Here is a 118,326-nt window from a genome sequence, read left to right on the forward strand (position 1 = left end):
TGCCCAGACAAATAACAATAAATGGGCCGAAGCCTATGAGGCCGGTTCAGACAGACAACTGTAATTGCTCTGCTACACTCACAGGTACTCAACTGACAATAAGGCAGTCTGTTAAACCTGACATTCACTGCTCACTCTTTTAATCCCTTTAATGCCTGTGCTGCCACTTCAACGCTCAGTTTGCATACACTGCTCCTACTTCTGTGCTACTGTTGGTTTGAATGCATAATACTTACATTCACAAAACCCTCCTCCATCCGAGCTTCCACTTGTAACCTGCCGAGCTTGGCGAGCACCAATTATCAACTCCATACATTTTTTATTCACACATTACAGTAGGGTGTGATGTGGTATTGGGAATAGGAACAGGGTGATTATGTGTGTGTGCTGCGAGTGTGAATAGAAGATCAATATGTTCATGGTTTTACCCTCTGTTTGAAATGATTCAAGATCCTTAAATGCAAAAAAAGAGAGTATACAATTACATGGGTAGATTAAGAACAACTGAGCCTTTGCTTGATGCTGAGAATTTATAAAATAAATTTCCTTTCTGCACATTTGGAATGGTAAATATGATTAATGTGTTTTCCTGCCAATCAGAGCAAGAAGACAAAGTTGCATAAATGTTAGTGTACATTATATCACTTTAGTCCAGATTGAAACAGCTCAACGCTTAGTGAATTCACAATAAATAAATAAAGTAAATAGATTGCAAGGACATTTTTTTTACAACCATACATTGTTCCCAGAGCATGATCTATTTTCGGTGGTGATCTCCTGACATTTCATCTCGGGTCAACATGAGGTTGACATTTGTGGTTTTGAGTGAAATGAAAAATGGTACACACATGTATGCTCTATAATAGCGTTGGTGATACCCTTGCATCATACATGCCTGTCATGTTTAATGATTAGTTTTAGTGTATTCTTTTAAATTGTGTTGTTTCTTGTCCCTGCTGTTTTTCCTCCTTGTTGTCCCTTTATTGTCAGCGTACTTGCTCTCGCGCCATCAGGAGGTCAAAGTCAAACCGAATACCTGCAAAACTAAAAATATTTCTACCAGCCGCAGCTGTACTGTGTGTTTATAGCAAATTAGCATATATTAATAAGATGCACATAGTTAACATTATACCTGCTAAATATCAACATGTTAACATTGGCACTGTGAGCTTGTTAGCATGCACCGCTGCGCCTCACATGGCTCTTAGGCTTGTTACTTGAAATAGACTGTGAGTCCTGTTGTCATGTGAATATTCAATGAATATTGCTGATTTAATACCCTGGAAAGTGCAAATAAATGTCAAAGAATCACACACTGTTTATTGCCAAGTATGTATGCCAATATGAGGAATTTCACCTGGTGATAGGTGTACAATAAACAAAGTACAATAGTATAAAGACATAATTGAAATATGAAAACGTACAATAGAATCTGATATACCTTCAAAACAAAACCAGTAACTCATGGTGTGTTGATAAATTGTTCTGGGATTAATATCCATATTTATCTGTTATATTTGTCGGGTTTTGTCTGGCTTAGCTCTTGTGTAGCAGCACATTTTTCGCTCCAGCTACACACTGAACTGTGAACATCAAGTGTTACTCGAGGAGTTCCTCTCACTCTGATTTCCAAGTGACTTGTTGATGTTAACCAGCAAACAGCCATAGTAAAACCCGCCCACACGCCAACGAGAGCAGTTGAGTGCGTGTTTTATTTCTGCAGGTGAGACAGAGTGAGGGAACGAGAGAGAAACCGGGAGAGACACTGACGCAGAGTTTGGAGAACTGTGTGGCTGTGTGTATCGTGATGAGTGCTGCTGTGGATGCCGTCACTCCAAGTTCAGGCTTGTGCTGCTGTTTTTCTGCTGCACTGCAGAGGCCTGCGCCGCCTCTTGCTCACAACTTTATACTGGTTTCCCCGGCAACCAGGGTGTCTGCACATGGAGAGCAACCAACTTCCCCAGATGAGAGCTTTTGTCAGTACAGTCACGATCACGAGGAACGAGGGAGCGGGAGAGAGAGAGGGAGACAGAGAGAGATGGGAGCGCACAAAGTAACTCTTACCCATATATCACTTATATATCTTGGAGGGGCATAAATTGCTATTTGTCCAACCAAGTGGCCAAACCTTCCTAAGTTATAGTAGTATACTATTTCTCTCTCTCTCTCTCTCTCTCTCTTTCTCTCTCTCTCACACATACACACCCCGAGTAATAGGACATTGTTCTGTGTGGTGCCCTTAACTAATAAGTAAACTTATTGTTGTCCTTGTTTAGTTCTTAAACAGGCAATATTACAGCAAGTTTGCTCTTAAATGCAAGCAAAAAACACTTACACCGTTCCACACAGGTCCAACCAGAAAGTTAGCATCCTAAAAGGTAGCCAAGCAGAGAGATAGTTTTTGTTTCAGCTGACTGGTGTAGCCCAGGTCTCATAATGCAGCGTTTACAAGGGACAACCACTACTGTAAACATTTAATGGAAATTACTTTCAGTCTAGAAGTTCTGTTTGTTGCAGGGATTTTTGAAAACATCACTGATGAAACCTTCACACTCACTCAATATCAAAGATGTATTAAAAATAAATAGGAATTGTCCTGAGATCAGATTATAATATTAAATGGCTTTAACACAGAGCTGTCATTTTTTTCCCCGACCTATCTGACTATAAGCAAAAAAAGAGGAAGCATTTATCAACCAATGTAACCTGACTTGCATAGCAATGTTAAGTATATCAAAAAGCCTGTTACTGGGACCATATCTAGTGTTGGTGTATTTCTGTGATACTAACTGCGTTTTTTCTAACTGTCGCGTGGAAGAAACTCTCGAGAACCAACTGAGGCAATTATTTTGCAAAATGATGAATTGGAAATGTTTAAACCATGACAACTGTCTGCTGGCAATGTCACTATAATCCTACAATTACTTTGTTCTCTCTCCCTTCAAAGTAATTCAATCTAAATCTCTAAATTGCACTTTTGCAGGAAACCTGAAATCAATCATTCTGAATGAATTCTTAAGTTTTCCATTCCTGTATTTGTGAGTCCCTTTATTGTTTCGATACATTTGACACAGATTTATTTTTGGTATCACGACACCAAACCTGCAAGATGCTTAGAGTTAATTTGAGGCATTAAAACTTAAAATAATGTGACCTTGCTACTTTGAAACAATGTTTTTGAAAAGCTTTTCCGCCACTGTTTCATTATCATTATCATTATCTATCATTATCTGATAGGGGTGCAACAGATCACAGAACTCACTGTCTGGATCGAATCACAGTTTTGATGGATTGGATCAGCAGGAAACAGTTCAATGTGTTCTATCACTGTGAAACCTGGTTGTTGTATCCCTGTATAATGGACACATGTTTAAATGAATACAAATTAAATTAGATTAATATAATTTTGCTATCTTATTTATCTTAATAAACACGTGATAGTGTTTGCTCACCCTACCATTACTTTGTGTGCCTCCTGCACTATAAATCCAGCTGCTTGATCAGAACAACTGAAGGGAAATCGTTCTCACAATCTTGACCAAGATTTTTTGGTAAAACAAACAAACACTATGATTTCATGTATGAAACTGCCAATTATTATTTTAATTTATCAAATTGGATGGGATGTTGTTCCATATTTTATAGTTTCACAGTCTGAACAATTCAGATATGCAGAAGCTGGCATGAAAGTCATTTTGACAAGTAAACAAATGAAAAAAACATATATATTTTTCAATGATCTAAAAATACTCCGGTTGGTCAGAAAAATCCCTTGTGTACGTCCGCTACATTTCGCTTATTTTCCTTTGACTGTTTTCTCCATTTGGATCTGTGAAGTGAAGATTATTTCTACAGTATGCTGCCCAAGGGAAAAACCTGTGCGTGGATTTCTAAAGAGTCCATAGGGTACTTTCCACTCCCAATTCACCTCTGCCCTCCCACCTCCCTCTCTATTTTACTCTCTTTGTCTTACTCCTGTTTGTTTCTCTACTGCTGTATTTGTCTAGAATAGATGTATGACTCACCGGACTCAGCTGCAATTTAGCTTTTCCGTTTCATTCAAAACATTCTCTCTTTCTCTCTCTCTCTCTCTCTCTCTTTCTCTCTCTCTCTCTCTCTCTCTCTCTCTCTCTCTCTCTCTCTTTATCCCACCACCCACTCTCGTTATCTATTTCTCAAGAGTGTTTTGTTGCCCAGCTGACCTCTCTTCTTATGAATAATAATGTACTTTCCAGCGCACACATTGGTCATTCAGATCCATCGCTTTATGAAGACAGGGCAGTTTGCTGTCTCTTTAATATAGTACTAATATGATTATTATCATAACACCCTGGCAACAAGGGGGTGATGTCTGTATTTGTATTCATATTGTACTTGGTCATTTGGTGGCCTGATAGCACATCCATGTTTGTAGGCTAGTCATTACTGCCATTCATACACTCATAACTCTGCATTACTGCTAACAAGGACACGAGAACCCCTGAGACAGACACACACACACACACACATGCACACACATGCACGCACACACAGGCACACCTCTAACAAGAGAGGCTGTTTTTGTGATTGGGTTGTGGATTATGTGTGAGTGTGTGTTCAACTTCGCTGTCGTGATGTACTGTCTGAACAGGTAACTCTAGAATGTTTCCCCTGCCCTAGGTCCCAGCTTTGTCAAGTCAAACATAACAAGGTTAAACGTTAGCTTGTGTAATTGTATAACTCTTGATCAATCGAAAGTGTCCTCTGTACTATAAATACAGCCGAAGCCACATTGTCTTCCTTAGCTCAGATAGGCACTATCTTAAATTGTGACACAGAAACAGAAGCAAGTGGACATGATCAGCCAGACACTAGTAGATAAAGATCACCTCTCTGACACGACCTCTGCCAATGACACACACACACACACACACACACACACACACACACACACACACACACACACACACACACACACACACACACACACACACACACACTCATTGTCTCAAACTCAAATATTTTCACAGCCACAAACACAAAAAGCTGGAGACGGTGTTTACAGCGTATCAGGTAAATAGCCTTTTGAGTTTGTGCACATACACGCCAGCTCAGGAGAGCAGCCAGAGTGAAGGAAGTATAGATTCAACCAAAAACCAGGTTTCCAGGTACAGACAGGCTTAAAGTGTAGTCACTCTGATCATGGTGGCTTCTCAGCATCTTTGGCTACATAGAGCAATTTAAATTGACATTAAACATTGTTGTCGACATCTTTAACATTCACAGTATTTGAAGAAATGTTGTAGCTATTTGTAAAAAAATATTTGTTTGATCACAGAGAAAACAAACACTCTTTTATGTGGTATGTGTGTCCACTATTCACAAACAAAGAAAGGTAAGAATAACTTGAATATGTTAATGCAATCCATTTCGAGGATGCTTTAATCTGAACCATTTTACAGTGCAAATTTGATCTATTTTTGTGTGCTCCACAGGAAAATCACTTTGTTTGCAAGTGTTGGTGCCTTGGTCTGAATAGGCTCACAATGTTCTTTCAAATTAAGTGTGTCTCTTAGTACTGCACTTCAGTACACATTTAAGGTAGTAGTACTCTTTTCTTTTCATGTTACTTCACACATCCACTCCACTACATTTCAGAGGGAAATATTCAACTTCTTACTTTACTATATTTTTGAAAAATTAAGTTGCTATCCAAATAAATATTTTTGCATGCAAAAAATACACAGATCTTTTAACATTATTTGGAACTTGTCTACCATTTGTCGGACACAATAAGCAATGTAAAGCTGACACGTTGGATGGGATACAAGATACTTTTCTGCATTTATGTACTTTTACTGATACTTTTCTTTAAATGGTAACATTTCCTGATACTTGCATACTTTTACAACATTTTTTTTTTTCAACTATGGCAATCACATCAAAATAAATAAAATTCTCACAGCAGCTGCTTCCCTCTGACATTCTATGATTGCTCAAAAGTCACATTGTGATTGCCCAGCTCTCCCAGTCAAAGGACCATGTAGGGGGTAGATAAGACAACAGGACACTAGTTTTTTTTTCTTTCTAAGAGGATGCATTACTTTTTTTTAACTAGTAAGGGGCACTTAGATCATTATTAACATGTTGAAGGGGCTTCAAGAAAATAGCTACAGGGTCAGTGCATCTTACAACCTATCATTTCATGTGTTTGGCTGGTCCTCACAGTTATCATGGACATCACCCTTGCCACCTTCATTACCAAGGGCTGACTTCATTCAGCCAGATGTGGATTGGAAGCTATAGCGGGATGCACAGCCAACTACAGGATCCTGTGCCTCTTCCTGCTCCTTATTGATGCCATGTGATTTCATTGTACTAGTATCCGGGTGGCCTTACTGTTAGGGGACGATGATGCCACAGCTGTCCTAAAGATAAAGGCACCAAAGAATCCATCCAGGAAGAGCAGGGCATCCACCAAATCCCTCCAATCCTGACATTGTCGGGCCAGTTGTCCATTATGTTGGTGTAACTGAAGAAGAGGGAATCAGGAATGAGGTAATGACTGCTTTTCGATAGAGACATGTCTCGTTGGTTTGAAAGGCTCATCCTGATCAGCTGGTCATGTAGTACATCTGCATCTACGTTTAAGGTCAATTCTGTGTAGGATGTGTTAGAGGTTGAAGCGTGCATGATATTTGTTCTGGCACAAACAGAAGAGTGTATTTATTTCATCTTGGAAAAAGGCATAATAGCATAAAGCCACGAAGCTAAAATAACATACAAAAACAAAACATTGAGCCTATCCAGAGACACTTATCAAAACAAAAAGCATCCCAAAGGGGTTTTTCAAAAAGCAGAATTAACAAGATTATTATTATCAGCCATCAATATGCATGACTGAGTCCCTACTCCTCAAGCTAATATTCATTTTTTGTGTTACAGTTAAAAATCAGGAGCACTAGAATCTACAGAATAGTATCAGTAGTATCGTTGTGTTTGTAGTTATCTGGCTTTTGCAGTAATCCTGCTTTGAAAAACACCTCTGAGCTTTACCATTACTTCGAAGCAAAATCGGACGTTTGACAAAAAACAAATACATACTCAACTGAAGGACAGACTATGGAGTTGAGACTAACATGACATATCCTTGCATGCAGGTCACGCTTTTTCTCTCTCTGTTTTTCAGCCAATTTGAATGATGCTGACCTTATCCTTGAGAGCAAGCCAAGAAAATACAGTCGCTGATTGAAGGGATCGCTTGATTGATTACCTGTTGTTGATTTGGTATGCTCATTAGATCTGTTATTGTTCTCTAGAAAACCAGCATTTTGGATGAATTAATCGTTGCTGCCACGGGTAATCATTTAATTAGATTTCAAGCTATTAGTTAATTATTACATTTGTATTTTGTGTCTACATATTTAATTTTACAAATCAGATTAGAATAGATTTTTTCTGACAGGGTGATTTATTGACCAAAGATAATTGTGGATCCTACGGCTAGACCATTTGAAAACAATGTTTATAAATATAAGGGTGATATATTGACTTGTGTGCAAGCTGATTGAAAATGAGGAGCATCAATACTGCTGACATTTTCTCATATTTTTGACTCAATGTCACCACAGTGCCTTGGAGGGAATTCAATACACAATATAATTGACAAATAGATAGAATTAACACCAAGCATGCTCTAAATGTGCGGAAGATGTTTTTGATGTCCTGTCAGAAAGATTTCAGTTTATTTGTTGATGTGAGCAAAAATAAGAAGATTACATTTTATTTCCCAGAACTTTCAATCATATCTCTGTGATTCAATAGAAATGTTCCATTACACAGTGCTGAAGGACAGATAAGAAGTAATTGACACTAATTGACTGATACTGCAAAGACTATTGAGCACACTCATTATTTCGATGACCTGGCCCCCAGCCTGCCCCGACCACACCCCCAGCACACACATACGCCCAGGATCATCCACACTGTTACTATGGCAACTGTTGTAGCCATCACATTGCCCCAAGGGCTGAAACGGATCACTGTATTTGTGTGTGTGTGTGTGTGTGTGTGTGTGTGTGTGTGTGTGTGTGTGTGTGTGTGTGTGTGTGTGCGCTGATGTATTCTATTCTCAATCCTAATTTTTTCAAATTCTTTAATTTGAAGAATTAAAATCTACAAGGGACATAAAACATTGTTGTCTTGTATTTCAATTTACAAATTCACACCCTACGTTAGCCTTCTATTTGAACAGCTCTGTTAGCTCTTGTGTTTCTGGACTAAGAAGTAAGATGTCATGTTTTTCTGAACTATTTGTGTTTTGACTGACAGTGCACATTCGGACCAAACACAGCCTGTGTTAAAACACATAGGGCTCAGCTGTGTTGCAGAAGTGTTGCCAGTGAGACATGAAATGAGATCCAGAAAGTTCAGTTTAAGTTTGCAATTTCTTTTTACAATACTAGTCACGTCACTCCTAGATAATTACATGGCTCTTTATACCTTTATCTTCACTGAGCATTATTATAGCAGGTATACACTTTTTGCAATGTAAAGATATAGTAGAGTACTGTCTACCTGAACAGAGAAGGAAGTCTCTCTCCCTCTCTGTGTGTTGTAATCCAAGCTTCCCTGTGCTTTGTTTACATACATTTTAGTGGACATGTTTTCGTGCACAGTTACCGCTAATTATGCTGCCCCGACCCATGGCGTCATCGCCCAAGCGTAGCTCCCACTTTCTGTTTCCCTCAGGTAAAAACGGTTAGCTCTCTCAGCACGGTCGCCGTTGTTTGCAATATTGGTGCTGTTAGCACCGTTAACTGCTACCCACAGATTCAACCGTCTCCATTTTGAGAACTGTGGGGAGGCAATATATATACTCTGGATTTTGTATTGAGCTTCTTTAAAGAGCCAAATATATCATTATGTTCCTCTTTCTCTAACTATTTCTCTCCCACATAACCATCTCCCTTTGTGATTTGCTTTTTTTGAAGGTGAAATGCATTTGAGTGTGTATTTTTTCTTTAACAGATATTGTGGAACACATTACTCTGTTAGTTGTCCTCAGAGTGCACTTGCTTATTTTGAGAGGCAGAGGCATACACAACATGAAAGATCTGAGGCAAATGGTCAACAGGGTGCAGGCTGAAGAGAAGTAGGCCAATGTGAGTCCTCCAACAACAGAACTGTCCAGTCCCAATCAATAGACTGCAAATGCAGAGACATGCACACACACACACACACACACACACACACACACACACACACACACACACACACACACACACACACACACAGATAAAGAGTTTCTTCTGAAAAAGGGACTTTTTTTAAGGACGAGTAAACAGGTAGACAAAAAAGTGTCTCAGATACATAACAAGTATGCATCACAACATCACATGATAACATTATGTATATTAAGCTGATCAGACCTTTCATATTCACATTACAATGTACAATGCTCCTGTGTACAGTTTAAAGGAGAAAACGCAGCATGGCAAGGATATACTGTGTATTTTGTGGTCTTAGAGGTGATCTTAGAGCTTGAGATAAGGTTGTTTCTGATGTTTGAGCTCTGTTTCTAAAATCTATTTTCTAAAAACGGATTTGTACAAGATCACATCTCTGCATAGCCACACTTGACCTTAAAATGACAGATAAGTAATGTAGAACATGCTATATGGAGCAGTCAGCCTCTTAAGATGCTCAAAGGATGCTGTTCATTTGTTTCAGTGACAGAAAGTGTGGTTGGTGTCTGCCCAAACAGACTCACTCAGTGGATATGCAAGGGCATTCCTTTTAGCTATTTTGTGTATTTGGGGTGTTTTTGGATCCTTCTTTAGGACTTCACTGATTTTTTTAAAACAAGCCAGGGGCCCACACAGGTCCAGGAGATGAGACTTAGCAATACTTCAGTCCATATTTTTACACTTTCATAGATTGTTGTGGTTGAACAAAGGGGGTTCAGTGTCTTACTCAAGGACACTTCGACATGCAAACTATGCGGAGACCAGGGATCCAACCGTGAACCTTGCGGTCGCAGGAAGACCACTCTACCCATGAACCAGCCGCTCAGGCCGCAGTTTGCTCATCTGCCTGATAGTAGTGTTTCTAGCTTTCTGATGGGTGCTATATGTTTGCACCAGTAACTAGAGCCAGACCATCAAGGGCGACCGTTAGTTAATGTAATGACACAGTGTTGGTCTCAAGTAAAGCTGTTGCCTTAAGTTAAAATCTCAGTTAAGATGAAAGTGGAAACACAAATGTAAGCAGATAGTGTGTTTCATATTATGAGATTGAAATGTCATGATGCTCTGGGTTTTCCGCCAGAAACATTGTAAAACCTGGTGGCCACTTGCCACCTAATCCATATTTAACAGCACTGACACTGAAAAAGTACCCCCCTGAATGATGGTGAATAAATAAAGATACAGCCATTTATTTCCTTTTCAGAGGATACATCTCTTCATATTTGATCTACATGAAAATTATCAGGTGTAAGCAATGTGTGCGTATCTCTGCTCTATACACATCCCCTAAGAGTGATAAATAACTGGGCATGTCTCCAATCCATCTGTGGTATGAACTAAACAGACAGTCTCACTGGTGGGAATATACCCTCATTCTAACAAACACGCTGTAAAAACACGGAACCATAACTAACATTATGAGATGAAGTGGAGTAGAGAGGGAGGTAATTTGAAATGCAGTCAAGTACTCAAGAGCCCGCAGCTTTCTGCAGCTTGGCGGGCTGAACACAACACAAATGCCAACATACAAGATTTCACAGCAAACTTCAGCAGCAAACTTCCCTTGAACTCAGTGGCTCTCACCAGGGAAGCACAGGAACACAGGTAGCTGTGGAGCTGTGTAGTAATGTTCACTTCAACTTGAGTCACATCCAGTCACCTCTAAATGGGACACACATGTCTACCTCCTGCATCAGAAGAGCATCATCCACTGAATAAAGTACACAATAATGTATGTATTAGTTTGCTGATAGTTATTTGTTGTAAATGATGCTTTAACATTTCATTGAGCACTAACAAATACTTTGAAGAAGATGGAACATTTTTTGCGTCATGGTGTGGGACAATCACTGGCATGCGGCATATGAGTGTCTTCCCATGCAGATCCCTTGGATGGAAGACATGAAACAGACCTGGAATGTTAGCAGCCAGAAGTGTGAATGTAGCTATGAGTCGAGCCAGCAGAATGTTTGGCATTAGGCCCCAGAGACACTCCATAAGGTCAACGGCTCTCAACCCGCATCAGATCAGTAAGGACGAGATTACAGAGAAGCTGGCCTGATGGGGAAGGCATACACACACGTACACACTGTAGGCACATCCTGTAATAACCAAACCTAAAAGCAACAAGCAACCACGTGATCAGGGGAATGTGTAAATGTGTGTGTGTAGGAGGGGAAGGAGAGAGAGAAATGAGGGAGCGAGAGCAAGATGGCGGGCATAGTCACTCGAGTGATTACGCCACTCAAGACTCCCAATGGCGGCATGGCGTGGCCCAGGAAAATAAAGCAAAGCAGTCAAAGCAAAGAAGATCCTCCCTGCAGCAGTAAAGTACAGTAACTGTAACTTTATCAAACTGAAGCCCGACAGGTGAACTCAGGTTCGGCGGTCACGGCATTGGACCTTTACCTGATAGAATACAGTCCACCGACATTACTCGTGGTGGTGGATTTAAGCACAACAAAGCTCAGCAGTGTGGAACAGCACTATTGCAGCAGCAACAAGCTCAACAGTTATGTGACACAGCACTGAACTGTACTCGGCAGCTAGTAACATACACAATAACACAGTAACAGTACAGTTAAACTTAAAACAAACAAGGTAACTATGACCTACTGTATCTCTGCCCAGAAAAAACGGCTTTTACTTGAGATCGCTTTGTAGTGATCGGCGTGTGTTTTTTCTGACTTGTTCCAGTTTCTCCTGCCGATGACCAGCGACCACAACACGCTTTGTCGGCGGGACAGGCGACGTGCTGATCCACATATGTTGTCTGATTTATTACTGGAGTATGTATGCCATATGACAGATATCCTCATCAACATTGGAGAAGGAAGCGTGGGAATTGGATTAATTAGCGGGGAGCCTACCTTTAGACAATCACGGCCAACCACCCAGCCAGACCTGCCAGACCAAATGCCACTGAAAGCGAAGTAGAGAGGGAGGAGAGCAGAGAGGGATGCTAAGCTAACCCAGCGAGGACTAAGCTAAGGCTATTTCACCACCTCCTGGTGGCTAATGTCAGGTCGAAGGATACTTCAGCCTAACCCAGCGACGGTAGGTTGGGGATTGTTCACATCTTTAAAGAGACCAGGCTCCATTGATGGCCAATGTTTACCTGATGTCAAAGTTTGAATGTGAAAATGTTGGCTGATGCAAATTCTAAAAATGCACAGGAATGTGCTACAACTGCATTTCGTTGTGCATCCCTGTGTTGCATTATGAATATACATTATCCCTGAATCCCTGTATAAGTATACAACTAGAAGGAATGCTTGCATAATGTGTAACGTCAAGGGTCACAGTGAGTGAAACTGTGATCTGACATTGCAAAATATGTTAGCTATCTGTAATTGTGCATTAGCTACGTTTGACATCTGTCAAGAAGAGGCACACAAATATACACTGGAACCGGAAATATCCTGGAATGAGATTCTATGGTGCTTTTGAGGAACCATTGCAAATAATGCAATCTGTTTCTGAAAAGAAACAACATGCCTAATCTGTTGGGACCACGCTCATCCCCTCTAACACCTGAACTATTTTTCATTGCTGTTGCTGGCCCGCACCCTAGCTATTAGTCTACCCGCTCTAATTTCAGATAATTTTGTTCTGGAACCAGGCCTGAATACATCTCAGCCATGCCTATGGATATCTGCCATTATAGTGCAGGATAATGAGCAGTATTGGTGATTGATCTTATTTTACCCACGGCCAGAGCACTCAGTACCACAACACATGAACATACATAAAAGACATTAAATCTTGTTTAGAGCAAAGCCAATGTCATAATGAAAGACTGAATGGCTGGATGAAAGAGGAGGCTGATAAAAGAGAGAGCAGAGAGGAAAAGAAAGAGGTCAATCCACATGATTCTGGATGTACATGCCCTGCAGTAGAGTACTGTCCCTTAGTACACGTAGTGTGTACATGCACATGCCTGTTAATACCTACATTTAAAGCATCAAGTTGCACAGAAGTAACATTATCAACACTGCAAAAAATGATGAAAGACTTGATTTGATAACGTGTGCTCTGACAGACACAAATCACATTTGGAGCAGATTGTGCATTCTGATTACACAACAAACAAAATATTATTGAAAATGCTGCTCAACACAGTGGAATATATGCAGTGTTTGCAGGGACAAAATAGACTTACTTATCGGGTGCTTATTTGCTGTGCTCCAGCACAAATGTCAAAGTTGTTTTCTGCAGCACTGTGCACATTTAAGGAGGTCTTCTCACCCTGATTTCTTCTTAGACGCATATCCCGACTACCAACTGCCTCCGTCAGCACACACATCTCTACACACACAAACACAAGTCTCCAAGGGCATTCACACACATGCATGCAAAGGCACATGCACAAGCATTGCATTTGCACGCGCACACACACAGGCAAATACCCCATGGCACCTTAATTCAGGTTGCTATAACTGTATGAGCCATTTTTAGCTCTTTAATAATACTTGAATAGTTGTTACCTGAGATAACCCCAGGGAGAGGAAAAACAATTCCAGTCTCCCACAAGCCCTGGAGTTTAATCCTTTCTAGTATCCTAGGGAAATAATGCTTCCTCTAATAATTCCTTTGGTCTTTTAGTTCAACATTGATGTCCTTTTGTGTTGGCTGGGGCCATTAGTTCTGACACATGTATAATTAATTATGATATTAACAGCTAAAATCATTCAGCGCATTTTTGCTGAGGCCGTAGGGATAGACAAGGTGCATAATGACTTTGAGCATTTGGATCCATAGCTTGTCCCCTTTGCTTTAGTTGGAGATGTAGCCATGTGACCCAGCACTGTTGTTCTTGTCCCTCTTTCCGTCAGTATTTATGCCCAGTGTCAGGCCTGGTCTAAAAGGAGGACCCAGATGCAGGGGATATCCGTACAGGCGCACTTTATTGTTTCATTTGATCCAAACAACTTTCTCATTAAACCTTCAAACATAAAGCGCTCCCGAAGTAGGGGAAAAAATCATAACAAAACTACTTACGCACAAAAACTCTTGGGGAAAATCTAACTAGGACTGTGGACGCGGGCTTTGGTGCATGGACCAGGACAAACACTTTGGCACAGGACAGAGGGAAGATGCAGACTATAAGCACATGAGGCTAATGGGGAACAGGTGGAACCAATCAGGGATCAGGGGAGACAATCAGACCGGTGACACATGAGGAAGGGCAAGTGACCTGAAACGAGAGGAGAGTCAGGCTTCAAAATAAAACAGGAAGTTATGAGACAAAAACCCAAGACAAGACAACCCTCACCACGGTGTGACACCCAGCAGTTCACTTCAAAGTCTCATGTTAGCGCTGTCTGTCTCTGTTAGTATAGAGGAGTGTGTCTTCTACAGTGGTATAATGAAGGAGACACGGCCGTCACAGAGTATAGTTCTGTTTACTCGAGTTCAAAAGCCATCAACCAACATTTTTCAAAGGGGCTAAGCGTTCGGAGTTGCAGAGAGAGAGAAGGGAACCAGAGGAAGTGGTTTCTGTGCCACCGTTCAATAAATGAGCAGAACACAAATTACTTTAAGTGTGTTGCTGTGAGCCAATTCAAAGGGCAGTGCTGGGCCAGCACTCTTTGACCTTATCTTAAAAGAACGATTAGTGAGTAGAGTTTAAAATGCGTGCAGTGAGAACACGTGCAAATGTGCAAGCGCACACACATTTACACAAATGTATATTTGAGCAGTTTAATTAAGTTTCAAATTAGATTGAAGTGAAAACATGATATTTATTTCTATACAACAGATGAAAGCTAATTAATGTTGTTATCAAGCAAGGGTTAATTTGTTTCAAAATAATAATGTTCACACTAGGACCAGTGCCCACTCATGCTTCCAGTTCTACAATTCCCCTTCTCCTCTCCTCTCCTCTCCTCTCGTGCTGTCAATCAAACTTCATCAAACTGCCATCCAGCAGCTCAGCAAGAACGTTACCATAGCAATCCCCCCGTCTCAAACTACTTTTGTCAAAAAAAGAATGTGTGATGTCTTCAGACGCAATCTATTTTATAGATAAAATAACATTCTGAATATCGCTAAAAGGCCATGGTGAAATATCAATGTCACATTGTTAATCTTCAAGTTAGCTAGCCATAGAAAACGGCATTGTTGAATTGCAGTTATTTTCTAAATGTCTTTCCACCACTGAGCAATGGCCTCGTCAGTAACCGATCCGTTCCAGCTGCTCAATCCCTTCTGCGCATGTCCTGCGCATTTTTCGCAGCGCAGGGCAATCGCCCCCTCAATTCCAAATCTCCCCGTCAAGCACCAAACTATTTTTGTCTAAACTCATTAACTCATCATCTGTCATAATAAACATCTAACTTCCTCTACTACTGAAGACTTTTGTTAACGTTTTCAGCTTTTCTTGTTGAACCACTACTCTAGTCAGAAATGACATGCTCATTGTTGATCTTGTGAATGACAGCAAACATATTGAACACTTTGAGGAGAGGGAGGGCAGGATTGGGCCCCTTTGTTAGACATGTCTTGCTCTTGGATTGAGCCACAGATAGGGCTTTCCATATGTCTCGGGGCTCTAACAGCATCAAGTTAATTTAAAGGAGCTGTTTGTAACATTCATATATATATATATATATATATATATATATATATATATATATATATATATATATATATATATATATATATATATAAATATTTGCTGAGTAAAGATATAGTGGAGTAATGTCTAACTAATTGGTTAAGCCAGTGGTTCTCAAACTGTGGGGCGCGGATGTATTACAGGTGGGGCGCGGGGATAAAGATTTTTTTATTTATACTTTTTTTAATAATCTTTATTAATCCCACAGTGGGGAAATTATTCTCTGCATTTTACCCATCCTTAGTAATTAAGGAGCAGTGGGCTGCTGTCAACTGGGGCTTCAGTGTCTTGCTCAAGGACACGACATGCAAACTATGAGGAGATCAGAGATCAAACCGGCTACTTTGTGGTTTCAGGATGACCACTCTCCCCATGCACCTCACATAGTACACCATTACAAAGTACATAACACGTCATTAATAAATACTTGGCGAAATGCCTGTACTTTCTTGGAAATGTTTACATTATGCTGTTAACAGGTTATGCTTGCGCATGTGCGACGGCCAAGATTCTTGGCAACTCACCGATTCTTGCCGTTTTGACAAAACTTTTTTTGTTGGGGCGGTGGGGCATGAACATTTTTCTTCCTCCAAAGTGGGGCGTGACAAAAAAAGTTTGAGAACCACTGGTTTAAGCCATGATCGATGCTGTGCATGCTCTAATATGGCGGTTACCGCAGATTACACAACCTACAGCATTGTTGCCGAGCAGTAGCAAGCACCCTCCGGTTCCCACTCAGGTAAATACTGTTCGTGATGTCAGCACCTTCGCCGTTGTTTGCACTGTTAGCACCATAAAGAGTGAGTCACCTTGTTTCCATGGTTATAGCAAAGTTAAGTCTCTGCCAATTGTGGCTAAACAAGTGTTTACAGTTTAAGAATCAGGCATAATATTGATGTGATATAGGTAATACAATTGCTTCTGTTAATATATGTTTGGTATGTCTAATATCCTTGTTTATAATTGGAAACTAGGCTATAATTACAATGATTTACAGAAAGAAATTATATATTTTGCGTTACGTCTGCATTATTTCTGCGCTCTGTGCCCTAGATTATAACCAACCAGAGCTTTTTACCGGTTAATATATTTAGAGTGTAAATGAGCCGACAACCCATGAAATGCAGATTTACATTTGCCAAACAGTGATTAAAGCTCCTACCATGTCACTTAAAATGAAAGTTGTTTGACAGATTCTAACTAACAGTCCCTTTTATTTGTTGACAGTATGTTTAAATGTAATACCTTTTGAAATATATCTTAAATTGACTCTTATCAAAGAATAATAAAATATTGTCAAATGTTCATGCAAACCAAGTATGTTGGTTAATGCTAAATAGAGAACATGCTTCACATTATACCTGCTTAGGATCACCGCATTAGCATTGTTACTGTGAGCATGTTAAAATGCTGACATCCGCCTCTCTCTCAAAGCACCAACTTTACCAAAGCGTCACAGAGCTGCAAGCAACTCTTGTTGTCTTCACTATTTTGACTTCACGACTTGTTAGATTATTTTGACTCTTCTTACCAAAGTCTTTGGGAATCCATAGAAAAATCCTACTATTTTCAAGGGATTATTTTCCCTTTGTGTATTTAACGCTGTGGCTCAATTTGAGACATTACATAATGGATGTCATTTTTTTTTTTACACGAAAAAGCAGTGGTTTGTGTGCTAGGTACGAAGGAGAGGAGAGAAGATGGGACAGGAGGAGGTGTATGACGTCAAAGGGTATTTGGTGGCATAGATAGCCTTATCTATAGCCTGTATCCCATGGTTACCATATGCTGAACACGGCTGGGAACCTGGGCCAGAGAAAGCAGGGTGACGCACTAGAAGCACACACACACTGCAGGACAGCTGGCACCCCTCACAAATGCACGCAGACGCACCTACACCCTCTCCGGTGCAATTCCACTGTACCTGAATAGAGCCGAGACTCACGTCTCGCTCACACAGGGGGCGGTGTTTCTAAATCCATCCCGTGTTAGAGAGAACACAGAAGGCTAATATCTGCAGAATCTCCAACAGGGAAAGGTAACACACCTCTTTCCCCATGAGATCATCCTGACAGAGAGAGATAGATACAAAGAGGGAGACAGAGAGAGAGAGAGATATCCAGAGAGAGGCGGAGAGAGATGCAGACAGACGGGGGAAAAAGAGAAAGTCGGTCTGATACGGAGTCAAAGACAGAGACAGACAGAAGAGAACTAGGAGGGAAAGAAAGCAGCAATCTTCATGTAGAGTCCTGGGAGGAACAGCTTGTTTGTAGAGTGATACCTATCAGCTCCCTGGCTGTCTCGGGAGATATTACTGCACTGTGGTGTACTTTACCCAGATAAAGCATCCCTGTGTCTCTGAGAGAAAGACTCAGACAGATAGTGGCAAGGTGAAAGGGAAAGAGGCAGAAAGACTGTCAGACAGATTGACAGTCAGAAGATGGGAGAAATAACTGATAACTTTGCTTTAAATATGCATGTTACAGCATAATGCATATATATATGTATATATATATATATATATATATATATATATATATATATATATATATATATATATATATATGTAGAATATATCTTCTGACAAATCCTTGTATCAACAGTTATTGCAGACTTAGGTTGCATGTTATCCCAACATAAATGAAACATACATTTGGTGGCTTTGTGGTGCAGAGGTTTAAAGGGTATAATGTGAAGTTTCAACATGTTTTTAAGGCGAACAAGAAAACATCTGAATGCATATGTTTTACAGTTGTGTACTTACATTCAGAATACGTTGTATGTTTCTTTGTATTTTCTTTTCCCAACCACAATTAATTTTGGATCAGTGTTTCACCAGTGTGCAGCAGTCAGGGAAACTCAAATGATCAAACCAAAAATGCAGTAAGTTTTCCATATGGAAAGTCATTTTTGAAAAAGACTACTGGGCATGAACTTGGAAGTTGGGTGTCACTTTGAGATTCAGTGATCTCCCTGACTCTCCCCCACCCCCCACCACTCGATGATTCACCCCGCTGTGTGTCTGCCTTCCTGTCTGTCTCTCAGTCTGTCGTGCTGACTCCTGGGGCCCTGATTGAATAACTTGATGATTAATATCAACACAGCAACTGCCACAGTGACTGAGTTACCGCGGCCATTGATCTAGACCTTGAGATGTCATGAAAAAAAAGACGCAGATTGAACCGCAGGCTAGGTTTTGTGCGACTAAATTATCTGAGCCTGACAACCAGAATTGTGTGTGCATTGCTAGAAATACTGCACAGGATATAACTTTTCATTCTCAGTTCTAAGCCTCAAATCATATCATTTATAAAACCCGGTGTGTTATGAAAACTAAAATATCAAATCCAGGATTTTATATGTAATCACACCTGGTTGCTGCCCAGTATGAATAAAATGTAAATGTGTTGGCCGATGAGCAGCTTCATTTGAACAGTTGGGGATTAACTGCTTTTCTCCAGGGTGTTTGCAAAGCAGTTCCTCAGCAAAGATAGAGCCCTTGACTCATACCTCTTTCTGACATATTTTGTAAACCCAGAAATTTTACCAGACACTCTGAACCCAAGTTCCACACTGAGGTAAGTCATCACTGTTCCTAAAGTATATATAACAACACTGGGACTGCATGTTGAGTTGTACACATTTAAATAAAAAATCAATATACAACAGACGTATGCTTGGTTCAACCTAGCTGTTTACAATATACAATATACATATATATATATATATATATATATATATATATATATATATATATATATATATATATATATATATATATATATACATATATATATATACAATATACATCTCCATGAAATTAAAAAACACTATAGAAACAGTACTAAATATCTATAGCCAGATGCAATGCTGATTACACATCACAAAACAACATTTTATGATCATTATTAGAGTTTTGGCCACACAGGTCAGCACAAGCTGTAAACACATCATTGACACTACATAACATAAAACATTTGCCTACTTTCACATTTAGCAGCAGCAACTCGAATCAAAGTTGACGCAAGGTAATGGAGGCTGGAAAAGAGCACGTCAACCAGGTCAATCCAGAGTGAACAACGCTTCAGTAGCCTACAGTATGAGACTGGGCTCCTTTAACAGAACCAAAACAGGAACAACTAAACACTGAGATGAGACACACGAAAAAACACTCAAAGGGAAGCTGCAAAGTCAGGTCATCATTCTGGGTTCTTCAACACAAGTAACCCCTTTTAAATTATACATTGCAACATTGTAAAATGTTTTTACCGGGAACTTCCTCCCACCTGAGGAACCAAACCACCTCAGAAAATAATAAACCTAATACTTGTACTAAAAAGTATAACAAGATCATGCACTACTCCAAAATGGAAAGCTGAAGAAAACAGCCAAAATGAGTTAATTTTTTCACCTAGTGAAACCATGCTGCATGCTTCAGTATTTCCACAATAAGACGTCAGTCAGTCTTCAGCAGTGCGGAGGTTCATTGGACACTTTGTTTGATTTGGACAGTTAATTTCATGAGCATTGTGCTCTTTTATGTGTTCTGCATATATATTGCTCTATACATCCCTGAGTTTCTGAGTTACAATTTCTGGCAGACTCAACACAATCTTATTTTGTAACTTGACAACAGGTGCAATGGTCCGCAAATACATTTTAAACTGAGAAATTGTCAAAGTCAAACAGAGTATCTTTCCTTTTTGGAGTGTGTGAACAGCCGATACATTTCTGCTCTCTGTTGCATTTGACCGTCTGGTGGCTTTTAACATATTCTGAACAATTTGTTTTATCTTGACGGTAAACTAAGCGTGAGGGTAGAACGGTAGGTCAAGTTACAGAATGAAATACTGATACAGGAAGGATCATTTTAAACTTTACTATTGTCCCACACACACACACACACACACGCACACACACACACACACACACACACACACACACACACACACACACACACACACACACACACACACACACACATTCCCTTCTGCCTGAACTGTAATCCCACACATAACACTTGGAAATATGCACTCACAAACATTGTCTAATAACTAAGAGGTCCACAGTGAGGGTAGAAAGGCCTGAAAAGAGGTTGAATGACATTACAAAAACAACCCAATTAGATTATGAAAGATATTCTTAACTAAGTCTGCAACTCAATGATCTGTAATGGACACCCTGTGGCTTCTAAAAGCCTTGCCATGGAATAATCAGCCTCTCCCATTTTCCCTCATTCTTTCTCACTCACACACAAATAATACACATACTTGATGCAGAGATATTGAGAGGCCACCAGTCACACTGCATGAAATCATCAGCCAACTGTGGCAGCATGTGAGACTTCAGTGTACTTCGCTTGAATATAAAACACTGGCCAGATAGATTGACTCAGGGTTACATTACACCAACTCAGTCCTAATCTGTTAACGCTCCTTTAGATGAACAGCAGATCTTCCAATTTCTTGGGCACAAGCTGTACTTCCTCCCTTGGTGTCACAAACTGCAGAGGGGAAAAACAACCTTTCAATGGCCGGAACATTCCTAGCTGTGATGCGACAAATCTGCACTCCTTATTCTGTCATTCTAGCACTGCGAATTATTATTTTCTCATTGTTGTCTTTTCAAAAATAATACTTAATTACTTAATTTTGAGACCCTCACCAATAAATAGTGATATATCGAAAATGGTTATTGATCCCCTCCACACACAAAATATTGCTTTCACGCCAACCTGATGAGCCCTGAACAAGCCATGTTCTCTGGATCATTAGCCTCTTGTATGCTGTAGATCTCACGGTGCACTGAGCCAGGTCAAGTAAGCCGCTCAGTCTGTGTGTGTGTGTGTGTGTGTGTGTGTGTGTGTGTGTGTGTGTGTGTGTGGGCGCAGTGGTCCTTCAGTCTGTCTTCTTGTTTATGTCTACATTTTCTGTCTCTCTATTTGTCCAGCTGACCTGCAGATGAAAGCAAACTTCTTACACTTCATCTCCTTTTGATGTCTCTACAGTGTCTGTTATCACAGAATTATCTGCTTGTGTGCCTGTGTGTACTTGGATACGTGTGTGTCGTGTCAGCATCAGCGCACACAGTGTGCATAGCAAGAGAAAATGTCAATCCCTGGGTATTTTCTGCTTGCTCCAGAAGTTCCTTCATACAACATCAATGTATTCACAATTAATCTCCAGCTCTGAGTCCCTGCTTTCCTGCTCTGTTTTACCTTCACTCACATCACTTCCCATCCCCTCTCTCTCACACGCACAAGCGCGCACACACACACACGCTTGTATACCCCTCATATCTATCTTCCACTTCCTGTCTACTAAACTTAGAGTACTGCCATTCTATTGTAGTACTTGATTAAGGAGCTACAAGGCTGAAATAGGTGGTGTGTGTGCGCGTCTGTGTGTGTAACTAAAGATGTGGGAATATGTGTGTGTGTGTGTGTGTAGGTATGTGAGTGAGTGAGTGAGAGATTGAGGAAAAGAGAGAGAGGTAAGATTTCCAGGACATCCCAATAGTCTCTGTGCTACTGTGGTGCCATCTACTGGTCGGGAAGCACAACAGCTTTGACTTAACTATACAACAGGCAGGCAAACTGGCTGAGAAGATTCACATTCAGATTCACAACATTCAAACAGGGCATTCAAAGAATTCAATATTTAATACATGAAAACAAAACTCATAGATTTAACAAAAACATTTAATATAGTGACAGACATCATAAAAACATGTCAAATAACTTCTGAAATTGAGTTTAACATTTAGCATATTGGATAAGATGACATGAAATGTATAGTGAATGTACATTATACAGAGAACAGAAGACAGTACTGTACAACCTGTGGGATATAGCAGCTTGCAGCATCTTTCAGTGCACACACATACAAACAGAAATGTTTTCTTAATCGTGTACAAACATAATGCAGTTGAGTGTGGGGGAGATGATAATTCATTCAGCTGAGGCTTAACCACACACACACCTGCACACACACACACACACCTGCACTCACACACACACACACACACACACACACGTACACACGTATACACACGCACACACACACACACACACAACCCTTCTGCAGTTTTCTTTTTGCATATTGACACTGCTGCAGAAAAACTACACACACACACACACACACACACACACACACACACACACACACACACACACACACACACACACACACACACTCGAACACACACATACACAATTAATTAACACATAATTTTAAGGAAATGTTTGATGTTTAGAAATAACTTGTGTGTACACATTAGTGTTACATGTTCAGCGTTATAATTAAATCCTTTAAAGTTGGCCAGCCATACAATTCCTTTCATCTGAACATTGTGTGAAAAGCATATTCCTATATACAGTCTGTGGCTTTGTGATAACATAAAAAAACTGAAAATGGAGTTCATTTTGGTGTTTCCGTACATCAGATTATTTATCTGCCTAACACAAAATTAATTTATCTTGTTATAGATCTATAAGACCCAAATTACATTCAGAGTGTCACAAATACACTCATTAAAATTCTATGTACAGTAAGGACCACTTTATCTTAGCCCCCTGGATATGCATGGCGCTTGACAAGAGTGCCCTTCACATTGCCCTACCACTGGATAGTTTTCTAAGTGGCCCATTGACGTACTCTACAAAAGGAGCGGCTGAACCACTGCACTTTGGTGTTAAAACATTCAAGTAAAACCAGGAATCAAGAGTATTCACATACACACATGCCACTCTGGTGAATTTGCTACCAAAAGGAGAACCATGACAAATTAATTAAACCAAATGTTTGCCTAGTCTGCTCCCAACTCAAGGTATCTGTTTTCGATGTGTTTAAATCACAGTGTTTCCTCATGCATCAACATTAAGAGCGCTTTGATCAGGTTGTTATTGGTCTGTGGGCTATGCAGGTATGGACAGCATGAAAACCAGGTGTCCTGAGTGCACAGCTGGATTTACAGAAGTAGAGGCTTAATCTTGTCCCCTGGTTCTGCTTCAATCTCTATTGAGCCGCTAGATGATCTCAGGGTTGGGGTAATATTTAAAGACCTTGTAGATCCACTGTGTGTAGAAGGGCACATTGATGAAGATGCCAGGCTGGTTGGCCCGAGCACAGCCTCTGCCATGAACGCTCACTCCCACAATAACCCTTATCTCACCATCCTGACACACAAGAGGACCGCCGTAATCCCTCTGCAAAAGAAAGAGATTCATTATTTTTCTCAGTCGCTGGTGGACCTCTGGCTATCATCACTGCTTTAATTTATGAAAGGCATTACGTTAAATGGAAACAAAATGCCATGTTAAGCTCTTAGTGACGGACAGCAACACTAGTATTTGTGAACATGGACAGTTCTCCTCCAAAGCAAGAAACCACAAAAGCCAAGGCTTTGATCGCTGATGAAATTTAGTGAAACAGTCTCCAGCTGCCCTATTTACAACAGACTGAATACTAAGCCAATGGATTCAATGAACATTTGTTTGAGATGTGGATCAAACTGGGCTTTTCAAACATACTCATTAATTCACAGTGAGGACAATTGCTCTATCTAAATGTTTAAAGGCCTGCTTTTGTTTACCAACCAGGACTGGACGCACCATTTGAACTCTCGTGTGACATTTTCTGATCACAGAAACTCTATTTGGCCTCACGTTTAAATGGCCAAATACCTCACTGGGAAAATAAATATGAATAAGTGATAGTTTACCTCACACACTCCCTCATTTCTCCTGCCTCCTGCACAGATCTTGGTGTTGGTGATGTGGAGGTTCCCTCTGTGCATTTCTCTGCACCTCACATTACTGACAATGGGCAGGTCGACCGCCTTCAGTAAGTCATCATGGCCAGTGCCTGAAAGAGTTACAGGTTGCTCTTTATTGACTCTGATGTAGCATATGCAATACGAATGCCACCATTGTATTGTAGAACTCCCACGTTTTTGGCATGATCTTGTAATAGAAAATAAATAAAAGTAGGTGCCTGAACATATTTAGCATATTTTATGTTTTCAAAAGCACAAAGGGAAGTATGAATGGTTTATACAGATATCATGGCACATTTGAACTTTTATTAAAATGATCAATCTTCCATGGTCCCGTCTGTATATCAAGCGACCCGACAAGCAGTACTGACCCAGAGTTGGGAAACACACGGCCTCAGCTATACGGTCACCAATGATTTCAGAGGGGGCTGTGTTATAATATACTTTTGCATCAGAATAATCCAGGACTGTTGCAGGAGAATATAAATGCAATATATTGCAGACCTAAGATGTAGATACAACAGTGAAAGTAGAAATAAAATATCAGTACCTTTTGTCTCCCCCCATCCATACATTTTACATATTGTTCCTTCTGGAATGGAGCATCCTGCCACGGGTAGCTGAAGTGTATGGACATTGTCTGCAGGGAGGGCAGGCCTGGACGTATTTATGAACACAGGAAGTGCAACGCTCAACATCACACAGAAATGTAAAGTATATCAATATATATTTGAGATTCTTTCTCAAGGTACTCACTTAGACAGCCTTATGAGGGCTAAACTTGAGCCCTCAGGACCACATATCACATGAGCTATGTTCACTTCCTGTCTCTTGGACCAGTCAGGAGTGCCTTCTTGAATATCTGAGACTCCCAGCCACACCCGATACTCACTGAGGTCTGGAACACTGAAGACAGAGTTGATATTTCACAAACTATTCTACATATATTACTCTTTCTGAAGAGACCCAGTAAGATACTTATGCTTGAATACGAAAATGCATAAGAACCACACAAATACATCTTACATTTAATACACAAAGGGTAAAGAAGCAAAATGCTTTGACAATTCAAGGTTCAAGCTATAGGAAAGAAATTGCATTAACAGACAGCAAACATTACAGTTACCATGAGGAGAAGCATTGTCTGTCAGTGAGTACCCACTCCTCTCGTATTAGTGAACCCCCACACCAGTGCTGTGACCTGGAAAGAGCACAAAACACAAACAACACATCAAGGAAAGCTGTGAAATAAAGTTAAAAACAATTCCAGTTAATTTTGTTATGAATTCAAAAGTGGTCTTGGCAGAACGGTCTACTGTTCTTTATCAGTGGTTGAGGAAAATGTGTACTATAATATTTAATGTTGTACCCTTTCTGTATGCTGACCATCCAGCTGCCGTCTGATATGCCCACAGGACCTCCTCCCACAATCCTGGTTCTTTTATGGACAAAACACCCCACAGATGACAGCTCCCCTGGGAAAGCAGAGACACACAGAACTATTTTGATATTTCTCATGCATTTCATTTCATTTATGACGCATATATATATATATATATATATATATATATATATATATATATACATATATATATATATATATATATATATATATATATATATATATATATATATATATATATATATATACATACATACATTCACAGCCACAGACATACTGTAGTTAATGTTGACATTCTGTTTACACAGTTGCAAAACAAGAGGCACTTGAGCTGCCTAATGAGTCGCTGTAATTATCATTATATTTAAAACACAACCAGTCAATGTGATGAGGCCATTAATTAAGGTAATTATTAAATGTGTTCATATAGCACATGAGTGTCATTTAAACTCTATATGTTAAGAGATTGAGCAAATGGAATCCAACACATACACAGACTCCTATAAACACACACGCATACACACAGAAACAGATGCCACCATGACAACATAATTAAGTACTATAGAAGCTGGACATAAAAAGGACTCCACGGGGTTCTGAAAACACCACTACTTAGAAGCTATCAAATACTGATCAGAAGCTAAGCCAGAAGGAGACACTCACCCAGTGGAATGGTGTTCTGTGAAGCATCACCTGCAGAAGGTAGTGACAAACAAGGGATCAGGGAGTATTAACTAATGCAAGAAAAGAGGCGACCTCACACAGGGGTGTAAATTCCATGCTGTCCACAAAGGCCCTTGTGTATCTCTGTCATGTCACAATAATTATTTTCGGATCTGGAAGGATTTAATTATATGTAACAAGCCTTAGAAGACCATAGCACTGTATACAGTTGCAAACTGTAGCTATTTAACATTTATGTTAACCATTTTCAAATGCAAGATAAACAGTTTTAAATTGTTCAACATAAGTTTTAAGCAAGCAATTGGTTTTCATTCATTTCTGTCCCGTCTGAAACTCAATAAGCATGCTCTCATAACCAGCGTATGTTTTGTAATCGATCAAAGTAAACATCAAGGTTCCACTAATTAGCTGTCAATATTACATTTATCTTGAATGTTCATGCAGTTTACATGTCACTGCACTGCATTACCGTTGCAACATTACTGGAAAAGATGTCTAATAGTAGAACAAAATACAATCCCTTATTGCACTCACATGGTTTAGTAGTACAGTAGTCCCAGGGAATGGCAGAGTTGTTGGTGTAACACCAAAGACCATGTTTGTCTTTATCAGGGTTTCTGCAGTAGCTGCCCTCCAGGCCATCCATCAGCATGCCCCTTTCGCCACTGGACAAACACACAAAAGATCCAATAACTTATCTTTCCTCAACATTCAGTAAGCCCAAAAGACCATTTTCAAAACAAAAGGATGCGTTTTTCCCATTTAAGCAGATAATCCGGCTGTTGCTGGTGATTTATAACCATTAGTAAAAGCTCAACAAATGTTGCCAGATAAGATCTGAAAAGTCATACTACACAGCTGTATAAACTCTGTCCCTCTATTCAAGATAAGGAGGTCATTTGCAAAGGAATTACTCACTGGGACAGTATGCACCCACCTACACACACATGTGTACATGCTCGTGCAGACAAATCCCACACATGAAGAACACAACACAAGACATTAAAAACAAAAAATATAACTCTTTCCCAGACTGAATTCCTCCACCAATAAGGTGGAGAATTGTTAAATAAATGAGACAAACAGGAGAAGGAGGCTGGGCACCAGATCATAGCAATCCAATGAGTGCTGTGTTTCTAGTAGCTAGCATAACAGCCAGCTCTCTGTGTGACTCCCGAACCCTGACTTTTGACCCCCGAGCAAGACCCGAGTGTTGGAGCTGATTGGCTTTGAAGTGTTCCAAAGGAGGAGTTTGGGGTCAAAGGTGAGGAGTAAAGTGAATATCCCCCATCCAAGTTATCACTCGGAGTAATTCCTGCTGAGTTAGGTCATCTTCAGGGAAACACTTCGCTAGCCATTAGACGATGCTGGAGAGGCGAGTCACGGCACCCGCAGGAGCTGTTTACTCTTTGGAGGAAGGAGAGGCCTGACTTGATACGCTAATAACAACAAGACGTAATAGAGGTCAATAATAGGGCGCCTCCCGCACTAACCACAACATCTCATTCCCCAGGGCTCTCAAGTTTTTAAGACAGGTAAGAGTGACATATCCTTTTTTTCAGCGTGAGAAATACTATGTGTGGCGGCAGGGCGTGACTTAAGACCGAGATGCGTGACAGTCACGCTCAATGCGTGACACTTGAGAGCCCTGCATTCCCACACATGATTCTCAAAAAGCTTTTAAATCACCTCTATACTGTGTTAGATTCTCTCTCATGGGTTAGATGTAGTTGAGCTGTGTAACATATTGATGTCTATTTTAGGCAAAAGCACTTGTCTGATTGATGGCGCAGGTCTGTTTTGTACATCATAGAAGGGGTTTGGAAAAGTTATTAAGTTTGAAAGAAGCAGGGATCCAGCGGGCTGACCTGTTGCTGTGGTCTCTCCAAGGAGCACAGAGCAGGTTTGATCTCGTCCTTGACTGCTCTCCTTGGTAATTCTCCCCAAAGCCTTCATAGCAGTCTGGATTTGGACACAAAATAAATAAATAAAATGAGACATGCTTCTGCCGAGCAGTCAAATTGCAGTTTACATACACTTCGCAATTTTGTCCAATTAGATGTTTGTGTGAAATTGTCAAAATTAGCATGAATTATTCAGTCATGGTGTTTCGTGAGGTCACAGTGACCTCTGACCAACATAATCTGATCAGTTCAACCTTGAGTCCAAGTGGACATTTGTGCCACATTTGAAGAAATGTGCTCAAGCGTTCCTGAGATATCATGCGAAGGGAAAGGACATGAGGTCACAATGACTTTGACCTTTTACCACGAAAGTCTAATCACTTCATCCTTGAGTCAATGGGGTTTTCTCATATCTCTCAATTTTCTGCCTCCTCGTCTCCTTGTGGCCTGTAAATCAGTAAATCAATCTCAGTGCTCCATCTTGAAGGCATTCCGAAATCCTAAAATGCATCTCGAGGAGCGAAGGGCAAGGAGCCTTGCCAGAGGGGCTTTACGCTGTCTTTTCAGCACAGAATATACATCACTAATATATATATATATATATATATATATATATATATATATATATATATATATATCACTATCATATATGATATATATGTAATTCTTTATTTGTACAGGACTTGTTGCTTTACACAATACTATATATAAAAGCTATGACATACATGTGTGTGTGTGTTAAATGTACATCTGTACATTATTGTCGCATTATACCATGTTGTGAAATTAAATGAAAGTAAATATATAAGTTGTCATGAACACTGTTATGCTCATTTGACAGAGTATAATAACACAATGGACAGCTAATGCAGCTGTGCCACACCTGTTACTTAAAGGACGTCACTTTAAAATGACGGCTTTAAGGCAAGGATGTCTCATCTGTTAAATGCATGTTGCCTCGACTCCTCTCTCCTCACGTCTCTTCCTCGCCTCCTCAACTACCATCTCATACAGGAGGGACTAAGACAAGACGCAAGGAGAGCAGACAAGTAAAGGAATCGAGGATGTACAAACTAGGAAAGCAGAAAAGCCTCAAAAGATATTGCATTCACGAGAATGGACTGGACGGACAAGCCTGAAACATAATGCCTACGGTCACGGCTGTCACAGATCTTAAAAATGCACAACAGGAAGTACTCAACAACAATAGTCTGTGTACATTTTTGCCACACAGTATTGTTGTACAGTACTACAAATGTTTTAAAGAAATTACTATTTTTAAACTAACATAGCTGTCATTGGATCTAGAATACACTGGGCTGGGAACACAACAAAGTCATCCATAATGATGCCTTAGAAAAACACGGGTCATAAATAAGGTTTTGAAGTCACCCCGCATTTCATTTCTTTATGGGAACGTATTCAACCCTCTAGAGTAGACCACAACACAACCTCAGAGGGGGGTTATAATCCCAATGCAAGGCTACATACTCTCAAAGACATGTCCCTAAGATCCCTTGGGAAATTTGCACTTGTGTACTCAGTCTTAGATCTACAACTTTTACTTCCAAATATCTTGCTACCCCAAAAAAACTCCCATTCAGCACTAATCCTTCCACTCCATCTTTCACTGTCCAGTGAGACCTGACGATCCTGAGCTGCTGTCAGAGTTCGTTTATGTGAGGCTAGGTGGTCAGTCCTTCCCACAGTCCTATAGGGCTACAGTACTCCGCTGGGACAGTGAATACGTGGTTACAAGCCAATATGTCTGGTTACAGGGTCTCATGTGAACTCTTCCTCAAAATATAAAAATATACACTAATTCTCTGCTTGGAATGCTGTGAAAATCAGCTTTCTTTTTGCCGTTTTGAGTGTAAAAAACGCTGTTGTGTCCCTCACCACTGATAGGCTTGTTTTGGGTGCCACACTGCGGGATGTTGGTGCAGAACATTGTGCGGACTCTTGGGTCCGTAGTGAAGCACCACGGGAATTCTTGGCCATCTGGATTCCGACAGTAGTTTTCTCTCAAGTCTCTGGAAAACACAGAGAAAGTCATCCTGTAATCTGCTTAGATATAAGTGCATGCAGGTGGGTGAGTGAGTGGATGGCTGTTTTATGTGAGAGTCTGACTCACTTGCAGGGGTAGGCTTGAGGTATGAATGTGTGGTTATGGGGGTACTGGGAGTCCCAGCGTTGGCAGACGAGCCCGTTAGGCATCACGTCTACTGTCCCCCGATATCCCTCTCCTCTGCCCTGGTAACACTTGGTTGTTTCCACCACGTTACTTTGAGGAGACGTTTCTGTGAAAAAGCAAAAATATACTAAGGGTAGGTGACTGTTGGTATAGCTACTAAAAAGCATGTTTATATTTACTTAAAGTACTTGAATGGAGATGAATACCTCAATATAGGAAATAGTTTTTAAAGTTTTAAAGGGTAATACAAAAGAAAAAGCATAATAGTAATGACATTAGATCTTGTGGTTTTATAGTCGAAACATGAAAGGGGTTTTAACGTAACCCCAAAAAAAATGTTCTACATTTGCTGTCACTTTTCTCAGAAACACATTCATTCAGTGACACATGAATAAAACACTGATTAATGCAGAAAACAACACTGCACAATGGTTAACTAATGAACATGTTTACATGTGATTGTACCAAAAAGGAAAAAGATATTTTACAAAAATATTTTGGCTCGCTAATTTAGGCTGCGATTTGCAAAGACGTGATGATACCCAAATCATCCTTGTGTGTCTGCACTATTGTTCCCTCTAAGCTGCGCGTGTGCGTGGCCGCGCAAGCCAGTCGAAGTGGCCGCGCAATAGATTTTTCAGACCGCGCACATTTTTCAGACCGCACAAACGATTTTTTTTCAGGGGTTAAAAATCTTTTTTGCGCCAGTGTTTCTGAGATAGGAGTGAGCCATCTTCACAATAATAAAATCTTTGATGTGACGTGTCGAGTCTTCTTGGCCAATCAGCGTCCCGTTTCTCGACATGCGCTCTCTGTACCTCCGCTAGCGCTCTGCCTCCGTTAGCACCCCCCACCCCCGCTGTCCTCCTCCGGGCGCCAGGAGTGAAGCTCGCCCAGAGCGCCACATGAGCTCGGGCCGGCGCTGTTTAGGCTCCTCTTGGTGGGCCCTGCTCCATCAGTTATAGGCTACCATGGCGAAAAGAAAGGCAGAGCAGGTGCCCCAGAAAAAGGTCTGCCTAACGTTCAAACATGAGTGGCTAGATGAAATAGTCCAAACTGACACAGGTAGGATGAAACTTTCAGATATATTTAAATATGAAGAATATGAAGTTATTAAATTGTTTATATAGGCTACCTTTAGGAAAAATGACACCATGTCAATTTAATAGGCCTATAATTATTGTTAAGCACTGCATTAGCATTTTTCTTTCAATGAAGTTCCACTTAAACGTTGTACCTGCTGAGAAATGACTAAACACCTTTGATACTTTTATGTTTTTTATATATATCATTATCAGTCATAACCAGTGAACCAGTCATAACCTCCCCTTATTGAAGTTCAACAAAGATCCTTTAAGTTCAACTAAACTGACTGGTAAAACACCATCATTAAAATGTTCCCATAGTCCAGCCATTATAAAGGATATTGAATAAATATCCACCTTGTATACATATTGATGCCTTTGCTGTCATCTCTTTGAATCCCCTATGGCTAACGCAGGCTTGTGGTCATTTTCGGCAGGTCGCGTGGTTGCGAATTGCTCACAGTGCTGAAATGTGCGCTCAGAAAAAAAAAAATTTGCTCAGTGCTGAAAAAAATTAGAGGGAACATTGGTCTGCACCCTTGGATCTTTGAGTATTTACATGAGCGTTACATGAGATACATCCCTTTATCTGGTTAACAATGTCTTATTGTTGCACATTTAAGAACAGTAAAAAAAAATGATGACTATAAAATGATCTTGCACTAAGGAAAAAATCTGTGTGCCAATACGTTTTACATGAATAATGGCTTAATAGCCTCAAAGTCTTGGCCACCTGTTTTCCCCAGAACAGCTCACTCTACAGATTTAGAGGGCCCAGAGTGCAATGAGGCTGATATGGACAGAACTGGAAAAACAAGGCAGGATATCTTATCTGCTCTACTTTTCTTTATAGAAGAACTGCTTATTTTGCACTAGTTACTCCAGTTCATTAGCCTGAACATTGTGCGCGATTGTATCCAACAATGTGCAAAGCTGCAGATCTTCAAGACTCTAAAACAGACATTTTCTGTCCATACAATATGTCTAAAAATAGATATGCTCTAGTTGTGACAGTAAACAAAAGAGCAGGCCTTGACAAAAGAACACTTTGTCTCTCTCCTCTCTGCCCCTTGTTTTGATTAAGAATAACTGGGTCGTAAACTTGGTCTGTTCCCAACAAACTTCCATATCAGAAAGAGAGAGAGAGAGAGAGAGAGAGAGAGAGAGAGAGAGAGAGAGAGAAAGAGAGAGAGAGAGAGAGAGAGAGAGAGAATTTTTTCGAGGGGGGAAAAAGAAGAGGGGAACAGTGAATCACTGGGTCAACATGGAGGATTGCCATCTAGTAAACATGGTGCCAGGACTGCTGATGATTTTAGCAGTCGAACAGGCCAGTCACAGACCCTGGAAAAAGAAGCTGAACCCAACACGCGAGTGCTCTCTCTGTTTTATGTTCTTGAGGACACTGAATATAGGTCAACTAAGACCATGATGCACTACTAAGTATAGACACCCAAAACACAAAGATGTGACACATACAACTAGCTCTTACACATCAATCACACTGCTTACGCTAAGTGTATGAGCTGTAATGAAAGCGATCTGCTTGTAGTATGTGTGAGCCTGGTGTTGTGTCTGCATGTGTAACAGGAGGTTAATGTGGAGCAGTAACTGAGCCCAGTGCAGTTTGACCATCACACATAAGAGCTGGCATAGAACAACAAACAGCAGTCCAGTGGCGCAGAGGGAAAATAAACAGTCTGGCTATTAGAGAAGACATAACAAAGCCAAACCAAAGACGGGAACCGTGTGTTTGAGTGTGTGTGTGTGTGTGTGTCTATTCCCTAGTTTAAGCCAATAAGAGGGAGCAGAATGGTAAAATTAAAAGGTACAGGAAGTTGTAAATGCTGGGGCTGTCAGTCACACTTCATGGGCCTGTACAGAACCTAAACACACCCACGCACAGACATGCATAAACTTCCACTTAACATGCATGATATTCAACCACACTCAAACAAACATCCATGCATGCTTACCACAAACTTTGATGTTGCAGTACTCCCAGGGTGTGTTTGGGTCCGTGGTAAAGCACCAGGGTTTGTGGCGTCCGTCTGGATTTCTACAATAGTTATCATCCAACCCCTTGTCAGGGTACCTGATTAAAAACATGCAGTACAACAACTTTAATATACAGACAAAAGTGAGATACTATCACACTGTTGGACGACCCTTAGCCCAACTCTCTTACTTGCAATTCAGTTATAAAAGGTACAAAAAAACCTGCTTAATTGCCATGTTTCTTACAGCCCCATTTCAATTCACTCTTGCACATAATTGAAGCATTAATACCGGAAACTGGGATGGTACAAGAAATCCATCTGTGAATCTGTTCGGAGCTCAGGGGAGTGAGGGAGATAATAGGCTGCACCACCGCAGGTGTTCTACAGTAAGTCATACCAAAGTCCCTCATCCCTCCAAGCCTGTAGCCTCCAGGCATGCAGTATCAGGCTGTGGGACCCTCTCATTGCATTAGTGCTATGAGCAGTCTGGGATCTCGTTTACACAAACACGGGGATGATTAAGGATGTGTTAACGAGTCCCTACTAATCCAGACCACCTGCTATATGACCAGTTGGAGTACTCTCTTAACACAAAGGCACTCGCACGCAGCAAAATGCACATACACAAACAGGGATCATGTAAGGAGTTGTAATACAGACGAAAATATATGGCCGCCCTAAAATAGCTATAAGCGTATTTCATGGCTGGACACAAATCTGCTTTATAATCTATTGAGAGCTTAAAGGAATTTGGGCCAATTAAGTGAGAATTAAGAGTTTTCCCAACATAGTGCTGCTAAAAACATAAAATTACACACTGTATTCTGATGGAATTCCTTCAGGGAAAAGCACACTGGCTGACTCCAAATCACTGCAGAGCTAGTGCAACACAACCACAGGAAATTATTGTGTGAACGTACTATTACATACAGTACTCTCATCAAGCTTTTTGCTTTTCAATTATATAAGCAACCACACACATGGACATATATATATATATATATATATATATATATATATATATATATATATATATATATATGAACATATATATATATATATATATATATATATATATATATATATATATATATATATATATATATATATATATATATATATATGTTCATGTGTGTGGACCTAAGTGTGATAGAGCATGCAATTTAATGTCATGCTGAGTGATGCAGATGAATGTGTGTGTGTGTGTGTGTGTGTGTGTGTGTGTGTGTGTGTGTGTGTGTGTGTGTGTGTGTGTGTGTGTGTGTGTGAGAGAGTTACCTTTTGGGGTGGTGCAGGTGTTTGTGTGGATCATCCAGGTCCCAGCGCTGGCATTCCTTTCCACTTTCTGTGTGGTCCATCGGTCCTCTATAATCTTCCCCATTACAGTTCATACACTCAACTACACACACATGCACACACAGACACATACACCCACAAACACAGAGCAATAGGTTAGAGAAACACAGAATCAAACTTCAATCCACTAATGACAGCAATGATCTCTTTGATGTAGAGAAGGCACTGTGTTTTGCATGGTGACTTATACACACTTTCTAGTGTAAACAACAGAGAGCTTGCAGATTAGAAGCAGATGTTTATGAGTCCAATGCCATGTCAGAGCACATTTAATACCACTGGTTGCATGTGTGTGTGTGTGTGTGTGTGTGTGTGTGTGTGTGTGTGTGTGTGTGTGTGTGTGTGTGTGTGTGTGTGAGTGTATTTGCACACACCATGTTTTTGTGTCTGTGTGTATGTTTCCTATTAGGACCAGCTAATTTCTGGTGAACCCCTTCCAGTCATTTTCTTCTGAATGAGCGCAGGCGCTCTATCAAAATGAAAAGCCATTATCTCTGTTGTACAACTTGTGATAACCCATTGGGACGCCATATGTGAGTTGGGAGGCAAGCAGCCTGGTTCTTCATTAAGGTGATCCAGTGTCATACATGAAGAGGAAACAACTCCTCTGACAGCATTAATCCCCAGGGATTAGATAACAGAGGTCATTATCATGCCTTTCTTCAGGGAGACATCATGGCTGTAATATTGTGGCTGAAACGCCAATGGGAAAGTGTGTTTCTATCATCAAGTCTTTCTTACACAGACCCATAACTCAAACTCAGCAATTACCTTCTACATGTGCCACAGGGATGGACAAAGTAGCAAACAATGTATCCATAGGAAACGACAGGGGATTAATATCCTCTAACATCCCATCCCCAGCCTCTTTAGGTTCTAACCTTTTACACAACCTGAACCTGATGGAATGAGAGAGGACAGCATAAACTGAACCACACTCTTGAAATAGCTGCACCTAGCCTCGCAAATAAAGAAAACCTGTGCCCTACACACATTTACGCACAAAGATGTAGAATTGAGGACAGTTAGAGCCAGCGTTGCTTAGTCTAAAGCACTATGTGATTGCCTAATCTGCTGCGCTTATTTCAGACTATCAAGCCCAAATTGGGGCGACAATTTGCAATGTGGAATGGACATTATTTTAAGATAAATGTCTGCCCATCTGTCTGTATGTATCTACATACAGACATATTTTGTGCATGTGTGTGTGTGTGTGTGTGTGTGTGTGTGTGTGTGTGTGTTACCCTGTGAACATTGTGGTATGCCACACTCCTGGTGTCTGAAGTGTGGCCGTGGGTCAGTGGTAAAGCACCATGGGCCAACGGTGGCTTTGTCTGGGTTTCGACAGTAGTTTTCTCTGAGGTCCTTTTTCCTGGATCTAGACATGAATCTGTGAGGAGCAGAGCCGCAGTTACACAAACAGTTAGGTGTACCAAGACTGGTTGCCACAAAATACAGCTGGCATGCAGAGCAACTTGTTTTTGAAAAACACCCAAGGTCATATTGTCTGTTCTCTTTGTTTTAATCTGGAACAGAATGACGAATCATCTGCTCATTTATGAGGGAGCTGCTGCCTAACGGTGATGGCTGAAACCTGCCTGTAAACATGTGCAAATTAACAAGTGTAAAACTAATTGATGGCAATGCGAAAGGGTCAAACTGTCGATGACATGATGGTATTATTGAGAGAATACCCATTAATATGTAGAAGCAATGTTAGTTTTCCATGAGGCTGGTTCTGAATGTAGTGTAAACACACTGACAAATGACTCATACCTTCTACATCAGGCTAGCACATGGCTGCAGTCACCAGTTGCAATGATGGACATTGTGTAGTTGTTGAGTCAAGCTGTGTTTTTCCACATAATGATTAAAAGATAAAGTTCTGAACTAGTCTTTCAGTGTGGTTAATGACAGGTATGGAAATGAGAGGGCCTTTTCTAGGGACTCCAAAAAGAGGAGAAACCGTTCATGGATAAAAATGCAATTTGTTTGTCCTACAGTAGATTCAATAGATTAAACATGTTTTAAAGGATAAATGCAGTTATCTTGTTGCTTACCAAGCAATTAATGAAGATCAGTACTAATGTAACCTTCTTAATCCTATGGAAAACATTGTCTCATCCTCATCTTTTGTCTTTAAACACCACTTAATTGGCTGGGAGCTATCCATGCATCAGAAAGTATGCCTGCATATTAAAAAAAATTAGCTTTATCTGTGAATTTGGCTGAGGGATATACCTTAAGTTTAACCAAAGGCTGCATATTAGATATTATCCTAATCCCAGTAAAATAGACACATACACACTCACACAACATAAACAGTAGGGACACAGCAGGAAATGATCTGTGACTGTATAAGGTGTTACAATGAGGTCAGTTCTGATGAATGACTGCTCCCATGAGCCTAATCAACCCCTAATATGTCATACTCATATACACACACCGACTAGCCCCTAGGTACTAGCTAATTGTATCACTAACAGGCCGACACTAACCTTAAGAAGCAGCTTCACCACTACTTTGTTTGACATTGTGGTGAAAAGTAGATCAGATTCTTACTTGTGTTCATGAGGAATAGGAGAGGCCCAGGCCTGGCACAGGATCCCGCTCACTGTCACCGACCTCCGCCCCCTGTAGCTCTCCCCTGTACCCACAATGCACTCCCTCACATAGTCTGAAAGAGAGTGGATGAGGAGAGACAGTGAGTAAGGGGATGAGCCAACAACCTGAACGCAGTGTTGTATACACAGAGCCAGTATGGATGATGAAGAAAGCAGACAGAAGGAGATGTTCAGCTATAACGCTGAGCTTAACAAAGACGGGACAATGCCAAAAGCAGAATCTGTTTTCATAATCTTCTGCAAAACATTTGGATCCAGTAAAATAGGCTACACAGCTTGCATGTTCACTTCTGTGGTAAGTCAGAGTCAAGTGAGAATGTGGTTTCCATCGTTTACGCAAACTTAATGACAGAAATTGAACCACAATGTGCTGTCACACAATAAACAGGACAATGGTTTTTCCTTTACTTGCTCTTAAGGGACGGCATCAAAACAAATGATCACTCTCAAAATAGAGATTTATAGAGTTATAAAATCCTCCTTCATATATTAAATCATCAAGGAATACACAGAAGTGCTTCTGCTGATTGGAAGTGAGACTATGTTGCAAAACGTTTTTAATGGAAATATATGGTGACAGAGGGGTTGACACACAAACACCACTATTGTGTCAGCTGGTAGAGAAAAATGTGCAACAGTAGAGGGCACCTTTCTTTTGATACAGTTGGTAGTTGAAGTCCTGTTGGCTCTGAGCTCCTGGTGAGTTACTGTCGAACGACAGCCACTGGCATTTCCTGTTGTTATGATCATAGAGGAATGCTCTGGAGAATAAGGAGGAAAAGAAAGGAAGAAGAAAGAAGGGGGGTGTTTGTGAAGTGTACATGAAAATGATGAGCAGCTAGGAGGCCTGCTAAACAAGACAGACAAGGTCCATCACTGTGTGTTGACAGCCATTCATTCACAGTGTGGGACTCTTACTTTACCATGTTCCAAAAAAAACCACTGCAGTTTAAAGCGTGATGCAAAAAGAGCAAACATACCTGCAGCTGAAGGGAAGTCTTCTGTTGCGGCTGCAGGCTTTGGCACACTTTACCATGCTCAGCTTCTTGCTTTTGGTCAGGAGAGAGGAGTCGGGAGACACAACAACCAGCCGTATGCCATCAGTCTTCTGGTAGTCCTGGAGTGCATTTCTTTTGCCCTCTGACACACAATTACATAACATGTTCGTGACCATTTAGCAGTATTTACAGCAAGGCTGCAAACACAGAGCCTATCTGATGACAATAATTATGGTTTGCTAATTCACTTTTGATCTGTAGTATTTTATTATGTATGGCATATAAGAAACATTGAATTTAATTTTTCTTGTATGGTAAACAAGGTCTATCATTATTAAGGTTATTTATCAGAATAAAATAAAACATTTACATGCACACAAACACACTGGCAAACCCCTCTTTGTGGTCTGCGAGGCAGTGTGGATAATCTTCTAATGAGCCCAACTAGACTGAGAACACTGTGCAACAGCATACAATTTGTGAATTAGTCTGCTTTAACTCTTATTAATTAGGAATTTATTATTATACGTTGTCATTTATTCATTTATTACTGCTCCCATTGCAACTAAGGCTGATACACACGCACGAATGATCGCACCCACACAAACAGAGAGAGAGAGAGAGAGAGAGAGAGAGAGAGAGAGAGAGAGAGAGAGAGAGAAGGGAATGTGAGCAGCATGTTCTCTGCATCTCTGTAATACCAGAGACACAGTCAATGTTCCAGTGATTTACATTTAAAAAACTTTTTCCATCTCCACCCTCTGTCTGTATGCACTTCACTCGATTCCCAACACAGAAAACAAACTTGATCACGTGGTGTTTCTGGTGGAAAGGTGCCTGCACATGTGTCGATTCTTGGACGCGTGCGCGCAGGGCCTATCATGTAAACAGCACACACATCAGAGCGGGTGCTTCATATTTCAGTAGGCGTATTTGGGTGTTCGTGGATGTGGTGAGCAACATAAGGATCGCAGAGGACCGGAGGCATCGTGTTTGTCCGGTCCTCAACTTGTGTTCAGCGAGCAATGAGCCGCAACACCGCGCACAGCTACAGGATGGCCGAAGCACCAACAGTGGGACAGTGGGCTGCAGCTGTTCCTTTATCAGAGAGTTTATGTCTCTCGTTTTGTGATCCATTTAGTATTTGCGTCCATACGATGTAATGCGCTCTGGCATGGAGCGACTGCAAGACAGCATGAGTTGAGATTAAAAAGCCACTGCAAGATCGTACAGAGAGCATCGTGCTTCTATTTCTTCTAGGAACGGCCAATTTAATTAAGAAATGTTTACATGATGACTACGAACCACTTAAACTGCACTTTCTTGCTAGAATGAGATCGGACAAATAACTAATAGAAACATCAGTTAACAAAGCACTGCCCCATGCATTTCAAAGAGTACGGGATTGTAGGAACATTATACATTATTTATACTAATAAAGCCTCTCTTAACTCATGTGTCTCAACAGTCTGTTCCGCACGGCGCGCAGAGCATCGTGTTGTGACACCGGCTCCAGCCCAGTGGAAGACGATATGGAGCAAAATGTTTTTATCCAAACTTACCAGAACAAGAAATGACGAAGAGTCCAAAAATGAGCTTGTAAATCCACATCGCCGCGTCACAGAACGACAGTTTCAGAGACGAATGGGAGAATGCTGCTTGCTGTGCTGTCGGACTGCAACGAGGAGATGTTGCTTCCACCACTGCACAGATGATGCGTCTCCTCTCTAAGTAGTTCCTCGCCCCCCTAACTCCCTCCCTCCCTCCCCGTGCGTGTGTATGACTTTATCTCTTTCACCCCTTCTTTCTCTCTTTCCCTAAGTGTTCGTCATTGGCCTGAATGTCACATACTGGCAAAGCTTCAGGAAAATTGGCACATATGTGCCAATTTTCCTTCCTGTCTCTCCATCCTTATCAGTGCAGATCTTTGAAATACTGTCTGTATTTATATGCCATTAGGCTATTGATTTACCAGTATGTGCTGACAATAACCAATACCTCCTTTATCAGAAAATATAGGCAGATTGTGAGGCACACTATAAATCCCTGTGGAAAAATAGGAATAATATAACAATCTTTGTATTTATTCAACAGGTCCATCCTTTTCTGTCAGATAGCAGCATCCCACTCAATCATTGTCTTGTACCTCTCCAGATTGCCAAGCAGCATAGTGTGCTCAATAACACAGGTATTGGCAGGCACTCGTCAGCACCGGGAAATTCGATGGAGATGTAAAAAAAAAAAGGGGGGGGGGGGGGGGGGGTTGTTTATGCTACTTTACTCCTTCCCCTCTCTGGCAGATAAGAAGTGAAGTTACTGGTGGGGGGTGGATGAGAACAAGACATCCCAATCCATCTCCTAAGTGCCATCTCTATTTCCAGCGATGACAGCACGAGATAAGAGATGTGACACTTAGCGGGCCTCAGCGTTTTCTCCAAACATCTCTGATGCCGCAATCACAGAGCAGCGCTCCTGTCCTCCAGTGACAGTCTGATGGCTACACAGTAAATAGAAATCACGTTAGTTATCCTGCTGTCGATTGAGAGTTACAGCATTGTGGGGATTCCCGGTATTTTCTTTGAACAGAGAAACAGATGGATTAATATGTAGGGGAAAAGGGACTCCATCTCTATCCATTCTCTGGTTCAATGAGTAATGCTCCTGCGGCTTCCTGAGAGGACCACAGAGTCATTCGCAATAATAAACATCAGCATGAGTCAGATACTTTCACTGGAGCAGAGCACAAGTCTCTTTTCTCTCACTGTCTCCCTACCTTCAGTTACGCATAAACACATGCAATGCAACCACACACGCTGTCTCTTGCATGCAATCATGCATTCAGACTCTTTCTTCGGTCACATTCACAAACACGCATGCTCACACATAACGAGCAGCAGATTGAGCTAGTTTGAGCCCCCATCACCACAATCTCATTACTGACTCTCCTAGCAAAAATCCAGTGGGTGTTTTCAGTGCGTCTGAGAGCCACAGCTTCTAGAAGATGGAAATTAGAGAGACCCGGTAGCCCACTGCTCGCTCATAAGAGCACCGTCACCATTCGAGACTTCTCACATCTGTGGCTGATTATTGCCAGAAATTTCATTTCTTCATGCAGCTCGTAATGGAGGGAGGAAGTTCAGTGGGAGATGGAGATGATATGGAGAAGGAAGAGGTTGATTCTGAGATAGCGTAGATGAAGAGCAATGCGAGTAAAATGGATGGACTGTAGTAGGAAGGCACAATACTGACAGTGTGCTGAAGGCCGGGCTGTCTGTGTGCATATTTGTGGAGTGTGGGGAGTATTAATAGACTTCCTGCAGATTTGTTTGGAAGTTTTTGTGTGCATGGTGTGAGTCATGCGTTGTATACTGTGATATATCTGTACACGTGTGTGTATGTGCATCCATGTGTTTTCATCTGCAGCAAATTAGTTGGACCTCGGTGTGACCTCTAATCGTTCCAGCCTCCCTTCCAGATTACAGCCATACGACCGTATGTAAAAAAGATGGAGTGGGATGGAAAATTAAAAGAAGGGATGGAAGGGATAGGGGACAGACAGTGTGATAGTTTGAGTGAGACATGAGAGAGATAAGGGAAAAGGAACGGGACCCAGATTGAGGAAGTGAGGAAGTGCAGAGCAGAGGTGGCTAAGGTATTTCACTCTAATGAGAAACTAAAGACATGTGGTGTGTGTGTGTGTGTGTGTGTGTGTGTGTGTGTGTGTGTGTGTGTGTGTGTGTGTGTGTGTGTGTGTGTGTGTGTGTGTGTGTGTGCTGGTTTTAGGATGACAGTGGTGGGCCTAGATGCTATAAACACAGATACTCTGTCAAAAGATCCTCCTTTAAACAAACACACACTTCCTGTTGTCAGTGCATGCGATTGTAGTCACTGCTCGTAATTGAGATCTGCTGACAGTTACGGGTAACACAAATAAACTATGCGCAAGCACTTTCTGTCCACAACCGCGAAAAGATATAGCAGCTTCTCGGATAAAACTTGTGTAAAACCAGACCTCTTTTTCCCCATTCAGCTCTGTGGTCTGCCTTTAAGTCACATTTTGATTTGATATTTCAGATCACGACAGTGGAAAAAAAAGTCTGGAGAGTGCGCCGCAGATAGAAATACAAAACTGGAGTTTAACACAGTTTAATCAGCATAATGCACATTAGAAGACTGAGTCACCAACACATCCCCAAAAATAGATGATGATGATCAGATGACTTCAACAGAAGTCACATTCTATATGCCATTGATTTTTCTTCACTAACAGAGAACACCTGCTTTTGTCATTGTCACTAACATACTGAAAATTACTGTAACTTTCCAAAGTAGATTGCAAAGTCTCACTAATGCGTCATCACATGCTGAATCATTCAACATTAAACTACGTTCATGTCTGCAGATGTGTCTGGAACATAGCATGTCTTTTTGGGGGGTTGGGGAGGCAAAAGGGAGTTTACTTCTCATAAAATAACCTTTTGTAAGGAAAAATGACAAAAATAATTGTGAGTCTGCAGCTTTTCAAATTCACAAGAAAATTATTATGTTGAGCCATATGACTCATAAGATACACTAACCATTTAAACTCAACAGTCCAGTTCACAGAGTCCTTATTCAGCCCTTTGTCTTTACCTCCTCCTGTGTTTATGGGTGTTGATGTGAACGTCTGAGGCAGAACCTTGGAACAATATATCAACAAATTCCCTGGTGAGTTTGTATATCCACACAAGCTATAACATAACTGTTTAAATTACACACATCCTATAGCATGGTACACATGAAGTGTGTCGCGCGAACACATCCATATCCGACACATACTCTATTGTGCTGGCTCTTTCACAGTATTTGTCAGTCACTCAAACGTGCACAACACTGAAACAAACTGGAAAATACACACGAATGGGTCATGTTTACATACACAAGCTATATTGTAAAGGAAGGACTATTTTGTGCTATTGTCTTGGTTTCAGATAAAAATGTTTATTTTAAAACCATCGTGCTGGATACCTTGTTTTTTTGTAGTACCGATGCTTTCCTGATTTCATTAAAGCTTGAAATTTGATCAGACTTGTACTCCATAAAAGCCAGTTTAATCACCGAAGGTGTTTAATACAGTAATGTGTTTAAACATTTCCCTTGCTCGCAAAGAGACTATCCAAAATCTGGAATTTGACTTAAGTGAAACACTTGAAAAATAAATTCCACGCATGTATGACTACAAAAGAATAACTACCGCAAGAGCACAAATTACAACCAACCACTGCCTGAAGGGGAGAGCAGATCTTAAAATAGTGACTAAACCTGTTTTTCCTCATTTCTTACACATCTGCTAACAGTCAGCTTGTCTTGTCTGCTGCTTACTGCTAATTTACCCCTGCATGACTCACGTAGAACTGAAGAGACACAGGGGAGCGAGGGTGGTCGGTAAAATTAAAGAACAGAGGAGGAAAAAAGCTGCTCCGGGGCAGCAGGTACATTTCATACAACATGTGTCTGTGTGTCAGACCTCATACGTGTGATTAACCTGTTGATGGCGAACATAGCGTTGGGCAAGCGGCACAGCGTGCAGCCTAGGTCTTCAGAGCCCACCTGAGTGAATCTCAAGACACACATGCAGGTAACTTGAAGCAGGAAAACACACAGACATGTTCTGTGGGGTCGTAAGGAGCCAGTACTCCACTCACTCGTAGTAGAAGCAAGCAAAGATGCCAGTGACACAACACTCAATGCGTCCACAACCACAACGAGATGACCTTTTTTACCTCTGCACTCTCTCTGTTGTTTGCTTTACAGATGATTGACAAGCTCATATTCTTTGAATAGGCCTCGCTGCGTCTGTAATAACGGCCTTTCAGCGCAACATTTGAGTGCAGGTTTTCAAAAGTCCTTTTGACTGGTAAATGCCTTACTCCAGAACACATTTATCTTTTGAGCCAGCAATTTAACTTGATGAATATTTGATGCGAAATATCTGGGACAAAATTGCAACATTCAATATCCCCAGAGGATGATTCTCAATAACTTCAGGGATCTTCCTTTTTCATACCATCATCATCAGGTCAAAGTTTAAAATGCTCATGTACTTTGGTTTATGACCAAATACCTGCAAAATACATTCCAATCAGCATATGTTGTGTTTAGTAGTTGACAAATGTTGGTGTCAGGTTTAATGATTATTTTGACTAGAATGTGGTGTAAACAATTGCTGCATGTGCGTCCTCGTGTGTGTGCACGATACAAACAAAACAGTGACTCAGTTGTAAGAACCGCACTCCATAGCACTGCTAGTGCTTACATATTCACAAAAAAAGCATGAAGAAAGAGACAAAATACCTGATCCCATAAAGAATGACATACTCTTTAACCTTGGTGAATGTGCGTGCCCCCCACAAATCTAACACCTCATGTTACCAGTTAATGTATGTTAGTCCCCACTCTAAACACAGAGAAAATCCACAAATCATCCCCAATCTGGGCTGGAATGGAATGTGTCCCGTTGAGACTGTTCACCTGGACAGAGTTTTCCAGTGTTACGCTTGCCAATCACACTGAGCACACACACTACGACGCACACACAACATGCTTACAACCTGAGCGAAGAGGAGAGAGAAAAACCAACAGACAAGTGTGTGGTCATTTTTATGGCCTTAGGAAAGCCTGTGGCATTTCCTGATAATCTATGCCAAGTGGGTGTATGGGGTTCTTTCCAAACCTCAGTTTGTCTAACACAAATCTTTCTCCCTTCCCCCATTTTGCCAATATATTTTAAGGTTTTTGTTGGCTTATGTTGTTGCCAGATTGAGTGGGGGATTGTAAGAATAGGTGCCAAACATTTTTACCATCACAGGAAAACATCTGAGGCCTATTTAGGATCCTTGATTGTGATTAAGAATTAATTTGCCGGGTTCTGTATTTTCCTTTTGCGACAAATAAAATACATTTAGAGTTTCATAATCGTTAGCAAAACTATAAAGATACTACTACACATACTGTTTGATACCAGTCGGGGTAGAAGAAGTGTGCTTCAGGAAAACACACAGTAGTCCGTCAGTCAGAAAGCAATCACTGACAATACTGGAAGCCTTCACTGCACAGTCAGGAAATGGTTTAGTTTTTTTTACTGGATGTACAGAACCTCCGTGACCCTGATGCCCTTGCCCTGCTGGGTTTTATGGTGATGGAAAACTGTGACCTCTATGTTGCTGCGTACAGGAAGTGCACACTTTTTCGGGGAAAAAATGGTGTCAATTAAAAATCTTACAGCTAAAGTAAACCACATTAAAGTTACCAGATTGAGGGAAGTGTGTTCTGAGTTGATTGCCCTCTGGGTGTCATGACCCAGAGGCTGCTGAGAGTGTTGGGGCTAAATATAAGACTAATGGTACAATCAAGCATTTACTAGGAAAACCCTACGCAAATGGATGTTAAATTACTGTCAAATGAACTTTAGAGGGGTTCACTAAAACTTGATGATCCTTGGAGATCCAGTCTAGGGTTATGTTGTTGATGCAGGATTAATCTCATGCGTCACTTCCTGCAATTAGTGGAACAAACTCAAAAAGACATTCTGACTTTTACGTATACAGTTCCTGCTTTGAAGGTTTGAGATTAGATGAAATGTACTATCTTGAGGAACCCAACTTTAATGGTGTTCTGCAGAAATATACTAGTTGGCCAGAAGTTAAATAGAAAAGCTGATTGGCAGAATATAACATCTAAACTGTGATTGAAATAGGGTACAGTATTTGATAATGAGGTTAAAACAAAAGAAAAAAATGCCCGTCACTCAAATTAACTCACTCTATTGTATGCATCATTGTTCTGTTTGATATCACAACAACACCAGAAGAACTGCATCCACATCTTAATTGTAAAGAACAACTCATAATTGAGTTTTACTATCACACAAGTTTGAAACAAATCCTTAATTTAAGAGTTATCTAAAACACTCCTTTGGATGCAAAAACCAGGGTGAACCTAAAATATCCATTGTAATCATCTTGTGCACATATTTCCTTTCTTGCAAGTATGGAAGGCCAAAGTTAAACAAGAAAATAACATGTTTAACAGACTGATAATGTCAAACTTCATTTTCTTTCCAAAGTTTGAAAACCACCTTAAAAATATGGACTTGTTTCGTGTTTGGATCGTGAATCCATCGTGTGATCCTGGCCTGCAAGCTTTATTGCATTTCATCCCCTCTTGCTCTCTTATCACGACTCCATTCACATTGGACTGTCAACCACCTAGCAAAGGAAAACAAGTTGAAGTTGTTGCATGTGCTGAATTGACTCAGTTAAGCCACTTTAGTTCCATGTGTCAGCAATGAAGTTGGTACGTTGTCACAATTAAAATGATTAATAGGCAGAACCACAAAAGTCAGACACAAGTTGTAGAAAAACATCCATTGATGCCTTTTCTTGCTTTTTCAGCTTTTGAAGATCTTGTCCCTGCTTTTCCTGCGTCTGTAACTTCTTAAGTCAGGCATGTTAAAGGGTACGACCTCGTCCCCCTTTTACAAGAGTATCCTGTTACAACCTCCCTTCTACATATCGCTATATAGCACACATACAAAGACCTCCCAGTCCGACACATCAACAAGAAAAACAAATGTCTTTTTTATTCTCCACCTAAAACCGTGGCTGTATTGATTCTTAGATTACCATCAGAAAAACACAAATACCATCAAGTAAAGCGCTACTAATGCACATCTGGCTTTCTGCTGCTGCTCAGGTGATGGCTAAACTGTCTGTGTCAATGTTGCCAGAGGCATCACCGAATTGGAAACACATACAGTGAAGCTCTTCATTTGGAGGGGGCTTCTGTTGTCCTTCTCAATCTGGTATTGGTGGGAAAGCACATGTGTGTGTTGGGAGCAGTTTGTATTTCAGTATTGAGGATGAAGAACTCAGCAAACATAAAATAAGTAGTTCATAGATAAAAAAAAAGAAAGAAAAAAAAGAGGAAATAGGAATTCTCCAGGATGGACATTTATACTGTACAATACTGTGTGTATGTACTATGCATTTAGGAACGTGGATTATCATTATATTAAAAGTCAAAAGCAGCTTTGTGGAAGATTGAACGTCGTTTATTTACATACCTGCATTGTAGTGATACACAGCTGGTTGAAAATCAACAGTTTCACATTAAAGGTAACTTAACTCCTGAAAAAAGTGTTTTTGCATTCAGTAATTGTTTTAACTTCTCAACTCCCTGCAGCAATGTAGAAGTGTGTTTGTTGGGCATAGTTACACGTGCAACAGAACACATCAAGCCACAAATCCTCACCATCAGTGATGCCATGTGTGGTCAGATGTAGAAGACTACACACTTTCAACCGGAGAGGGTAGTGGTGTTAAATAACCCTTTAATCCTAATTTCCCAAATGATCTTATATTATTAGTGAAGAAATAATTAAAATGGTCAAGGATGTGACAAAGTAACAATCACCAACATGTACTTCATACCCAAACACAGTGAAACTGATGTTTTAGCAGATGTCTATATCTCCAGGAAGTATGACATGTATGGTCTGGTCCATGGGGGAGCCAAATCAAGTGACCAGATGTGACAATAAAAATGAGCACCTCAGGTCAAAACAATACAACACTTTTATTGTGAATATATATTTGCACAATAATCAACACCATATTATAAACACTTTTTCTTTTCTTTCATTTTCTCTTTTATACAGTAAATAGTATTAGTGTACAAATTTATACAAAATGTATTCAGGCTAATCAAGTTTCACAAAAGAGTAAGTTGTGTGCAGTAATAAAGCACAATCAGATATCGGAGGTACACGCACATGCCTGCACATAGACACGGGACCCCCTGGTTAAAACACAAGTCAACACGCGACTTTGAAAGACAGGCATAACCTGAACACTCAACAAGGTCACCATGAAGGCGTGGTGGAGAGAACTCAACTTTGTTTAACTAGCTAAAAAAGGAAAACAAACACTAAAGTGTGACCTTTATGACTTAGGCATTGGAAAATTACCACTGGTAGTAGTGTATTCTCAAAGTTCTCTCCAACAGGCCCTGATGCTGATCATAGGCATAGACAGCGTTCAAACACAGAACAAGCTCATCCAATGACATTGCAGCATTAAGACACTGAGCCTTCAGCGTCTGCTTCACAGCACTTATAGAGCAAAACAAAGAGGAAACAAGCATACGGAGTACAGCAAGGAGAAGAAAACAATGAAACAGTCATTTTGATATGCTGATCTCATTCACAAGTCATCTTGGCTCCTGAGTCTGGTGATCCAGAAAGGGAACAGAAACAGGACTAATAAAGAGAGGTGATGAAAAACAAAGCTCAAGTCTGGTTTGGATTTGTTCTGACCGAGGAAGGAAATTATATTTTCCCAAAATCAAGTTGTTTCTACCGCTGCCTGAGCCACATGAATTAGAATAACTGCAGCAGATTTGGCCCACTTCACAACATATTACTGCAAGGGCTACCTTCTCTGCAAAGAAGCATACATGGTAAGAATACAACTCTGGTCCAACGTTTCTTTTAGATAACAGACTGTTTGAGCTACTATGTAGGCACTGGGAATCTGATGCATCAAATTGAAGACAACCAAAGCTGGTCAGATCAAGTACAAACATATTTGAAATTGTAATATGCTAACATTTAAATTCACATGATTGCACTTACTTTTCAGCAAGCTTTCAGCTATATCTATCTATTTAGCTAACATTGTAACTTAATGTTCTCCTCGTCTAAGGAATCTCTTAAAATAAACTAGCCTGAAGATTCTCTGTAGTAGGTCTGTGTGGAGCTTTGGTGTCAGAGTACTGGTGTTGTCTTTAGCTCTGTACTGAGCACATGCTGCTACAATACAACACCTAACTAGTCACAAAAATGCTAGTTGATTTTGAGTAAACAAAAAAATAAAATAAATAGGTACCATACATTGAAAAAACACTCAAACAAATGGGATATTTTTCCTCGTTGCACTGGTTGCCAAAATTAATAAATAATTGCAGCATTATGATTCATATGCAATTACAATAGGCAACAAACAATGTCGACAACTACACAAACGTTGAATGATATTTAGTTGGCATAGTGGGACTCTTCAACCTCTGCTAAATAAATCAGAGAAACAAATGAGGCAGAATTAAAGGGTTTGGTTAGCTCTTACTCTTGCACCATAGGAGGGTATGAAGGAGTATTTCATGGAAATGAGTGCAGCCGAGCACAGTAAACGTGTCTCTATTTTTGAAAATGACGAGGAAATGAATGCGCACCCTTTGGCATTGGACAATGGAAATGCTGATACTGTTGTCAGAAAATAAAATGTCTTTTTGCAAATATTCTGCATACATCCTGGATGGCAAAACTGAAGTGTCTTCTGGCCTCTTATGGGATGAGATGATCAGCATGTGAGTGTATAAGTGTGTGTGTCTGTGTAGGGGTCATGAGTTCTGTAAAGATGTGATGAGCCACAGCAGCAGTAGTTGGAGCCCAAGCATCGGCCAAAGACGCAGGCTTAGGCAGGTCCCTCCTCCACAGTCTGAATCATCTTCCTGTTGGACAAATCAATTGTCAATCAATTAGATATACCATCTTCTCCTGGTAGATCCACTAAAACTATCAACATCACTACGTTTGCTACTAACAATAATGAGAAGTTCATGATTGTACTCCATCTAATCCTATGGATCTCTATCATATTACAATCATACTGTGTTGCACTCTATCATATTCCCAAGTCTACCTGTCATATTAAAGGCACAGTTCAATATTTTGGGAGTCATGCTTATTCACTTGGATAATGGCGCGTTTGGACCTCATTCTGCTTTATGTGCATGTGTGTGTATGTGCATGCCCCTGCCTATGACAGCGTGTGGCATTTTTTTTATTCAATGCGAGTATTCAGGATATCCGCGCATGCCAAAGGCCTCGGAGAAAGAGGTGGGAGTCTTCTGTATTCAAAGGGCAGGAAAGCCACGTGGAGCTTCCTCTGTTTACTCCAGTGACGAAATGGACTGGCCTAGAAACAAACTGTCTTTTTATGAGGAGCTGAGCCAAAAGTAATGGGACAGATAGAAAAATGAAACGGGATGGGGCCTACTTTTACTCTGTTCATTGACTTCCTCAGCCATTCCGCCCCTTTCTTTTGCTTCCCATCACAGATTCTCCACAATACAAACACGAAGGAACATTCATTAATGGCCCATTACGCGTGTGATCTACGCCTTCAGAAGACAATGAAAGGCTCAGTTCACAAAGTAGCATTTGTTACTGTATCATGTTTGACTATTAAACCCTAAAATACTTCTTAGTTCAAGAGAAAATACATCAAAATGTGCTTACATAGTTGGTGGACAAATCATTTAGCAATGCTAAATAAAATGAATCGTGGTGGTACGATGCTATTATAACAAATTGATTCAACACTTTTTACTGCCAAGATTCAATCTGTTCTCCATCTGTTGGGGTGGGAAATGCCAAAGATGCCAAAGAAAGAGTTAGGGAGGTAGGCATGGAACTAAGAAATAAATACCATCTGTTTTTTTTTTTTTTTTACCACAGTGTGTTATTTACTTAATTATTGTGGGCCATTTCCTTCTCAAGCCAACCATTGTTGTACCTGATTTGTCTTTGCCCAGCACTTTGTGATGGCCCAGAAAAGTTCAAAGTCATGAGGGCTGTTTTAAACCCATACAAATGTTGGTCAACTGAAATCCTACCAACACTTCAACCAATCAAATTGTCGATGTGGGAAAACGCTGGCCGTTTCTCAATCAGCGTTCTTCTCTGTACTTGTGTTCTCGTGGACTCGTGAAACGTCATCAGTCGCGGCCCAAGTACTGTTCCAATTCAAAAGTCCGCTTCTCGCCAAGAACGGTGAAAATGCCCGGATGTGATTTGATCCGTGCATTTTACCGGGGATGCATTAGAGCAGACTTGAGCGTACTTGAGAGAGCCAATATCCCAGAATGCATTTCAGACCAGCAAACGGGGAACAATGACGGATGAGAAAACTCATAACTGAAAGTTGACATTCTCTGAATACTACCGTTGTTGAGTCACAAAATGTAATTCTAGGATGTATTCAGGCGAGAAGTTAGTTGTTTAAGCATCAAATCTGTGGTCGCTTTCTCAAGAATCGGCCTACTTAAAAAGATACGGCGACGAGTTGAGGTCCTGCAAGCAATCATTATTATTTATGCACAGTCACATTAAATCAGTTTGACTGAGGGAAAGGTTAAGGTTTATAACTTAAGATTTTAATTTAACTTTTACTTTGAACTACAGCGGTGTCTTATTACTTTTGACCGAATTGTTTGCAATTATATGTGTATATATAAGTATATATAATACATATTTATACACATATAATATATACAATTATATGTGTATCTATATAAGTATTTATATAAAATACATATTTATAAACACAATATATATACAATGAGATGTGTATCTGTGTGTGTGTGTATATATATATATATATATATATATATATATATATATATATATATATATATATATATATATATATATATATACACAATGGTATGTGTATGTCTGTGAAACCAGTACAAAAAAAGCAGGGTTGTCATATTTTGTTTGACTGTACAAATACTTTACAGTGAAGAATCAGAGTTACTCATGACAACAACAGCTGAGGTGGTGACGTCATCAAGTCAGCTGCTGTTCCAATTGCAGAAAGACCATCTTGCGTTCTCCTGTCTTTGGAAGTCTGGACTCCAAGTCCAAAATTAGCTACAGTAGACGATACACTCTGCCTTGTAGCCTGGCATAATTAACCCACAGCAATATGCAATATGAAAAGAGCATATCGACAAACCAATCAACCAACCATAGCCCTAAAACTCATAGTGGTTAATACGTCTGCATGAAGCTGTGTAAGGACACTGACCCTGAACTCAGCACCAGAAACAACAAGAGAGGTGTGGGGCTCAATGTAGAACCTCTGCTGATTGGGCACAAGGGCTCATCCTACCAGACAAGAGCAGCGGCCATTGGAATGCAGAATCACAAAAAAAAGAATGATTTATGATGACTGAAACGATCATAAAAAATATATGAAACAATTGAGTGGCAATTGCATACAAAATTCATGAAATACAAATTAAATAAATGTAAAAATTAATAAAAATTAACTGAATGAATAAATTAAGCATGGCTTAGAGTAAACAATTAAGCAGTGCTTTAAATCTCTGCAGAATGCTGATGAAAACCAACCAGAAGTGACATAGGCCAACTGTGAAGCCTCACTCATATAATTTTTTCCAGCAATATTTGTGGTTGGGTCTTACGTCTTCATTGTTGTCGAAACAAACGTCCGGCCCTTTGCGGTATCGAGGATTCTGAGCTAGCTCGCATGGATCTGGCCCTTCAGCTGAACAGACATTCAGGAAAATAACATTTACCATCAGCAGTGCACATTTAACAATTTAAAGAGCAACTGTGCTGACTCTCAATTTGCCTGCTGAAATGCCTAATGTTGTTCCTACTCTTCCATGAGAGATTCAAATAAAATAACTCTACATGATGAATTATACATGATACACTATGTGGTATATATATATATATATATAGAGAGAGAGATAGTGTACTATAGCAGCATGTGTGTTTCGTATGAGTGCCAGTGTTTGTATGTGTTGAGTGGCGTCCTTATTAGCAACTGGAGGCCCTTGTTGACCCCATGCTGGTGACCTCTGAAGATAACATCTGGAATGTTACATCAGTAGGAAGCTGCAGAATATATATATGTATATATATATATATATTATTGTATATATACACATACACACTCATATTGTACATACACACAAACACTCTTGATCCTAACCTTATTTTGTCATGATAGCAGCATGCAGTACAGATGAAAAAAAAAAAACTAAACTAAACTAAAATTCTGGGAGTAACATGAGACAGGCTTTCATATGCCATGCATCTGGTTTACTGTTCACCCGTGAACATTCAGGGGAGACCTACTGCAAACTCCTTAGGAGTGTGTCCTTGTATTGAGAGTTTAAAGCCCCTGCCTGTCATCAGGGGGATGGATGGAAAGTAAAAAGGATGTTCGATTTTTACGAGCTGAGTGAAAGGATACAGGGCTGTTCAGCCTGCCGTAGTGGCCTGGGGTCACATGATAAACATGTTGCCTTGGCATCGGTGATCAGGAACACTAGGTTGGTGTTCGGCAGTTTCTCTGCACGATACATCCTAGAAAGCACACATGGCAACACGTACATACTGGTAAACAGTGTAAACAGTATTCATACAAATATATTGAATTAACATATATAGTTTACAGTATTACATTGCATACACACAGGTATTTGTGCAGATGTGCGTCTTCTCTCCTCATGGGACATGCTTTTTATGGTAGTCCTGAAAGTTTCTGTGTCTACAGTCGTTAACATTGGGGGATAAAGCACCAGACACGTGGGACTTATAACATCCAGTAATTACAGCCATATTTAACCCCCTCCGACAGCTCATACTGACACAAAAGGAGGTTAGAGCAAAGTGGATGTGCAGTGGTCCGTGAATGTGTGTATTAGTGAGTTTGAAGTATAGCCAGAGAGTGAAGGAAGAAAAACAGATAAAAGAGCTTTTGTGCTTCCCTCTACAATTCCGGTCACTGACAGATCAAGGTAATGTACCGAACTCATCCGAAAACAGCTGCCTGAAATCAGGCTGGAAAACAGAAAGAGGCCAGGAAACTAACACTATTCTGGACCCATCCCTGCAGACCAATAAACAGAAGGATGTCCAGGAAGAAGATAGAGTTAGAGGTGGAAAATCTGAAATGACGCAACCCATTTACAGTAGAAGGGAGAGAGTCACTGAAAAGGGAGCTCATGCAGATTTGTACACATATGACAAAATCCCCACATACCTGGAACAGTTTCCACAGTCCAGGACACCTGAGTAGGAACTTCCATTATTGTCAAAGAAGTACTGAGTCTGCTCTGTGATGCAGCTTTCCTTAAACATGGCATCTGGTATTTCGTCATCTGCTGACTCCACTGGAAATAAGAGACAGGTGTAATAAAGAATAACCAGTAGGAGCAAGCTCAAATCGTGGCACCGGCACCTCGTATAGGCACTTCCTGTGGCACCTCTAGTTGCCACTAGTTTTTGTGGCAAGCTGCCACGTTTTTGTGGCAGCTGCCACAACAATTAGTGGCAACTAGAGGTGCCACTAGATTTTGTGGCAGCTTGCCACAACCATGTACAATATTTTTACACTTGAATAAACAATAATCAAATACAAAGAAAAACAACTATTTGTGGCATCTAGTGAGATGCCCAGATGCATAGTTTAAGGATATTTGTAGTCAATCGTGTACTCCCTGGAAGTAGCATTTCCATCAAGTGGTTTTTGCATTCATTTGTAAGGTTTCCTTCTGAACCCAGTATTTCTGCACATATTGAAGATGAGTGTTATTGACCCATTTGGCCACAAGAGGGAGTTTACCTTTGTGTGTTTTTTTTTCTTTTTAAATCCACTTTGCAATGTAATTCGTTAGCATAGCGTTCATATAGAAGATAAGACAACTCACAAATTATGCCTATGGAGTGATATTAAACCAATAATACATTCAACTGGATTATAAAACAAAGTAATTCTTCATCGTTGAATGAATGCTGCTAAATCTTCAAATACTTTGTTGTCAATGTACTTGAAAAAGTACTGAATTGGACTTCAGTCTGCACGGGTTGTAGAGTCATCTTGACAGTATGGAAGCCCAGGTAGAACAGTTGTGAATCTATTATGATGGGAAATAACACCATTAAATGAAAGCTAATAACATGAATAATATTTAAGCCTCACACAAATCTATTTAGATTAAATGCAGTCAGGTCGTAGTGCATCATTGGGATAAAACATCAGCCTTCGTGCTACTTCTGGCCCACAAAGGACTACGTCGTAGCTGCTCATCCTTGTCTGTCTCTGAGTCTGTCTGCTCATCTGAGCCTCCTGTATTTTCTTCCTCTTCTTCCTCACCAGACTCAAACTCATCCTCAGCTCTCTCATCATCTGAAAGCTCCAAATCTGATTCTCCCTCAACTATCTGCTACAGCATCCTTTATGCTTGAGTTCTGTTTCCGACAACAATGTTGAGTCATTAAATAAAGGACTATTATTTAAATAAACAAATAACAGAAATGCTTCAGAACTAAATATATCATTCCTGACATGTTAATAAACAAGAAAATATATGAATATTATAGTAAAAAAGACAATAAGTCAACAATATTTGACTTACCCTTTGACTTTCCATAAAATGTGCTGGCTGATCTTGTGTCGAAAGAAAGATGAAGTTCTCATCATCCCACCCCTACCCATGTGGTATCAATGGAAAGCCCAGGATGTGCTCTTTGGAGTACAGCAGAGTTGATAGGGTAACTCAAATGAGTAAAAGGAGAGATGCAAAACCCTTCTAATTGCTTATAAACCAAATTCTTCCTATCATAAAGTAGACTTGGATCAATATAAAAATGAGTTATTGTTGCGTCGCAACAATATGTGTGACATGTAGGGTACAAATGACTTACTCTTTCCAATGTCCAATTTTAATCAAGCCATTCATTTTTTTTAACTCCTTACTAAATCAGACCAACACAACTAATTGACTGTGCTGTAATTGAGAAATAAGACTGGTATACATTTACAAGTTATGTACAAAGTCTTTATCTGTCTTTAAATAATGCATTTATTAATTTAATCTATCTTTTTAATTTAATCTCTCTGGATCAGAAGAAATACACATTTTAGGTAGGTTTTTATTCATTGGTTTAAACTCAACAGACAGACTTTCAAGCTTGTTTTTATTATTATTATTAATACAATCCATAATATCCTACTGTAACAGAACTAATAATAATTAGTAGTAGTAATATTAACGATATGTGCACTGCCACCCTGTAAATTATATGAAATCAAACATTATTAGTTCATGTTCCACATTTGAATATGCTTATTTGTCATCGTCTTTTATGACTGTATGTACTGATAATGACATTTGTTTACAACAACATTTTTTTTTAAATATTTACTGTAACAACAGTACATATTTACTTTTATTTATTATATTTCTATAAGTTATTTTTTTAATTGGTCTTTCTTTTTAATCTTCTTAAGCATTACTACCAATTGGCTTCTAATGGGGCTCAGTGTCTCCCTCCAACACTCTCAACAGTACAGCGGACAGTAGGTGTGGATGGAATCACAACCTTGAGTTGCCCTGGTGAAAGAAATTGCCCGTACATAATATAACATCGCCTTGTTATGAATCATCTGATACAGTCTATGAAAGTGTATAGAGAGCTTGAATTATATGATATGTCCATGAGCTACGTTTTATGACAAACACTATTTACATAATCAATATTTAAATTACCAGATTTGTCGTTGAATATTGATGTGTATATCTTCTGTAGTGTAGGCTTCCCTTCAAACCGGTAAAGGTAGGCGTTGGACGACCAGTCTCCAATATAAATGGTCAAATTATATTTGACCATTCCTACATTGCCTCTTTGGCACCACCCTCTTTTCTCTGTCAGGGAGGGAAAGGGCTGTTCTGTGCTCTTAATTTTCCCTTTGTTACAAACTGTATTTATTTTCTTTTTATTTGTTCAAGAGGGACAATGTACAATGTACGTGTATTGGATGCCTTGTTAAAAATAATGATAAAGAACCTTGCAAATGAATGCAAAACGACTGACATCCTTAAACTGTGCATCTGTGCATCTCACCAGAAGCCACAAATAGTGGCAGGCAGTTGCCAAAACATCTTCTGAATCTATTCTGCAGCGATGACAGCTGTGGCCACAAATACCTGCCACAGCGGCCTTCTAGACTTGAGCTAAACATTCAACCAGAAAACTATTGTTGTGCCTCAATGACTGTCTATGTACCACAATATAGCCTAATTAATAGACCTGTGTTTAAGATTTGACCAAGGTAGGTTGATTGACATTTTGATTACAATGGGAAAAATATTTTTCATTATCAAACAAAAAAAGTGCAACAAATAAAGTGCTTAAACAGTAGCCTTTTAAAGCAAAACAATAGATCAACACATAAATAAAATAACAAAAAATTAGGTATTAGAAGGAGATCAAAAGCTGGGTAGAACGCACGCCTGGAACGCGCGTCTGGAACGAGCTCGTGCTGGAAGGAACGCGCGCTGGAAGGAACGCGCCTCGGTCCAAAATCAGAATTTTTTTTTGCCGTGAGAAATTGGTTGTGAGTGCAACTCCTGCTGAGTGCGTGTGAAAACATGCAAAAGCATGTGTCACACGGCGAAACCGTGAGAGTTGGTAGCTCTGATAATATATACCTTCCAGGACCTTAAGCAAGTTGCGGCACCGCTCTCTCTAACACAGGCAGATGCCTCAAAAACTAGTGGCAACTCGTAAGTGCCCCGCCACCTGAGACGTGCCATCGGAAATGCTGCCTCTAAAGTAGTGGCAGCTCGCAGCGCATGAGACGTGCCACCGGAAAAGCTGCCTCTAAAGTAGTGGCAGCTTCCGGAACAGTGGCATCTGCCTCCGGCACCGCGGCACCTCCCTCCAGCACCGCGGCAGGTGCCTCCAGCACTGTGGCAACTGAGCGGTGCCACAGGAAGTGCCTGTACAAGATGCCGGTGCCGCAATTTGAGCTTGCCCTCTCTCAGAATAACGCTGGAAAAGATTATTGTGAGGCAGTGAGATTGAAATATATCAAACACTGGAGGTTACATTTTACAGAATCACAACTTTTTGCTGCTCACCTGCTTCTAGAAGGTTGGGGAACATGAGAGCAAAGAAGAGCTGCTGGAGTATCGACCTAGACACAGAGAAAGAAGAAGAAAAAAGTCACATGGATTTGTCTATGTTCCATCTTATATATATTGAACAACAAAACACTTTTAATAACAGGCACACATCTGTTTAAGGCTAGAGCCACTAGTGATGTAAATGTCAAGAGAAGTATCAGTCAATTGTTTTTATAAAAGCTGTTTGTATTGCAGTTGGACAGTCATACAGATAGCGATGCAGTATAATGTTGTGTAACTTGTCCTACACTCATCCAGCCAGCTGCATCCCTCAAAAACATACAAGCCAACTCCCGTACAACTCCTACCCTAAAGTACAAATCAACTCCCACTTTCAAGCAAACAAACACAAACATTGGAGGGAAACAAAACAAAGAAACCCAGACACACAACCTGTACACTCACCAGGCAGCACTGGAGGCCCACCAGCCAATACTGAGCATGTCTGCAATGGTAGGCTGGAAAGAGAATGGGAAATAAAGTCATGGATAATAAATTCCAAAATAAATTGGAGAGGCATGAGAAAGACAAAAAAAAAGAAAGTCAATCGAGAATGATGATTTCTTTCAATTGCACGTTATTACATTACTATTGCGAACCTAGAAATAAAAAAAGAAAACAAATGTAATATACAATCAATATTTCAAACTACGGGAATATTATAAATAATGTAGGTTTTCCGTTACCAGCCTGTAGAACAAACACTTATTGCAAATGCATAAATGTGTAAATTATAATTAAATGAGTCAGCCAAGTGAGTTTCTAACCACATAGACGGAGCGGGGTCCTGCTGCAGCCTTGCTGTCTTTCTCTGGGTCACAGACAGATTGGTAGTCATACGTCTTATTGAAGGAGTACAGGGAGGTGTTGACAAGGTTGATCATCAGCACAGGATCCACTTCGCCAAAGAACTGACCTATCTAGACGCGTTCACATGAGTACACACAACACAATAAACAAAACAAACAGCAGTCAATAAAAAGTGTGTAAGACTATGCTTGTCCAAACAAAACAGACAGCTGTGTACCATCCCCTCTGACCGGGCGTTATAGTCGGTGCACTGAACATTTGCATTTACTTGCTTAGCCACTCACGATGAGCACATTCAACTGTTCTGTGGCAGCTGTCAACCGTTCACTTTTCCCTTTTGCTGCTACTGACATGCTCTTTCATCCTATACTATAAGTAGTCTGGATAGGTGGAGAGTGGATGTGTCCTCCAGTGTCTCCTGTTTTAATGTTATGTTGCTGTCGGTGTCACAGCAGGTTTTGTGACGAGACTTTGATCGCTAAACCAAGAGGCCAGTTAAAAGGTGAGGTCTGTGTAACATTGAATAAAAGTTGCACATTTATACTCTTATGATTACAGTGAGAACAGGCCACTGGTCCACCTGGTGGATGATGGTTGTGTTCATATATTTCTGATAAAAGGACTCTGGCCATAACTGAGCATAGAACTATAGTCACAATGTATAACTGTTGTTTGACAACGGCTAACCAAAAACTTCTGCATGTTCCCAACGGACACCAAATGTATCACAAGATGTACAAAAAGAGACAGGAGGGTGCTTATTTGAATGCTCGATGGCCATAAACTGTATGCCAGACATTCAGATTGTAAAAAGGATCAAAGACAGCAGATGTCCTGTCTTGACTGACGTGTAAAGTTTCCAGACCGACTGTATGTCCTACCACTGACACAGGGGCACAGCAGCCTGAAAGAGTGGAGTTAACACAGCAGAGCTGACGTCTTGCATACACAGGGGACACACTTCACTACAGCTTCCATGCCTGACAAAAATCCATCAGAACCTTCCCTTTGATCCTCCTCCAGTGGAAGGTGCTTTACTTTACTGGAGACATGGATGTACTGCTGTCCTACAGGAACATTCAAACAGCTCACAGATAACAGACCATTCTCATTACTTAGATGAGTCATGGGCCCTTTATTTGACCTCGATATGAGATTGATGGATCCCTGACAAAGGGGAGCTAGGTATGAAGAAAGGTAGAGAAAAGTAAGAAATATGAATGCTGGCAAAGCCTTTGAATTAAACCTATCTGACTATGTCACAACATATGTTTTATTGCTGATGATTTATTAATTACTTTTGAGAAAGCAGATAAGTAAAGCATACATGATAGGGTTGTGATGAGGTGAACAAAATGGTTGCCGTAACTCACCAGTGTGATATACTCATCATGGTTGGACATGAGAAGAAATCCTCCATCATCTAGGATGACACAGTCTACATGCTGTAGTGTAAAAAGAAAAACTGTTTAAAAATGCAATAGAAAAAATGTGGAAATTGAAAATCTTCTTACAGTATTTTAAAAAGAAATACTTATATTGCATGCAATTTCTAATCATAATAATTTTTTCTCCTGTAAGGTAACATCATATTTCGAATCAAGACCGTCTGCTCAGCATTGGTAATGGAGAAACATCTCAGACAATAAACAAAACATTCTCAGATTCGCTGTACCTTGTCATTCTTCAGACAGCCACAAATCTCATCCTTGCACTAAAAAGATAAAATTGTGAGTCAGACAACACAATTACGTTTGTACACCAATATAAAACTGTGTCAAAGACAGTGTAAAAAATAGAAATACAACTTACGTTCAGCTTCAGTGTAGCATTCATGAAAATGCTCATCCAGAAGGAGACATTTAGTTTCACTCCCACCACTACGAAGCAAACCACAACACATGCAGATGTACAGCTATTACATCTTTAATTTATGTTGCTTCACAAGAAACAATCTATCTGGGATTAGCAAGACTGACCAGCTGGTTTGAGTGTGACTTCAGCAATCGTGAGTTCCACTGCTTTGCTCACTATAATACTTGACTCAGTAACAGGCTCCCTGTCCTCTGCTGCAATTGAGAAGGGATATACACAAGAGACAATCAACAATAATCATAGCAATTTTACCTAAATCATGTTTAAAATGATGTTGGCGGAGAACATTTAAGAATGAGAATCACAGTAAAATGGAATAATCGCAATCCATTTTGGGAAATTCCATACATTTTTAGCTGCTAGTAAATTATGTGAGTGGAGTGGAGTCTGTGAGGCCAGTACATGTGTTAATCCAGTCAAGTGTAGCGGAAAGCGCGGCTACATTACACTAATGTTTGCCTGTCCTGATGTCTGTTAGAGACATCAGTGGAGATAACAGGAAGTATACAGGGCGGGAGGGAGGGAGGAAGGGGATGAGCGCTGAAAGACGCTGCGGGAAAAGGAGAAGGATAAAGACAGTGGTGTCAGCGGCCTCAGAGTGTGATCTTTTCCTGTAGGATTGGGACGACGTCCAAAGGCAGAGAGCAGGATAGGCTCAGTGCCAAACCACATTTAAGATCCTTATACATACGAGTGCACACACATTCACGTATTCAAACCTTTAGGACAACTTACGGTTGAAAGATGGAGCTGTAAAAATATATATTTCATTGTCCAGGGTCCTTTTGTAGAAGCTGGACTCATATGTCTCTGGATTCTCTGTCCACTCTTCCCCAGCACTAAAAACATTAATATAGTCACATAATGATATATGGAACATTATATCCATAAAACACCAAAGCAAATGTGTTTGATCTATCTGAACAATTTGTATTTTAATCTATAGCCAAATGTTAGTCATCGGAATACAAGGCACACCCAACTTCAAGTTGATATACAGTATGTCAAGGGCATGATCCAGTAAAAACAATTACTGATAATGTTTTATATGTTTCATGTTTTATAGGCTAGAGGAATATGCATTTATCTGCAGCTGGAATATCATATTCTGATCAAATGGAGCCCCGGAATTTAGTTCAGACCAAAGTAGCAGCAAGGAAATTGAGGAAAATGAGCTATGCTTGGCTGCTGGATGTGTGGATTTGACCCATGTCCTGTACTGGCTTGGCAAGCTCTGGGAGTTCAGCTTAAAGTGTCTAATCCTCCATGTTCTGGAAACCCAGTGGAGCAGGTGAGTAAAGCAGCCAAAAGCCCTGAACCTAAGCGCAGTACAGTCTGTATCCATTTTCATCTCACACATTTACACCACCAGATATTTGGGCAAAGCATGCTGTGCTGTTTCACGACGCCAGCATGAACGCTATATACATGAAACTGAGTAGAAAGAGGGGAGAGTACCTTCTTGGATAGACTCTTGTGATTCCTCCATCTGTGGCTACAAATCTGGCCACTATTCCGTCCCTAAGAACATGGAAAACAACAGGCAATCAAACATCAAAGCCAATCACACTGACAAATATTAGAAAAGTGTTTGCGAACTGTGAGACGGAGCTGCAGGCTTGACACAAATCGTTTTACGACCACAGTCACTTGTTTCTATTTGTCCTAATGTTAAACAGACACCCTGCAGTATGTGCAAGTGTGTGTTCAGATTAGTTCAGACAAGTGGGCATACCATGAAAGGGAACACACTGATGTAATTATTTTATTTTGTTCAGAAAACAGCGTGTCTTGGCAGAGCTTAGCATGGTTGGGTGCGATATGCATTTTGTGCTTCGCTTTCATCATGTTTCACTCGTTGGACGTGATCAAATCACCCGAAATAGAGACAAAAGAAATAAAGCTGTGGCTCAGTCAGTAGGTTGTGCATGACAATAAGCATCATCCACTATGAGAGGGTGGAGCTATAGAGTTCACATGCAAGACAGATTTTCATATAAAAGGAAAAACGTTTTTTTTTAATATATTTTGTGTATGTTAAGTACAGATAAATAGTGCAAGGTAAAACAGCAGAAATGTTTGGCACTCACACTGGCTGCTCGTTCCAAAGTTTAACCAGTTCAGCTGTCAGACCTGCATCCAGGATTAGTCGATTCACCAGGGACACATTACCTGTGGATTAAAGACGAGATATATTGTACCTATTGCGAACAGTAATAACAGTGATTAGTAGGAAAATATGGCAATGCCAGCCTATTATTTACGAATCTTTGCAGGGGAGATTAATATGTTATGCTTTTGGCTTCCACAATTGCCCAGTATTTTTTTCTCCCAGCAGATATGTTCACTTGTTAACAGAAAGAATGTTGAAGAGACAAGTGATTAAGTGTCTGACAGTGAAAGTCAGGCTGAAAAAGCAGGTGTGTTTTGCCAACGTTCTCCCTGGATAAACGAGGGATAACAATTAGATCTCTTGGTACTTGTTAGGAAATTATCCAGCAGGGATACATGTTCTTGTAGGTCTTCTCTGAGTGATTATTAGACAGTTAGACAGAAGGAAGTACTTTGTGAAGGAGTGGCTGTTGCAGCTTTAGGAGAGAGACGATGCCAAGGTATTGAACCCCGATGTCAAGAAAAGTACTTGAAAGCGCTGTCAAAAACCTCAGCACACGGTTTCAACACAGTATCCCCTGAGTGTGGTTTTAAATCATCTCCATACCTTTTCATGCAGACTTAAGACTCAGGAATAAATTGTGAGACCATAATGCACAACAGCAACAAGAAAGGCATTAATGCATATTTATATGGCTTGACCTTGGGTTAAAATGGATCAAGGATACCTAGATCCATTAGCTGGATGATGGTGGTAAGCCATATGAGACAGACCCATTAGATGATGACAAATCCAACACCATGAGTCATTGTGTAGCATGACAACATCAAGCTTCTAGGAAACTCAGTCGATCGGGCTGATGTCACTCTGCTTATACCACAGTAATCGAATGACTAAAGAAATGCTCTGACCTTCAGATGCTGACCATCGTGATATCACACGTGGGAAATTCTGAGTAACAGTAAAACATACCATATATGCACACACACACACACACACACACACACACACACACACACACACACACACACACACACACACACACACACACACACACACACACACGCAGACTCCACTCTCATCAAACAGTGCCGCAAACTAACATCACAAGCTGTGCAAATGTGTAGAGTGAAATAACAGTGAAAAAGATGACTCACATGCATCTGGAGTGTTGCTATCAATGTACTGGCTGAAGTCGAGGAGAAACTGGGTGTTGTTGAGTGACAACTTCAGCTCTTTGCAGTAGTCCCTAAAGGAACAGCATTGATCAATTTCAATCTCAGCCCCTTATTTGTTCCTGCCGAGTGAGAGTGGGTTTGACAATAGTGTCGGTATCACTTACCTTGGAGCAATGTAGGTGTAACCAAACTCATCAAACCTCTCCTGCTGTATGGTTTCCATGGCTTTTGAAAACACAAAAACAATTGGTTTAGGACGATAAGATTGTGACTATTCCACACAGCAGTTTAGGAGCTTAAAAGTGTGTTCCCTATTTATCAAATGATGCACTGCTACTTGTGCTGTGAGATGACTACATGCATTCAGACATATCCATGTGGATGATCATATGAAATAAGAAAAATGGACCCAGTAGTGAACATATTGTATCTCCCCCTCCCCCCTCCCACACACACACACACACACACACACACACACACACACACACACACACACACACACACACACACACACAACATTTTGGACAGCTATGAGGTGATGGATCAAGGGGGAGTATGTGGATGGAGGTGCAGTGAGCCATGAGAGAATGACTGAGTGAGAAGTACTTGCCTTCTTGCCCTGTTGTGACCCAAGAGACAGAGATGAGGAGAAGAGAAAGTAGGAAAGACAAGGGTTGGTAAAAAATACATTCATCATCTGACAAATAAGTTCAGTCCTTGAAAAACAAGCTGAAAATGTAAACTATTTCCCATGGTAGATAATTAAACAATATGCTGCAGTGAAATAATATTAGATCTAATAAACAAACTTAAAAAACATTGAGTGCAGATATTTAAATGCAGAATAGAAAATTATCAGCTGGGGACTGCAAAGAAACCCAGCATGTTAACAAATATTGTAATGAAGAAAATTCCTTCCACTTAATGCTTTGTCTGCCTTGGCTCTGGATTTCCTTTCCAATAGTGTCTGGTAATTCTTTTCTCATATAAATGACATGACAGGCATGGATAGCCATCATTCAAAGGTCTCTTAAAATAAAGACTATTTGGATATTGCCGTTAAAATATATTGAGTCGTGTGGTGCAGTCTGCGGAAAAAATTACTGAGCACTGAGTTTCCTCGGGGCCATGGAAATCTGGTGCAGGATGAAACAATGTCCTTCACATAAAACATAACGGGCAGATTCATTGTCCCTCTGTCTCTTTAGACCGGGCAGGGTCTCTATATGTCCAAATGCTTTCCACACCATACATTTGATCCTTTCTCTTCTTTCTTGCTCTTTACTTTTCTGTCACCGTCTCTTTAATCCCAGTATTAGGTCATTTATTCAATGTGTGCAGCATTTCTGCTTTATGGATGGAACAATGTTCATCCATCACACACTTGACTAAGGGATTCACCATAATGTATTAGGAGCACAAGTGGCTGCAAAAAAACCCTATTGCAGGGAAGGTAAGATGGATCGAGGTATTGGTGGTCATGCTCAAGTGTGAAACTCAATATGGCTGTACAGAGAACTTTAGAGTGCCAAACTCCATATCGGAGTCGTCTGTGGCAGTAAGGCATGGCGTGTTACTTTCTTTAACAGGCCTGTAAACGTTCCGACAGTCTTTATGGCACGGTGACAGACTTGTTATGGCAGAGAGGGAGTGATACCGAGGTCAAAACAGTCAGTCAAAATCTCATCTGTTGGAACAACTGAGCCATTAGCCGTTTATGCTTTGTGGTGTCACATCAAAGTTATAAAAATACACTAAAGCCAGATGGTTATGTGCTGATTCTGGTGTTTTTTTTCTTCTTCTAATTATATCCCTTGATCAAAGCCCACACCCATTCATCTATAAAGTCATGATTAATCATTCATATTCCAGAGTCCGTCCATCCATCCATCCCTCCATCTGTAATCATGCAACTATATAGAAGACAAACATGGAAGATGCTTATGGAAGAGCATTACATGGCAAGATGAAGACAGAAGATATAGAATAGTGAGTACTTGCCCCAAGAAGAAGCTGTAAGATTCCAGTTTGAAAGCAGGACAAGAGAGGATAACTTACATCAGAATAAAAATGTGAAGAATTGTACAAAGAGTGAAAGTTGCACATACTGTATGTGTGTATTTGAAAGAGTGTTATCCTTGTGATATTAGTTAAATTCTGAGCTGTTAGAAGAAGCCAGTGTGGATCATACAGCGAAACAGCCTTGAGAGCACAAACAGAGCAAAAAGTAAATAAATGAGCTGAAGAAAAAGAAAAAGGGGGAGAGGAGAGGGATAATAGGAGGAATAAAGAGAATGAGGTGAGGACAGGTTTACAGATTAGATAGAGTGACACAGACAGAGAAAACAATCCAGATTAAAGTATGTCTGCTTCAAGTAGCCTGTTACCCCTTGAAACATTTAGGAAAGGAAAGATAGGCTTAAGCAGAGGGAGGTAAATAGATGGACTTGGCAACAGAAACATAGCAAAAAGTGCAGAAGAGGTAAAAGAAAATGTTTGGTAGGAGAGGTGATAATGAGCATGGAGAGGAGTGAGGATTCGTCTTCTCCTCAGCCAGAAGGAGGGCCAGAAGAGGGGAGCTAAGAAGGAGAGAAGCGCAAAATGTAGACAAGATCAAAAGAGCCCGTGCTTAGGCTGGGTGTGGGAGAAGGAAAGCATGTGGATGAGTGTGTGTGGGAGTGCGGGACAACTGACCAGTGGGTTACACTACAAAAGAAAAGCACCATGGGGATCCGCTGATCTGAGCAGCAAATACAAAGGAGTGGTTGTGGTTCCAGCTAGGAGCGAGTAATACAAAGCAAGAGGAGATACTCAAGAGTACGACCCACAGAAAGTATGCATGGGAGTTTGTTTTTGAGGCACCACCTAAAAGAAATCTGATTGACTTGCTTGCACACATTTCATCATGAGGAAGTATGTTATACTTACACATAGCTATTTTCATGGCATCTCCCAGTTTGGCTTGAATGAAGTGTTCACTGTATCTAGGCAGAGCAAGAGCCAGGCTGCAGAAAAGACAATTACAGTGACACTTAGACTTTTGTGGTTGGAGGTCTGAGGTCAAGGTTTTGTCTGGTCAAACTAAAATAGGTAATTTAATGCCTGTAACATGTAGCCTTTTAAATACTTTAGTTATATGTGATTATAAGCTGTTTATATCAATCAAGATAAACAATACACAACTAATCAAGCTTCCATGTGTTTCTGCTTTCCTGTATGTTCAGTGAAAAGCAAAAACAATCTAACAAATGTATTTCCCAATAAACAAGCAGAGCCTGCTGTTAGAAACAAGAGAGTGACCCCTGTTGGCAGTGTCCTCCATCAGCTGGCGTCCTCTCTGTTGTTAGTGGCTATGCATTGTCTAAAGTGAAGACAGATTAATGAACCATAAATAAATATTAGAAAATTGCTGACATTGCTCACCTGTAATCTGTTCCATTGACCGGTGCAAACGTGTAGGTCCTGATTCCTCTATCTATGTACCTCTGCCAAAGAAGACACAGGAACTGGCATTCAGAACTGCTATGTAAGTAGTGCTCATGTTTGTGTTGTTTATTGTTCAAAAAACATTCCAAGACATAATCTGTATTTATTGTAAATAATACAATATGTGAAATTTGTACAAAATCAAGGTGAAAATTAGACAATATAAAAAGTGAAAAACGTTTTATGGCAGGAAACATAGCAACTTTGACTATAGCGACATACAATGCAACTTACTCCAGTGTAGCATGTTAAGCCCCTTCCAGTATTTCGTCTTACCTCATCCTGCGTTTTCACCAGTGTGTCAATGGTACGTTCGCCTGTATCACCATCAATCATCATTTTTCTGATCTATAGGGAGAGATGTAGAAGCAGACAGTATGCATGTAATTCAAGTATCATTGAATCTGATTTACAGAGTATCAGCTGATTTGAAAACATTTTGTCTTATAACCTCATGGTATTGACCCTGAGTAAATCACTTGCAGTGAATGGTCATATAGCAATATGTGAATCCACCTTTGTTCCTTTGCTTGAGTTGTGTGTGTGTGTGTGTGTGTGTGTGTGTGTGTGTGTGTGTGTGTGTGTGTGTGTGTGTGTGTGTGTGTGTGTGTGTGTGTGTGTGTTTGGGTGTGAATAGCAAGGGGATTTGCATGCATCTGCACACTCTACCTCTACTTTGATGTCATTCTCCAGCTCAGCATCTAGGAAGTCTAGGGTAACAGGTTCCTGGAATTTAGGATTCTGTGGAAATGATGATATTGCAGACAAAACTTAGGACAATTAGAAAAAGAAAAACTTATGAACAGAAAAACAGGATTTATGCAAACACAAACAAGAGGAACCCTGCTTATCCTATTTTGGGTGGAAACAATGTTGTAATAACCCACTTTTATATCCCTATATAACAGCTGAGTTGATGAGGGTATTATGTTATAACATCCAGTGGACCACTTACAATTATTATTCAGAGATTTGTTCTTCTTACTATGGCAATCAGCCATATATACGGATATCTTTGCATCTTCGTATTGACATTGCATTGAATAAACATATAGTTGACTTTAATATTTTGTTTTTATTCAATTCAGGAGCAATGCCAATCATTTCCCTCAACACATGAATCCAATCAAATCCATGGTATAAAAAATAGAGGGTACCATATGGCAGCGTTTTGACAACATATGTGTGACACCAGACGCAGCTGAATCAGATTTGATACACAGTGACACTGGACTCTATTAATGTCCTCTCTTAAAAACCCTATACGTCTGAGTGGCTTTATGGTGGTATAAAATAGTAGCAGTAATCTAGTGCTTCTCCATAAAACAGCAGTACATGGAATCTGATACCAGGCTGTCCTCCACAGCGATTGTTCACTCTGTGACTCAAAAAGTGGGGTAATGCGGTAAAAGCATACTAATGTTTTCTGCATAGTTTCTTATTTTTATGTTAACATATGCTCATTTAACAGTGAGTCAATAGATTAATACAAATGCATTCTAACTTTAACGAAAGAAAGGGAATGAGGATTGATATTGAATGTAAAAATGAGATAATAGTGTGAATCAGTTACCGGACAAGAGAAGCAATAAACAAAATACTAAATTCATCAAAAAGCATGAGTTGAGTTCCTTACATTTGATGATAAGTTACATGAAATGAAGCAGCAAAGGAAGATGATGAAGATGAAGCATCTCAACATGAAAATGAGAAAAGAAAGAATAAAAGATCAAGAGGTACAACACTGAATGAAACATCAAACACACATAAGAAAAACCGGAGAGGATATAAAAAAAGAGAAAAAAAATGGTATAAAAAAAAAGAAGCTACTGTGACTAGGGAGAGACATGTAATGCACATGCAATATGTACACACATAATCAAATATAAAAATTGTCACTCCAGAGACAGAGGCGGTCAAGGGATATGTTCAAAGTTTCAAAGGTGACAATCGCTATTCACTGTATCTCCCATTTGGCTGAGTCAATGAAACAATGAGTGATTTACAGGCTCTAGACCTCACACACGGACACAGACACATGAAAACATGGTCCATCAAGAAAAGCCTTCGGTGCCGTTATTTGCTCTTCTTTAAATAAAGAAGTATCCTCCAGCTCTGGTATAACTGATGCTATTGCAGCATCTACACTAACATCTTAAGGAGCCACCATTGTTGGTCAGAATGAACAGTCGCCTCTCCGTGTCGCCTCCACCACCTAAGCCGAGAATCGAGCCGTCGTTCAAGTTAACACTTGGCTAACATTGCTTGACCTGAAGTCACATTATCATTTTATATTATCATATATTGGCTAAAAAGCATGATCTCAAAACAAGCCCTTCACAACCTCTTCCCACTGGATTTTCTCAAGCTGCACTTCTAAAATCAAAGTGCAACAAGGACACTAGTAGTAAAACATAGTTATGAATATTATGTTTCAGTTATTTCAATTAAATCCCATAACTCCTACACACTGTTCCTTTAACCATTTATATTGTCATAGGTATTGTTGAGTCATGTCGTAGACCATTAAGAGCAATGTTCCCTCTCATGTAAGTATGTGCTCTATCGATGTAACTGTAGGTGATTCACTTTCTCTTAGTTTCAAAGCTGTCGCAAAATATGCTCACACAAACACATCTGGGCATTAACAAAACATACTCACACAATTGTAAAGAAAAAAATTCTATGACCATAGTGATAATAACAAGCTACAGAATAATGTGCCGTCACTTCAGCTTGGGAGAAATCAGAGGGTTGTACATCACAAAAAAGCTACATTATGGCCAGCAAAAAATGGAATATTACCTCCAATGACTGCTACTCTATGTATTAAGAATTGAGAGCATCTATGGGACTACAATACAGAACACTCTACATTGCTATCTTCAGGAACTACTTCTGTAATCTACAGTACTAGTTATTTGTCTCACCTCATGAAAAGTGACAGCATACATATTACTGAGCCTGAGCTTCCTGTTACGAATCCTTTTCTATGAAAGTTTTGAAAAGATGCACAGTGATGCATTTTGGTGTTTTATGTTATAGAGTGGGGGCTTCAAAGCCCACCAAAGAAAAACATGATTAAAATACATACATTGCGTCACTCCCACCTGCAACTCAGTAACTATTTTAATTATTTACACACACACACGCACACACACACACACGCACACATGCACACACACATGCACGCACACACGCACATACGCACACACACATACATGCAGGTACTTAAAAACCTTTTGTGTTCATGTGGACCTCCACAACATGTTTTACCTGTTTGGGGTTATGATCTGGTGACCTCCCAACACATATTCTGTGTCCTATTGAGCATCTCAGTTCTTTTAACGACAACAAAGCTAAAATGCTACAATCAGAGAATTCTTAAATAGAATATTAATCTATTCATGACAAGGTGACTGCACATAGACAAGTTCGAGGAGAACCTGCAGCACAATCTGCTAGTCTCCATATACTTCACTGTGCACAAGCAGATCATGTTTAACCATATGGAATAGTCAGAACACAATGTAATGCTATGGGCCTGATGAGTGATGCAATGGGCCGGATGCATACCTTTGGCTGGAGATTGGGGTGCAGCAGGACATATCCATTGGGATCAATGGCAAAGTAGTAACCATTTGGACCAATCTGAAAAAAAGAGAGGAGGGGGGAATTCAATATGTGTGATCAGAAAACCACATGAAGTACAGTGTAATGGCAAAACAACTGGTAGTTATTGTTAAAAAGTGTATAAAAGAACGACCTCGGTGGTCCCAAAAAAATAGGGGTATTACATGCAAAAAAGGGGTTATAATTAATAACGAGGATATTTCTTATACGCGGATGATTAGAAACAACACATGTTCATATCACTCACTAATTGGTGGAGGGAGTTTTAGTTTTATAAATCTGCATGCATGTGATCACATTTGGGTGTTAAACTCACTGTGAAGCGTGGCGTGAGCTTCTTGATGGTTTCCAGAGACACGTCGATCCCCATTACGCCAAGGATCAACTGATTCTGGTGCTGAGAGACAGTATGAGAGAAAAGGATGAGTCACGGGAAACTATATCCATCCACTCCAGCTACTGCTGACTCAACTTATCACATGTTCATGCATGTATTTACTGCACCTCGCCATTCCTGTCATCTTTGGTCTTTGTTTTATTGAAAACAGGTAGTGTTCCAGTAATGACTAGACCCAGTTCCTGATGGAGAGTCAAGAACATGCACTATTCAAGTCAGGAGTCTTATGAAGTTAAACAAACAAAGGCAAGTACAATATTTCTGTAAAATGAATTATATGACACAACAAGTACCAGAGCATCAAGGTACACATTAGTCCACTGGACTTGTTTGGCCTGTTTGTCTGCCAGAACCATTGGTCTTCCCAGGACATCTAGGTACTCCTACATTGGACAATACATTTACCCAGATTAATGCTTCCATAAGTCCTGTAAAAAATAATGTGAAAAATAATAAACCATGATCTCACCTGTGTGTTTATTCTGATGGCTCCTATGGAAGGAATCTCATAGAAGTAACCTGGATAAATGATCAAACACAATCATTTAAATTAAACTGAATACCATGATCACACAACAATGATAACATAACAGCAGACAGAAATAGATATCAATGGTACATAAGAGCAAACCATGAACATGGAGCGAAGGAAACAGCTTGCAATACTGCAGTGTAGTGTACTGCATCATGACGCTAGCTTAGTGTTAGATGAGTTCATCAGATCTAGTAAAAACTAAGTTTTCATTTTGTGATTTGATTCTTTACTGATTCACTTGTAAAGTGTATATGCAGCTGCTTGGCCAAAGGCAGCTCCTCTGTTTCTAAAATGATGTTAAAATCACGACAAAGATCTGTTAAGTACAACTTAATCTAATACCAGGTGTCAAGTAGAGTTGAGATCCCAGAGCGGCTGCCCTGAGTGAAGAGCGTATATAACTAATGAGTATAACCTAAAAGATTTTGCATTTGTGTAGTATGATGTAAGGCCCATAGGGTAATGTCTGATGTTATTTCTATGTGTGTGTGTGTGTGTGTGGATTGACCTTTGGCACAGATGAACACTGTTACATACTGAACACTATTCAGTATTGATGTGTGCTATGATTTGTGCTGTACCTTTGTTGGAGCAGGCCATCCACTGAATGGGTCCTTTATCATAGTTGTGCTGTCCGACTGAGAAGGTGAAGATCCTCACCTGAAGCACAAGATTCAATTCAGCAATATTTATCATAACCTAACCTCTTACAATGTAAAGAATTGAATTCTGGTAGTCCCATTTATCTTAATTTAATATAAATGTCAATTAATTGATGATTGTCTTGTGCCTAATAAGGCTATTTTATAAAAAAATGCTACAAATGAAAATGTAAACATATTAGATCATTTACATATCATATAAATAAAACACATAAGTTATTTCAACACATGTTTTAACATATTGTGGTGCTGCTGTAATACTTCAGATCAACTATAATTAATATACAAATAGTCACAAGCAAAATATGAGACAGCTGGATCTAAAAAAAAAGTGTTTGTGCATCCTGCTAATTTCCTCAACCTTGTGCATGTGCATATTTGTGGGTGTTAACGTGGACCAGTGTGTATGTGAGAAGGTCTATGTTTTGCATAATATGCAGAAAACCATAATTTGTCTTCTGCATAAACTTTTGGGGAGGGAGGATATGCACACGGAAGTCTGGACCCAAAGGGAGCTCCAAAAAGCTGAGTCTGATACAACAGGAGCACATCCACAATTCCACACTGCAGTATCAAATGCCCCAGTCTCTCTCTCTGTGTGTGTGTGTGTGTGTGTGTGTGTGTGTGTGTGTGTGTGTGTGTGTGTGTGTGTGAGTGTGTGTGTGTACCTTTTTCTCAGCATTGTACTTCTCTAGTATGGCCTGAGCTCTTTCCTCTCCTCCGTCAGTAAACAGCATGATGATCTTGTTGCAGTTTGCTCTACTCACATTAGTCTAGTAAAAGGAAAACAAAGGATTTTATTATTAAACATTTGTTTTTCCCCCAGGTAGTTGAAGGTTTGGTTGGTCTGCTGGTCTAATACATGTTCACACTGTCATATAGTTTGACATACTTGATGTTTTCATGACCTGTCTGGTGTCATCATCAAGTCAAAGCAGAGATATTCTGCTGTGAATATGATATATACAGAGATATATGCTGAGTCCCCAGATAATGAAGCCAATTGTCTTTGCTGACCTCCAGATATATATTTTTATCTCCTTCTAAGAAACATTCACAATACACAGGAGTACAACCTTTTGTTTTGAATGAGCCAATTGTCTGTCCTCTAGTGCTGTCCTTGTTTGTTTAATCCAAAACAATCACAATGAACATAAGCTTCTAGGAACTGAAACCAAAGGCTTCAGACCTGTCAACAGTTCTCATCAAGTCATACACCACCTTAACCTATCATATCATAATCATTTTGTGGAAGTGCAAGTTCAGAGTTGATCAGAAATATTACTTGATGCAAAACTGTTAAATAACCCCATTTGAGTATAATGCTTTGCCATTTCAGGGTTGTCAGCCAAATGAAAATAATAATAGCAATCTAATGTTTCTTTTATTGTACAGACAGATGAGGTAACACTTTCAACCAGCAGATGGCAGTAAAAGACAATGATCTGATGCTTCTGAAATAATGCATCAGTAACATTCATTCAAAACTTATTTAAAGCTTCTCGTGCTCTTAGCGACACTAAAGTGTGACAAAATGACATTTTTTCTCATAACAAAAAGAATAAAACTGGAAAGTCTTACCGTAGAGAGCTGCTCAAAAGCAAACTCAAAGCCTTTTGTATAGTTTGTAATTCCTTTCGCTGTGATGTTCTGAACAGCATCCTTCAGCAGCTTCTTGTTCCTCACGTTGGCTTGAACCAGATGTTCAAAACACGCCGTCTTCTTCACCCTAGTGTTAAACTGGGAAACAGGCAATGCATTATGACCTAAAAATGATTCATACAATTACAACATATGTGCATATGTAACAAATGATACACATGAAGGACACATACACACTCTGACCTGGACTTAGCTGTTATCAGGCAGCGGTAAATAGACCCATTCATCAAGCCCCACTAATTGCTTCACATCCTCGGAGCTCAAAGATTCGGTACCCATGGAAACAAGATTCTGCCATATAAGAACGAGGTTAGGCAGCAACACCATCTTTTTTCAAAGGTGAGACCTCCTCATTTACACCTCAGAGCACACATATGCACACACAATCCACCCAGCATTAACCAAAAGCCTGCCTCCTTCTGTTCAGAGCCGTGCTCGACGGTCCATGTTTTCATTGTTAAATATCTGAACAGTGAAGAGCAAAGACATTCAAAGAGCTCACAATGACAATAAGCACAAATGACAGAATACATTATATTATATTATATATTATAGTGGTATGTGAAGGGCATGGGACAGCACTGTAGTTAACCAGCATGTTCATTGTGTTGCAGAACTCTTCTAAAACAATACTGCACCTCATCGATCTCAACTAATCAATGTGTCTCTGTGAGATGGCCAAAAGGGAGGCTGGAAACACTGATCTACACAGACAAGCAAGGAGACGAAAAGAGCCCTGACCATATGGGTGTGTGGGTGTGTTTGAGTGTGTGTCTCCAATGAGCCTGACAGCCTGGAAATTCCTTTTAGATTGACAATAACAGACAGACACATCTCCATTGGATGGAAAGGCAATATCACAATGGCTATGGTTTGACAAAAGACTGAATCAAGCTGACAGCACATAAACGCGTACACACACAAACAGAATGGAAGTTCACATAGTTGCCCCCATGGAGCAGACAGGGATCTTTTATCACATAATCTATTTAAAGGAGAAGTGAAGATGGGATGTGAATGTGGGAGGGGCGAGAAACAGGAAATAACAGGAATAATACATAAAAAGACTAGGGAGAGCGTGTGAATACAGGATTTAAAAGCCGGAACAATTAGATGATGTATCTCATTGAGAAAACCAGAAGAGCAGAACTCTGCCAAGCCCGTTTCTGTAAGTGAAATATAATGCATGTATTTGCCTCGTGATTTGGATCCACTCCAAACTTGAATGGGTTCTTACTTGGCCCATACTACACCCTTCCACAAAGTTTCATGATAATTGGGCAACTAGTTTTACGGTAAGCCTACTGACAAACAAACAAACAGAGTCAAAAACAAAAACTCCATGGCAGAGGTAGTAATGAGCTCAAGTAGTGCATGTGACACATCAATCCTAATCAGAAATATAACATTTTTGTAGATGAAAAAAACACATTCAGGCTTTGTAAAATTGTGTTATTGGCCTTGCAAACAAATGTCAATACAATCTATAACAAATTCCACTGTTCCCTTGTGATCCTATTACAACAGCTCTGTGTGTGTGTGTGTGTGTGTGTGTGTGTGTGTGTGTGTGTGTGTGTGTGTGTGTGTGTGTGTGTGTGTGTGTGTGTGTGTGTGTGTGTGTGATGATCTTGCTAATGGATTAGTGATGACAAGAGAGAAGGCTAATCTTCAAGCGCTAATCCAGCTAGACTTTTGCTACGCTGGTTTGGTACTTGCCCTGACTGATTCTGTCTAACACCGCTGACACCAGCTAAATTGGCTGAACATGTTGGATGAAAGTGACACAGTGTGATAGGAGTGTGATGTAAAGTGAGAACAAAAGTGCCATTTTTTTTTAAATGACGAGGACAGAGATGGAAAGACTGAGCGGAAAGAAACAGCCAACAGCATTCTTCTGACCTGCTGCATGAAAGGTGTGAGCATCTTCCATGACCAAATGCCAATTTAGTCCCTGGGCTAGTGTTAATGGGCAGGGATTTATGGGTAATATTAGAGATTAATTATATAGTGTCAGGCTACAACACCCTCAGGGCCAGACATAGGGCGATGCGTGTGCGTGTGTATGAGTAAGTGAGTCAATGACAGAAAGAAACATATGAATAGAAAGAAAGAGGGTGACAGAGAAAGAATAATTAGTTTTGGCAAAGCAACTCAGGGATGACTATGGTATATATTATGATGTATTATTGTCTTATTTTTGTAGCTTTGGAAATCCTTTCTATTGGCAATATCATTGTACACGCTTACATTACTGGGCTCTGAAAATGTGGTAGCGTTGAGCTGAAACAAGATGAAGTTAAGATGAAACAAGAAACACGTTCACTTGATCATATGGGTTGTAGACATATCCCCAGGTTAGCCAAACCTTTGGAAACTAAAGCAAAGTGAATGTTACAATTATGACCCACACTGTCTGTTGTAAGCATTCTTTACAGTTTACAGATGTCCCGGTGACGTGCACTCACTTTCAGTTTTACCTCCAGATAAAGTCTTCATTCAAGCAATGTCTAAGTATTCCCAGATTTTAGAAATGACTTTGGTTAGGACAATGTTATTGTACTGGAACATTGGACAAACATTTAAAGACACAAATTGTAATAATGTAATTGATTCATTTGCACCTTTAAATGGGTGCCTTTCATTTTCCTTGGACTACTAACAGCAGTGGGTGTAATGCCGTCATGGAGGAAAGTTGGAAAACAATTTAAAGAAAAAAGTTCTAAGTTGATACTGAATTGGACTTCACTCTTTGAACTAATCTATCTCATTCTGTCTCACTTTCTTAGACACACACACACACACACACACACACACACACACACACACACACACACACACACACACACACACACACACACACACACACACACACACACTGAGCTCCCCAACAGATTCTGATAATTGCCCATCTTTGCAGAATCACAAGTCCACCGTGAAACAGAATACATTGTGTCCAAGACAAAAGGTCCCCGGAGAGAGGAAACGGAGACTGAATGGCTGTCTTTGTACAATGAGAAAGAAGAAGACAGCTCCAATCTCTATAAAGACCCATCTCAATAAACACCTTCACAGGCGTCCATTCTAGTATCACACAGTCTTCTGATTGGCTCTTTTTGAGTGTTATCACAAGCGTGGAAGGCCTAGAATAGATGGTTATAAGGAAAAGGTGGAATGATGGGGGGGCTATAGAAGTGATTGGTGGGTGAGAAAAATAAGAACGAAGGGGAAGAAAGTGGAGGCAGTGAGAGGAGGAAAGTTGTGGTTCTGTATAAAGAAGAGGCGGAGCATATTGTGTACAGGGTGATCCTTTGTTGACACAAAGAGATGTATGGAGGTACATGGCAAGATGCTGAGAGGAATTGCACGACTCATTGATGAAAGGAACAAGTGATGGAGTGATCAAAAGAGTGATGAATGAGTGTTTCCAAGGGTTCACTCTTGTCAGAAGTGTGGATTTAATACCTATAGGAAAAGTGGGAATGTACAACCATGCGTGTGCAGGCATGCATACACGCATGCACGCATACACACACACACACACACACACACACACACACACACACACACACACACACACACACACACACACACACACGGGTATCAGGTGGGGTAGGGGCATGTAGTACAGAGTTTTAATCCTGTACACCAAATAGAGCAGTGGGTATTTCATTAAAGGTTTGTTTCAGGGTGGCCAGACCTGAGAGAAATCCATATTTCATTACTTGTCATCCATCTCTGTCTCTCTTGTGTGTATGTGAATGTGTGCGGGGGGGTGTGTTGTGTATGTGCGGGTTATGTGCACAATGTCTTCATGTGTGCATCTCCCTTCAAATGTACATAAGCTCATTCATGCACACGTTCCGAATCCGTCCGTCACTCTGCCCCGTTTCTCAGCATGCATCGTATTCCCCGTCGCGTGGCACAAACAGACCACCCCACAGTCAGCGATGGGTTTATTAATACTCACATAAACTACATTGACGTAGTCGTCATCAGACAGAGTCTCCAGCATCTCACTGACGGAGGTCCTGATCAGTTTGAGAGTCAAGCCAGACACACTCCCGCTTCTGCAACAACAACAAAATACCCAACATATTCTCGCTGCAATCTGTCTGCTCAGTTTTTGTACTCAATATTATTAGAAATGTGTCTGCCTTGGGAAATGCTCAGTTTTTGTGGTAATTCTAGGAAGGCATGTGTTATAATCAGGGGAAATCATGACTGATGTGAAGAGGTTATGGATCAATGAGGCTATAAAGTAACTCACGCATCCACAAGGATTAGCATATCTTTGGGTGAGGCAGCTCCTTGAATGTACCTGGAAGAACATTAATAAATACAAATAAAAAATCAAGTCTACTTTTTACCTGTTCCAGAACTTAAAATTAAATGTTACAATTAATACAATTTGTTTGGATTCATAAATAAAACATAATTGTGTATAGCAAGTACTCACTATGACTATTTGTCACAATAAAATTCCACTGAAAGTTGATGAATATGTATTTAATGATCAACCAGACCTTCATGCACTTACTTTAACTAAAAATGTATTCATAAACACCTACAACCAAACAAGCAACTACATAACAGTTAAACAAATAATCATATATGCCCCATAACACATACAATCTGATATTTTTGGCTTGAGTTCTGACCATCATTAAATGAATGTCATGTTACTTGTAGTTTTTCTTGCCGTTGGCTTACCATGGCCTCCTGCGGACATCATACAGGTCAATTTTACTGGGGGTCTTGCGAGCATCCATCCAGGGAGAAGCTTTTAGAGGAGATAAGATATGGGTTGACGACAACTTTTTTATAATTAAAAGGAAGAAAAAAAACACAAATTCTAATTTCTGACACCTCTGACGGAAAGTGTTGATCTACAAATAACTGGCAGTATCATATTCAGCCAGCAATGTCTAGTCCCTGTCAGTCATTTTGGGAAGATATATATATATATATATATATATATATATATATATATATATATATATATATATATATATATATACATATATATATATATATATATATATATATATATATACATACATAAAAGACAATTGTGCCTTCATGGCTTGTTGAATGAAATCCCACACCTTCTACATTACAACATGTTTTATGCTCATGCTCATTTTTCACAAAGAGGTAAAACAGCAGGGAAATAAGATAAAAAATACTTCCAAGATGCAAAACAGGGTATTCACTGGCTTTGACAATAATCATGTACTTCCTATCTGTATACTGTTAGTGAGGAGCACCATGAAAACAAACCAGTACGGGTGTGTGACTGCCTATCATGCATGCTAAGAAGTTAAAAAAGAGGGAAAAAAGGAACAAAGAGGAATAAATTCAGCGCCAATGAAAATTCATGAATATTAGACATAAACTTTTCTCATAAAGCCATATAGTGTCAATGATGACAGGGAATCTCATGAATAGAAATAGCTTGGCAGAGAAAGCACTTCTGATAGTGAGCCACACTAGACCAATGCAGCTAAAGATAGCATGACACCATCGATGGCACCACATATAAAATCAATGCAAGTTGAGCGAGGAAGATTATTTATTGAGTTTATTTGTTCAGTGCAGTGGGAACAAGCAAACTCATGAATATGTTCCCTGGCTGTTTGTAGTTTTGATTAAAAGCCACACCCTGCATCTTACTGTAGGTTAACCAAGTAATAATCGGCTGATTAGTACACCTCTGATTTGATATGGAACTAAACGCATATATATATATATATATATATATATATATATATATATATATATATATATATATATATATATATATATACTTTTCTATTCAGTCTGTATATTAATATTCTACTGTTTTACTGCTTATTTATATTTATTTATATTACTTGTTTCTATTTAATTATTCTTTATTCACTTGTGAGCAATGCTGCTGTAATCCTGTAATTTCCCCACTGAGGGACTAATAAAGGATTATCTTATCTTATCTTATATGAACAGACATATATACACAAACAGTTTGGCCAAAATAACCTACCAGTGTTTTCTTATTCTGAGTTAAATGTGTCTCCACTGTGTTGAAGGACAAAGACTGTTTTTTTGGTTGTTGTTTAATTACCTGGGTAGTAGCGAGCCAGGCCTGTAGCGCTGCCATACACCTGCCAGAGAAGGGTCGGGTCATCCTCTCTGTTCTTTCTAAACACTTCCTCCAAGGCGTCTGACCAGTTCAGTTCATTCAGCACAATGGTGGCTAGAAAACCACACAAATACATATCAAACAACATGTACTAAAAATAAAAAAAATATGCATTGCTGCTGTTCTGTGTGCATGTCAGTATGTGTGTTCTGTAATAATGATCAATAGACATATGCGCAGGCATTGTAGACTGTCCAAGACATGTGTACATCCCAGATTAACACATGCATTAAGATGCACGCACACAAGTCTGCTCAGTGTCTACCCACTCGCCTAGAGGGACGCGTGAGCAAATATGAGGCCAGCACACCCTGCCGTGCTGAGATTTAGTAACAGATACTGAGGAGTGGTTTTATGGCGTGTAATGGGTTTGCAGTGAACTTTGTTTAATTTGACTTGAAACACTCGACAACCTGTGTGTGTTTGTAGGCGTGTGTTTGTATGTGTGCATGCGTGTGATTAATAGTGTGTGTTGTGAGAGGCAACAGACATTATAGCTGTAATGACACAGCACCCAGACAGCTCAGAGCCACATCCCACTTACTATGATGGATGGAGACACAGCACATGCTGTCCCAACTCTATCTTTGCTCTGTCTTTCTCTTTACTGCCCTTCCTTTTTCTGTCCTTCCTTCCTTTGTACTAATGTACATAGTACTGCATATGCTTTTATGTGTCTCTGTACATATATATGTGTATGCGTGTGTGCATGTGTTGATATTCTGTATTGACTGTGACATAGCTCATTGATGTGCAAAGCAAACACTGTTCATTTGCATACATGCCTCTAGAGGGGTGAGTTAATGAAGCCTCGGTTGCCAGGAGTGCATGCTTTTTTATTATAGAAAGAGAGAGAGTGAGAGAGAGTGAGAGAGGGAGGGAGGGAGAGAGAGAGAGAGAGAGAGAGAGAGAGAGAGTGCGAGCGAGCATGTGGTGTGCATGCTCAGTAATGTTTTTCCCTCATTAAGGGCAGAATTTTAAAGGGAAAAGGAGAGAAAATAACACCACAGCCCTTGTTAGATAATGAGAAAATTACAAACTGTATGTGTGATTTTTAAGTGAAGGCTGATGAAGACAGGCAGGTACACACAGGTCTGCTAATTGCTATAGCTGTATAGTGAGATACACACATAATTATACACATACATACTAAGCAAATAAACCAAAATACAATGCGAAACAAGCAAACTAAAAACATCAAACCCAGTGGTAATATGTTCTTTTTATTATTTCCATTGGTTTTGAGTACTCCGGACTTAGTCGTAATATTTTAAAAACTCCACTGCTGCTTCATAAGGGATACAGTATCCTGTAGTCGCCCATATTGCCATTGACACTAATGAATTCCCTGGCTGCACTCGGCATGGCTTTGATGCCACACTGAATCTACATCCTATGATGACTTCATCTCAGTGGGATATCAGGGGTACAATATACTTCACAAACATAACATGGGTTGGTTTATTTTGAACATTAAAGAGTAAATTGTATTTCACTGCTATAAGGTAGTCCATCCCCCCATACAATCATCATATATGTTATGTCTAGAACGGAGGGCCTACTCTACTAAAGAGAAACTCCCTCTGATATAGTGATGTGTTTCATCCAGTAGCGACAGTGAGAGCAACAGTGTAGCAAGGTAGTAGTTGTAGAATGTAGGACTGGGTCAGAACATGGAGGTATAATATAGTATACTGTTTATAGAAGTTTAGATTGTATTTAAAAATGGAATCTACTCAAGGAAGATCATACTGTATTGTCTTAGATAAAAAATAATTTTCGCTGAATATGAGAAACTGGGGGTCTTACGGCATTACTGGACAAAAAACATAAATGTTATAATGCATTCAATATTCTTTGTATCAGTCCATCTCTAAGTCTTTCTGTGTTGTGTCACTGTATGTTGCCGTCTTTCTTGTCAGCTGTTTTGTTCTGTTTTTCTGGAAGAGAAAAAACTACTAGCTAGCATTCTATAATGAGGATGTACTGTTCTCTTCAAAATGTGTTTTTGTCATGTATTTTGTATACAATTCCAGCTATCCAAAAGCAACACCACAGAATTCCATAATTTCCTTTTCTTCTTGTTCACACATGTGACCATGTCCTTTACTGGACCGCAGGCTTTTGTCATCTGTCTGTGATCTGAAGTGAACGTCTGCTTCCTATTGTACACTCGTCTCACACACGTGACATGCTGCGGCCTATAGTAGCTGATTTCATAAACTTGCCTCCCACTTTGCCCAGAAAATCCAATTTTCTCCAGCTGAGCAAAGGCTATTCCTGGAACATTTATAGGGTAGAGATCAAATTGGAGAGTTGGAACCGCAATAACGTATAAATCCTCTGTCTCTTTTTTCTCCAGGCATACAAAACATACACTTCTGCACGTGTGCCAATATTTGACACACTATATATGACATATATCACGTATTTAAGTCGGGTTTCTTCTTAGAATATATTACTTCCGTATCCCATTTCCATCAGCAGCACATGCCACATCTTACCCCTTTGGTTTATTCTGACTCTAGCCTAATCCTAAAACCTTGTGTCAACCTCAACCTCAAATAAACTTGCGGGGACTGGCTTTTCAGTCCAAAAGATTGTTCCCCACTACGTAAGTATGCTACCAGTTAGGGGCGATTTGTCAACATAATCAACGTCACCGTTTACATAAATTTACAGTGAGATCTTCTAAATGTTTCGGCATCGCTCCTTGTAAAAAGAAATATCTGAACCGCTTCCGTTATGATTACGTTACACAATGCGTCATCTATTGTTTACTTTAACGACAATGTATGAGAAAATGAGAAAACATTCTTTTTAATTATTTCCCTTGCAAAAATACAATTGATTATCATCACGGTAAATTACTCTCCAGTTCATGGAAAGGTTGCTATGACTTACAGTAGTTTGTCCCAGCAGTCCTTTTGCATTTTATGTTCAGTATTAGTGTTTAAAGATTTTTTGAGAATAATCAATGAATTTGTCCCTAGATTAAATGACTGATTGAGAAAACAATCAATAAAATGATCAATAAAAAATGTACGTTGGGTGCAGCCCTACTACCAGCTTTGAGTCCTCCGCACACACATATTGTTTCTTTCATTTCACTGAGATCACACTTCAGCCCTGGACAGGTCCCAGCAGCTCAGTGTATCTATGCATACTCATCACAGGCTACCAATAAACAGCACCTTGTGATAAAAGCAGTATGAGTCATGGCTCCCAGCCCAGATTATTGCAAGGGAAGTGTCTCTGGAGAAAACAATTATACAGTCACAACGAGTTCAAAAGTATGCTAATAAACCAGGCTTGCACATTTACAGATAACAGACCCTGACAACCATGTGTGCGTCCCTATCCCTCATTTCTGCCCCTGTGTTTGGGGTCAGCAGAAAGGTGAAGTGTGTAACCTTGAGGCCAGACGGTTCCCCAGCAGGCTGAGGGCCATGCTGAGGAAGTCCCTCCCTTCTGCTGTCCTTCCAAGTCACTGCTGATGCACCACATCCCACTGTACTCTGATAATTGGGACGGCTGTAGCTCATGTAATGGGGAGAGTGGTCGTTCTGAAACCCCAAGGTAGTTGGGTCGATCCCTGGTCTCCCCATAGCTTGCATGTCAAAGTGTCCTTGAGCAAGATGCTGAACCCCCAGTTGCGCCCCGGGCACTTCACAACAGCCCACTGCTCCATAGGATGGATTAAATGCAGAGACCAAATTTCATGTATGTAAAATATATGTAATATGATGGACGTATAAGAATAAATTAATTAAACAATAAAATAATTGAATACCTAAACACATACACACAGATACTCTCACACAGCCAAGGATACAAATTACACAATTACTCAAACACAAGTCAAACAGTACCAATACAGCTTGATGGTTAAAGAAACTTTCCTGGAACTGGACTCATATTCATACTCATGGTGAACCATGTGTTCTGGTGAAGTATCTTGAGCAAGGCACTGCACGCTTTTTTGCTCATTGTAAGTCACACGACGATAAGAAAACCACCAAAGTGCTCAAAATGTAAAAATAGAAGAAAAAGAAAGCTATTCAAATATAATACATAATTCAGACCACAGTTAAGATATTCAACAGACCATCCTTAAGTCATTGAAATTCAACTTGAGCTGTGCTAATGTCACAGTGACTCTAGAGAATCAAATTACTCTGAACCACTCAAGGTAAATGTCACCACATGACGATGAAATGATCAGATTTTTTTTTTTAACAGGACAAACACGCTGAACAGATGCACATTATGTTTCATTAAAATCTAAAATGGTTTTACAGAGGCATACACTACAATACCAGCCAGTTAAAATGCAACTGACAGCCTGCACATGGCCATCACACAGTTACTGGCCCTGATTTGATAACAGTAAGTGCAATTTAGTTTATTTATATTGTATTGATTGTTTTTATTGTTTCATCAAATGTACTGCTTCAGGGTTTAACTCTAAGTTTTTTGGGCCTCACTGTTGATCTTTCTGTTGTTTTATTGCCTTGCTTTTGCTGCTTTGTCTGTCAAAGCACTTCGTACATTTTGTTTTTAGAGGTGCTGTATGAATAAAGTTATTATTGTCATTATTAATTCTCTTTTTTTGCTGTAAAAATGAGGGTCAGTCCCTGCATTGCTCGAGGCCACAGTGGTTGGAGACCTCTCGGTTAGTAGGCTGCACAAACCTGTCATTAAGCAGCACAATTCCTCTGTCACTAGTGATGCAACGGATCATAAAACTCACAGTTCAGATTGTATCATGGATTAGAGTCCCAGATCGGATCAGCACAAAAGAAAAAAAGGGAGCAAATATAACTTTTAGAGATCCCTGATCACGTTTGTTTTCCCCACCAATACTAATTACTGATCATCGCTGATCCAGATTGGCAGGTACAGATCCCTTTGTTGTTTGATAATACACTGCTGCTCATAACAGCTCCAGAATTTTCTTATTTTTTGTGCCATTGTCCAAAAATCATTCCAACTGCTGTGAAGTCACCATCAAAGATTCTAAATGTTTTTTTTAATGATAAGGTAATAAAAGATTGCATTTTATGGATTATAACATATCTTGTCATTAGTAGTTTTAATGATGTATTATAAGCTCTAAAGATATTGTAAACGGGTCATAATTCCCACTCTATAACTATTTATGTTGTGGAAACATCCCCTTCAAACACACATTTTTATTGAAAATCTGAATACCTCCCCAACAAACGGTGCCTACCCCAGTGATTTCACAGTACTGACAGTATTGGGCAGGCAAGTATAAAACAAAAATGTGGAATAAATAAAACCGTGCAGGATAATCGTTAAATGTATGGATGGAATGCAGATTCCTTCTAGATTCCTAGAATTCAAATTAATCAACTTTGTATTAATGATTATGCTTCAATAAATCCAAAGCCTTGGGACACATGAGCAGATTGAATCAAAAGGTTCTTCATCAAAACCTCAATGGCATGAAAGGCACCGATTCATTATATTTAGAGGATCCTCTACTAATTTACATCCCAAGGACCCATGGCTTAGAGTACAAGAGAAGATCCTCTTATGCCTTATCACTTCTTTTTTTTAATATCATTTAACCATGGGCAAATTTGCTAGAGGGGACTATCTGTAAACAACATGTCATAACGTGTTGGTGTGTCACTTGTATCCATGGCAACCAATGGTGTGTGTGTGTGTGTGTGTGTGTGTGTGTGTGTGTGTGTGTGTGTGTGTGTGTACTCACAGCCATCATAGATGTCAGTGGGGATGTGGACAGCCGTGTGGTTGTGATCAGTCAAACGCCTAAACGACGGGTCCTCTTTAAAGTCTGGCCGAATCCTATATTTTCTTCCCTCTGTCTCATTTAAATCCAGCTGAGGGAACAAAATAAAATCAAGATGCAGATAGTAATGCTAACTGTAGGTTTAAGACACCACACAAAGCCTTGTTATTTGATTTGCTGAAGCGTCATTCCACGCAAAAAACATTTTGTGGGTATATTTAAAAGCACAGGACTGATTATATTCATCATCAACTTCTGTCTGATGTGAGAATGTCATTGCTGTACATTTCACACCCTTCCAGCTCGTTTGAGAATAAATAGCATCATTGACTGTATTCCTAATATCTTACTTTCTCACATTCTTATCATCTTCACTTAGGGGGAGTAGCAGGAAACAGCAAGATTGTCTTTGCCCCTTGTGGAGATGTATAACTCCTAGTGTGCATTCACCAATATACATCAATAAGAGCAGAACAGACAGGGAGATATATGAAGAAAAGCATGATGAGATATGAAGGAAAGAAAGCAGGGTAGAGAGAGTGTGAGGTGGAGGGAGAGAGAACAAGCAAGAGGGGGAGGGGAGAGAGAGTTGCTTCCTAATAAAGCAACAGTGTAGCCAGCTCATACATCTCATCTGTCAATTAGAGGAGAAACATGGCAGAAACCTCTTCACCTGAGAGAGGGTGGGAGGAGGGAAGATGGAGACGAAGCTACATGGGAAGAAAAGCCTGGAGAGGAGGCAAAAGAGGGAGTGATTTCAGTAAAAGGCTGAGGCAATGATAGAAAGTGAGAGTGAAGAAATAAGATACCATTGTGGTGAATAGGGGAAGGAAAATGCAGGAGAGGAGGGAAGATGAGGAGGTGAAAGGGAGGACAAGAGAGAGAGGGTGATGAGAAGCAACGCCATATTACTGGCCCATGTCTGAGTGTGACCTGTGTGTTTGCAGGGGCTAATATGGAAGGAGAGCAAATACAAAGCACTCACGTTGTCCTTTGCGTTGTAGTAGGATATTTCATCACCCTGTAAACAAGTCACACGGAAGCACAAACATCACTTTGTGGCTGCTTTAGGATGTTGCACAAAGAAGCATAACATTTGTGCAAACATGAAATGCTTAATCCCTTTCTAAACATCTCTTTATCTTGTTGGCAAGCAACTCCATTAGTATATTCTCCAGTTTTATGTTAATGAAGACACTAGTCTGTGCTATCAATCAAATTAATACTGTAAGAGTTGAGCTGAGTGTGTCGAGTGTTCCTCTCTTTACATCCGTAACTGTGTGCCTACTGCCATTTGCAATGCTCCAGGGAAGCATTTTCCTGCCATTGAGGATGCAATATGGCAATGCACAGCTTAGACACATCTATAACCATCTCTGTGACAAGTATTTTTTCCTGACTACCACTTTACTCTGCGTTGTAATTGCGTGCCGCTGTAGTTCTTAGAAATCAGAGTATCTGCCATCTGAAATGAAGGGCATAATGAGTCATACCACAGAGTGTAATATGCAATAAACCAATTTAGGAATGGAGCTGTAATCACTGCTAACGACACACAGACCCAAACAGATTAAACCTATTCAGACAATGAAAGGAATGTATGGCTTGTAAAACCAGATCAAGTGCATGGCCATTCATGTTTCAGTCTGAGTTTCTCCCTGTGTTTTACCCACATAGAGTATATACTACTCATACATAAAACGTACATACACTTTACAGGTATTCCTGTAAGTGTGCAGATCTGTGTCCTTCTGTTACCTCAAACTCGTCTTGCCACGAATGCTCCATCTGGAATATCTCAGCAGATGTGGCCAGTTTCTGGAGAGTGAAATATGACAGGGATTTAGATTGAAAACTGCACAAGGTCAACTTCTTCACAGTGTCAGTCTAATTCTAGAAAGCCTGAGCAAAAGAGAGTATGTTAAAAAGCACGATGGAGAGCATCCTTGAGATTGAGAAGTGATTATGATCTCACTTGCAGAGCTCAAACCACAGGGCTATCACAGTCTTACAGCACTGTATGCTAAAGGCCAGACACAGTGTAGGACTGGCAGAATGAAAAGGTTGTACTGTAAGAGAGGAGTGTGTTTGTGTGTATGTGTGAGTGAGAGAGTGTGAAAGCAAGATAAGTTGTGGGGAGGGGGGGCGGGGGGGGGGGGGGCTCAGCAGCGTAAGAAACAGCTGAATAAAGTCAAGTGCAAATTAATTACCAATTGAGAGGCTGTCAATCAAATTGGATAATACTAAATAACAAGGGGATATCATTGTAATTAACTTCACCATTGCTCTACACAGCTCTCTTACATGCACAGTGCACACACATTCACACTTAGAAGCAATAGAGAGAAAGAGAATAGTGGTAAGAGTAGTTAATTTATCGTACGAGAACATTTCTTTCACAGTACAAGCAATAAAATAGACAAACACATACTAAACAGCAAATATTTATCACTCTGGGAACAAATAACTGCCTTAAGTGCTCTGTAGCGATCAGGGTAGCGTTCATTCATAACTGAAACATCGCGACATATTTAGGCATTGCTTTCCAATTGCACAATAAATTGAATGCTTTAACTGGCTTTCTTTGTGATCTTTCACAGTTTGATGCCATCATTATTCTTTCCTTTGTATGAAAATGAGGGTAAAACTGAGAACAACACGAACAAGAAAACAAAAAGACAGAAAAATATTTTTCAGTTGACGTGAAGTAATTTAACTGTTATTTCATGCATTTTTAAATAGTTTTGAAATGTCAAGACTGCATTCACTGCAAAGTGCCCTATCAAAAGGAAAATACAATTTTAGACATGAGCTTTGTTATGCTTGAAACTTTGGCAGCCAGTGCAATACGTGATTTTCACTTGATAATATTTATTAAAATAAGACAGGGTGTCCGGCTACCAAAAGTATTTTCCCACTGCTACGCTGACAACACACAGCTCTACATCTCCACCAAATCCATGCACTCATTACCTACTCCACCATCACCAGATATACAGGGCTGGATGCAAAACAACTTTATCAAACTCAAAGGCGATAAATCTCATCATCGGCCCCAATTCACTCAACAAATCCCACCACAACTTCTCCCTCTGCATCAATGGCACCTCTGTTCCTGTTTCTACACACGTCTGTAACCTTGGTGTCATTTTTGTTTCAACCCTCTCCTTTGAACACATGGCAAGCACATCACAAAAACCACCTTCTTTCATGTTATTAAAAACATTGCCCTTCTACGCTCCTCCCTCTCCTCTTTAGCCGCTGAAACACTCATCCACACCTTCATCACCTCTCGACTGGACCACTGCAACACCATCCTGTACGGCACATCCACCAAAATCATCAACAAACTACAACACATCCAGAACTCAGCTGCCCGTCTGCTTACCCACTCCCGCACCAGAGATCCCATCACCCCAGTCCTTCAAAACCTCCACTGGTTCCCAATGCACTCTGTTTATCGTTAAATATTTATTGTTAAATGTTATGCACCTATCGCCAGGACAAATTCCTTTTATGTGTAAACTTACTTGGCAATAAATGGTTCTGATTCTGAATCTGATACAGCAAAGAATTACCCACTTCTTACTACCTACCTCTGGCATCGTTGTTATTATCCTGAAATATTTGCCAATACTAAAAAATTGTGTGGAAACCCACCCTTCCACCATATAAGTTTTCACACAAAGTGAAATGAAACGGGTCAAGTTGCATGAACATAAAGGCTTAATTGGATGCATATTAAAGTTTACATTCGTAGTCTTTACTCAAATTAAACTCAAATTATATAGGTTGTATAAAACAGGGTCATCTATCTTTCTACTATAAAATAGCACTATATGTTAACAGTATCTCTGCAAAGTTTGACTTTGATGAAGTGAAGTAAAATATTTGTTGTAATTAATTTAGTGCAGATTTCGTGAACCGTAGTTTTAGGTCCGCTGAAAGACAAAATGCTCTACATTTTGTTTAAGGTGTCTAAGGTGTGTTTTATTGCAACAATAAAACACACCTTAGACACCTTTTGGCAGGTCTTGAAAGTTGTCCATCACAACTTCTCTCTCAATTATTGTCTTCAACAAGGCTGGATTGAGATGCGGGGAAGATGAAGGCAGAGCACATTCATGGTTACCATCGAAGAGCCCAATTATGTCAATATGGCAGAATGAGTCATCATCATCAGAGTCCTTATTAAACTATATCAACATAAGAGCACACTCATGACATTAATCAAATAACCATCAATAATGTATAACCATGTAGGCTAGTCACTAAAGAGTCAGACTCATGAGGGAAGGTGTGAATGGGTTATGACTGCTGGAGTACATGAAACAAACCGTTGACCCAAATAAGTTGTAAAGAGCTGCTGCTTACGATAAGGATTTCAGATTGTACAATTTTGACAGTTTGAGCTCCATAAAAAGAAGGCACACCCTCCCACATTGTATCGGGGTGCTGGGAGATAGGAGAGATTGTGGTTGAATGGAAACCTCACCAAATCACACAGAAACTGAATGGACAGATCTTATTCTCTATTTGTGCCACGCTCACAGGTTTAAAAAAAAAATCAAAAACAGGAACTATATAATAATAGTAAAAATGAATTTATCATTCATTCAATTAATTTCTCATGATCATTCTACATACATAAGACTGTATTACTTACAAAGCCTTCTTTGTGGAAGTCTGCTAGGTTGTCACTAAGGAGTGTCAGTGTCCAAATATCAGTTGGCTCTGTAAGTTAAGTCTTTTAGGAAGAAAAATATCAATGCAAGTTACATAACGCTAACTTGAATGAAAAGGGATAAATAGTCCATAAGAATGCTGAACCAACCAAGCACAATTTGGATTGCATTGCACAAATTATACAGTAGCACATGTTATAATTAACGTTATATATTCTAACCGCAAAGCTTTAAGGCTAAATGTGCAGAAACAGTCTTGGTGTAAGCAAGAAAACAGGATCGTTCTACTGTAGCTCCCATATTTTAACCCGTAACTTTAATGTTTTAATAGATAACCCCTTATTCAGATATAAACTGACAATACAATTTCTTACATAATTCTTCACAAGAACCTGTAAAAGCGAACGTAAGATAACTTTTAGCTCAACAAATCAGTAGCACATTAACTCCACTTCAAAACTTTAACTAATAACAAAAGACTGCTAATGACCTTGTACTTTGAAAGATTTGCTTGGTCAACGTTACTGCAATTAATGAATATAACACTAAGCTAATTTGAGCGTTTTGCTAACTTGTGGCCTTTTTGGGCAACGTTCATCCATTTTCCCGGAAAAAAACATTGACAGATAGTTATTTTACACACTCCTGTTCAGTCGAATGGATTTCGTAACAAGGGCTATACATTAACCTTGCTTAACATGATCATTGTATTGCATATTCCAGATGAATACTGGAAACAATTAGCTAGTTAATACTAACTACGCTAAATCAGGCCAGGGGCTTACAGTGGGGCTCTTAAGTGTGTGCAATGGACCCTCCCCCCTTGCTGTGGCCACGCTAATTTTTGAACTCAACCTTCATTTTAATCTCAACTACACATCTATAAAGTTTCCTGACTGCAGTTTTATAAGCTAGTGACTCTATCAAGGTGATACAAATATAAACACCTGGCAAAGTATTCATTACCTCTGTTGTAGTTCCCGCTAGTATCCAGGACCACATGTTGTCATGACTCACACATAGACTCACAAGGTGACTTTAGTGAACACAGACTTTTCTTAATAGTACAATACAAATGTCTCAACAGTTGTGATGTCCATCAGTGGGTCCACCAAATTGGATTGCTGTGACATTTTATACAGACATGCATGTTCCCCAAATTGCATATCTGAATTGATTTGGTGATCCCCTGGATTTTCTTAGTACCACCATGGGTTGACTGTCTCTGCTGTTGACTGCTGGTTTCGTGGTGGCCTGCAGGGCTCGGCTCTGGGGCCTCTGTTATTTTCTAAACAGTTGCAATGTTGCATATTGTTTATATGCTGATGATATCCTACTCTGTCTGAGGCTTTTCAGTTTTCTAGGCTCCTAATCTTGCAAATGCCATTAGGGACTGGACGGCAGAAAAGTGTTTACAACTCAATGCTGATAAGATGGAGGTTCTAGTTGTTGCACCAGAACAAGTTGTGCCCACTATCAAGCAGAGTATTGGTCCACTTTCCTCTGCGGCCCACTACAACTTTCCTAATCTAGGGGTATATTTGACCAATCCTTGTCGTTTTACCCCCATGTTAAGCAGCTGTCTCTTGTTTCTTCCACTTAAGAACTATTCATAAACTGAGATCTGTAGTATCAACAGCTGAACTGGAGATGCTCATACTTGCCTTTATCTCTTCCCGCATTAATTACTGTAACTCACTTTTCTCCTCAGTATGTCTGCTCTTAACTGTTTGCAGGCGATCAAGAATGCTGCCGCCAGATTACTTACTAGGACAGATAGATGGTCTCCTATTACCCCCAGACTCAGATCTCTTAATTGGCTCCCTATCGCCTATAGGATCCATTTTTAAATGATCACTCTCACTTACAGAGCACTAAACATTCAGACCCCTTTGTATTTGGCTGAACTGCTTCACTCTTATTTACCAGCTTGCTCTCTCAGGTCAAATATGTAACATTGCCTGTCTGTCTCACACAGTTGCCTGACAACCTGTGGTGATCGAGCTTTTGAGGCAGAAGCATGTAATGGCAAATTTTATATATTTAGTTTTATTTCACATTCTTATCTCAGTGAACTGCTATACACGCTGTTATTGTCATTGCCTGAATTGGGTGACTTGTGGGTCATGCAGCAGCTGTAACATTCACGCTTACTTTCCTGTTAAGTAAATAAAGTACCATTTGTTGTTAAAGTACTTATGTGGACCGGTCATACAGTAATGGCAGGATGGATACATATGTATGTCATGTGACTACGCTGACCTAGCCCTGACCTGAAGCAGGAGGTCCCAAAGCATGTATCCCCCTTCCTGGTCACTCCCTATAAGTCAGTGTGACTTCTCAAGCTTTAGTACAGACTTGTACTAAAGCTTGAACAGACTTGTACAGACTTCTTGTAACTCTGTATAACTGGGCCTCTTGAATTAATGATTTCATAGATAAATTCTGTTTTGCGATATTCGTTATTTCAGCTTTAACAGCGGTGTGGTGGCGGGGGCGTGGTTATGCTCAGCTGCAGAGGGGAGTGCTTGTGGGTGGCTCGGGGGACGGTGCCTGGAAGAGGCCTGATTGGCCTCAGCTGTACTAATTGTGTGTTTGTCCCAACATAAGCAGGAGTATGCTAGACGCTCGAGAGAAGTTGAGACCGATGCAAGACGGTCCGTTAGAGCTAGAACCAAATAAAACGGTTAAGAACCTTGAACCTTGCTGTGCTGGTGTCATTGTGCTGAGAGGAAACTCACTGGGGTAGCGGGAGCTTGTTACAAGCCGGTTAGATAAATTTTTCCACCACACAAGCACCAAAGTTATTGAATGCTCTGCCTGCACCACTACGGTTTGATGAGTCTGTACATTCTTTTAAAAATCAGTTTAAAACAGTCCTGTTTAGACAGGTCTGCACTCTAAGGGGCCGTTCACACCAGACGCAACTCTCAAAAACGCGTCGCTACCAAAACCATTGTTTTCCTATGGCTTTTAAATGCCGCGCGTCGCGTCTTTCTAGCGTTTTTTCGCCGTGCCTAAAAGTTGAAATATTCTCAACTTTTAAGCGCCTTGCGCAGAGTCACACAGCTCATCAATGTCAGTGTGTATCGCCCGGTTGCGCACGCAGGCCCGCTCCACAGGTGCACCGGGCTGTTTTGCCCGGCGTGTTTTTGCCAAGGCGTTTTAGTGGCGACTGTACTTTCAAAAGTCACGTCCGGTGTGAACGGCCCCTAAGTATGTATTTATTTGGTCTACTGTGCTTTTTCAATACATTTTGTCTTGTTAACACTGCTCTCTAAAATTAGTGGCCCTTGTATGGTCACCTTGTATGTTTTCTTTCTTGTATGTATTTGTGCCAAATGTCTGTAAATTTGATATGGACATTCAGAACCCTCAGAGGATGAATTTCAAAAACATTAGCGATCATCTGATTTCCCCCTCGTCTTTTCCCTTATCTTGTGAAATATCAAACATCTACAAGATGGACTGTGATATAATTTGGTACAGCCATTTGGTACAATTCCAATGTACTTTGGTGATCCTCTGACTTTTCTAGGACCATAATAATGTAATTTCAATTCATCCAATATGTTGGCTTATGACCAAATACCTGCGAAAATGTATGCCATCCCCCTCAGCGTCTATTGTACTTTGAGTTTGGAAATTAATACAACAATGTTTGATTGTTAAAGATGCTAACATGCTGAGCTCAGGATTTAGCTCAAAGCTTCAGCCTCACAGGTCTACTAGCATGGCTTTAGACTAGTCTTGTTTATTAACAATACACTGTATATATATATATATATATATATATATATATATATATATATATATATTGTGGAAAAGTTAAGGGGTTAACCATACAAGATCAGTGAGATCCCAAGGCAGTCGGCCAGGAGAAACGACAAACATAAACAAACAATATTGCACAAGACTGTGTATGTTAATCCAGATCAAACCTTAGCGTGGCCTGTACTTCTCCAGCTGTTCAAGGTACTGTAATGACAACTCTGTGCAGGAAAGCAAAGGGGCACAATTTCATCTACTTCCAAGGTACATGGAGAATAATAAAGGCCACACGCCAAAACAGGATTGTCTTACAATAAATGGGTTATGTATACTACAACTAGTGTTGCTGGAGTTTTGACCTCCTTAACCCTGTGGAGGAAAGCATTGGCCTTAAATAAACCCACCTGTCTGACTCACTGACTTTCTTCACAACAGTAACGTTACCAAAGCCTCACAGAAACTCCACTCAGGGATGTGTTTTTAAAATAAATGCAATATGAATTGATGGCGTTAAACTTTATTTATAGCTTAATCTCCATCTGTTGGATTGTAAGACAATATAACAAAGGCCATATTAGAACTGTGCATGAGCAAAGACTAGATGAGATGCTTTTAGTACATGTCATTCTGTGCTTTTACTAAGTGTGTCGATGGCAATGATTCCATTCTTGATCAACAGTCTCATTCCTTTGGCCTCCAGTCCTGGGCTCTGTTCCAGACCTGTCTCCACCTCCTCTGCACTGACTGTCAGCAGATAAATATACACCCCATTTGAGCCATACGCACACATTCACAATAACACAAAATAGTGATCACAAAGTTTTCCACACCATGTTCACCATGTGCAAAAATAGCATGTCTCGTCACTGCATCAAGTATTGAATCATATGTTTTTGATTTAAAAATTGTGTCCATCAAATACTCAACAGTGATGCTTGCTTTCACCAGACATTGACATTGTGTTTAGATTACTTCAGTGATTCAGTCTAGAGATTTACCGCTGAATCAGTACCTCCAATAAGGTAGAACGTATGAGTACTCTGAAAACATGTCGGACAGATATTTGGTGCCTTGTGAAACACTTTAAAGCCACATTTCCACCTAGCACTCCAGTTAAGCTCAGTTTCTTACATTTTACAACAGTTATTTTTGCGCTTTCATCAAAAAAAGTCATGGATAGTATAATTTTGTTACATTTATTTTCAACTAGAAGGTGTAGTTAACACTAGTTTGTTAGAGAGAATCTTCAATAACGCAACCAGAAACATCTTGCACAAACCCATCATTTTTAAATAGCCTACCTACTGTCAGTAGCAACCACAATGTTTGTATTCACCTGACCAAGATGTTTTAACCCGCTGCTTACTTGCTTTATCAATGCCTTTCTGAGTATTTAGAGGTTTTAACAACACAGGTAGAACTGGGTGTGGTTGTCTTTTATCGCCTTCGTTTCTTATTGTAAGTTAAATTCAGTGACACTGATACTACAAATACATTCAAGGTGACAATAGTCAAAACAAAAACCTAATTCTTCATCTTTTCATTCAAGAAGGTTTTCATGAAAAAAAGGAAAGATAAGATTGAAGACTATGATAATGTGCCACCTGAGGACAGCAGGAGCAGAAGTTCTTATCCATGCTGAAAAGACCAAGTGCAGAGGGTTGTCATTAATGCCATTAATGTCAATGTAACATCACATCATGTTAATGTCACACCAATGAGCTGAGATGTATCAATATGAACAAATCTAGACTATCTTTCAAATATGTTTAATTTGCTAAATGCATATGTATATTTTCACTGCAAAGCAGTGTGTGTACATATTCAATTCAGAATGGATATTGATTACAGGTATCTCCATAATGGTGTCTGTGATATGATACATAGATGTATAAGCAACAGCTGTTCAATACTTTATACAATATGTGTCATGCTCGAGCAATTTGTTAACATTAATGAAGAATACAGAATATTTCAATGTATTCTTCTCCCTCACACACTTACTGTAAATAAACATGCACATGCAAATACAAACACACATACACACTTCTAAGAGAGTGGACCGACAGGGTTGTTAAAAATTCATGACAGGGCTTTGAGAAGGCTCCTCTTCCCTCTGGGAGATATGGGGGAGGGCAAGGAGGGGTCTACGGGGAAATAAACTAATTACCCTTCACTTTTTTCTCTCTTTACTCTGTATCCCTTTCTATCTCTCTCTTTGTCAAACATGTATACAGGGAGAGGTTATCAGGCTTCCAAAAGAAAGCAAAGCCACAATCAAATCCACTCTAAACTACAGAACCTGGATTTGATTAGACCGCTCCCTGAGTGACAGCTAGCGTCTCTAAACTGGCATAACAGTTCATTACAGAGACACTGTGAGATGCCGTCTCTGCCAGTTGATTAGAAGCCAACGTTTCTCATTTGAAAAATACAAATTTAGCACGACAACTGTTTCGTTAATGGCAGCGCTAACACACTCCTGTAGTGCGATCTAGCCGCTCATTAGTCTTTCTCTCACTTATTGTGGTATAGATATCCCAGCTTCACACAATAATGAGTCCACTCTGTCACTGGATGACCACTGGAGACCTGAGAAGAGCCACCGTTCCCCTGCAGCTGTAATGGATGAAGGAGAGGAGAGACTGAGAATTGGATCTATGGGCGCTGGGAAGTTTAAGTGGAATGAGAAGCTTCGGTGAGAAAAAGGAGCAAAGAAGAAAAGGAATTTAATGAGAATCATAAAATCTTACACAATGAGGCAAAAACATGTGCAAGCAGAATTGCTGATACATATTGGATATATCTTACTCCCAGTTGAACATGAGAACAGCCTAATGATGACCGCAACAACTGTGACTATTAATATTCCAATGGCCAAATAGGGCACGTAATATAATAGTTCTCATTTCATGCACCTTCCCTTGTTCATGCACATTGATGCATGACGTCATTACACTACAGCCTTAGAGAGCATAGAAACAGTCAGAGCTGGCCTGAGTGTTGGATGGCATCGGGCTTGGACCTGCTTGCCCCACAGAAAGATATTGTCATTCTGCCAGGGCAGCCCAGCAGCCCACCATGCATTTAGTGAGAAAGCAGAGCACAGCTTAAAGGATAGACAGGGAAGATGAGACAGGCTCTGCTAAACCTCACAGAGCCTCCCAGACTCCCTGTGTGCGTGCGTGCGTGTGATTGTGTGTATGTGTGTCTTAAGTCTCCACACGCCTGAAATCAATGGGCCATTCAGAGCACACTGCCTGCTCCCCCAGACAACAAAGCAATACCCACAAGAGTAGTAACGGTCTAAAAGATCATTAACACCCACATCCAGTCTTGTCTTTTCCATCGCCGTTTCTGACAATGTGTCCACTTTCATGAACGCTGGTTATCTATTCGCCATAATGAGTCCCAACTCAAAGCCATGACAGGGGAAGTAAACAATGGGGAGATGTGAAGGGTGAGTATGAGAAGCAGAAAAGAGAAGAGTCTGAAAATGAAAGAGAAAAAAGACATGTATGAGTAGATTGATTAATGGAAAGTCCAGTCCAAAGAGAGAAAAATAATACTCTGACTCAGCATGATCAAAGTGTTCGTACTTCTCATTAAAATGTTGCTCATGCGAATGAACAGTGAGATATATACAAGGGAGGTTGTTCAGTAAAGAATCATGGGGGCTTACGCAGCGATGCATTAGCTTGTTTCCTGCGAAAGTGTGTGTGTGTGTGTGTGTGTGTGTGTGTGTGTGTGTGTGTGTGTGTGTGTGTGTGTGTGTGTGTGTGGGCGTGCATGTGTAAGGAGTAATGACAGAAAAGTTGGAGATAATAAAAGAGCAGACTTGGGAGAAACAGGAAATGGAAAATAAGGGAGATGGACAGACTCAAATGGAGGAACAGACGAGACTGGAGAAAGGGTAAGAGATAGTGATACAAAAGAGTACAAAGTAGTAAAGAGGACAGTTGGACAGAGATAGAAGACAGGAGAAATGACTGAGCATGATAAAAGAGAGACAGGGGTCAGAAGAGATAAGAAAAGGTTGATTTCCTCTGCAGTTTGACAGAACAGTGACAAAAGGCCAGGAGCTGGACACGGGAAAGATACAGTAGACTGGAGAGAGAGGGCGACAGAAACAGAGAAGTGCAAGGATGAAAAGAAAAGGAGGGGAGCTGAGTAAAGGGAAAGAGAGAAAGAGCAGAGGAATCTGCAGCTCAGAGAGCCCACAGAGAGAGCCGTGCCGCTCCACATGACTTCTCTCATAGGCCAAACCCTCCAATGGGAACAATATATCTACAGTTGCTTCCAGTTTCATTTCTCTCTTTGGCTCTTTTGCTCTGATCTTAAAGATGTGTGTATCTCTACTGCCCACTTCAGAACATGTATAGTGTGCGCCACCAGATCAGATTTCACAGGGAATTTGCTGGATTTCTTTCCAGCAGAAACGTTGATAATCTTCTAAATAAAGAGGGAAAACGAGAAAGGGACCACTTTCTAGCAAAGCATTCTTTATAATGGGTTTATAAGTTGTAACTAATGGATTCATCAGTGGTTAATACATTGTTTTACTAACGGAAGATTTAGATTAGCTGTGAGTTACGTTGTTACTGCCGAGACGGCAACCCAATATGAGCTTCACAAAAGCTCTTCAGAAAACTATTGGTGATATCACAAAAGCTATGTCCGTATTTTATACAGTCTACGGTTACAATGTATGCCATTACACTGGGTGCCCTTTCCTTAGTGAAGACAAATTGATTACAAAAGTGGAACTATTACAACTCTAACTTGCTGCAATTTCCTGTAAGGCAAACTTAAAAAACAAAGCAATGTGGAAAGGCATGGTGGGACTGTAGTGGTAACCGTGTCAGAGACCAACAATGCTCCCGTGGATTGTGTTTGAGAAACTGTATCTCAAACTGGTGAAAGAGAGAAGAGACCATTAACCTCGGCACATCTCGATTACTGTACTTATAACATATAAAGATCACAATACTAATAATACAAATAAAAACATATCAAATGTATTTATTACATTTATATTAATTATGTTAGATATGAAACAACTGCATCTCTTGACAGTGAAAGGTTGTGTCCGTCTCCAAATCAAGTATTCAAATGTTACCACGAGCATGTTGTGATCCACCAACACAGCTTGGATTTCATCTCAATGTATGTATAAGACACTTGTCCCTTGTCTTCCATAAGTCTAGTTAAAATTCCCCATCTGCAGTGCTACCTCCCACTTCCTCTCTCTCTCTTTCTCTTTCTTTCTCTCTCTCTCTCTCTCTCTCTCTCTCTCTCTATCGTTCACTGTCTATCCAATACACACACACACACAATAATGCAAACACATGCAGACACCTCTTGACTGTTTAATATGATCAGCGCAGAACGAAGATGGGAGGTTGAGTAACATCTGTTCTGGAGATGGAATATCTCTGATCATATCATAGCCTCTTTTCATTACTGTGTTACATTGGCACACACACACACACACACACATGAACACATAATAATGCCACATCTTGTGCTCATTATTATTACATTGTGACAGCAGTCAACAGATTAATACAAATATGATCCAACACCTGGGGCCCACAGACTATTAAACACATGCACAAATAAAACTCTTAACACACGCCTCTAAATGAAGGGAACTGGATAACTGAACTGAACAGCATTACATAAGGAATTTTGACGATGACAACCCTTAAAATATATACTGTATTTTATATGTATTCTAATCCAAACTAATTGGAAATGTTGCCAAAACCCATTTGTTTCATAAATTTTTTTGCAAAGTTGCTGTTATTTGACCTTATATTCCTCTTAAATGTAGACGTAAAGGTACAATCTGGAAGGGAAAGCCTATTTGTGCAATCCAGGGTGGTACAAAGAATTAAAAAAATATATTATTGTGACAATACTACTGGGTAGAAGCAGGAAGAAAACACATATGAGTCTGCTTTTGTCATGTCCCATGCAAGTAAGACACAGTGTTGGTGAATAACATATTGCTTTGCTTTAGCTTTTTGGTAAGTATCACAGTACGTAATTAGCAAGGCAAGATCCAGTAAGTCTGACCTCAACACAAAATGTATAACGAGGCTGAGGAGGAAAAATATTTCAGAAAATTAAATATGTTTAAAACGTTGTTAATGTTATAAGATGTTATGTTAATATTGGTATTGACATTGAGATTATCTGTAACAGCAGGGAATTTAATAGACTAACTTTTATTGAATCATGCATTAAGGATAATAACACACATTTGTGTAATGCAATTGTGGTATTCAATGTAGATATTTCAGACAATATTTTGTAAAAAATGAATCATGAATCATGATCAAGGCAACTGTAACTGACTGAATTCAAAGCTAACCACAAAGAGAACTGAAGACTTACAAATTTGCCAGCAACTATAGATATCATTACTAAAGTATGGCATAATCTAATAGTCATCAGTTCATATCTAATTTTAATATGAAGATGCAGGCGAGTCAATTGTTCCTATAGTTCATAAATTACAGATTTACAGAAGCTCATCACTCTATTGTTTTTCAATGATGAATTGTCCTTACATGCCACACACACACACGCACAGACACACACACACACAGTACTGGGCCACCTGTGTCTTGTAGAGTTTTAGTGGTGCTGGTTGATGTATTACTCTGAGTAATGTTGTAGAATGTCTCATTAGTCACCGGACTGAAAAAAGATGAAAGGAAATAGCACACACACACGCACACACACACACACACACACACACACACACACACACACACACACACACACACACACACACACACACACACACACACTACTGTACACACAGGAAAACACAGACACACAGACTCAATTCATGTGGTTGTTAAAAAAAGAGAATAAACCAGACATGGCTGCAGGTTGTTAGCAAGACAGAGAGTTGGACTGTGGACCTGTGAATACTTTGGTGTGTGAGTATGCATGGATTTCTGTCTAGTGTATTTTATCAGTTCCCTTTTGCATAACAGTTCTGAAGCATCAATAATTAAGTATTTAATTACAGTGTACATAGGCAGCAAGGCCAAGAGAGAAGGCTGTGGATGGGGGAGGGAGAGATGCGTTAAAGTAATTAGATCTAGCCTCCAGCACATCACACTCTTACACTATGTGGTCAACTGCTTTTGACAAAGACTCAAGGCTTTAGCAAACTACACTATTGGGGAAGCGCTACAGCGATGGAGAGAAAATGTTGCTAATAGTTTTCTAACAGCTAATATATTTTTACCAACTATAGCCGTGAGCTGCAATGAGCTAGCAGAGCCAGCTACAGTTACAGAAAGCTAAACTATTAACAGCATTTACTCTCTATCTGTGAAATGCTTGGCCAATATTATGACGATCTCTTTTTGATAAGTCTGTCTTCCTTTTATAGCCATCCAGTTATTGCCAATGCTGGAATATTAACTGTTCCTGCAGGATATTCCACTGTTGAATAAGGCTTTCAGCATCTGAAGGGACATGCAAATGCATCTGTGTGGAACAGCCAATAGCCAATAGGAAAACCCTCTCAGTGAAATGACCTGTGATTGGTCAAAGTCTCCCTTCACAGGCTAGAGAGCCAAGAAGCAGAAGTCTAGTTTTTACTTACCACTTGAATAATAATTTTCTGAAAGGTTTATTGTTAATTATTGCCCAATGACTTCTGCAGAGCTCCACTTGTTTAGCATATAAATAATCGTGTCTGACTAAGTTCATGTCTATGTGTGGAGGAGTTTGTCTGACATGTTTCTTTCATAACAATGGAAACTAGGGGCCTCTAGAAATGTAGAGAGTGCTCTGTGTTCACAGATATAAGAGTGACTGATCTAAGAGGACACTCAATGGACTTCACTACAGGAAGGTAAAGTAGTGAAGCATATAAACAGCCATGTGTAATAAAATGAATGAATATGTAAATTAACTTAATAGGTGAAGCAATGAAGATAGTTCAAAACATGTTGGACCACCCCTTACTGTCCTACGCATATAGCTGCATTATGTCACAAGTAACAGTTGATAATGACCATGTTTATTTGGTCAGGAAAGGCAAACCAAAGGGAAAATGAGAATTGACTCGAGCCACTATAGCTACTATGTGTTACATCTCAGTAGTTGTGTAAGTGTGTAAGTGTGTGTGTGTGTGTGTGTGTGTGTATTTCCTGTTGATATGAAGCACCAGTATACATAGTAAAACCTTTGATAAAGCAATATCTCCTAACAGTGTGTAGCCAAGTACTCATTAATAATGCATGTTACGTGTACATAAAATCCTTCCATGCTTCCATAAATAAGTGTCACACTTATTTATGGAAGCATGATAGAAGCACATCGACACGCACACTTGTTTCACACACCTGTGGCTAGGTAAACTGTGGCCCTTCATAGGTCATCCATCATGCAAAGTTAGAGATCAGGGACAATAAGAAGTGAGGGAGAAAGAGCGAGATAGAGAAAAATGGAGAGGCAAGGGGAGGATAAAAGTTTGAAAGCGGTTGACAACTGAGTAAAAGCGGCTCAAGTGTCTTGATTTTTCAATTATATTGAAATTAAAAGTCACCCCCAACCTCAAATCAAAGACACCCAACAAGAAAAGATCTCCGAACTGGAATGAAGATTCTGTCTGATTGAAGTCTTATAAAGACCCCCACACTAGACTGTTCGTTCTATCTGTCACTCCATGTATCCATCAAGTTCATGCATGTGTCTATCTTTCACATCATCCCGTCTTCCATTTATCTCCCCATCCATACATCTCAGGGCAGACAATTCAATATCAGTGTGCCTTAGGGTGACATGTAGGTGAGGATGACACACAATGACACAATAAAATGCAAGAATGATCGATGTCCGGAGGTTTAATGGACTGTCAGCATCAGGCAAGCTGACCCCCCACCCACCACCTACCCTTGCCCCATGCCACACACACACACACACACGCACGCACACACACACACACACACACACACACACACACACACACACACACACACACACACACACACACACACACACACACACACACACACACACACACACACAACCATCTCTCTTCTATAACTTGGATAATGCACTGAAGCCAATTTCCTTTTTGTTGTTTACGCATCTTATGGCACCAGTACTCGGAAAAATGATAAGAACACCAGGGTGTTTACTTAACATACACAAGACAGACACTTGGCAGGAGTTGTGTTTATGGACATTCATAAATACTCTCTCTCCATTACTAATAAGACAACAATGGTGACGCCTTATAAAGGCAGAGGAAGGGGTGCTGTGAACTCTGAATGTATAAAAACAGATCAAACTCCGGATGAGAATCTCTGACCCATTTCTAAGTAAAAACTGGTTAAAAGGGGGGAAGAGGGAACATCCCCAGGGTCAAAGCTCTCATTACCACATTGGATAATGCAGAAGAAAAATGTCAGTCCTCTCTCTCTATTCTTTTGTTTGCATGCTTCACCCACTGCTGTCATAGCATATACAAACTATAATATATCATCCATAAAATACCACAAGAGACCACCTCACCACTTAAATATCCGTGTGATTTTACAAAATAACCACAACATTCGGATAATAGCTTGTGACAAAGTAATGGCCTCCAGAATTGAGAAGGTTGTTGACTGATTTCTTCCTAATTTTTGTTTCCCTCACAAGAAGCCTTTCGATATGGAAAAGGGCCAGGGATCCTGTTGCCAAGTGATCAGTAAAATGTTTTGAATGTGACTTCCTCCATTCAGCAGATAATTTCCACCAAACCCAAAGCAATCACACTTGAAAAACTAGTGTGAGACCTAAGCCAGATGAATAATTAATTAAATAGATTTCCAGATGGTGGTGTCATTGCAACGGAATGCAAAAATGTATAATCAGATTATTTAAAATCAAAATTTCAATTATTATTTTATATTTATAACTGGGGTTCCATTTATCCGATAGGGGCATAATGTGTAATTGATCCCCTACCTTTTTGAATGCAGGAGTGTCAAAGATCTGAATACAGCAATGATTAGTGCAAAGATGTGGAAAATTTGCCTTCGATGTGCAACGTAAAAACATAGAAGTACAACATTTTAAAGATTTATTCAGTCTTAAAACGTTGACCAGATTTCAGATTTCAGAGTCTGCTTTTCAATACACATTGCTAAAATTAACAAAGCTCCCAATAGTTGAAACAAATAGACTGAACACATGATTCACCGCATACACTTTGGCTATTGAATATACTTCTTCAAGTCTACACTGTCTTGACAAGAAGCAGACGGAAAACTTATTTTCATAGTCCTGGTTAATGGAGCTATCATTCTGCACAGCTTTAAAACCAAAGTCAAATTGCAAACTGACAGTTGGTTCCTCTAAGTGGACTGATTCGTACCTCCAAGGCAGCAGACCTCTTCCGCAGCAGCTGTTCAATTTTCCTGGCTGCTCTTGCCACCAGCTCCTCTGCGTCGTTCTGCTCCACAGTATACAGGTGTTGGTTTCTCAGAAAAATCTAGACAGAAAGAGAGAGTAGTCAACGTGTAAAATCCCACACATAATTGAGGATTTAACAAATTCTCATGTTTGAAAATGTATTTGTTTTATTCAACAAAAAGAACAATATATTATTTGATCAATTGATGTATGTGGGAGATCCATAGCAGTATTAAAGGTGCTAAATACAGAGCATTAATAAAGCAGTAAACAAATGTGCTGTTTATACCTGAGTGAGGCTTTTCCCAGCTGTGGCCGTGTCTGCCAGGGTTACAAGCTCTTTCTGCATCTGTTCAACCCATTCTTTAATCCTATGGGACAAGGAAAAAACACACAACCAATCATAATCGTGTATCTCAGATGTAACCAGTTTGGAAGAAACATTTAAAAGTGCAGTTAAACTGTCAACAATCAAGTTATTTTACGTGTATTATCTAACAAGACCACCTGGACGTGTAAAATCAAACAAGACCAAAGAGAATCACTCTGATAGGTCAAGCTAAAATGTACACCAATCAAATATCTGGGAACAAATACAATGTCATCTAATCAAATACATGTTATTTGGTGTCAACCAATACAATTACTTTCTGAGAATTTCAAATTATGTCAGCCAATCAGATAAGTGTCAACCAATGTTGTGACTGGTGACACTGATGTGAGCGGACAGGCGAGAGGTCGGAGGTGGCCAGGATCAACATTTTATGAGAGCTCAGAGGAGATCAGGTCCAGCTTGCTAGTGCCACACACTGAATTATACCTTTCTCTCATCCACCTCCAATCATCTTGTCCAACCACAATAAGCTCACAGCAAGTGTTAGAATATACTGACAAAGTAAATCACTTTGTGCATCCTGCCTTTACAGCGGCGGTGGATAGAGATAGACGAGAGAAGAATGTCAAAGGCCAAAGACATTATGCATTAAGTGACACAGTGACTTGATAAAATTATCTGACACATCTAGAGGTGCATCTGGTTTGAGAGGCTTGCAGGATCAAACTGCTTGTGTGCATATGGATGCATTAATTCACCATATACACCACACACACACACACACACACACACACACACACACACACACACACACACACACACACACACACACACACACACAAATCCATTAATATTTGATGAGAATGATAACAGGTTGGCATGGGATACAGATGCTCTCATTGCCATGCATTCATACTAACACAAAGTCAGTTGTGATCTTCCCCAATGGCAAAGTGATATTTTATACTCACCCAGAAAATATTTCTTAAAAAATGCCATTGCAGTAATGTCGTGAGTGTTATGCACATCGATGCTCAATACAGAAGAGGGAAGTGATACAATGAAAACAAAGAGCGAAAGGTATACGATCCACAAGCCAGAAAATATACGGTATAGATACATCAGAGACACAAAATCCACAGTGGGTTAAAATACTGAGCAAGTACACTTGTGGAGAAAGATGAGACACATTGCAAAAGCGGGAATACCAGAGGGGATAGCACAGTTTGAAATTGTTTAGGAAAAGAGAGGGTAGGTGGGAATACTAGAGCAGGGTCAGCAATAATTCTGAAGCTAACCCTTAATTTCCAAAATGAGATGGTTTCAGGAAAACACTGGCTTGGCAGGGCTTTATGGTTATGTGAAATAGATGTCCAGCTACTTTAATGTATGTCAGGGGGATTTAGAGCCACCAAAAGGTGTTTGGGTACTCCGGTTTCATCTGCAAACAGGAGCTAAATAGACCAGTGGTGTTAGATCCAACTATAACATTAACACAAGATGTGTTTTTCATTTCGTTGGTCAGTTCTAAAAAACTGTAAAAAAAATAGTGGAGAACCTTGTTTGATGATAACAGTCATCTAGTAGCAGTTCTCTGGCTTTTTTATTATACCACATGATCTTGTGTGCCCAATTATCATGGGCTTGTAGATTTTCAATTCTCCATTATTTCTAATGTATGGTGGCTTAAATGGTGATATCCATTAAGGAAAATTATATCTGCTGATGAAAATTATGAGATTTGATCAAAGGCTCCAGAATAACTTTAAACCTTGTGGTCAGTGGTCACAGGTTACTTTGTACTTATAATTACTCTTTGATAATGTTCATATTCATTCGTAAGTTATTGTTTCTATGCATTATATTTGTATATTGTATATTAATGTTATGCTTACAGTAATCTGTTATATTACATTTAATTAAAATAAATCAAATTCTTTATGATTCTCCCCACATAGTTATTTTAGCTACAACTATGCAAGAGATGTTGAGAAACTGCCAGTTTTTTCCTCTCCTCTTTTTGCATCTCTTTCACTCTCTTCTCTCCTTATGAATTATCTTCTCTTGATGCTCATCTCTTGTCCCCAAATCTGAAAACAATAAACTGATTGTAAGGTATTTTAAGTGGACCTTGGACCCCTGAGTTCTCAAAGCTTGCAGTATTGACAAGTCAATTGTGAGTAAAAGTGTATATGTTTGTGTGTGTGTGTGTGTGTGTGTGTGTGTGTGTGTGTGTGTGTGTGTGTGTGTGTATGTTTCCAGGGACTTGACATTCAGAGAAGCAGAGGGCCTTCTCTCCAGAGTTTAGCTTCTGTGAATTCAGCTGCTACCAGTGTAAATCTCTATAACAAAAACTATCAGGTGCTGACAAATGGATGAGACAACCAAGGCACTGGTGCAGTTTGTGGCCAAGGAGTTCTTCTGCACGTCCAATCTGGATAGACTTTTTTTCCTGAATGTATTCAAATATTTCGGCTTCATCTGAAGAATAGCTCCTCAATTATTACGATACTGAATGTGTATTTGCTTTGTCCATATGTAACTACCAAATGTGCACTCACTTGGCTCATTATATACAGTAACGGTCCAATAACAGTAGAAAGTTATGCTACTGCTTTCAAAAGTCCTATGCCTGTTGCTTTTTTATGAATATTTGCAGTCAAATCCTCTCGTTTAATTTGCCTTAAATGGTCAAATGTATTATGCATAGGCATGAAAGGTATCTGAACAATAACTCCTCATCCTTAAATCATGCATTTCTAACCATCCCTTGAGGTCCCAACCTAGTTTAATGGCGATGCTTCATAAATACCATAAGGTGAGGCCTTTCATCCCGTCATAGTTGATCTATGTGAAGTCAGATCACCTCCTGCATGTAATGTATCTTATTTCAGCTCTTTCCATACAAATAGGTGAATTAAAGTTATCATTATACTATTGCCATCACACTTGTATCACATCTTTTCAGTGGCTAAAATAGCATGGTGATTTAGAGATGCCTAAACAGAAATAAAGTCATTGTTGTTGAGCTGAAGTAGCACATTTTTTTCTGCTCTGGTAGCTTGCTTTGATTACTACAGCCTCTGGTACAACTCTGGATAATTAAACACACACATACAAACGCACATACAAATGGCAACTAGGTCAGACACTGCCCTACATTGTTTTTCAGACACAGGAAGAGCAAATGAGAGCCAAACAGAAAGAGAAACAATACACGAAAGAGAGAGACAGATGTTGTGATGTCATAACTTTGGCACTAGATTAATACACTGGCCCATAACGTGTATCTCGGTGGGCGGCTGGGTTAAGCTACAGTCTAATTACACATCAGTATAGAGGCAAAGACATCACCAAAGCAGAATGAGGCATGGAAACACCAACATCGATGCCCCAAAACAACCCCGGTGCTCGGCTCACATTCTGTAGCCTATACTAAAACCCAAGTGGCCAATTCAGTCCTTCTATAGCCTAAGACGTAGCTTGATATACAGGGGAGGATTTTTTGGTTCACGCTCTGTACAGAATCATTTTATTTTCTTTCAACCGTTATCACCTTAGATTTGCAATACATGTGGGCTTGTTGGTGATCTGATTCTGAAATATTCCTAGCACAATCCTAATCTTGTTTTTTATTCACTTTGAAATGTTTGCTCTTCACGTCTATGGCAGTGCGACACGTTTCATCTCCAATGTAGCTACTGGAACAACAGAGCTATTAAGGAACTGAAAGGGATGCATTTGAATGAAGCCACTTTATTAATCACACTCCAAACAAAAACAAACGTATCTGACCGTAATATCATAGCAATGTTGAGTATATTTCACTCAAATCTCATTTGTGATATCTAGACATGCAGAGTCAGTAATTTAGAAGATTAATGTGGACTCAATCATTTAATGATTACTTTTATACTTACTTACTTACATATTATAAACCCCTCTGAGGCAAATATATTTTTGGGTGGGATTGCAGTGATGAACAAACTTCCTGGAAGATGATCCAGGCTGTAGATTTTCCTCAACAGAGGATATAAAAAAAGATCCCTATACACAGCCTCCTTTTCTTCAAATAGAGATTGAATTTAGCAACAAATTGAAGGCCATTGGAATATAAAGGTTATTGAATGGTCACTATCACGACAGCAAACCCACGGCAGAGTCAGCTTCCAGATTAATGGACATTCAGAGTGGATGCTGGAGCCTGCAAGACTTCAGGCTCCATCTATGGAGATCATGACATTGGGCTTTGTAAACACAAAGCACTGAATAGAATTTCCTTTGAAACACAGGTATATTTGCTGTCACTAAAGGCTATACCTAAAGGTTGCTATAGAAATGTATGTTCTGCTATGGCAGCCCGATAGCAGTAGCTCATTGACTTTAATTGGTGACTTTTAATTTCTGAATTCAAATACAAGCTTGAGTGTCTTTGTAACTTTTTGTTGGTGCTGTAGAATTGTATTGTAAAAGCTTCGGAGCACCACATACTTTCTTTGTGGACTCAGATCTTTTGGAGCGAGTAGCCAGATTACTTTTCAGTGTTTCATGCTAAACTGGAGTACTCAGAAAATCTCGACTGTACTCAAGACAAACCAAATCCAAATTTGAACAACGATAATTGGCCCACCTGTGGCACACTCCTTTCAAGCAACTCACAACAAAAACATGCTCAGACATGCTGACAGTATCTCTTCTGATCGTAGTATCATATCATATCACATCATATCCCATTGCATTGCATCATATTGTATTGTATTGCATTGCGCTCGGAGGCATTATGTATATGTTCAGTCCACTTTGATATAAATGAGTGGGTCAACATATTACAAATGTCTGACAGATGCCAATGTTGCATGCACATTGGGTTCAATGATATACAATGCAGACAGGTAACTACACATATATGGACATGTTTACTCTTCAGTGCCACTTTTGATAATGTATCTTAAGAAATGTCCTTTGTTTCAGCATCAATGCATGTAAATAAAGGTGTAGCCCACGTAGAACTAAAATCTGTTATTGTTCCCTAACAGATTGATGGGTCTTGAATCAATCCAAATACTGATACAATTGTGTGTATGGTTATAAACTCAATATGCGGATTTTACATCACTCAAACTGTTGAATTATCTGTGAATATACCTTCAATGTATACGGTCATAAAATGACTGTTGGGCTGTATGCTGTTGGGTGGCTCTTAACAAATGTGTTCATGTGAGCAATCTTGTGAACATGGATGAAATTACACATCAACTCAAAGGAAAATTAACAAAATCGCACGTTGCAAATTAATCATATACTGTTCTGCCATATTTGGACGACATAACATTATTGTAGTATTACTGGGGAATGAATACCACAAGACTAGACAGGATTCTTCCAAATTCCTAAGGGCCACACGCAAGTGGCAACTTTTGTCATTTTACATGAAGGAACAAGACCAGACGAAGCCACTGTAACTCCTCGACAACTTCACAGACATCTTATCTGCTGATTACGGTAACCAAGATCCATCACCGCCTGGAGGCGAGCATCCAGAGGAAAGCTGAAACATGGTCTACCTTCAAGATGACCAGTGGTGCGTGAATGAAACGACCTGCCCATCCCACTCTCCCTGAACCCGCCGACACACCGTGAGTGGCTCATTAGCCTAATGGGCTCCTTGTGTCTAAACAACGAGCACTTGAAACGAGTCTGCGGACCAGAACAGCAACTGCTCGAAATGGGATTACAGGGGATGTACTTACACGAGCTGTGTCGGAAACTGCGATGCCAAATACCCGTCCTGCCATAACAGGACCAGAAACACCCAGGCTCGTACCCTGCAGGTATCCATTGTAAAAAAAAAAGAGGGGGAAATTCCCCGACACGCGTCAACACCAAATGTGCTCCGCTCTCCTTCGCCGCCAAAGAGTGGGAGCGGTGTGCAGAAGCAGCTGAGTGGCAGTCTGTCGCTCCCTCTCAGATTAACGAACCTTGACACCTCTAATCTGCTCACCCAGCCATCCGGCGCTCTAACAGGTGAAACTGGATTTCTCTCTCTCTCTCTCTCTCTCTCTCTCTCTCTCTCTCTCTCTCTCTCTCTCTCTCTCTCACGCACACACTCTTGCTCAGTCTCTCACTCACACCTCACCTCACACCCAGTGCTCGTTTTTTTCTTGTAATTTTATTTTTGTCAGTCTTCAGTGCAATTTAGACTTTTCCCAAGTATGTAGATCTAATAATACCCAAACATTACAATGCATGTGCTATTTCAATTTCAATTTTGGTCCAAAAAGCATCACTCTATATGTGTTTTCCTTCCCTCAAGGTGTACAGCATTCCCGCATTCCCTCTTTGGAGCAACACATTGTGTGTGTTTTACCTCCCTATAAAGAAACACCTGCTAAAGGGAGGGTCTGACACAGGTATGTACCACCCACGAGCGCACCCATTGAATACAGATGTGGATTTGGCTTAAAATGCCCTACAACCTTTCAATTCCCTCAACCTGGAGAGATGGGAGAATTGACTGGCTTTGATAGCACAATTTTTGCCAGTCGCTATCAGTCATCCGAGTAGCATGAGTGGCAGCGAGGAGAGAAACTATCCCACATGGGAATCAGTGCTAGTGTGACAGATCTATTGATTTCACACACATAGTGTACAATCTTATGGGCAAAGCACAGTCAGAGCCCTATAAATCTCAGTAGCATCAATCACATCTGTTTTAAAAGACTGGATTTGCAGCTATATGTGCTGTGTATCCTAACATGCATGTATAAATAAAGATACAAGCTCCTGCGCAGGATACCGTAAAAACAGTTTTTATCATTCTAAATTAAGAGCATCAACACTTTGATTAAATAATTGAATGTTAAAGTGAGAGCATAAATCTACTGTGTGTGTGTGTGTGTGTGTGTGTGTGTGTGTGTGTGTGTGTGTGTGTGTGTGTGTGTGTGTGTGTGTGTGTGTGTGTGGCATGGAGGGAGGGAAGGGCAGCACAAGCAAGATGCTTGGGGATTTGGTTATCAATCGTTGCTTGGCAACCGCACACCATCTCTCGTGTCCTCTCACCCTCCCCTCCTCCCTTCCCCCATTTTCTCTCTTTGTGTCTCCCATCCCAACCTCTCCACTGGCTCTCACTGTACTGCTGTCCCCCATCAGTTTCTCCACTATTCTCATCCCTTCACTCCCTTCACTCCTGACACATCACCCTCTCCACATTCTCACTCGCTGCACTTTTCTCACACTCATTTCCCCCTGTAGTGGAAGAGATGCACCTGCTGATGGGATGGAGAAAAGTAAGTGAATGGTGAGAACTGAGAGGAGGAACATAACAGAAAAAAGCTGTGTGGAGAAGATGCTGCCTTCTTTGCAATACTTTTTTTCATCAATTAGGAACATCTCACACTACATCTTGAATAGGAAGAGGTGTCAGACTAATGCCCAAGCTGCTACACCTCTCCTAATGTATAATCTGAAGTGGATAAAAGACAAGAATACAAACGAATGGCCTGCTCTGTCAGACAGACACAGACAGCGTATCTCTGCCTGAAGCCTGAGACACCAATATATTCCTACAGTCTAGCATAACGCAAATGTACAACCATTATACATTTCAAAGTTTCTCTTTACATTTAAAACTAATAACCTGGTTTGCCCAAAAGTCTTGCATTTTTACTGCATGCACACTGAGAATTCCCAAATAATATAAACATTACTTTTATTTAAATATGTTGATGATTCCATTAAATGAATAAGCACATACAGTCATATCATTTTAATATCAGCATACTAGGCTGATATTAAAAACCACTTGTTGACATGGACATCTCTGGTAATGATGTAAAGGCAATAGGTGTTCAGTTCCACTAGTTACGGATCAGGTTATTTGATAGAGGATACTGCCATCTAGAGGTCATTTAGTAAAATCACAAGAATCAGTAGCTGTTCACAGAGTTATGCTTTAAAGTTGCACTATTACAGTAAATCAATACAGTAGTTTTGGCTCCGTATCTCCAAGACCCTTGTTCTGTTATATATTTGAACACCCATAATGCATATTTATAACAATAATGCAAGCAATAAAAAACAATTATCAAACTATTGCAAAGTCTAAATTGCATGTGAGGGATTACATGTAATAACTTGATGATATGATATTTTCACTGAAATTGATCTTCTTTCACAAAATCTACGCAACTTTTTGCATACAATTATTATGTAGAATAAGCACTGCTGGTTTGTGTATGAATTACTTACTGTTTTGTATGCAACAAATCAATGTTCAAAGTAATGTCAACCTAACTGGAAAACCCTTGTTGCATAACCCAACAGTGTTTCTGTTGGTTCGATTAATCTAACCTAAATTAATATGAATAAATAAAACAGTTTCATTAATGCTGAATCGACGTTAAATCGGTTCTGTAAGATGAAAGCTGGCAGTCACGTTTAACAACACTTCAGGAGAGTGACTACCAGAGTCAACGTAAGGATATCAGTCATTGTAAGGGACGGATTTATCAAAATTATTATTACCCTTGATTGTTCCCTGTTAACTGTTTTGAAACCGTGTTTTAATACATTTGGACTCAAAGCATAACTTTGTCCGTCATATGTAAGTGTTTTACCCAAGTAACAGCAGCAAGTCCCAAACCAGATCGTGACACATAAGCACTTACAGTATGTGTCATGAGACTGTGATACAACCAATGTGAGCACAGGATGCTTTTCTACCACAGGTTTCAGATGTTAGTGGTCATGTCTTCATATTACCACTAAATAAAGGCATGCCCAATCATGTATTGTGCTTTTAGTTGTAAATGCACTGACTAACAAAAGAAAAAGCAAGGCAAAGTATGCTAGACACAGATTGTTTAGTTAAAGCTGGTAGAGATGGTGTTATGGACGGTAATTTCACTGAAAAAAAAAGATTAATAAAAGAGTAAATGGGTCATTTAATAAATGAAATCAGACAATAATGTTTTTCTACTGAGAATAAATCATAATTGTTAAAAAGTTGTTAAGCACTTTATAGACTGCACCATAAATGGCAGCAATAATATATATATATATATATATATATATATATATATATATATATATATATATATATATATATATATATATATATATATATATATGTCTCTCTGTATACATCTCTGTAAATACAAGTGTATCTTTAAAGTTGTTTATTGTGAACTTTTGCATACCTCATTTGGATGGCAATTTGGAGAGCACAAGGGCTGGAAGTAGAAGGTGAAAAACAAAATGCACGTACCCATGAGCAGCTCGAATTAATAAATGATAATCGATCTCCTCCAAAAAAATATGAAATATGAAATGCTTAAGAAGGGTTACTTTCTTACTTTATATACAACATTATAATAATAATAATAAACACGATGTGCATTACTTTGCTACCATCAGGTGGTACTATTAAGAATTACATAGTGCCAGACAGCACACTGCTTAGTGTTTTTTGTCCTTTTGATCCTCATGTAAGGAATAAAATGTAGTATGCATTCTTCAAAATGCTGTTTTATGAATCAAAAGAAAAACAAGCTCAACTCTGCATGTGTAATATAGCTCTTCTTAATATTTATTCTTTAGACTCAAGGGAAACAGCTGATTTTTACAGCACAATTTGCATAATATCTCAACACATCCTGTGTACAACCACACAACCATAACATTAGATTCTTTGTTTTTACACTGAGTGAAAAACAAGACAATTTTACAAGCATGTTTCTTTACAGTCATCATACAGATAAATCTATACATATTGTGTCTCTTTTTAAACATATTCTGTAGGCAAAATATACAGACAAACCATCAACAAAACATGCAACATCCAAAACATAAAGTCTCAGACAACTATTAAAGTTGAATAGATTTTTTTTACCCTTTGAGTTGTTTCAGCCGTTTACAGGACGCGGTTGCACAGACAGTCATTGGTTGACAGCACATGTTTTGATTACACAGTCAACTCCTCTTATACAACTACAGACACGCATTGCTGTACAATTATAAGTCTTCTGTGATTTTTTTTAGACACTCACATGCTCAAACTTCGGACAATATAAACATTCAATCTTTGTAGAAAATAAACACTTTATGTACACATGTCAAAGGACTTGAGTCACATTCACACCCCTCAGAACAACAACAAATGGATGGATTCACAATTACAGGCAACAGCTGATCTGAACGAACAATAATTAGTTTGAGGGAAGTCTAATGAAACACGAGGGGTTAAACAGTCATGACTGAGCATTTAGGGAATATGTCTTATTTACTGTACTTTGTACACAGACTGGTAAGTAGACTATGAGTGTTATGCAGTACGATTGATTTCTCCCCAGATTGTGCATTGTGTTCAGGAACCCCAACGTGTCTTCTTGTTTTTCTTTTGCCACATAGATACAAAATGCACATCACAATATTTTCTTCCACCACATATACCATGATTCAGTTCATTTCAGTGCAGACACACAAAACACATAATCTTGCATGTCATGACAGTTAGAATTAGACAAGAAAAAAAAAAAAGACATAATAATAAAGTGCACAAGCTCCAAGTATATGCTAACAGGTGTTAACAATTTATATTAAAATCAGTAAAAAAAATCTATATATTTTATATTTTCTTTCAGGGATGTACAAATTAAAGTTGTTCTATGTAAGACATATTTTTTTTAGACCATATCTTCACAGATATAACATTTAATTCCAAAAAAAGCAAATGCATTCAAACACATCTCTGTTGCATAGAGTTAAGAACTGATGTGTCTGGAATTAAAAAAAATAAAAGTTGGCACAGCAAAATAATTATCTGAAAGATCAACCACGTTCCCTTCCTTATTATATTCTCTTTTTTGTTATTCTTTGCTATAAGACTTAACTGACATCGTGTTCTTACTGTATCTGTTGTTTCCTCTGTTATATTTCATTCTTTAAAAAAATTGCATCAGCCCTGTGATATGTCTAAATACACCGACAGTAATTATGAGAGTCACTTGATGGTATTTTTTTTTCATTCTGTAAATATGGCAGCAAAACATTACAAGATGAATATGTGTGTCACCTGCTCCACTTTAGTACTGAGACTTAAATATGACTGAACCCCAGTGAGCCTGAGTGAGTCTTTTGGTCACAGGCAGTGAAAGAGGCTGGTTCACTGAGTTGTGGGAGTCACTGACACAAAACCACAGAGTGAGTTTTACAGCACAGCCAGACACACAGAGGAACCTTGACATTTGACTGGAAAGATCTTTTTTTTTTCGTCTTGATTTTAGATTTTTTTTCAGTAAAACGCAGACCAGGGGGCTTTACTTACTAATCAGAGCTGTCATAATGAGGTGATGACAGTTGCAGACCCACGTATGGTTTTGACACAACTTGTGTGAATTACATGTTATTTCCAACATTGTAATTACATTATAGGCTACACAGAAATAAATATCAGCACACTCTGGGCAACTACAACAGCCTGAAAGTAAAATGTCGTACACATGACACAGATGGATAAACTCTCGTCATCCTCTGTGATTGGCAGGTAACTGTCAACACAGCAACTTCGAAACACAAATGCGGTTCATTTTATTGTTAATCTAACCTGCTTTACACAATAGCATGCCAGGGAAATAGCAATATGTCACTGTTTTTTTACCTTGAACTTTAAAATGTGTCATCAATCACAGCCCTGTTGAATATCTAATGGTGCATCAGTGTGATCAGAGGACTAAAGGAGCTTCATCCTTTAGCTCACATAGGTCCACGTTCACATAACGGCTATTAAGACGGCCTACACCATAGACTAAAGTAGCCAACTGGATTGTCAGTGCGTCACCCACAGCCTCAAATAAAGATCATATGTCTGTAGTTTATGATATATAATCTAGTGACAACTCTTATAGTGTATATAGTATTTAGATATATTCTGCATTTAATATATATGTATATTGTACAAACATTACATTGCACAATATGGTTCTCTGTGATCTGCATGTGTGATATCTACAGTCTCTAGTGCTGTACATTTTTTACTTCACCCCCTTGCAAAAGTCATCTCTCTGTTTCTTTTGATCTCTTTTTACATGAAAC

At 39.7% G+C, this 118,326-nt stretch overlaps 2 protein-coding genes across 2 annotated transcripts; both read right to left on the bottom strand.

Moving 5' to 3' along the window:
• Positions 1-23,872: 23,872 nt before the first annotated feature.
• hgfb (hepatocyte growth factor b) lies at positions 23,873-40,476 on the bottom strand (the record flags this gene model as incomplete). Its single annotated transcript, XM_079223753.1, has 18 exons — positions 23,873-24,052; positions 24,568-24,710; positions 25,172-25,278; positions 25,378-25,527; positions 25,748-25,822; positions 25,991-26,096; positions 26,687-26,716; positions 27,242-27,372; positions 28,576-28,669; positions 30,511-30,644; positions 30,746-30,911; positions 33,864-33,982; positions 35,166-35,286; positions 36,488-36,633; positions 37,806-37,920; positions 38,516-38,628; positions 38,848-39,007; positions 40,428-40,476. The coding sequence occupies 18 exons, from the start codon at positions 40,474-40,476 to the stop codon at positions 23,873-23,875; spliced, it is 2,139 nt and encodes a 712-aa protein (XP_079079879.1).
• A 9,825-nt stretch (positions 40,477-50,301) lies between these two features.
• Positions 50,302-112,075, bottom strand: LOC306741626 (voltage-dependent calcium channel subunit alpha-2/delta-1; the record flags this gene model as incomplete). The annotated part of the gene is made up of 38 exons (XM_079223939.1): positions 50,302-50,412; positions 53,176-53,258; positions 53,976-54,088; positions 54,768-54,897; positions 58,651-58,706; positions 59,101-59,153; positions 59,463-59,615; positions 60,879-60,950; positions 61,181-61,219; positions 61,318-61,385; positions 61,485-61,574; positions 62,116-62,219; positions 62,839-62,901; positions 63,471-63,552; positions 64,651-64,742; positions 64,836-64,896; positions 67,600-67,676; positions 68,095-68,156; positions 68,434-68,505; positions 68,827-68,898; positions 71,734-71,808; positions 72,107-72,187; positions 72,295-72,369; positions 72,481-72,570; positions 72,657-72,706; positions 73,304-73,382; positions 74,053-74,157; positions 74,966-75,124; positions 79,014-79,113; positions 79,314-79,364; positions 79,757-79,826; positions 81,150-81,281; positions 86,971-87,100; positions 87,995-88,030; positions 88,768-88,827; positions 105,865-105,981; positions 106,192-106,273; positions 111,987-112,075. The coding sequence occupies 38 exons, from the start codon at positions 112,073-112,075 to the stop codon at positions 50,302-50,304; spliced, it is 3,234 nt and encodes a 1,077-aa protein (XP_079080065.1).
• Positions 112,076-118,326: the final 6,251 nt, after the last annotated feature.

This window comes from Taurulus bubalis (genome assembly GCF_910589615.1).
Source record: "Taurulus bubalis genome assembly, chromosome: 9".
Lineage (NCBI taxonomy): Eukaryota > Metazoa > Chordata > Actinopteri > Perciformes > Cottidae > Taurulus > Taurulus bubalis.